The 101,259-nt window shown below is 39.4% G+C and overlaps 2 protein-coding genes across 5 annotated transcripts; one reads left to right on the forward strand and one right to left on the reverse strand.

Moving 5' to 3' along the window:
• Positions 1-22,839: 22,839 nt before the first annotated feature.
• LOC117298008 (ergothioneine biosynthesis protein 1-like) lies at positions 22,840-72,588 on the reverse strand. Of its 3 annotated transcripts, XM_033781223.1 has the most exons (21): positions 72,570-72,588; positions 71,873-71,943; positions 65,912-66,032; positions 55,761-55,825; positions 53,580-53,692; positions 53,039-53,107; positions 52,405-52,545; positions 51,395-51,521; positions 49,800-49,917; positions 47,661-47,824; positions 44,154-44,316; positions 42,379-42,526; positions 41,283-41,375; positions 40,087-40,251; positions 39,487-39,643; positions 38,343-38,596; positions 34,204-34,353; positions 32,433-32,511; positions 26,626-26,731; positions 25,154-25,288; positions 22,840-23,952 (listed from the first exon to the last, which is right to left on the reverse strand). In XM_033781223.1, exons 3-20 carry the CDS (start codon positions 65,989-65,991, stop codon positions 25,198-25,200), a joined length of 2,283 nt encoding a protein of 760 aa, XP_033637114.1. In that variant the 5' UTR covers positions 65,992-66,032; positions 71,873-71,943; positions 72,570-72,588; the 3' UTR covers positions 22,840-23,952; positions 25,154-25,197. The 3 variants fall into 3 exon arrangements, with proteins under 3 accessions (XP_033637114.1, XP_033637117.1, XP_033637116.1); XM_033781226.1 differs by lacking the exons at positions 22,840-23,952; positions 25,154-25,288; positions 72,570-72,588 and having other exon boundaries at positions 26,632-26,732; positions 32,432-32,511; positions 71,873-72,434; XM_033781225.1 differs by lacking the exons at positions 22,840-23,952; positions 25,154-25,288; positions 26,626-26,731; positions 72,570-72,588 and adding an exon at positions 28,948-30,086 and having other exon boundaries at positions 71,873-72,435.
• An 846-nt stretch (positions 72,589-73,434) lies between these two features.
• Positions 73,435-97,876, forward strand: LOC117297555 (general transcription factor 3C polypeptide 3-like). 2 transcript variants are annotated; one of them, XM_033780651.1, is made up of 19 exons: positions 73,435-73,569; positions 79,495-79,774; positions 80,849-80,962; positions 81,524-81,795; positions 82,875-82,989; positions 84,165-84,331; positions 85,160-85,247; positions 85,540-85,696; positions 86,534-86,636; positions 86,956-87,040; positions 87,560-87,621; positions 89,717-89,897; positions 90,298-90,447; positions 91,810-91,985; positions 94,490-94,576; positions 95,266-95,364; positions 95,722-95,925; positions 96,171-96,258; positions 96,929-97,876. In XM_033780651.1, the coding sequence occupies exons 1-19, from the start codon at positions 73,459-73,461 to the stop codon at positions 97,099-97,101; spliced, it is 2,712 nt and encodes a 903-aa protein (XP_033636542.1). In that variant the 5' UTR covers positions 73,435-73,458; the 3' UTR covers positions 97,102-97,876. The 2 variants fall into 2 exon arrangements, with proteins under 2 accessions (XP_033636542.1, XP_033636543.1); XM_033780652.1 differs by having other exon boundaries at positions 81,527-81,795.
• The last annotated feature ends 3,383 nt before the right edge of the window (positions 97,877-101,259 follow it).

The following is a 101,259-nucleotide window of genomic DNA, read 5'->3' on the forward strand; positions in this document are numbered from 1 at the left end:
CAGATCTCAACATTAGGCCGTAGACAGTAAAGGGAAGTATATTACTCTCGTTCGTGTGCAAGTAGATCTTGCTTAAAGGAACTTGACAATATTTGTAATAACTACAAATAATTGTTTGCATACTTTTTTATTTTATCGAAAACGAGCAATGGTTATAACACATTTTGAATAGCGTGGTTTGTGAAAAGGAGGTAATTTTTGACTCAAATAAAATAAGATCTCAGACCTGAAGCCTTTTAGTAGGTATATAAAAACAAACAAATTTTGTGCATTAAGGGTGTTTTTATTGTATTATCCTCGTGCAACTTTGATGACCCATTGAGCCCACATATTCACAGGTTTGTTATGCATATGACGTTGGTACACCAAGTGAGAAGACTGGTCTTTGACAATTACCAATAGTGTCCAGTGCCATGGGACACTTTCGGTACAGAAAACAAAATTAAAATTTCACAGTTTTTCAAATAACTTACAGGCTTCAAAGAAGGTAATGGTGAGAAAACATTAAAACAATATCAATTCTCGATATCGAGAACTACGGATTTATTATGTCATGACACGGCGAAACGTGCGGAAACAAGGGTGGGTTTTCCCGTTATTTTTTTCCCGACTCCGATGACCGATTGAGCCTTAATTTTCACAGGTTTGTTATTTTATTTATAAGTAATGATACACGAAGTGTGGACCTTGGACGATACTGTTTACCGAAAGTGTCCAATGGCTTTTAGAGATCAAATGATTAGAGAATAGACATTGATTTTGAATGTGAATAGTAACTGAAAACAGTTCAACCATGTGGAATGATCGAGTTAGGGGGGGGGTGGGGGCGGGGGCGGAAAACAAAACAAACCAGAGACAACAAATCAAAGCATGTCTCATGTTCTTATTACAGTCTTTATTTGTCCATCAGGAACTATTTTGTTGTTGTTCATGTGGGGGTAAAGAGCTGTTTCCATTTGACTGTTTTCAGATCGTACCTATGAGAGACCCTGAAAGAAACACCTGTGTTACCACACAAACTGTCCGGAACCCATTTTGGTTCAGATTCCGCAACAGTTTAGATGGACAAAGGCTTGAAGGGGTGATTGGTGATTAAGGAGTTACAGATAATTCCGGTAGTCAATTGATAACTAATGTTTCACAAAATGAGATTGCATAACAGTTAGACTTTGTATTAAAGGAATACGGTTTTCACATAAATTAACCACGCAAAGGGAGGGTTACCTTTGGTAAGTACAACAACAAGTAACGATTATAAAAACTTGCTCGGTTAAGAGCACTGATTTTATAAAACATTGTTAGAAACGGCCCCCTTTTATTTTTATTTTTTTATTTTTTTATGCAAGTCGCCTGACACACAAGGCCTGAAGGCCACTTCAAGGTGTGGACTACAATTATATTTTCCAGAGGCCAGTGCCACCTACTCCTAGGGCTGAAACAGGGTTACCCCTTTCACAGTCCATACGAATGTAGGCTTGGGTGTCATCAATTTGAAGCCTGGCCGGTAGAGCAGACAGCACTACCTCCCCAATGTTATGTAGCAAGTGTCACGACCGGGCTCCGAACCCACACCCTGCTGATCAAACAACAGTGCTTGAATCCAGTGCTCTTAACCGCTCGGCCATGACACTGCTCAGAATTGGTTTGAAGAGAAAGAGGTAATTTTAAAACCAAAACTTAGTACTGGGAAAGGCTTCCAGATATCTCCATGCACCAGTTCTATGCAGTAGGGCGGTTTTTCTTTTATTTTCTTGCAATTTCGAAGACCATTGAGTCAAAATTTCCAAAGATGTGTTGTCTGATGCATATGATTGTTGGGATACACCGACGAGGAGAATGGTGTTTGGCAATTAGGAAACCTTCAGGCCATTAAGGAATAACTAAAAAATCTCTAAAATAAACTTGTCAGTACAGACCTTTATCTTTTGTACAATGGCTTTCAAGTATACTGTTCGTTAATTAAAGGGAAGGTACACGTTTGGTACACGTATACACAAGGGTGTTTTTTCGATGACCAATTTAGCTCAAATTTTGACAGGCTTGTTATTTTATGGTTATGTTTAAATACACCAAGTGAGAAGACTGGTCTTTCAATTACCAATAACTTCCCTTTAAAGCCATTATACACTTTCGGTACAGAAAAAAAAAATCACAGATTTACAAGTAATTTACAGGTTTTACAGAAGGTAATGGTGAAAGACTTCTCTTGTTCCATGAAATGCTTTACTTTTTGAGGAAACATTAAAACAACACGAGAATTACGGATTTATTTTAAACACATGTCATGACACGGCGAAACGCGCGGAAACAAGAGTTGGTTTCCCCGTTATTTTCTCCCGACTCCGTCCGATGACCGATTGAACCTAAATTTTCACAGGTTTGTTATTTTATATATAAGTTGTGATACACGAAGTGTGGGACTTGGACAATACTGTTTACCGAAAGTGTATAATGGCTTTAATGATCTATAAAGTGCAACAGGTGCTTTTATTAATCATGTTGCTTTTGTTAGAAGAAGAAAAATCCCAATACGAACACACCGACGCTTTTAATCAACATAAACCAGTTAAGTCAGTCAGTATGACCATATTTCAGATGGATGTGGACACTCCGGACGAAAATCACACCAAAAAAATCATATGCTCTTCACTTGACTTACAAGCAGCGTTGATGGGAACCTGACTTGACCAAGACGAGATTCTGGGTTATGGGAAATTCACGTAAAATGTTTTGTCCGCACATCATTGTCAGTCTTTTTAATCATGTTAGAAGGAACTAGTTTTATAGAACAATATCGTGGCACAAACAACTCACTCACATTACGTTTATCTCACTGTCACATTACGGCAGCAACGTCTGATGCTATTACTACACAACGTTTGATGCACAAAACGGGTGCTCCAGAATATATTTTCACTACATGTATATTCCTTGTCCTCGTTTCTGTTATCCAAGGAGAATAATAATTTGTTAAGCTCAACCTCGATCTTTTCTGTCATATTAACAAGACGTCCCAGGGAGCATGAGATCGAGCGATGCTAGCGAGAATTACGCTATGCATTCACGAGCCCTGGGGACCTTTTGCTGGCACTAATGGGCCTAGCTTCGTAGTTTAGAGCGCGTCACATGATGTGTCTAGTTTTACTAGGCGGCGGCGGCCGTGTGATACTGCATCGTTTGCCGTGTCCGATGCAACCTCGGTCCCAGGGATGATCGATGTCGCCGCGCCATTTTTTCCCAGCATGCCTTGCTCGTTAGAGACGTACGCAGAGCTAGCGGGTGATATGGCGCGCTGCCCATGGTAGCGAGCTAAGTCCGTTGGCTGACTGCTTTAACTCGTGTATACTGACTGCTTTAACTCGTGCTATGGTTAAAACTACGGCTCCCTTGGTGATCCCCGGACCGTTCCATTTTAGAACGCTCCGGGGATCACCTCGGTAGTCATAGTTTTATACCATAGCAATCGAAGCAGTCACTATTTGTATACTATGATAAGTAATGATAACAAAACTAAACATTAATACAAAACAGTTATGTAAAAGCAGTTTGGTTTGCCTCCGAATCTGAAACTGCTCACAGACTGTATATTCCTATAAGGATTATCTTCCTGCGTGGTCCGAAGTTTCGGCGATATCTCAAAAACGCAACCACCTTTTTAAAAGAAATTTTAACTGGTTCATACTTATACTTATACTACAAACATGGATTTAAACAACCGAACGGTTCCCCAAAACCAAAAGTATACTTTGCCTTTAAAGATCTCGTCTTCAAATCGCGGAGGAGAAATATTGGTTTTATTCAACAACGTCCTTAGAGTGACTTGTGAGATGAGTGTAAAGCATACCACCATAGGCTTGGTGTCGCACTTATGAAGTATCATACAGACTCATTGACAAACTGATGCTGCAAGACTTTCTCTCTCTTTCTTAATATTGCCGTAGGCATTGATGGAGCCTCTCTTGGGACATTATATCCTACAACACTGAGTCCAAACATACACGAAGGCCTACACCGCATCATAGTGGAGAATGCTCGTGCAATGCAACTTCACAGACCACCCCCCCCCCCCCCCATATTGACGACTGTTACGTGAGACTTATGAAACAAGGTTGAATTAAGTTGTTGATTCAACCGGGATGCCATGAACAGAGCAGGCACTGCCGAAATAGGAAAACATTGGCGTTTAACCATTTCAACCACGAAGTATATCAGCTATGATGTTATAGACAACACCAGTAAGAGCAGCAGCTACAAGAAACAACAGCAGCAGGAACAAAGCAGCATTTTGCAGCAGCAAGAAGCAGCAACATCACTTGCAAATAGCATAAAAACCAGACCGCTAACGCAGCTGCAGCATCAGCAACAGCAGCAGCAAAATCACCGAAAGCAGCACCAACAATAACATCAGCAACAACAATAGGAGACTTTCAGGACGCTTGGTGGCAGCAGACTTACCAGGTAAAATCCATTGTTCTCGGTAATGTGGGCATTCTCAGAAATAAGTAAACAATGGAAATTTACCTGGTAAGTCTGCTGCCACCTAGCGCCTCAAAGTCTCCCATAACAACTGCCAACATTAAGTTCTATATTTATTGCGCATGTTTTCTAAGCGATTCCGTGTACTTCAAACGAGATATATTTCACTGTATACATCCAACAGCCGTTCAGTTTGTATTTTTGATAAAAAGTGTTTAGTGTCCTACAGTCAGAAACGAAATATTACTGTTTGCAGGAATTTCTAACATCAATATGAGAAGATCACAAAGAGCTTTTTTATTTTACATTGTATGGCCCCCAAGGCCAGGCTGACGTAGCTTCGGTTAAATACTTCCGATCAGAGTGACTCGGGGTCGAAAAACAAAATAAAACATTATTTCGAGAACAGATGTAAAAAAAAAAAAAAAAAAAAAAAAAAAAAATACATATAATAATATAACAAAAACCTGGCAGATATCGTACAAAATGTTGCGAACTAAATTGAATAATGTAAAAAAAAAAATTAACGCGTCCTGCTATTTTATGGAGGGTTTTGCAGAGTGGGTGTGCTTCCTTCACGATCGAAAATAATTATAGGCATTTTCACCCTCATCCACTCTCTGTTTTTTCTCTCTTATTGGTTTTCTTTAAAGGTGTACATGTGAAGTCTTCTTTTTTTCAGAAAGTGTTATATTATTCGCTTAAATTTTGCGTTGTTCGATTGTTTTGATCATTATGTAAATTTAGATGTAAACTACTAACTAACCTCCGGAAGTTGCGATTCAAAAGGTGGTCATAACGGTTTTTAGATATCGCCGAAAATCTTGAGCGAATGTCCAGACTTATACTAACCTGTGACATTTTATCTCTAAGGTTTTAGTCCACGCAGGAGGAATTATACGTAACTGGAATACACATCCTGAGAAACGTTTCTGACAAACGTTTCTCAGATTCAAATTTTGCGGGGGATAAAAACTTATATATTTGCTCCATATCAACATGTTGTACAAGTGAAATGATTCTATGATACTAATCGATAGCAGCTGTACTTTATAAAACCAAGTGAGTTTCCATTGCTTTTAATTTCAAAAGTGATTACCAAACGTCCCCTTAAATGGTGAACAATTATGTACAGGCCTACTAATGTCTTCCCACACACTACTTCCCCTACCCCAGCAATGATATTTCTGTTATAAAAACCTCAGGGCATTCCAATCTTTCCAATCGTGTATCGTTACAAAGTCTCTGTAAGTGTACACGCTTGACACCCCATGCCGCTAAAACATTATGTAGAAACACACAAAAACTGCCTCAATCTCAATTCTGAATATTTTGACCCCGTTTATGGAATCTTGGTTTATTGGTGACTGTGACAAAACTTCCTGAACGCAACTAGCGATCGGGGATGCTCAATACTGCGTGGATATCGCCTTGTACTGCCTTGGGGGGCTCTGGCCTCTACGGATAAGCCATGCTATCTGCCGGAAAACACCGACAGAGCTTCGGTTAGAAACTTGAAGCGAGCCGCGTCGCCCAAAATGTAGCAGTAATGTTATTATTATCATAGGCTTTGTATATAGTATACTATAAGAGGTTTACTATAATATAGTTTACTATAACTACAGAAGCAATGACACTGAGGAGTATTTTGAATGGGTAATTAAAGGGAAGGTATACACTATTGGTAATTACTCAAAGCAAGTATTAACTTAAAAACTGCCTAGGTAGTGAGCATTGGAGAGCTGCTGTTGATAATAATTATACAACATTGTGAGGAACGGCTCCCTCTGAAGTAGCGGACATTTTGAGAAAGAGGTAATTTCTCACTAAAATATTAAAAGAGATCTAGCCAGAAGTCTTTTATTCTTATATGAGGGCACACAAATTCGTCTAACAAGGGTGTTATTTCTTTCATCATTTTCTCGCAACTTCGATGACCGATTGAGCCAAAATTTCACTTAATTGTATGCTTATGTTGGGATACACCAAGTGAGAAGACTGGTCTTTGACAATTACCAAACGTGTTCAGCGTCTTTAAAGGGCGAGTATACCTTTAGTAGTTACTCCACAAATTAATTACTATAAAATGTACTTGGTACCGAGCACTGGAGAGCTGTTGATATTATGCAACAGTTTTAGAAACGACACTCTTTGAAGTAATGTAGTTTTAGTGGTCCCATTTAATATGGATCGGTATATAGTGTCAGAGAGGGACCCAACAATTATCATGGACGAGTAGGGGTTAATATGGCACGACGGAAGATTATCAAACGTCAGGGAATTGGCTTTTGTTTTCCAAAGGAGTGGTACATTTGGAACATCATAGGTTAACCCCAGTATTTCTGGTTCGCGAGCAAGCGCTCTTGTTTACAGGTTTCCACAGACTTGCGAGATACGGTTATTTAAAGGCAGTGGACACTATTGGTGATTACTCAAAATAATTATCATGATAAAACCTCACTTGGTAACGAGTAATGCTGAGAGGTTGATGGTATAATACACTGTGAGAAACAGCTCCCTCTGAATTGACGTAGTTTTCGAGAAAGAAGTAATTTTCCATGAATTTGATTTCGAGACCTCAAGTTTAGAATTTGAGGTCTCGAAATCAAGCATCTGAAAGCACACTACTTCGTGTGACAGGGGTATTTTTATTTCATAGTCATCTCGCAACTCCGAAGACCAATCGAGCTCAAATTTTCACAGGCTTGTTATTTTATGCATATAGATACACCAAGTGAGAAGACTGGTCTTTGACAATTACCAATAGTATCGAGTTTCTTTAAAGTTAATTTCCAGGAATCCTTGATCTCATTACTAGAAATATGTAATAGTTTTCCCAGTAATACACAATTCGAGGTAATCAAATCATGTTTTGATATCTGATATTAATTTGTCAGTATTCTTCTTTAACGCTACACTGGAAGTGTGGACCACACAATGTGGGGACTCGAAACACTATGTGGACTCACATACGTCACCACGTAGTGTTCTTTTAGTGTTCAGGAATAGGGTTTGCATGTGTACAGAACAGATCTCAACAGAGTCAGTGCAACACAGAACTGTCTGTCAACGCGCAAGCAAAAAAATTGTTGCTCTTAAAAATGAACGGGTTGCTTACCACTTGAACAGGTGCGAAAACTTGAACCACTATGTGGACTAACATATATCCACACAGTGTTTTTACAAAATTATTAATATGATTTCAGAACAAAGGAATGTCCACAAGGTGAGTGCAACATTGAGCTGTGTATCCACGCGCAGGCAAAACAAAATAGTTAATCTGCTTAAAAACGAGCATAATGCTATTGACCCATTTCACCTGACGTCATCATCAGAATAATCTTGGATGCGCCATTTTGGTGGTCAATGTCAACGTGTGCTATTCAGTGAAGTGCGCATTTTTAGGTGACGTGGCGTTTACACGTAAGCCTATTGACCACCAACATGGTGAGCGTGGCATCAGTCGCCGCGTGTGACGCGCGTGCAAGGGGTCAATATTATCATCATCATTATCAGTTGTTAGATCTGCGGCTGTGAACTAAAATTGAGGGCAGCTCGGCAACTGTTTTATAATGCGGTTCAATACAAGTTGTCATGATGATATTATTGGTGGCACTCTGACGTCATCACAACCGCACAAGAAATGGCAAGGGGAAAAATCAAACCCGGCATAAGGGGCTTTTTGCATTTGTCCATTTAGACCAGAAAGCAAATACAACTTTATTGACCTACGCAATGTGAGTTTTGAAGTAGGGCTATAATGATAACACTTATGTGTTCTAAGAACTTCCACTTGTATTTTTGGTATGTTGGTATAACATTCGCAGACAGGAGTTATCGTAGTCAAACAGGTCGAGTTGGTGCGTGGGTCGTAATGTTTGTTGAGGTACCGTCACGAAGTCATTTGCCAGAGGGGAGGCCGCGGTGCTTTCAACAGGCCCTGTTCTGGATCTCTCAACGCTGTTATTCGAGGCTAAACGAGAAGTGAAGATGATGAAGGAACTTCGGGGGTGGATTTCATCAAGAGGTGGGACTAGTTTTATCTCGAGTTAGGACGAGCCTAACTTAGGACAAGCCTTGAGTTTTTAATACCTTCTCGAGGGCAGTCCTCTTTGTCGAATCGACCCCTTTTTATAAGGAAAACCCCCAAAGAGCCAGTCCAGGGAATAACCCAGACAGTCAAAGCAGGGACTGAAAATCCAATCCACATAGTACCCCCAGTGGGATTCACACCGGGTCCTAGAGGTGGAAAACGAGGCAAGACACCACTCCAACCTGACCGCCTGACACAAGGACACGAAGTAGCGCACCCACTCAGGATTTGCGCCTTATTGTATGATTCTCTGGGATGGTGTGTAGTGGTATCTTTCATCGCCTTGCACCTCTAGTACCTCGATTCGAATCACACCGGGTCACTTTATGGATGTTTTATTGCAGTGTATTTACCTGCCTGCATGGGTTTTCCTTGGAACAATCTCTACGGTTATTTTCTCACAATATTTAAAGTCCATATAGTGCTTAAAATCCCTAATATGTGGATTTCTTATGCTCGCAGGCCCGCATTCGTATGTGACACTTGAACACTTTACAAACCGCCACTTTAAGAAGAATAATCAGTTTTGAGTTATTTGATTTTCGTGAATAACCAACACTAATGAGTTTAACTCCAACCAGGCTTTTTACATGGCCATGGCCGGGGACAAACTTGCTTCCCCCAATGGTCTAGACTTGGCGTTGTTGTTACATGACAATGGAGAAAGCTTACTGTAAAGGTTAACGTGATACAAGGGTAGTTAATGCCATATGACTGATGAAGCTCTACTGACAAAGATGGCGATGACAATGCACCGTGGAGCGTCTATAAACACCCCATGGACGATGCAGTTTGAAAATCAAGGTTGCGTATTAACACGTAATGATGGTGTTACATGGGCTGGCCGATGACTGAAGACAAATAAAAGATATATGAAGACACTCTTCTTTGGGCTGTAATATTGAGTAAAGTTGATTTGAAGATGTTTATATTACGCTCTACGAAGATATTGACATGTTACACAATTTAAAAAAGCCAAAAACTAAATCTAACTTTTGGATTAAACTAAACGAAAAGAGCAATGCACGTTTAAATCGAAAAACACACTACACCAACTAACACAACCGGCACGCGAAAACAAACATTGTATGGAAAGTCCACATGGTGTTTGAACTACAAATTTTCAGGTCAACACTTTGTAAGCAACGCTAAAAAAATGTCCTATCTCACAAACACACAAGCAAACAAAGTTTGTACTGTTTTAAATGAGAAATTCAGTACAATTTAATGACCGAATATTGAATCTATAAAACAAAATTAAAAAGTTCAGTTACATGTTCCTCTTTTTATCAAAACACACTGCACACTTCGAGAAAATCAAAATATATGCATCTTATTATTCTCCATAGACACACATTACATTTTCAAGAGATTTAATTCCCTGAAGTGGCAGATAATCAGATTAAACCAATCTGGAACAGCAAAGCAGTAGTATACAGTTTCAAGCAAAGGATTACGCAAAAAGGGCAAGGTCGGTTATTCTTTTAATGAAAATTAAAGGGGAATGTCGTCGTGGCTGTAGGATGGCACGACTCTAGCATTCACTGAAAGTGGTCCATTCACAACCTATGACCTCATATCAAGACTACGGTGGCCTCCCTATTAGCCAGTGGTCACATGTTGGTAATTACTCAAAATAATTATTAGCATAAAAACTAACTTGGTCACAAGTAATGAGGAGTTGTTGGTAGTATAAAACATTGTGAGAAACGGCCCCTCTGAAGTAACGTAGTTTTCGAGAAAAAAGTATTTTCCACGGATTTGATATTGAGACCTCAGATTTAGAATGTAGGTCTCGAAATCAAGCATCTGAAAGCACACAACTTCGTGTGACAAGTGTATTTTTCTTTCTTTTATTTAGCAACATCGACGACCGATTGAGCTCAACTTTTCACAGGTTTGTTATTTTATGCACTTGTTGAGACACACCAAGTGAGAAGACTGGTTTTTGACAATTTACCATTAGTGTCCACGCGTCTTTAATGCAACTCCATAATAGTGACCTAAGTAGGCATGTGGCTGTACATGGGATTGCAGCCTCGCTACAATGAGCAGAAATAAAACATGTTGCAGGGAGATCGTATACCACTGGGAAAGAGGTTGATGGAAATATGAGCTGGAATCCATTGGTTGGTTTAACAAAGTTAAGATTGATCTTCACTGTGTATCAATCTTCACTGGTAAGCAAAAAAAGTGATGCATCAATACAACTCACTCAGGGAACATTGACAAGGTAAATTCAAGTGCTTTGATGGACACCTGACGTCACACCTTGAGGTTCGTGAATTACGCCAGAGATCTGCTGTTAGGCCCTGGTCCATTTTTCAAACTTTTGACCAGACGGACCGTTTCACATGGCTTTCATGGTTATGGAGATTCACAGTTAAAAGCGACGTACATATAAAGCCAACCGAAGGACAGGGGGCCAGTCTAAGTTACTGCACGCTCACGTGAGACGTATAACTGTGTTAGAGTTCATAATCTTATATAGTAGCCACATGACCGCTATAAACTGTGCATCAACTGTTTTCATTGTTCCTTTAGAAGCTGTATATAATAGGTCAAAGGTATTCTTTTGTGGAACGAAGCGAGACAGTTCTCTAAAGAGAAAAAAATTACCTGGCAAGTGATACAAACACGGAGTTACCGCAAACTAAACATTGGTATCCATCACCATGCAATGCCTCAAATTCCATATAAGTCAAAGTTTTATCTGGCTATGTTTTATACAGACTGGAGCTTCCACCAAGAAACAGAATTTGAATGATATCCTCTCCCATGCTTATACACATGAAGCATGTACGAGGGACAGACCGTGAAATGGCTGAGTTTCTTAGGGGAGCCGGTTGACGAATCGCCCGTAGCCCCCCGTACGCGTCTCGCTCATCCGACTAGACCGCATCTCATGCGTTAAGTTTCTGTTACGTGGGGAGAAATTTTGCTTTGCTTGGAGGGGCATCAATCACGGTATTGCAGTAAAGGTCGAATAAACTGGAGACTGTTTATTTTTTAATGTACCACTTTTACAAATTCCCCTAGTGTATTTAGTTAATTATCTTTTATCATTATGGTTGTGTTTAAAGACAGTATTGGTAATTATTGCTCAAACCAATCATAAAAACTTACTTGGTAACAAGCAATGGAGAGCTATTGGTAGTGTAAAACATAGTGAGAAACGGCTTTCTCTGAAGTACCGTTGCATATAAGAGAAAGGGGTAATTCTCATAAAAGACTTCAGCTGAAGCTTTTTTTGGAAGCTCACAAATCTGTCAACAAGGGTGGTTTTCTTACATTGTTTTCTTGCAATTTTGATGACCAATTGAGCCCAACTTTTCACGGTTTTGTTATTGTATGCAATATGATTGGATACACCAAGTGAGGATAGTGTTTTTGACAACTACCAATAGTGTCAGGGCCTTTCAAATCGCGAAAGAAAATTCTACAAACCGATAAATAGTCTTGCCCACTGTTGTTGAGTTGAGAGATAGTCCATGCAGTGCATAGGGTGTTTAACGCTTCACTGCTCTACTCGTGTCGCGACATGTCGCCGGGTATCCGACCCCTTGAGGAATGTTTACATGGTACCCTCACGCGATGCGCAACAAGGGAAAAATCGCCCATTAACTACCAAATTGATTGGAATTAATTAATGAGGTAGTATACATTGACGTCCTTCACGCATAAATATTCGGCTGGCGAGCTTTTATTGTGTAGGCCTGTCTTCATTTTCTTTTTATTAGTTTTTGGTTTTAACCCATACACCGATGTGTGTTAGCACTGTACACTCATTTCCCGAGTCCTGTGAAAAAAATATCACAGGCATGTTACTCGGGCGGGATTCGAGCCCACGACCCTTGCAATTCTAGAGCAGTGTCTTGCCAACTAGACTACCGAGGTTGCCCGGTAGCTAGAGGCAGTTCGAATCCTATGTTTTGGCAGCGGGTACCGGAACGATATAATAGATGTTAAATTTGCACCGGGGGTAAATTTAATCACGATAACGCCTAAAATTACGAAGCAGGGACGCCACTTCAAGGAATACACTTCACTTGGGCTGTCGACCCAAATCAATGTTTAATGTTTCCACCTACTCCTGTGGCTGAAACAGGGTTACCCACTTCACCGTCAATAAGGATGAAGGCGTGGGTATCACCATAGGGATTACCCTCAAACTAACCCTGCGCACATAGTCTACCAAGAAACTGCTACGGGCTAGTATGCATTTGTAAACACCACTTGCCAACTTGCCCCGTTGACTTCTAATATAAACTGCTGGTTTAAAATGCTCATATTATTTCGTCTTGTTCAAAATGTGAAGAACCTAAACTTAAAATGTGCTAATTTATGTTATAGTGCATGTGTAAAAGTTAAACTTTAAAGGCAGTGGACACTATTGGTAATTGTCAAAGACTAGCCTTCACAGTTGGTGTATCTCAACATATGCATAAAATAACAAACCTGTGAAAATTTTAACTCAATCGGTCATCAAACTTGCGAGATAACAATGAAAGAAAAATAACCCTTGCAACACGAAGTTTTTGTGCGTTTAGATGGTTGATTTCGAGACCTCAAGTTCTAAATTTGAGGTCTCGAAATCAAATTCATTGAAAATTACTTCTTTCTCGAAAACTATGGCACTTCAGAGGGAGCCGTTTCTCACAATGTTTTATACCATCAACCTCTCCCCATTACTCGTCACCAAGAAAGGTTTTATGCCAATAATTATTTTGAGTAATTACCAATAGTGTCCACTGCCTTTAATGCACAAGTTGCGATCACTACCGTCATTCCTCAGACAAATAATTAATGCCAACAACTTTGCTTAAAATCTGTGTCACAAAAAGGTAAAAGGCATATCATAATTCTGGCACAGTCGGCTACATTACGAAAAGCTGGACACGTTTGGTATTTGTCACAGACCAGTATTCTCACTCGGTGTATCCAAAGATGTATAATATAACAAATCTGTAAAAGTGTTGACTCAATTAGTTTTGCATCTAAGTTGCAAGAAAATAATGACAGAAAAAACACTCTTGTTGTACACATTGTGTGCTTTCCGATCATGTGCCTAATAAACAGCATCAGACCTGAAGTCTTTTAATAATTATTTGAGTGAGAAATAACCTCCTTCTAAAAAAATTGATTATACTTCAGAGGGAGCCGCTTCTCACAGTGTGTTATATTATCAACAGCTCCCCATTGCTCTTACCAAGTCAGCTTGTATGCTGAAAATTATGTTGAGACCGATAGTGTCCAGTGCATATAAATGCCTGCACATGAACCATGCTGTAAATCAGCCGGCCTGGTTCTGATTTCCTCTACTTGAATGAGGCATCGGGGAGTCACGCTTACATGAAGTTAATAAAAATGTTCTACTGCAACTAATTCAACTCTAAACACAAAGCGAAAATGTCGCCAGTTATACTCATGACGATCATTGATACAGAAGTCTGGTTCCGAGGGCGACACCCGTAAATATAGATACAGCCGTTGAAATGTCTCCAACAATCAGCTGTTGTTCTACAATCTAGTTTTTGACATACGGTTAAAGGGACATTTCAAAATGTTTTTTTGCTAACAAAACTGTTGCTGGCAGTTAAGTACTTTATGTAATCCACTATATGCATAAACTGACAAACCTGTGAAAGTTTGAGATCGATATGCCCTCTGGGTCACGTGAAATAGTGAAAAACTGGCTACACATTTTTTGCATGACACCGGTTTAACAACACTAGACACTACTTGTAATGGGAGACTTTCTGGGACGATAGAGGGCAGCAGACTTACCGGGTAAATCCATTATTCTCAGAATTATGCGCATGTTCAGAACTACGTAAACAATGGAAATTTACCCGGTATGTCTGCTGCCACCCAGTGTTGGAAAGTCTCCTATTGTCAAAGAGAGGTCTTCTCACTTGGTGTATCTCGATATGCATAAAACAACAAACCTGTGAAAATTTGAACTCAGTTAGTCGTTAAAGTTGCGAGATTATAATGGAAGAAAAAAAACACCCTTTTCACACGTTTTTCGCATCTTTCAGATCGATGCTTGATTTCGGGACCTCAAAATCGAATTCCGAGGTCTCGAAATAAAATTCAAATATTTTAGTGGAAAATTACTTCTTTTTTGAAAACCACATTACTTCAAGGGAAGCTGTTGTGAACTATCAACAGCTCCCCATACGCCTTTCTTAATAATTATTTATGAGGTACGTCACAATGCTAATTCGAATTTTGGGTAAGAACTAGGACATCATGCATATATTAAGAGAGGCGTATTGCTTATTACCAAGAAAGTTTTATGCCTTTAAAATGTCGCTACCAACAGCAGTTGTTCTACAATGTAGTTTTTGGCAACACTCTTTATATAAAAATCTCTCCTTTTTTTTTGATCATAGAAACGCAACTAATGAATCTGGTCATGAATCTGGTAAAAAAAAAAAATTCTTTTTACTGGGAGTAAGGGGGACCTAGATCGGGAAATGAACGGTCACGCGTCAAGATCGACCAATGACATCCAGAGTTGCACCCGTAAAGTCTATACATCACGGTCGAGAAGTTTGTGTACATGTTGCGCCGTGCTCCAGGTTTTGCCGGACGTGGATTTATCTTTCCTGCCACACGTATAGTATAGTATAGTAGACATATCTTGTGACCGATAATAGAGGCGAACAGGTTGCGCCGCCATTTGTTTTACTTTTTATCTGACTGTTAAATTTTCTTATCGTTTCTGTGGGGTTGGGTGCTTCACCATTTTTGTTCTATTTTATATAATACTTATATTAAACTTTCTTCTCTATTTTTGTGGTGTGTATAATAGCTGAAACTATCTTGTGACCGATTATTGACGCAAACAAGTTATTATACAATTTGTTTAACTTTATCATATGATGCGTTTATTAAACTGTCTTCTTCGGGTTTTTTTGGGATAACTTTCCGTATGGCGCCACCACTTTTTGACTCATTTTTACAAAAAGGGATATATCAATCAGGTAAATTAGATACTATATTATTTTATTTCGAATGAAAAAGTGGTGGCGCCATACGGAAACTTTTCCTTTTTTTGGTGGGTGGGGTGGTAGCTGAAACAAACTTGATTTATTGTTGACATTCTTCGGGTGTTGGTTTTTAAAACATTGCAGTGTTTACGTAATAAGACAGCTGATGATATTACATTATATTTTTTATGTGATTGTTAGGGTATTTCCAAGAGCATTGACATTTTACAACCTTTTTACGCGAGATTGGAGACTTTTAATTTTTCCATTTTCAAGGACGACATCGATCGGAAAATGTGAGTTTTTCAGCAACTCAAATCACGCGAGGAAAAAACCGCGATATAGGCCTATCACTGGCGTGCGAATAGAGGCTATTTAAACATTACAGAAACTATGCAACCAAATTAAACCAGGGGTTTCGTGGGGTTACAATTACGAGTAATGGAAAACAACTTTGAACGTACTTTTGATTACAACGAATATGTCCTACCTTTAAACCACTGCCACAGTGTCGACACTTGAATGTGCTTGAACCATCATGCCATCGTGACCACCTTTATCATCATCAGCAACATTTCATATATGCAGCTGCATCATCGCCATTATTTGATCTACACTTCTGACTTTATCTAGATTTACTTTCCTTTTTTAGACTTCTCTTCTCTTATAACAGGATCGTCGAACCTCGCCATCCATCACTTTCGATTTCCATCAACCGTAGTTATTATGCTTTGTATGTAACTTGTGTTTTGCCATGTTGGAGCGGGATCAATAATGGGGTAGTAGAAACATTTTGCATTAGATTGACTCCTTTCTGTTGTGTATTAAGGGCCTATCGGTTGTTCACCCTATACGGAGGTATTTCAATGGGTATGATTGGTAAACGTTTAACTATATAAGACCCAATGGGGCAGTTCATAAAGGGTTCATAACTCAGAAGGTAGAACAATGATACTGCCATGTTTTGCCATGTGGAGTGGGATCAATGGGGTAGAACAATTTGCATATATTTACTGCTCCTTTCTGTGTACGGTTGTTCACCATACACGAAAGTATTTCAATGGTACAATATTGGTACCGTTTACTCTCTACATAAGTACATATACCCCCCCCCCCCACAAGCTCCTTTATAGCATTCATGAGATTCCTTTAACACAATGACTATACGATAGGTGTGGGATTTATTTTAAAAAAAAAACCGGCTAATTCAATTTCGTTTGTATAGTGAATGTCCGTTGCATCATCAGCATAGTCAGCGAAGGGAGGATTTCCATTTCAATTCACTGCCCAAAGATTATTCCAACTCATTAGGTCGCAAGGATCATTCAAATTCGTAAAACCCAAAGCAGGAGGCGAATCAGCCACTTTATATTATAAACATAAACATAAGGGGAGATGGCCTAAGCTTTCAATCCGAACCGGACCTTCGTCAGAGGCATAAACAAACACAAACAAAAACATGTCCATTCTAATAATACAGCAAAACAGGAGAGCAAAGAATTTTTCTGAGATAATTATGGCGGACACTACAGGAGTACACTGTTTGGTTTGGGTGTATACAGATTTGGTCGCTGGCATAGCATTGTGTCAACATGTCTCAAACACGGGCTTAATGTAAGGCATCGAGAGAAAAAGCGGGGAAATAATAGCTAATCAAAGTTTTACTAAAATTACAATTGGGCTGGTCAAGATCCTATCATAGAAAGTGGGGACAGTGGTCAATGACAGCTTGCTCCCCCACCCCACGACACTGCCGGGTTACGCCCTTCTACAGCATCTCTGACTGTACGTCTCATATCTGAATGACGTCACTAGGAGAGAGAGAGAGAAGGGATGTCTTATTCCTCCTAATCCAGCGATGACATTCTCCCCTAATGAAGAATCCATCATCATTCACTGAGATCATACCAGAACGTATCCGTTAATAGATCAAAGGAGAGCGCTGAAAGAGACGGACCCGGCTTCCTTAGTGACTTCTTTAATCATTCCACGGTATGGCACCCTGTATCCCGTCACCATTACATGAGTAGTAATATTCAAATTGCGATAACGGGCTAGACCAAAACCCAAGTTTTATGACATTTAAGGCACTTGACATCATTGGTAATTGTCAAAGACCAGTATTCTCACTTGGTATATACAAACATATGCATACAATAACAAATCTGTGAACATTCGGCCACAATTTGGTCAAGCTATAGTCTGACGTCCTGTTCTGCCATTCTGTATAAATATGCACTACTAATAATTTTAGTTGTATCCATCACACATGCACCGATATGTGTCAGCACTGTTTACTCATACTATCCTGATCTCTGTGGGAACAAAAAACAAGATCACATGCATATAACTCGGGTGGGATGCGAACCCACGGCTTTTCCAAGTATTGTTTTCATGCACTACTAGTTTATATTGGGTGCGTTCGTTTAGCTTCCCTGGGTCGACCCCAGTGTGTGACGGTTTTTTTTCCATGACGAACGTGTGCAGATAATTACCCACGTTCGTCCTGGAAAAAAAAACCGCCACACACCGGGGTAGACCCAGGGCAGCTAAACGAACGCACCCAGTGCAGAGTGCAGTCACATGTTTCTTCGGTATAGAACGAGTACCCACGCACTGAGGACCCACCTCCTTCTCCGGTCTACGTGCCCCAGCATTACACGACCTCCCCCCCCCCTTCCCACTGACGGAAAAGATTATCAATATTTCGAGCACGGTTTCGATCTGTCACGGGGGGTTGAAGACAAGACGTCTTAATTACCTATAAGATGGCAATTAAGCGTGGTCGAATACCGCACTGGGGGCCAGCGACTCGGCTTACGGACTGCGAGTTGGGGTCGATGCGCACTTGACTCAGACCTCGAGTCCCATCCAGCCCGATTTGGTCCATTTTCAGCGCTGTTTTTCTTAGGGAGCGAGAGCCGAAATCTCTAGCATGCAATGAGCCACGTGTTGACATGTTCCAGAAGGTTTTTTTTCTCATTACATTTAGGGGGATTCTAAGATTTGGAAACCTCTATATCTATTATGAAGTGGCGTAATTGCTTCGTGACATTTACTGTTTGGTTGACAACCCTCCCCCCTCTAAACTCTGCCCGCCCACCACTCTCTACCTCTATTCTTCAAGCATTTTGAAACATTTCCAAACTTTCACTTTAGGCCTATTTCCATTCCATCCGAACGTTTAAAGGCCGTTTGTGGTATTTGTGGTTTTTGAATAAAAAGAAAGTTATGTGTGTAGGAAACATTTCTGTATGAAAAGTTGATGGAATATAAAACAAACGTTTTGAGTTAAACCACAAGGAAATCTGACTGGGTACACTTGTTCAACTACAACAAGATAAAGCCATGTAAAGAAAAGATTAACCCAGTTTGAATGGTATGGGAAACATTTTGTGAACTTAATACAAAACAAAAATCGAACATTTTGCTTTCAAGACTTTATTTTGGCAATAGAGGCGTTTATCAATCGGCGTCATAAATAGATTACACTTTTGTCACAACGGTTTTTACGGAAGAAAATTAACGTAGACAGCGTGTAAAATGTACACAGGCGACTCTCGTTATACCAAAACCATGGAACTGGTCAAACTACATCTTTTTACCAGGTGAGTGTTATAAAAGGACAGCAAGACAACGAAACCAATAATAATACTTCTAGTCCTAAGAATGTATTCTTTAAACAGCTACCTGAGCGGAATGTTTTCAACAGAAATTGTATTTTGACTTGTTTATAATGCACTTGTTCACCATTTTAAATTAATTTTGATATGTGTACACTTCTGAACTTTTCGTAATTATCGAGTAAAAAATCAGGCCCCTACCTAAAGGTTTTTTGAAAAACTAAAAACACTTCTGCCGTTGAGAGCGGGCGTCAAAGGACAATGCCGCTGACGTCATTTGTGGGAGTTTGCTTTGTTATACATCCATGCTGCAACAAAGCGGCTTTATCTACCTATGACGTTTTGAGAGTGATTACGTAATGGGGCTTTTCGCAAATCTCGCAGAAAAGCTCTGGACAAGGGCATACAAAATGTTTTTTTTACACAATTGAAACCTATTTATAATCATATGACTCGATTTCCTTATTCATCGAAAACATTTTAAATGGAATTCAGCAAAGTTCACGACTTGACATTTTCGTTCAAGCAGGTCTTTAAAGCTAGGAATGCAGTGGTAGCACTTCAAGACTATATAATTCCTAATCAAAAACTGCATGAGCTTTCGTAGCAAGTACTACCTCATCAGATGCATCAGACAAGTTTGGTGTCCAAGTATAATTACGCAACACTATCTCCCACTCTGACATCTACTTTCCCCCACCTTTTGATCAAGTAGTGTTATGCTTGCTTGCAGTCTTTTTAAAGTTTTTTTTCATATACTTTTGAAAAGATTTGAGGCATACAAATCTACATGTGTGTGTTATGTGTATGATTTCCTTTTTTGGGGTCTTTTGTACGATTATTTTCCAGTTTGAATTGTTTATATTTTGATGTCTTTATCTTGTAAATTGTAATGCAATACGACCTTTTGGTAACAAGTGATCAAATATCATACAAAAAAAGGTACAACCAGAATAACACGGTTTTTTTTTATTGTCTTTAAAAAGCAGAACCACTTTATAAAATGCTCTTTGAACGAGGTTTGCCCTGACACAAATTCAAAGTAGCGTAAAATAAGAAGGTACAACCCCACGATTGCCGGAAACGGGTCGGGACTGACCATCTTTGCCCCCCCCCCCTCTTTGAGAATCAAACAGTGAACTTGATCCAACCTGACTGCCGCATTATTGGAGAAGACTTTTCACCGGGTGAATATGAAGAAGTCCCATCTGGTGATTGCACGGTCCAATCCGAGTTCAATCAGCGAGCATTGGGGGGTTTACCAGCTAATTTACCCGCCCGTCCTTGATTTGATTTTAGCCCCCGCTCCAGCACGCACAATGTGCAGATATTTTTGATTATCATCGGAACAAAAAATGTTGTTAACGTGGTAAGTTTGCTAGCCGACTATGACAGAAGTGAACATTTCTTTATTCATTGAGTGACCGTTTATTATACAATGGATAGGGTATAACTATACCTGCATACATTCATAGGCCCTTTTCAAAACCACGGCTTCGGCATTGGATTCGGCTCAGGCTATAGATTGGCCCCCGCGGTTGTTTCGAAAATTGCGCGCGCTCAACATTCACGTAGGAGAGACATCATCATAGAATGATAAAAACACAAGTTTACAAAATTATGTCCACACGTTTTGTCATTTAATTGGTCATGATTCCATCGAAATGCAGCTATTGCCTAATTGATTTCAGCTCATTTTAATGTGTCCAACAATTTTTTAAAATCTTAAACATTACCCAATAAGCTACAGACAATAACTCGATTCCTCGTTATATAAAAAATAAATTTAGAAATATCGCAACAAAAAAAGGAAAAACTGTACAAACATTTTGTAACTATTCTCAGGCAACAATTACAAAAAAGGGATTAAGTGGAAACAAAAATTTAGATCTATAATTTGTTTGACAGACATGTCTATCATCTGACTCTACATTTTAACACAACTTCGGAGTACATACGTCATATTTATGCATATAGGCCTAATATTGAAAATAAATAACAAGATTAACCAAAATGTTTGTTTTATGCTTCCATGTGCTTTCGGCTGCTTTCGGTTGTATTGGTGTAAACTATTCTTAACAATTTGTCCCGTTTTCACTTTATTGAAAAAACAACAACGCCTTGTCTGGCAATTTGTTAGATTTCTACATGAGCACTTTTAAGGTTAATCATAATAACGTCATCAAAGCCTACTCTAGTTGATACGACTTTTATCTACAAAATATATTTATTTCTTTGTTCAGCTGTTGTGTTATGCTATATTACTACCTTTTGCACCATAAATTCATCTCATTACTGAAAAACGTTACATCTGTCAACAGGCTGCAGAAACTTCTAACATCTTAAATTGGTTAATTTTAATATTTCATTACACATCATCCAACAGCACAATTAACGCCACCAGTCATTGAATGGGAATCAAGGGGGAAAATATAATTTGAGGAGTTAAGGGGACGAGCTAATGGGTCGGGTTAAGAGTGTTCCGAAGAAGGCAGGATTCCAGTGGTAAAGCATTCAGTGGTTAATTCATAACCCATGACATCATCATACATCAAGGCTACGATGGCCTATAAAAGCCACTCTTTAACACTGAAAAACCTATCAGCATCTAAGGCCCAATTTCATAGAGCTGCTAAGCAAAACAATTTGCTTAGCGTGAAATTGTTTCCTTGATAAAAGCAAGATTACCAAACAAATTTCCATTTGTTGCATATTGCTTGTTGCTGGTATTCAGCTGTTGTTTGCTTATCCTGAAAGTCACGTGGAAATTTGGTTGGGAATCTGTTTTGGTCAAGTTTCATGCTGAGCAATTGTCTGTGCTTATCTCTTTGAAGTTGGCCCCTGGGGTGGGATTCGAACCGGCGTCCACAGAGGTAGACGGCTTGGAAAGAAACTACAGAGTAAACTCTTACATGAACCTCCCACCCGAGAAATATGACTGTGATTTTATTGACAGAGCTCAGGAAAGTATTGAGTAATATTATTATACAGTGCTATTACACATCGATGAAATTAGTCTACCCAAAATTAATAATAAACTCACAGCATGTTTTACTATATGTTTTCCATCACTCTATTCCACGTCAATTGTGTGCTATATAAGTAAATTATATCATAAGCAACTTTTTTGTAAATCATTATTCCTTTTACAATTATCATTTAGATTATCTTCGTTTAGAAAAATACATTTGCCTCTATATCTTTTCAATAGTGTTTTATTTTTAAGCTGCCCTCGGATGATTTACATTCTAGTGCAATAATGCTGTCAACATCAAAGCACAGAAAACAATTATAAGCTGCAGTGGCAACAAACAAACGACGTCAAAAGGGAAAGCATTTCTCTAAAACTGAGTAACCCTCTGTTAAAAAAAAAGAAAAGAAACCAGCAACCTTAGTGTACACATCTTTGATTTACGTCGATACAAAAATACAAACGCCATGTTGGATGTTTTAAAAATTATTGGTCCTTAAATATATATATATATATCGCAAATATATCATTAATTTGCTAAAACAATGCCCCCTCAACAATTCCAATATGGAACTAAAAGAGAACAAATTTACACAAGAATGTGTTTTGCTAACATTTTAAAGGGTTTGGGTATTTTTTTGTAGGACTGTTTTACTCATTTCTCAAAAAACTACAGCTCAGCGAGTAACATTTGAAGGGAAGCTTTCTACCACCATTATCTTCAAACCGACCGTGTAAGTTTAATAATATTTTATCAGTCAGTGGAAGATGTGTTTTGTGCTACAAAATGTACCCAAACCCTCTTAATTCGACCAAACGTCCTGGTCCCGCCTGGTTTGTGTACAATTTGGATAGAAATTTAATCCAAGCTTTTCTAGTTTGACATAAAAAGGTTAGCCTTGGGTGAAAGACTTTCAGAGTGACTCTGCTAGGGTTTTTTGCATAAAAAGGTTACATTTAAGTTTCAACTCCTATTTACTTATTTTTCCTTCTCCTTTTTTTTCCATTACATTTTAAAAATGCTTTTTATTGTATAATTTCTGTCCCTACAAAATACAACTAGAATTTATCGACATACGAAAGAGAAAGTTTTTACTTTCGACGTTATCCTTCGTTTTCTTTTCTGATGGAAGTGCCAATCTACATCTTACAGTATTAAATAAACCTTATCCTGAGACCACACCCCAAAGGAAAGCTATCTGTAAAAAATTCCTTTCAAAAGAACTATTTTCGTGTGTTTCACAATAAGCCGCTATAATTGGTAGTTATTGTCAACGACCAGTATCCACACTTTGTGTGACCCAACATTTACATGAAATAACAAACCTGTGAAAGTTTAAGGTCAATTTGGTGCTAGTTGTGGTCAAAGGAAAACTAATGGGGGAAAACCCTGATCAACATATCTAACGCAAGATTTCAAACTCAAAACTAGTTTCCACCATTTCTCAAAATCTACAGCGACTGAGTCAAGATTACTTCAAATTTGTCCATTGTTTAGACCTGCTTTTGAAACAAACCCCATGTAACTAGCTGAAATAGCAGCGGATAAGTAACAGATTTAATTTGATATATCCCATGTAAAAACTACTGGCATAAATTTAGCATTCTTAACTCCAAATGGTGCAGCAACCTTCACTCATATTTCATAGTTGATTTTTGCAAAACATGCAAACAAAATAGGACCAATCGCTTGCAAAAAGTTAACAGCATTTAATAGAATAAAAGTTTGACCTTGAGGAATGCGAGTACAAAATATGATTCGCCTTGTCCAATCCACTTCCGAAGAGAGATCTGTAAAAGACAGGGGGGATACAAATTTGAGTTTGGTTACATGTTGTCGTCACAATAAATTACTTGAGTTTAATGAAACATTAAAATTAAAGGTAAATGTTCTTAATTTACTCAGTTCTTCTTAAAATTAAAATTAACCCTTAAATCTATTAAAAAAAACAGGCCTTTTGGACTTGAAATCTCAAAATTCATTTTATAAGAGTGTATCCACAGGCAAGCATGGCAAGCAATGTATTTCAGTTTAAGAGACCCATAAATATACATGAGAGGCACCGCTCTACACATGTACCATGCATTTACAAGGTAGGGTGCAGTCTGCTTCCAACAAGCCATTAGGCGAGTTAGATTTGAATAATGTCTGGTACAATGACTTCCTTAGTCATATTGAATGGCTTACACTTTAATTCCTCAGACTATAGGGACAGTTACCATGTCAAATGGCTCGGGGTAAGCTTTTCATAGCAACCTCCAGATGAGCAAACCCTAGTACCATTGTGTAATACACATCCACTCATAATTGTTTGATTGTTCACTGTCTGTAACATATGTAAATTGCTATTACTCTAAAGCTTGCCCTAATTAAGTGACATACATGTAGCAACTATCTTGATAGTCTGAGGAATTCAAATTTAAGCGGTAACTTGTGATCAAGCGCGCCATTTTACCACTTTGACAATATATTAAACTCTATGGGTTCATCAAGCAAGAACAACATGACAAACCACATCTCAGAATGACAAGTTTTGGTTTCTTTTTGCCATTAAACAGCAAAAATGACCCGAGCTTGGGCACGGTGCTCAACACCACTTGACGACAGCACTCTTGATTTACGTTAATCAAATTTAAACAACACACCACAAATTCAAACATTCTTATTATCTGTGGACATTCCTCAAATTTTGTGCACTTAACAAACTTCTCTTTACGCTGTGAAAACCCTGTGAACGTGTTTAAGTTTCATTAATAGTCCCTACATTGTCAGAACTTTCAGGTCCACATTTCGCACATAGCGCTTAAACAGTTTCCATAGAGCTGCGAAAGAATATAGCACAGACAAAACTTGCTGACGAGTACGAAACCTGTTACCGGCCATATTATTAATACCACAATATTCGTCACTGGTTCCTAGAGGGACGGAAATGAGTGCTACACAAGAAGCCACTATTATTATATGTATTTATTTCTTTGTACATTTACTTACTTTATTCTTAATTCAACAGACTCCTCTCTGTTGGTTGAACATCTTTACTTCCTGTGCCAGATGGTTAAGGTTGCCACGTCCATGTTACCTGATGGCCGAGTGTAGGGTATCTCCCTGTCTTCAGTAAGCTCCAAGCTTTCAAAAGAATTATCAAAAAATGTAATGGTATTGAGTATTAAATGAACTTTTCTTACTCTATCAGTAATTACCGCCCACAGTGTTGCGTAGAATTGCAGTATAAGAAGTAAGTCAATAATTTGGTGACAAATAGATGAGCAACTATTGTCAACAGACCTCACATGTGTGTATTGACATCATCCATTCGGCTACCTTAAAGGTAAAACAATGACGAAACAATCAAATTGCACAGATTTGTACGCGCAGCGCACAGGTTTGGCCGATCACCAGCCTTTTTTACCTCTAGGTGAGGGCGCCCTACTGAAATGACATCATGTGCATAAGGTATATACAAGTAAAAACTTCAATCGGGAGAGATTAACTAACTAGTCAGAGATCAGGATCATCAAAACTGCATAGAACCAAACGGTCCCTAGAGGGCCTCATAAGACTTGATCGGTGCCTTTTTGAAACAAGTTGATACACCATTTGAAACCATTCAAGTATATGGTTTTGAATGGTATGATAACTGTGCACACAGGTGGTTCCCCAAATGGTTTTGAATGGTGGTGTAGCTGGTACAGAGTCCTTTAAAGCCATTATACACTTTTGGAACAGAAAAAAAAAAAAAAAAGTTCACAGATATACAAATAACTTACAGGGTTTACAGAAGGTAATGGTAAAAGACTTCTCTTGAAATATTATTCCATGAAATGCTTTACTTTTTGAGAAAACATTAAAACAATTATCAATTCTCGACAATCGAGAATTACGGATTATAGTAAATACATGTCATGACGCGGCGAAACGTGCGGAAACAAGGGTGGGTTCTCCCGTTATTTTCACAGATTTGTTATTTTATATAGAAGTTGTGATAAACAAAGTGTGGGCCTTAGACATAACTGTTTACCGAAAGTGTCCAATGGCTTTAAGGATTGTTTTAAGTGGTGTATCAAGGATCCCACTATGTCATGACTATGAGTGATACCAGGCGGTGTGGGGGTGACCAATCTGTCCCTGGCTATAAGTTACCATACACTATGTCATAGACACTACAGGATTTGTTTAACAGCTTGCTGACCATCTGAAACCATTCGGCTATGGTAATGCACACAGGTACAGTGTATGCACAGCTCAAAACCATCTGAATGGTTTTAAGTGGTAGTACAGCTTATCATCAACCCTGCTCAAATGGTACTGCTATGTGTGTACAAAAACAATGGTTTTGAATGGCGTATCAGTAGGAGGGTTAAGTCCCCTACTCATGGCCCCATTCGGCATGCTAACATTTCAAAATAGTCACAAAAATCTATAGGCCCTCTAGAGGGAAATACCCTGAACATGTCTGAGCTCACCACCTTCCGATGATCGGTTGGAAATCCTTCACTCCATAGCCCTTCTTTGAGAGGATGACGACGACTCCGTTTGGAATAATGACTTCACAAAGTCTCAGCAACCAGGCTAGAGATCAGAAAACACGGCCATACAGCCAGAAAAGTGGTCTTTAGTAATCTGAACAATGACAATACACCCGGCAAACAAGAAACAAGTCAACATGACATTTCACTCTCGCCACATCGTCATTCCGCTGTCCAAATACCCTGTATGTTAAGATATTAATAGAACACCTCTCAAGAACACTGGTGCTGAATATCAGGGACACATACATACAGCCTGGAGGAATGACAAGAAGAAAAAAAATGAATCTACACTTTGGTAATTCCCATAAAACTAGAAAAGTGAGAACGCTGAGCTTAATATTGTAGACTCTATCTCCTGTGCACGCCCTCTTTGTCAGCTGTGGACCAAAACCATGCGACACGTATGTATGGCGTTATAGACCTTTCCATTGCTGATAAACAAACCAAGCTGGTTGGCTTGGATGGCCGAAAGTTTGTAAAACACTCCAATCGAGTAAAAAGATGTTTCAACCAAATTCAATATTTTCTGCAAAACTTTTGATTCAATCAAATACGTCCCACCATTATGGAAAGTAGGACGGACTGAAACAGTGACTTCAGCTCTCTACATGGTAATAAACAACAAAAGAAAAAAATGTTTTAGATGCGAGCACATGCAATGTTTAACCAAAGCATAATCACCCTATCAACATGCTATATCACAAAAAAGTTATTGTCCATTAAAGCAAACACATATGTATCAAGGCCGAACAAAATGGACAAGGGTAACTACTAAAAATGCAGAACAAGAAAATAAAATAAAGTAAAAGGCAATTAAGAAAAGAATTCTTTGTTTAACATATACATGTACGATTAAACCCTCATAATCGTATTATAGAGGGGGAAAACTCAATCAGCGATACAGTTCTTTGATTCGATGTCTGCACTGGTTCTTTTCATTTTTCTTGTTCAGAAAATTCATGCGTCTTTTTGGTGTCTTGTGGAACGGTCCAATGCAATGAATGGTAGTGTTATTTGTAACCATGACAACATACCAAATGTTAATGACTATGGATGAGCATATAAGAGCATTCAATGTGAGAGAGGGGGCGGGGCATGCACATTTTCATTGCAATGGTCAAAGTTGTATACATGTACTGTCAAACGTTTTTTTTTGTTATTACATGCAAGTTGGTGTTCATGGATATTTTTAAGTTAGAACAAATTTTGGTTTCTAGAGTCTCTGCCCCCAATACCCAACTGAATATTCATGAGATGAAAGTGACAAATCTGTCTGTAAGCTTCTGATTGCACAAAGCTTCTACTCATAGGAAAAACCCAAACCCAACCCAAGACAGTTTAAGCAAGTCTACAAGCCACACGCTGCAGCTGAGAGGTCCCATTTCACAAAGGATCGCTAAAGCATAGCCCAACAATTAAGAAGTAATGGCCTCTTTTCAAGATGGCAAAAAATAAATGGTTAAAAACAGACAGAAAGTCAATCATAAGAAATTTTGAATAGGTGGGTTTTAAGCACAGTTTTGAAAATGTCCAGAGACGTTGTAGCTCGAATATGTAAAGGAAGAGAGTTCCAGAGTGTGGGTGCGGATACAGAAAAAGCACGAACGCCGTTGGAAGTGTTTGTTTTAGGGACAGTTAAATAAAGTTGGTTTGTAGAGCGAAGATTGCAAGTAGGTGTATATGGTGAGAGAATTTCTTTGAGATATGGAGGAGCCCTTCCATTCATACCTAGACAGATAGTTAAAGTTTCAAAACCAAACAAGAGATCTGCAATTTGAAAATAAGTAGTTAATACGGGAAAAGGCCGTTTCTTTTGTAAAATTCCTTGAGAATTTTGTGACCCAACGGATGCTAAGCATGCTATTTAAAAACAACCACGATTTAACATGATGTGGACCACATATTATCTGCATAACAAACAAAAGCAAAAACTGTTTTATTTAAAGACAGTGGACACTATTGGTAATTGTCAAAGACCAGTCTTCTCACTTGGTGTATCTCAACATATGCATAAAATAACAAAACCTGTGAAAATTTGAGCCCATTTGGTCGTCGGAGTTGCGAGATAACTATGAACGAACAAAAACAGCCTTGTCACATGAAGTTGTGTGCTTTCAGATGCTTGATTTTCGAGACCTTAAATTCTAAACTTGAGGTCTCGAAATCAAATTCGTGGAAAATTACTTTTCTCAAAAAGTACGTCACTTCAGAGGTAGCCGTTTCTCACAATGTTTTATACTATCAACCTCTCCCCATTACTCGTTACCAAGTAAGGTTTTATGCTAATAATTATTTTGAGTAATTACCAATAGTGTTCACTGCCTTTAAAGGAGGGAGAGAAAGTAACTTACCTTAAATTTGTGAATCTCAATTATATTATTTAGTTCATATTTATACTATCAGGGAATGCCAATGCTAGTTTTTGAAAAAATATATATTCATTTTGGATTTTTAGTTTTGGATTTTTTTATTTTAATTGTTTTTTTTGTGATTTTTAAAGTGCAGCCTAAAGATGGCAAAGCTAAGTAAAGACACATACATGTTTGTGTTTAGCTATTTTCTAGCTACTTTCAAATGCAATGGCATCCACTGATATATTAAAAAAAAAAAAAAACTACCCCAAAACCACAGTGAGCAGCAGTAGTGGATTTTGTTTTAGCCAAGAGACAATCCAAAGACCATAATACTTTCTACTTGGACCTTTAACCCACCCTCCCCCTGTGCCACTGTGGTTGTAACTTTTCAAGATTTCTAGCCACAAGTTAATTTTTAACACTTCAAGTGGACAATTTCACGTTGAAACAACATAGTTTCAAATCATCGAGAGTGGCTAGAAATTTGGAAGAAGTTCAGACAAAAAAATAAGGTTTAGAATAATGTTTAGTTTTTGTTTAGACTTGCAGGGATGTCAGCTGGTCGCACCAATGTATCTCAATACCAGCAAGGGTTTAAACTCTCATCTTTGGGTGCCTGGATGGGTTCTTGGGGTAACACAATTTCGCGCAGAATGGACCATGCCTCTTTTAAAACTTACAGCACACAAGCAAAGCATCTTGGCTTTTAAAACTTGCTGATGGCTATCACAGAGCAAGTTGAGTGGGGAGTAAAGACTTGCAGGTTTTACGTGTGCTACTTTTACCATGTTGAACTTTGGTTTCAACAAATTTAATAATTGCGTTTATGCTCTGTTAGTATGGTTTATAATGGCCACTGCAGTATGCAAAAAGAGGTTAAACAAGTCCAGCGGGATCTGATTGTTTTTCTTCATTTCTCGAACCCCCTCCAGGCAACCAAGTTGGGAGCTGCATCGTTTAGTCCATGTTTAAGAGTCCTATTTATATTTAGAATCTAAGGTTTAGACTTGCAGAGATGAACAAGTGAATAAGGTCTTACCCCTGTGTGACAAGAAGTAGAGGGAAAAACACCACACTGTTAGTAAAAATTAGATGTCAAGTCCACGGTAGGATTTCAGACTGCACACAACTATCATCAAACAATTGATGTGGACAAAACCATAGAGTTATACATAAGTACTAGAGGGCGCACTGGCCTATATACGCACACCGGTAGCGCGCAGGCGGCAATTTTCTATGTTGAACAAACAGGCATTGCTTAGCGTGTGTTTGTGCGGCCATTTTGTAAGTTGACAAAACAGCATCGCGTCAGCGTTCAATAAACACAAACTCCAACGTGTACTTCGTATTCAACGCACGTACATAATGGCGCGCGTGTCTCGTTGCGGTCCCGACGCTTTATGTGCAAGAAGCATCACCAGTGCGCCCTCTAGTTCTTATATATAACTCTATGGGACAAAACCCACATCACCGGGTAAACATTCTGATTGTTGGAAAGTTTGCCTCCCAAAAACGCCTTCATACATGTCATAATTACAGAGCAACTGTTTTTCAAATATTATGAGATTGCCAGCAGAAACAGTCTGGCCTCCTTTCAAACATCAATGAACTGCCATTAATGAATGCAGGGAATCTGACTTGATAGTCGAGTGCATAAATGATAATGATGGTACAGCATTTAACATAAAGCACTGCAACCTATAAACATGAAAAAAGCAACACTTTATTTAACAAAAACATCTTTTTCCTAAAACGACAATTCATTGTTCACTCGTCAACGATGGTATTAAACGTGACTTTCAAAATGCTGTTTGTTTAGAGTTGTGGGGGCAAGCGCTTCGAACAATCAGAATCTAAAAATGAAGTGCTAAGTCATCATGTACAACAGAAGGACTTGATCCCTTGGGAGAAAAAGAAAAACTCAAAAGTGTTAAATGTGTCCTCCTAGTCCTTCAGATGTCGTAATTTCTACTTTTATACGTGTAGATATGTAAAATTGTAATTCTCCACTCAGTGTAAAAACAAATAAAAAACATGCAAAGGTAGAATAACTGAAATATATGTTTTTTTTAATATTCAGGCAGCACCTTCTACCGGACATAATTCTGAAATCTGTAAACATTTGTTTTTCAACTTGTTGACATCATAAAGACAATGATCTTTTATAATATTGGATTACTACTCGAAAAATGGGTAATTTTAGGGCATTTTCATTTCAAACTTTCAAAGGCATACTTTGCATGGATGTGAATATAAAATGCCCTATTGCGACCTATTTTTATCTGTGCATCTCGTTTGTCAAGTTTGTGTGGCTATTTTGCCACGAAAGAGCTGCCCTGATTATTGCCCTGGTGCCCCTTGTTCAAGGAAAAAAAGTGTAAAATTTCCTTGTATAGCGTGCCCTTTTTAAAGAAAACTGCCCTGCCCAGTTTGCCAGTACAAGATTGGCCTAAAAGGGGGATGGTTATGGAATTTCAGAGTAAGCCCCAAGTGTGGATTTCACACAGAGTTAAGACTAATCTCATCTCTAGTTAGGACGAGTTACTCGTCCAAACTTAGGACTAGCTTTAAGTTATTAATATCTCCCAAGACTAGTCACAGGTTAAAACTTACTTAGTCCCAAGTTCTTTGCGACATCTACCACTTAAATTAACAACATGAATGTACACACAATGTTAACACTCACAGAAAGAGAGAGACGACCTGATATGAGTTAGAGATAAACGCATAACCTCTCATGCCGGCTGCCATTTCGGAAATAATTTGCACAAAAAAAAGACCCAGGGAGAAAAAAAACAGAACGCAAAGGCAATAACAATATTCTTGTGCACTTGTGTGAGGAATGCCAAAAGTGCATTTTCTATCAAGTTTTATTACCTATGCTCTCAACCTGCTTTTCTGCATGGGTTTGAGACACTCGGGGGCACCAGACTAAAATATAAATTCTGATATGACGTTATGTCTGATAAGCCATTTGGGACTTAGATTTGAATAATGTCTGGTGCAATAACTTAAGACGATATTCATTACTAGTGAACATGGTGACGGGTATCCTGCTTTCTTTTGCTCAGCAAATGATTTCTTAATCTAGTTAGGCCTAAATTGTGCATTTTTTTGCAATTGTGCATTTTCAAATCTGAGGATTCATCGAAAACAGCAGTCGCCATGAGAGACCCGAGGTGTAAATTAATATAAACCCAGTGACTTGAAAATGATTTTCGGACTTGGAAAATGTGAGACGACAAAACAAATATTAATAATGGATTGATGATCAAAATTTAAGGTTACTATGTGCAGTATTCCTGTGGTTGCCTTAAAAACAATTTTTTTTATCAACCGAACAAATAAAAATTGAAGGCGCTGTTAGACATGTTAGAAGCTACTCACCTTTCATGTTCATGACCCGGTCGATGCCTTGCATCACCACCAGGTCAAAGTCTAGAATTTCATTCGGAACCCAGGTCAGCTGGAAAATGGAAAATGAAATCAACAGGGATTGGGACTCGGGCATGCAACTGTACTTCACCAAAACAGAGGAAACTACTCAATTCCATTTTGTACAGTGTTTTTCAAGTGTGAATGGCACAAATGAGAATATAACAAGAGGAATTCAGCTGATGCGAGGAAAAGTTGCAAGCATGTTGGGTAAACCTTGGCGAATTTGTTTGTCCCATACGTAGGATTTGTGACTTTGCAAGGAGAGTTATAATCTTGTGATTTTTGCATGGACCTTGAAAAAGATCCGTTTTCTCTGGCGCCATAAATGGGAACAGTGCGTACTTATGGTTTGTAGCACCAATTTGGTTTAAAGGCAGTGTACACTATTGGTAATTACTCAAAATAACCATTAGCATAAAACCTTACTTGGTAACCAGTAATGGGGAGAGGTTGATAGTACAAAACATTGTGAGAAACGGCTCCCTCTGAAGTGACGTAGTTTTCCACGAGTTTGATTTCGAGACCCCAGAATTAGATTTTGAGGTCTCGAAATCAAGCATCTGAAAGCACATAACTCCGTGTGACAAGGGTGTGTTTTCTTTCATAGTTACAAATGTATCTCGCAACTTCGACGACCAATTGAGCTCAAATTTTCACAGGTTTGTTTTTGTATGCATATGTTGGGATACACCAAGTGAGAAGCCTGGTCTTTGACAATTACCAATAGTGTCAGTGTCTTTAAAGGGAAGGTATACCTTTAATTTTTTAGAACGGTTTGATTGTTTTAATCCTTTATGAACGAGCATCACTGAGTGAGCGTAACATAAGAAACTACTTTTATTATTTTTGTTATTTAAAACAAATTAATAATAATAATAACAACCGTATTTATAACGGATACAAAGCGCCAGGTATTATTACTGCAAGGAGTGGGGCAAATTTTTTCGGATATAAGACCTCATCCTTAAGCACCATGTGATGGTTTACAAGGTGCTGTGGCGCAATATGCTGCCAATCCAGCCAGGAACACTGGGGTGAACCCCTTCTCTTTTCAATAAGTGCACTGGGTTCTTTTACATGCGTTTACACAACACATGGGACCAACGGCTTTACGTCCCATCCGAAGGACGAAGAAATGGTTATGTGTCTTGCTTAAGGACACAAGTGTCACGGCTGGGGAATCAGAAACACCTAGAGTTTGAATTCGGTGCTCTTAACCGCTCGGCCACGACACTGGTATCAATATTGTTCTTAATTTATCCAATAATATTATAAACCACAAGGGAAACTGACTGGGTAAATTTTACAAGATTTGGGGTCGAACAAAGACAAATTGAATGAGTGGGCATCAAACCAACATGCCGGCACCCTACTGAGCTATCTAGCCTATGTTGGCAGTCTCCCTATTTTGTTAATATTGTTCAGAGTGCCAGTCAAAACCATTCAACTGTTAACTGCCGTGTAGCCAGGGATCACACCCAATTTATGATACAACCTGGGAAACGGCAGCCAGGGGACCACCTAAAGGGCATGCAACTTTTATTTTGGATATCAAACCTCATAAACCACAAGGGAAACAGACTGGGTAACTTTTAAGTTTGTTTTAAATTTGTTAAAACACTGTAATTTAAAGCTCATTGAAACGGTTAGTGTGAAATGCCATAAATAAGAATTTGCTATTAATATTCAATTCAATTTATTACTGTTATTAGAAACTGACCTGCTTAAGCGTTACGCGGGATGGGTTTGTCCCCTCTGGTAATTCAACAGCTATGACCTTGCCATCAGGCAGCATTGTTTTGTAGCTGCCATCCTGTTGGATCTTCTGGGCTGCTTTGACGAAAGACTCGCAGTAATCTATCCCCACAACCTGGTAAGGAAATATTGTAATCAGAAAAATAATAGTAACAATAATAATAACTATATAATCAGTGTTTGTAAAACAAACAATAGGTGTTGGCTTGGCTTCCTCGAGAACAAGCCCGGTGGAAAAAAATTATTGCTGCTTGCTTTTGTTCATAAAAAAAAAAAAAAATTGTAAAAATTGTAAAAAAAAAAAAATCAAAGATGAATCATCATGAGGTTACTACAAAATTTAAGCAGTTAATGTCCTTTACTAACATTACCCCAAGTTTCAACTCAGTCGGTCTTTTGGTTTAGCATACACACAGCTTTAAAGAGTGCACCTTAAAAGCACCACCACGTGACAACTCACCAAGCTAAGACTCCACAGATATGTTGCTACCAGGGAGGACACTATGTATACCAAATTTGAAACAATTATCATAAACTTTGCCAGAGACATCGAGTAAAAGTATATTTAGCTGTTCCGATCCAGTCGGAACAGCTATTGTTTTCGTCGAGATTTTTATTATTTTTATTATTATTATTATTATTATTATTCTTTGTTTCTCCCTAAATCCCATAGTGTTTGTACACGTTTTTGCGGCAGCCTAATCTCCTAAACCATAATACGAAAGAGTGAGTTTATTATACCAAATTGAAGCTTAGAACATAAGCTTAATTCTTATCGTAAAAAATGTAACAAATTTTAATTAATAAGCCTTAATTAAGCTTGTGAATATTTAATTAGCAAACCTAGTTAACACCATATCTCAAAAATTAGACCGCCGATCCTGAAACTTTTTTCAGCTATACACTAGTCAGGTCCTGTTAATGTGATTTCCGACATAAAATTCTGGACGACGTCACCATGACGTCATGTAATGCACGTTTTGTGTCTGTGCACAAACACAATGGCTCTTCAAATCTATACTTTAAACTGGTCAAAAACACAATAACTTCTAAATAATTTATTTGTTAGTTTCCTAAATATCATATTATGTGTAGAAAAATACACTGATTCTAATAAGATTTGTTTCAGTCCATAAAAGCAATAAATGTTCGTCTATTAATTAATTAATCAATTAGAATCTTGGCATCATGGGTACAACGTAGTACTTCATAAATTGGGTGCAGTCACTTTCTATGCAATGTTTAAACATCTCTACGGCTCTTGCAACACACTGCGGATCTGTATGGGTTGAGGACTCTTGGGGAGAGTCTGAGAAGACGATGTCGTGATATTTGCATTTTTAATTTGTTTTTGAAAAATGGCAACTAGTAACTAATTAACCACATGACCCTCATTTGCATATTCAATCAGAAAATCTTTGCAGCACCATATCTCAAGAAGTATACAGCCGATTTTAAGACTGTTTGTTGCTAAAGACTCTTTGGGGATTGGAGATTAATTTTGAAAGATCGTGACCTCAAGTTGACCCCTACTTCCGGGTCGGCCGGAAGTGGGACCATATCTCAAGAACTATACAACAGATTATAAAACTTTTTTCAGTTATAAACTCCTTAGGCATAAAAATATATTTTTGACAAACCGTGACCTCAAGTTGACCTCTACTTCCGGGTCAACCGGAAGTTGGACCATATCTCAAGAAATATACAACCGATTTTCAAACTTTTTTCAGTTATAGACTCCTTGGACATTCAAGATTAGTTTGAAACACATTTGACCCCATGTTGACCTTTACTTCCGGGTCGACCGGAAGTGGGCCCATATCTCAAGAAGTACAAAACCAATGTTGAAACTTCAGTTATAGACTCTAAGGCAATAAATATTAACTTTGGAAAACTGTGACCCTATGTTGACCTCTACTTCTGGGTCAACCGGAAGTGGGACTATATATCAAGATCTTCACAACCGATTGCTTTAACTTTTTCAGTTATAGACTCCATGGCATTGCAGATTAGTCTTTGGTAGCTGTGGGCCCATTTTGACCTTTACTTGCGGGTCAACCGGGAAGTGTGACCTAATACCAAGAGCTACACAACTTTTTTGAAACCCTTTTTTCAGTTATATATTCCTTGGGCAATGAAGCACATAATCCAAGCAAAACAACAAGGAACAGCTTCGTGTTTGTTCACAAACACTTAATGTCTAGTTTGAGATGTTTTTAATATGCTGCTAGAGGGTACTTTTAAATTTGGTTATGTCTTCATTCTTATTTTTTTTTTAGCCAGACCCTTGCCAGACTACAACACTATTGAAAACAACTTAAAGGCAGTGGACACTATTGGTAATTACTCAAAATAATGATTAGCATAAAACCTTTCTTGGTGACGAGTAATAGGGAGAGGTTGATGGTATAAAACATTGTGAGAAACGGCTCCCTCTGAAGTGCCATAGTTTTCGAGAAAGAAGTAATTTTCCACGAATTTGATTTCGAGACCTCAGATTTAGAACTTGAGGTCTCGAAATCAACCATCTAAACGCACACAACTGCGTGTGACAAGGGTGTTTTTTTCTTTCATTATTATCTCGCAAGTTTGATGACCGATTGAGCTCAAATTTTCACAGGTTTGTTATTTTATGCAGATATATGTTGAGATACACCAACCATGGAGGAAGGAAGAGAAGGAGCTCGAACGACCCGCAAAACTGCAGAGTAACAAAAGAATACCCTGACAATGCCCCTGTCTGACCAGTGGAAAAAGATAGGAGACCTCCAGCTGGACGGCCGATTAACGAGCAGGATTAGATCTCTTTGTACAGAACGTGCGGTACCGCCGCTCTGCACCGTTGCCTTCGTGTAAAGTTGAATCATTGGAGACAAGAATTGTGAATATACACGTTTTCATTTACCGTTTGTGGTGTTTCGCTGAAACATCATGGCATATTTTTACTTTTTTTTGTGACTTTCCGGTCAATAGCGGTGGATCAAAATTTGGGTATAGGCACACGAGGGTGGTTGGTATTCAATTGTGTTAATCGTTAAGGTGTACAGTAGCGTCCAAAAATGTTATCGCGTCTCAAAAAAGTAGTTTTTCCTCTGTTATATCCATACGACATACGACGCCATAGTTTGGCGAAGAACCAAGTGCGCACGTGCAAATTCACAAATCCAGGTCGCCCATTGTTTGTGTAAGGTATGTCGGTGATAACGAGGTGTCGTTAAACGATGCGGTACCACAGGTTTGACTTTTGAAGTCCATTCGTTCGAGCTCCTTCTCTTCCTTCCTCCATGCACCAACTGTGAAGGCTAGACTTTGACAATTACCAATAGTGTCCACTGCCTTTAAACAATTAATGTAACCATGGTAAACATTCAAAAGCGACTAGGTCAATCAAAGAATTCTCAGGTGTGTTCATAGTCCAATCTGAAAAGATGTGTTTAAAGAGCCTTTTGGAAAAAACATGAAAAGTCATGTGTGTCTGGCAGAGTTCCACAGCAATGTTAGAAAAGGCCGTACTTTGTATTGAAATGTACTGAACCGATACCTTAACACAAAAGGGGAGGGGTTTCAATGGATCGTAGCCTCTGATATAGTGAACTGGGGCTGAGGTCTCTAAATCAAATTCGTGGAAAATTACTTCTTTCTCGAAAACTACATTTCTTCAGAGGGAGCCATTTCTTACAATGTTTTATACCATCAACAGCTCTCCATTACTCGGTACCAAGTAAGGTTTTATGCTCATTTAGAGTAATTACCAATAGTGTCCAGTGCCTTTAAGTGATTTCTTTAGTGTAACTCTTTGAGGGGAGGAGGTGTTACTGTACAAGAGGAAAAGAGTGCACTAAAGTATGGTCACTCTCTGCCATATATACATAGTTGAGAATGTATGCATATGTAGTATAGACTTGCATGGTATAGACTTGAACCATCGTGATTTCTCAAACACAGTATCAACCTCTACCCTTGCAGGTACTATGACATTGGGCCCTGTTTGAAAATAGCAGGTACTGTAGTAACAGTTTCAGACCAGCAGAAAGACTTGGTAGTTTTACTCTTCTTTACAACCACAAAACCATGAAAATGATGAGAAACAACTCATGGCCTTACCTCTGTCGTGAGTTTGGACAGCTCAAAGGACAACTTGCCACAGCCGCATCCCAAGTCCAGAGCGCGAGAGAGGGCGCCCCCTCTGGCCTGGACGGCCTCTTTGCAGACCTTAGCTACTTCGGTGAGGAGGTTACCGTCAGTGGCTGTGTAGTCATCCTGGAGAAACTCGGTAAGGTACGAGTGGGCCTCGTATTGGAACTGGGTGTTTGTAGTGGGCACCATCTCCACTTTCGTACCCATTGGGAAGCATGTTTCTGCAAATGAAGAAATGTCAGCTCTGCCATTTAATAACAATAACAATAACAATAACAATAACAATAACAATAACAATAACAATAACAATAACAATAAAAATAACAATGGCAATGGCAATGGCAATGGCAAGTGCAATGGCAATGGCAATGGCAATGGCAATGGCAATGGCAATGGCAATGGCAATGGCAATGGCAATGGCAATGGCAATGGCAAGAATAATAAGAATAACAATAATAATAATAATAATAATAATAATAATAATAACCAATAGTAAATAATTCAATCAATGTCATACACATACAAAGTATACATTGGTTTTTCACTATTTTCTTGTGACCCAGTTTGGCGACAGATCTCAAACCTGTACAGGGTTGTCACAGTTTACTTATATAGTGGATCACATTAAAGGCAGTGGGCACTATTGGTAACTACTATAAATAATCATTAGCATAAAACCTTTCTTGGTGACAAGTAATGGGGAGAGGTTGATGGTATAAAACATTGTGCAAAACGGCTCCCTCTGAAGTGCCATAGTTTTTGAGAAAGAAGTAATTTTCCACGAATTTGATTTCGAGACCTCAGATTTAGAACTTGAGGTCTCGAAATTAACCATCTAACCGCACACAACTTCAAGTGACAAGGGTGTTTTTTTCTTTCATTATTATCTCGCAAGTTCGATGACCGATTGAGCTCAAATTTTCACAGGTTTGTTATTTTATGCATATGTTGAGATTCACCAACTGTGAAGACTAGTCTTTGACAATTACCAATAGTGTCCACTGCCTTTAAGTGCTAACACTGTTAGCAACTGTTTTGTTGGCAAAAACCAATTCTGTAGTGTTCCTTTAAGGGGACCCCCCCTCTCCCCCGATAAGTACAACAAACCTACCATTGTCTGTAACAGTAGAAATCAATGTGACAGGAAGCGTGGCATCCAACTCCAGGGATCGCACGACGCGGAACCCCGAATGCTGATAAAAGTGACGACGGAAACTATACCTGCCAAAACAAGACATTTCATCACCAGTAGAAATCCAGCATCCACCCTGAAATGAAAATCAATCCAATGAATTTGCTAAGCAAAGTTATGGAGAGCGCATTGTCCGATTTTATCAACTTTTTGACAAGAAGACAAGGGTCGACTTCACAAAACTCTTCCTAATTAAGGATCGATCCTAAGGATTTAGGACGAATCCTAGCCTTAAGACCGATCTTATGTAAGACTGGTCCTAGGATCGATTTCACAAAGGCTGTGTTAAGCAGGACGAGTCCCAAGTAATATCTACCCGAAAACAAACTCTCTACTTTATGCCTGTACAAACGGTCGTATGATTTGCACATCCGGTGACCGTGTAGAATTTGATCTTTAAAGAAAATTAAACAACTATTACAAAAAAAAAAAAAAAAATTCTTTTGTTTGGGGCAAACAAAAATTAAAAACGAAGAAATCACAACCCGAGTGGGTTTGGTCGCTATTGATTGGGCTTACCAGAATCACATTATGTCTTCCATCATAAGTTGGGGTGCTGAAATCATCATACAAATAGTGAGAGCCACTAGATGGAAGCCCGTTGAAATTATCCTCCATCCATTCCCATAGGTTGCCGAATACGTCGTAGAATCCAGACTTGCTTGGCGGGTACATATTGACTGGCTTTAGGGGAGGGGAAAGGGGGTGCACCAAGAGTTACCACCAAAAAACTAAAATTGAAGACAAGTTTTCAACGGTGCACAACCACAATCTTCTTGTTCACTTTTTGCACCACACCACTGATGCAGCAGTTATCTCATTGTTATTTATATGCCAATTAAAGCCATTATACACTTTCGGTACAGAAAAAAAATAAAAATTCACAAATTTACAAATAACTTACAGGGTTTACAGAAGGTCAAGGTAAAAGACTTATCTGGAAATATTATTCCATGAAATGCTTTACTTTTTGAGAAAACATTGAAACAATTATCAATTCTCGACAACGAAAATTACGGATTTATAGTAAACACTATTATGTCATGACACGGCGAAACATGCGGAAACAAGGGTGGGTTTTCCCGTTATTTTCTCCCAACTCCGATGACCGATTGAGCTTAAATTTTCACAGGTTTGTTATTTTATATATAAGTTGTGATACACGAAGTGTAAGCCTTTGGACAATACTGTTTACCGAAAGTGTCCAATGGCTTTAAAGGTATTTGGTACGTTTTGTAACACAAAACACAATGTCCATACACTTCCATTAAACTTACACGGTTTGAAGATACATGTAGATGAAAGATTCCCTTAAAATATTACTTGCTGACGGCTGAGGCGTTGTAGTTTTGTAACATGAGGAAAGCAATGTCACAAAAATAATTTTCATCTTAGTTTTTAGACGTACATATGTATTTACAAATGTACCAGTTTTGGTATTGAATTACATTTTAAAATAAGTTTGTGTCTCAATGAGACAACAATTATTTTTGTGACCAGGGGTCGATTCACAAAGAGTTAGGACTAGTTGTAGGAGATATAAAAAACGCATGGCTAGTCCTAAGTTAGGACGAGTAACCTTGTCCTAACTCGAGATAAGACTGTCCTAACTCTTTGTGAAATCCACCCCTTGTTCCTTTACCCATAGGCCATGAGTAAAGCAGTTAGTATATACAAGTACACCCGTGAAAGATACAACTGACTTGATAGTTTACCGTGCATGTGGCAAAGGCCAAGTTTCCATTAAACTTCTTCTTCAGATCATTGTGGAAAAGGTGGTCCCTTGACAAATCCAGTCTGTCAGATGCCTGCAGTGAGAAAAAAAGGCGGAAAAAAAGACAGGAAAAAAAAAACCATTTTAAGTTTTTAACCACATTGACCTATGAATAGTGGTCTATTTCGGACCCTGGAGCACAGAAAGTAGCCGAGCACAACCAAGGCTTACCAGGGGTAACCAGCCAAAATACCATGTCACATGTACAAAATGTGACTGGTAACCTGCCAATTTTTGCTTAGCGATAAGTTTTTAGGCACTGTATCTCAACCCATGAATTTGTAGGGCCACAGTGATACTCCGAGAAACGTCTCATGCAGAAATGTTTCTATCGTGTGATTCATGCTACCGGTTGACTTCAAACCGGGGTGCTTGCGTAAAGAGCCTTGGCCAAGGCTATCCCTACCTTCTTACCAATCAATAGCATCCACAGGCATTTAGTACAAAATGGTGTGTGACCAGGATTGTTCAAAACTGTGGGCGATCTGGACCCAAACTTTTTCATGGTTGTAATTATATATATATATATTATGGTTAATTTATTAACTGCACTGGCAGCCAAGCAGGCCGAAAAAGTACATTTACAAGTAAAAATATAAATCTATATATATAAACATGTAATTATTTTAAAATCAATATCCCTACTGTGCAATCTGGAGTATTCTATAGATCTTCCTCATGCTGTCACCATCTTGATCATGTTCCCCTTTTCCAATAACAGTAATGAATGCTAAAATTAATTGCGCATGGCACCAGACTATTATTTCGTCAGCTATACTCAGTTTGGTTACAATGTGTTGGAATGGAGTAAAATCAGGATGACCAGACCGTGAGGTCTTCTCTTGATTATGTTTCTGAAATATAATTTTTATTTTGTGTGCGTATCGATGGAAATTTGCATGAATGCAAATTTCGACCGATAAGTATCGGCACACAATTCCTGCAAATTGCCCGATACTCTAGCTTGTGCATGTATGGGGAGAAACTTGAAAGTTGCCATAGGTAAGAATAGGGTAAATACAAATAGTTTGCTTTACATTTTTGTCTCTGATGGCATGATGCTCAGCTTCAGTCATGATACGATACTGCGGGCCTTTCCATTTAGCATAGGCTTTGGACTCGTGGTAGTTGACTGTCACTGGCCAATCCCATGGCATGGCGATCTCCTCACACATTGTACGCAGTCTGTGCGTGAACAAAGAGAAATTCACCAATAGTTACACATGTACACTAGTCACTTGAAACCCAAGGAGAATAGTAGTAGCTTCGTATACAGCATTTAGGTCCATGGCGCTTTAACATTATTAGCACTGGTCACTGGGCCTTAAACCTAAACCCTCCAGCTCCCGGCGGAGTATACGGCTTGTGCTGCCTAATATGTAGCGCACTAATAAGCTAATCAATCACAAGAACCATCTCTGCGCTCGTACATGTATGTAGGTAGAGAACTATTACATTTGTACATGTATAGTTAAGTGTCTTGCTCAACGACAACAAGTGTCATGAGCAGGATTCAAACCCACACCCTGCTAAACAGAACCAGTTCGGTGCTCTAATCCGCTCGACAAGAACACTCCACATCAAAGCCTCTTACACACTACATGCTGATCCGGAGAATGCTTAGTATTCATAAGAGGGATTAAAGGCAGTGGACACTATTGGTAATTGTCAAAGACTAGCCTTCACAGTTTGTGTATCTCAACATAAGCATAAAATAACAAACCTTTGAAAGTTTGTACTCAATCGGTCATCGAACTTGCGAGATAATAATGAAAGAAAAAACAACCTTGTCACACAAAGTTGTGTGAGTTTAGATGGTTGATTTCGAGACCTCAAGTTCTAAACCTGAGGTCTCGAAATCAATTCGTGGAAAATTACTTCTTTCTCGAAAACTATGGCACTTCAGAGGGAGCAGTTTCTCACAATGTTTCATACCATCAACCTCTCCCCATTACTCGTCACCAAGAAAAGTTTTATGCTAATAATTATTTTAGGAATTACCAATAGTGTCCACTGCCTTTAAGTGGAGTGTGTTTCGTACACTTTTCAGGACCAACTGAGATCTTTTGAAGAAGGACATTGGACTAGAGCCAGCAAAGCTACGGACATTAATAATAATAATTTGGGGGGCTAATCGTGTTTACTCGCAGCTAGAGTTGAATTGCGAAGGACGCGGCTACAACGTGTTCGAGAAGCAGGCATGCAAGGGCGCATTCAGCTGCCACAGCCATATCAACCCATTATGACCATGGAGCACAGCCAAGATCGAAAGTGTTTGATTTTTTCCTGAGGTAGGAAAACCGGATAGTCTAGAAAACCCTCGTGGCACAGCAGAGAACCAACGCACAACTCAACTCACACAGTTCGAGAAAAGGGCGATCAAAGAAAAATAAGCGTAACGCGAGGGCTATCAGGCTCTGACCGTGCAATTTTGATCTGATCGCCCTTGTGGTTTAATGGGCCAAGTGGGAACGCAAAGAGTGATCCGACCCTGCAATTTGAGGGCGACTCCCGGTAATGCCTGCCCACTACACCCTTGAACAACCTTCATTGGTCAACTTTGAATCCACATCCGTTCCCCAAAAGGGGGATCAATGCGTGATCATACTCAAGTGGGAACGCAACCGCAATTTCACGTCTGCAACTAATCCTGTTGTGGGATCCCGATCTCGAAAATGTTGATCCAGTGGGAATGCGCTCAAAATCCCCTTGGGAGTTTGCCGATCGTTCCCTTTGCTGATCGTTCCCGCGATGGGAAGATCACCTAAACAAACAAACAGACAAACAAACAGTGTCACAACCACAGACTCACCTGTACTCCTCGTCGTTTTCGTTGTTGTTTTCTGGTAGGCTGTTGCTGTAGCCATTGGAGGTGCCAGTAGTGTTGCTGCCATGTCGTCCACTGGTCTGGCCATTTCTGCCTCGGTCACAGTGAGTATAACCAGCCAACACGCCACCACAGTTGGACACACAACCTGAAATAACACAAAAATCAACGCCAAAATGTTCACTACTTCAGGAGTAAGTTTAAAGCCGTTGGACACTTTCGGTAAACAGTATTGTCCAAAGGCCCACACTTCGTGTATCACAACTTATATAAAAAATAACAAACCTGTGAAAATTTAGGCTCAATCGGTCATGGGGAGAAAATAATGGGGAAAACCCACCCTTGTTTCCGCACGTTTCGCCGTGTCATGACATGTGTTTTAGAAAAAAATCTGTAATTCTCGACAACGAGAACTGATAATTGTTTTAAAGTTTTCCCGAAAAGTAAAGCATTTCATGGAATAATATTTCAAGAAAAGTCTTTCACCATTACCTACAGTAAACCCTGTAAGTTATTTGTAAATCTGTGAACTTTTATTTTTTTTTTTCGTGCCGAAAGTGTATAATGGCTTTAAGTTTGGGGCATGTTCAAGTCCTCTAAAATAATCATACTCATCAATTTATTGAATGGTGTCACAGCAAAAGAAAAAGTCTCAAACCGTGATCCAGATATTTGGAGGTACATTGAAATAATGGCAATTCCACTTTTCACAAGTTATAGCTTTGTAGAGAAAGTAGGTCAAAGAGTCTATGTAACTTAACCAAATACCTGAGACAAAAAGTAAAATAAATGCAAAAATTATTATTGTTCAATGATTTCTATCAACACAACACCCCTCCAGCTATGAAATGGTAAGGCCCTCTGCTGCCCTCGAAACAACTCCTTATAAGGGAATGCTGTGCGCGTTGCGCGTATCGCGTGATGTGGCACAACTGTCCCGGCCGTGTCTCTCGACTAATAGGAATGAAGAAACTGTCTTATAAGCACAGGTGAAAGCTTGCGTGTCACGCCCATGTTTCAACACTTTTTACTGGTCATAAACAAAGGTTTATACACACGCATGTGACGCGCTCTCCACCAATAGGAATAGCGAAACTGTCCGAGGTATTTATGAATGTGATATCAAGTATCGTAAACCCCAAAAGAACTGGTTAAGCTTGTTGTTTGGACCAATATCAATAGGTTTGTTATTGTACATTAGACATGTACATGTATAGGGATACCAAGTGAGAGGATACTGGTCTTTGACAATTACCAAAAGCATACCCTGCCTTTTTAAAGGCAGTGGACACTATTGGTAATTGTCAAAGACTAGCCTCCACAGTTGGTGTATCTCAACATATGCATAAAATAACTAACCTGTGAAAATTTGAGCTCAATCGGTCATCAACTTTGCGAGATAATAATGAAAGAAAAAACACCCTTGTCACACGAAGTTGTGTGCGTTTAGATGGTTGATTTTGAGACCTCAAGTTCTAAATCTGAGGTCTCGAAATCAAATTCGTGAAAAATTACTTCTTTCTCGAAAACTATGGCACTTCAGAGGGAGAAGTTTCTCACAATGTTTTTTACCAACAACCTCTCCCCATTACTCGGCACCAAGTAAGGTTTTATGCTAATAAATATTTTGAGTAATTACCAATAGTGTCCACTGCCTTTAAAGTTTAACAGCAGAGTTCATTTTCAGTTCAATCAATTACTTCCTTTTTCCTCTTAGTCTTGGCACAAGACTGTGTTTTGATGTGTTTTATACATGATCACTAGCCGTAAGCCACAAGCATGACAAGGTGTAGGTGCGTGTGATAGCAGTTAGTATACTGTAGTGTCTCCGGCATTTTGCAGCGACGGTTCCGTTATCCAAAATATAAATACTACCATCTTGAGCCAAGACTAATTAATGTGCTTTCAGATTCCTGGAAACCATCATGGGAAATTCTAATGGTTTCTTGATCCATAACAAAAGTGAGACTGCAATTCTTACCACTTCCTTTACTAGCTTTTTAAATGCAGCGTTTTATGTGAGAATGGTCACGGCTCAAATTCATAGAGCTGCTAAAGCAGAGAGTCCTTAACGAAAAAATATGTCCTGGCTGACTTTGCAATTTGTCTATTGATAACTTCCGAAAAGACAAACATTTGGGGGGGGGGGGAATCCTCCACACAAACAGGACAGAAATGTAAGTTTCCTGGAAGCCTTTTAAAACACAAGGAAGTTGAAAACATGACAAGTTACATTTTGTGTTTTGAAGGTAGAATCATACTTTGGTCATACATGTACCCTCAAAAAGAAATTGTTAAATTTGTATGTGAAAGTCTACTTTTCATAAGGATGGCAATGATAGTAAGCTTTATTTTCATGTCATAGTAGATTTTGAGATATTGCATGGTGAGGTATCAATGTACATTCAGTTTGTGGTAACACCATCTGTAAAATGTATTTACTTTGCCGAGTAGATTTTGGAGAAGGCAGCTTCCGAAGACAATCAGAGTATACTGATCAAAACCTACTGTCTTTTCAGAACCATCCAGACTCAATTAGAGATTATCATTACATGGTGTTACCGCAAACCTAACTGTTTCGTAATTCCACATGCAAAGTTTCAAATTCTACTTAGATTTTGGTCTTTTGTAACTAGGTCCTGCATAAGGCGCTTTATAAATGTTCGTTTATTATTATTTGTATTCTACTACCGCGGAGTAGATTTTGAAATACAGGAGACTGAAAAGAACTGTCCTGCTTATTTACAACTTCCTCGGTCTTAGCTGGGACTACTACTTTTGCTTAGTGGAACAAGGGGACTTTTCGTTATCCCAATGTTTTAACCAGCTTGCTCTTGTCATAGCCAGGAGTAAGCATCCTGTTAAATTATTTCGTCAAAAGTGCAATTATTGATTACAAATCAAAAACATTATGTCAAGCATCGTCTGCAGGGGAACTGTTAAATTTCTGTGGTACATGTTTGATTGTTATACCTCGGTAACAAACTGTGAAGTTTGATTGGTCGAGAACCAATCATGTGACGCGCATCAAAAACGCATGTAACATGAAAAGTGATGTACACCGGTGTACATCACCTTGATCGTTCCCGGCGTTGGTCGATTTCCAGCGCTGTGTACGAAACACCTGCAGGATCGAGGGAATTGTTTCCCATTCGTCTGCTTATTAAACAATGAATAGTCCGACGTAATAATATTTGAAGATGACAACAGAACTTCGAGAAGAGGAATAACAGTTACATGTATACAAAGATTTTAACGAAACAATTGTTGCATGCTGTGACTTGGGTCCATGGGTTTTGTACACCCTCGAGTGCCATTTCCCCCCTCGGGTGTACAAAACGCCATGGACCCCGTCACAGCGTATAATGCTGCCCTCAATAAGGCCAGACAGGCGGTTGGTAATCGCTGTCCCAACTGCTGTCAACTACACACAGATGTTCGAGACGTTCTTGGTAAAAACTACCTCAACAGTTTTTTTTACTGATTTCCTACCTTTGGTGCAGACCCAGAATATCGGATGATTAACCTTGCGGAAGTTCCTCCACTGCCAGCCTTCCATGGACCAATACTGCTTCTTTCCGTAGCAACCACTCTCGACAAACTCCAGGAATTCCTTGTTCGTGATCATATACTGTGTTGCCTCAAATGCAGGAACCCTAAAACAATGCAATTATTTAGTACATCTCATGTTTTCCTTTCATTTTTTTGCGAACCTGTGCCCGAAGTGACAAAATGTGTTTGTACATACACCACTGCCACACCCCATTTTACTTTCACACCTCCTTGTTTTATCGAGAATGAGAGAGCAAACTTATTCTTAGTAGGTATTTCTGTCTATTTTTAAGGCACCGGACACCTTTAATATTTGTCAAAGACCAGTATTCTCACTTGGTATATCCCAACAAATGTATAAAATAACAAATATGTAAAAATTTGGACTCAATTGGTCATCGAAGTTGCAAGAAAGAAATGAAAGAAATGTGTGTGCTTTCAGATGCCTAATAAAAGGCTACAGGCCTGAAGTCTTTCAATATTTGAGTGAGGGAACAACAACTATGTTACTTCAGATCGAGAGCTGTTTATCACAACTAACAATTATTTTGAGCAACTACCAAAAGTGTCCATCCAGTGCCTATAAACATAAAGAATAATGTAAATCGATTTTACTTTAATATAATATGAAAAAAGATTCCACACCAGTTTTGCTAGATTTTCACTCTTTAAAGCCCAACAGGGTGAACTTGTTGAGATTCCTAGGCATAACCTTCACACACCTGTATGGCCATGTACTTTGTCAAAAATCTTTTGAGGCGTAGTTGAATTGTTGACAGGGACTTCCTGTTCGACTTCAATAGGTTCATTCAGAAGAAAAGAAAAAGGAGTGGGCCTGGAATTTTTTGAAGTGTTTAGAGTTTAAAGGGAAGGTACACGTTTGGTAATTGTCAAAGACCTGTCTGCTCACTTGGTGTATCCCAACATAAGCATAAAATAACATGCCTGTGAAAATTTTGGCTTAATCGGTCATTGAAGTTGTGAGAAAATGATGAGAGAAAAAGCACCCATGTTGGACGAATTGTGTGCTTTCAGATAGGAATAAAAGACTTCTAGCTAGAAGTTTTTTATTATTTTAGTGAGAAATTACCTCTTTCTCAACAACTACATTACTTAAGAGTGAGTCGTTTCCCACAATGTGTTTTACTATCAAGAGCTCTCCAATGCTCGCTACCAAGTCAGTTTTTAAGTGAGTATTTGTTTTGAGTAATTACCAAACCTGTACCTTCCATTTAAATACTCATTGGTAATACAGACATGGAAGGTCATGCATGTCATCTTGAACTCTATTGTATACAAAATGCGGACATGCATTCCATCCAGGGTTGGGTGTGTAGCACTTGTCCTTCTGCAACAAAGCTTTAAACATTTAATTTAACATGTTTAAATGGGACAGTGGACTAGTTGCATTGACGTCATCACGCCACCCTCTTACTACACGTAGAGGTACATGTAAAACGACAATGGAGCTATGAAAATGCACAACTACACATGCAGCATACAGAAAGGCCAATTATGGTTTTAGTGTCACAAGGTCACACCAGGGCTCGAACTTGACACTTGACTGCCAGCCCGTATTCCAGCCCTAGTTTTAGTGTATTCATAGTGTCCTCATGGTGTCCTCAAGGTGTACTCATAGTGTACTCATGGTGTCCTCAAGGTATACTCATAGTGTACTCATGATGTACTCATGATGTACTCATGATGTACTCACGGTGTAATCATATTGTGTACTCATGGTGTACTCATATAGTGTACTCATGGTGTACTCATTGTGTACTCATTGTGTACTCATAGTGTTCTCATGGTGTCCTCAAGGTGTACTCATAGTGTACTCATGGTGTCCTCAAGGTATACTCATAGTGTACTCATGATGTACTCATGATGTACTCACGGTGTAATCATATTGTGTACTCATGGTGTACTCATATAGTGTACTCATGGTGTACTCATTGTGTACTCATTGTGTACTCATAGTGTCCTCATGGTGTCCTGAAGGTGTACTCATAGTGTACTTGGAACAATTACTAAGTAAAATTGTCACAGATGATTATTTAATAAGAATTTAAATTTACTCACTTTCTCACACATTCTGGATACTCATTGTCCCAACCATAGGAGGGGAAGTTGTAGGGTTTTCCGATGGTAACCTCACACTCTGGCACAGTTATCATCTTGTTTTCTCCCATGCCATCACCTTTGTAAAGAAGGGGGGGGGGGGCACAAAGAAATCATTTTCCCCTCAAGGCAACCGGGATGAATGGCTGTAAAATTTCATAAATTGTGCGAAGGTAACAATGGGTAGAATAAGTCATTCCTCGCAAAACTTTGAGCAAAACACCTGCAAAGAATACTCCTTGGGATAAAAGTGGGGTTAATAACATTCCAATGAAAACAAAATCTGTCTGCCCCCGACTACAAAGGCCAACCTTTACTTCCTCTAAAGAAGTTTTGATTAAAAGTGCATTTAAGTTCTTTTAGGCTGGGCATTGACATCAAGTGAATTGAGTGTATACCATTCATACCACATACTGAATTGTCCTAGAAAGACCCGCCAAAATAAAGTTTCTATGCTCATGGTTTAAAAAAAAAACACACTTGGGTTTGTCGGTAAATTAAACAGCAGGAAATAAACCTATGAGATTACAGGCCTGTTCTCCAAACATTTCCATCACCATAGTGCTTCAGGCCTTGAATTTCGATCTTAAAGGGGCACAGCAATTTTCCTCCGGTTAGAGGAAAGTTTAAGTATAAAACTAACTTTGCAAAGGGCACCACAGAAAAAGCACAGGACGCCCAGCAGTTGCTGTGGATGTCAGGGCTTATTTTGAGGCCTAGTGCTTCAAGTCCGACCTAAAGATATTCTAGTTCAACAAATCTTTCTAGTAATCCAGTGAGACGTCTTCCAAGGACTGCACCTACTGATATTCATTCCATTGCTTTTTTGTTTGTTTGCTCTATTGCGCCTGCGGCAAACAATATGCCGCAACACATCTTTGGTATTTAAAATTAGTCACGACTAGTGTCGAAGTCGCCACTGCTAGAGATGTGACTAGTCAAGTAGTAAATTTCAGCAGCCATCCAGCCGTCGACTTCACCACACTCTTCCTAACTTAGGATTAATCTTAGGATTAAGGACAAATTAAGTTCTGTATCTTAGACATTCGAACGCATTGAACCCATACTAAGTCCAGATAGGATTAATCCTAGCGCTTCATGAAATCGTGGTAAGATACATGTAGATAATTTTGTAACTTTACCAACAATTTAAATAAGATTGACCTGCAAATGCATGGGCCTAAAATTATGGGAAAATGCCTGCAACTGCCTAGGCGGGGTAATTACTAGTTAACAATAATTAATATCTACTGCTTACAACTTTAACTAATGCGCAGGTTCTTCCTTGTGAGGGGCAAACACCACCAAGCCAAATCCAAACCGGCTACATTGGTTAAAGAAAATAGTAGCGAAGAAAACTGTCTTAATAATCGAGATCCTTATCTGACCAGAGCGGACGGTGAAGTGGGCGAGCATTTGTTATGCGCCCCTCGTTGTCGTTACACCCCAGCAGTTCTCAAAAGAAGAAGGGAACAAAAGCGCGCGTCTTTTGTGCCAAAAGCTATATTTCTTCTTACAGGAATTCACTACACAAGCTTAGTATTTATCATATTTACCATGTGATGAGGGTCCCACTCGCCAGTCATGAGGAAGACGTAGAAAGTGGATAGGAAGTTGTTGAATCAGGACTGAAGAGGTGTCAATATGGATCCTCTCATGAGCAAAACCCATGAACAACGCCCACTATAGGTAAACAACAACAACAACAACAACAACAACAAATAAACAACCCAATGGAAATGAACTGCAAGACCAAAAATACTACACATACAAAAGTAAGGAAATGCAAGAAAACTAACTGTAAGCAGACAAAAATTTAAAAATAAACAAACCGAAGAAACGACGTAACAACAGCAGCAGGCAACAGTTTTGCCATTGATACAACTGAGAGTTTTAAACTTGTACGAATTTGGCGCCACAAATTAAAAACGATGAATTCGCAACAGGTACCTCTACAATCATTCGCTGCAAAAAAAGAGATGTGATGTAAAAGTTCGAATTCACATTCGGAGTGAGTATCAACCAGGCTTTAGTTGTTAGCATTTTAAAATGTGTATAATGCTTGTCTGAGCTTTCTAGAAATAATTCACAGTTTATTCTCCCTTTTCCCAACATTGGTGTAATGTCTTGGCAGAGCAGTCTAGTTCATCAAAGGACCTAAGGACAAGTGTTGTCAACAGCAGAGTATGGCGGAAACTCTGGTCGTGACAGCCTCCCTATGTTGGCTGTCTCCCTACAAATAAATATTTTTGTTCGGGTGCCAGTCAGAGGCCATACAACGGTTAACTGCCCAGTAGCCAGGGATCACACCCAAGTTTCAGTACAACCTGGGAAGCGGCAGCCAGAGATCACCTTTCGCGATGCAACTTTTCAATCTTAATTATTAAGTAAAAAAACTCAAGGGAAACTAATTGGGTGTGTAATTTGTTGTGGTTATATTTAGGGATAGAAATACATAATAATAACATAATAACTTCATCTTAGCAGAAAAAAAAAAAAAAAAAAAAGCAGAAACTGGAGCTGACAATAATTCTAGACACATTATAACTACTTAAGCATATCTTACCCAGGGGCTGTCCATGTTTATGGGCAGTTGCAGTGGTGTATCGGAGATGACTTTGTGAATGCTGTTTCGCACCTTGCGGCGATATTCCACAACATCTGCAAGAGGTGGCCACTTGAAGCTGCCCCCCATCCGATAGTTCTCCTGCATTTTAAAAGAGGACAAATTTAGTGTTTTATGTTACCCGGAGAATGTCCTGCTTTAAGTTTGAAGAAAAGCTCATTTTCACAAACTGTACACAAATCTTGCATGTACATGTACTTGACATGGTTTCCTGTTACCCGTTTGTCTTATTTGATCGATTGATCAGCGCTTTGATCTGTGCTAAAGGCGCTATATAAATACCTATATTATTATTATTATTACAAGAGCAAAAGGAATAACAATGGAAAACAAATCAAAGGAAAAAATTATTATTAAAAATAAATTAATAAATGAACAATTATTGTCTTGTCTTGTCTCCTTGTTTGTAGTTTGTATAGGCTGTCCTAAGTTAACTATTTTTCCTCCATCCTCTGTGCTTACAATTTTGCTTATCTATGTAATATTTAGGATTGTTATAATGTATACATTGAAACAAAAATGTTAAATTAACTTTGTTTAGTGACTAGCCAGCTGAACCAAATAACCAACTCACCGTATCATCCCATGACTGTTCATCTACTCCAGTCTCAAACATGGTCTCAAAGTATAAATCCAAGCGCCCCTGGAAGTAAAAACAAAAACACATTGTTAATTTCTTCAGAGACGATTCAGAAACGGCCAATATTTCTTTTCTTGATGTGTAATTATGTACTGGTCGTCTACTTTGTAGTACAATGTATGTCTAAGGTTTTTTTGTGTAAGTTTGTTCAATTAAAGGAGTTGTGTCAGTCATAATAATCAAAGAGGCCATAATCATAATGAAAAGGGTGCACACGTGCAGTAACTGGAACCAACATTCAGCTGCTGACAACACCAGAGCTTGGGTCTGGTGAACTGAACGCTCGGCGTAGACACGCCAGTGCTAATTCGGACACGGTTGAGGTCTTAACCACATCTTGTCTCATGCCAGATAGTTCATGCAGGCATTAAAGGCCACTGGCTCCATGCCCCCCTGGTCATTGCCCTGGTGCTCTTGAAATGCTCATGGGTAGGATGCAATTTACCGAGTGGCAATTCAAAGTAACTACACTTACCTCAACAAGACCAGCAAGCATCATCTTATTCCAGTAGACCACGGCGGTGTGAGTGTAGTAGAAGATGAGAGGTAGACGTAGACGATCGGGACACTTGTAGAATGCATCCTCGGCTGCGATAGTTATAAAATTGAATCAAGGTTCATTAGCCAGGATATGGTAAAAGGGTGTCCACATTTTCTGAAAATTTATAAACTGGGTGTCCAAATTGTTCACTTACAATCAAGTAAATAACAGATAAAACAGTGTGTTACAGATAAAACAGTGTGTTCAAATTTAAAACAGGGATTCCAAAAGACACACAGAAAACAGACACCCCTCTGGTTTTGGTTTACACTGCATTGTAAATTGAATGTCTAACACAATCATGACTAGTGAATTTGAATCATAACCCACTTGTTGGGGCATTTTCCATTTAAAAATAAAGCCCTATGTACATTAAAGGCAGTAGACACTATTGGTAATTACTCAAAATAATTATCATCATAAAACCTTTCTTGATTACGAGTAATGGGGAGAGGTTGATGGTATAAAACATTGTGAGAAACGGCTCCCCCTGAAGTGTCGTAGTTTTCGAGAAAGAAGTAATTTTCCATGAATTTGATTTTGAGACCTCAAATTTAGAATTTGAGGTCTTAAAATCAAGCATCAGAAAACACACAACTTTGTGTGACAATGGTGTTTTTTCTTTCATTATTATCTCGCAAATTCGACGACCAATTGAGCTCAAATTTTTCACAGGTTTGTTATTTTATGCATATGTAGAGATACAACAACTGTGAAGACTAGTCTTTTACAATTACCAATAGTGTCCACTGTCTTTAAATGAAGGTTTTCAGAATTGTTTAAATTTAATATCATTGCGATGGTATTTGTGGTGAAGCTACGGACTCACACAGAAAAGGGAACATAATCACTGTAGACGGAAGGAAGTTTCAGTTGTACATTTAAGTGGTGAAAAAACCTAGATTCAATGGGAAATCCATGCAGTCACTGTAGTGCCTCTGGATTGAATCGAACACCCGGGTCCTATATGTGGAAGGTTAAATAAGTCAACCCAAACTTAAAGAGATTCTGCCTGTTGACTAGGAACAATTTGTTTTCTCTCACTTCTAATCATGTAAATTAAAAGGCCAGAATTTATTTAGAATCATGAGCCAAAACGATTGGACTTGTATAATGTAGCCCAGGGATGTGGTGGGATGACGATGATTTTCTAAAAAATCTTAGCGCAAAGCGCAAAAACTTGAATGAAGCTTGAATACTAACGTTTATCTTTGGTTCTACAGGCCCTACTCTGCAATCTGGGGTCTTACCTCAATTTCTTTTAGAATTTGATCTTAAAAAGATAAATTAATATAAACAGACTTTCTTGTTTTTTTAAGGCAAAACACAAACGAATTCCATTCAAAAAACGGAATCACACCCCTCTGTTATAGCCAGATGTAAAATCAGTTTTGAATTAACCAGGGAGGTTAATAAAACAAAAAAAAATAAAAATAAAAAAAAATGCTGTTGATTTGAATGCTATCCCAGTGGATTGTAATAAAGTGAACGATTACCATTTTTAAACAGTGTGACACAAAAGAGCAGCACATACATAATGGACATAATGTACTAACCAACAACTAACCCAAAGAGGGACCCTATTCTTTGCCATCAGAACTTGTGTCCGAATCATTGGACCATTTGGCCCCAACATTAAAAGTACCCTGGACATAGTAATGGATTTTCTTACAGTCATTGAAGAAGAATCACAGCAGAACCAAGGGAGTAAATAAAACCATTTATAAGGATTAGATAAAGAAGAATAGTTTGTGTTGGTTGACCTATGTGGTGAGAATCAGGGGTCAATTTCACAAAGAGTTACATGTTGGTAACTTAAGACTAGTCCTAAGAGATATCAAAAACGTATCGCTAGTCTTAAGTTAGGATAAGTAGCTCGTCCTAACTCGAGATTAGACAAGTCTTAATAACTCTTTGTGAAATCCACCACTTTGTTTTATCCTTACGTCCTGTGATGGGAACTACAACTGGGCAAAGGGACAGGGGTAGCAAGACAGCCTTGATCAAGGCTTTTGTTGAGTGAACAACTAAAAGTGGATCACATCGTGCAGGGTCCAGAAAGTGCATTTTGGAAAGTGGGCCCTGGGGGTAAGGTAGTTAGTAAGGACAACTTACAAGCAAGTGTCGTGAACAGGCTCTCATTGATGCTGAAGGAGTTCTCAAAATACTCCAATATTTGTCTGGAAAAATAAAAAGGGGAAAAAAACAAAATAAGATTATTTCAGGAATATTTTATGTAAACTACATGAAAGTGCTCAAAATAGCAATCTCAATAGAAAAAATATTTCCTATTTCACACTGCTCTATTCCACGGGGCAACCCTGGGGATCAGCCTGTTCACACTTGGATCACTTTTACCCCTGATACACCCCAGCAAATAGGCAATATCCCGGGGAGTAGCAACCCCATGCTCTGGAGTATGGAACACTGTTGAACAGGGAACATGGCGGGGACATGTTTAAAGGGCCCTAGGTGGATTTCACAAAGTTTTAAGACTAGTCTTATCTCGAGTTAGGACGAGTTACTCATCCTAACTTAGGACTAGCCATACGTTTTTAATATCTCCTAGGACCAGGGTTGTAGCTAGACCAATTTTAGTGGTGGACAATAAATCAAATTTGTAAGTCTATCGATGGCAAGGTGATCAGCAAAACTATGTAATGCTACCAAGAGAAAGTTGAATGGCCTTTTTGTGTTCTTTCTCTGTGACATTTGATTTTCCTCATCATTAGCTGTTTCTCAGATCAATGCAAAACGGACAATATTTGAAATCTGTAAATTGTAATTTTATTCTTGTTGTCTAATTTTGCTATGCCTTTCTTGTATGTATTGTATAGTCTCCTTTACACAGGGAAGACAAATTTCATGTTTTTTATCATGACAATAAAATATTTTAATCTTAAATTATTTTAATCTGTTCTGGGCAGCATAATGTATTTTTCTCAGAGTGCTGGGCAAAAATTGAGAGTCCTGGGCAGGCCCGCCCAGGACCGCCCACCGTGGCTACAACACTGTGAAACTCTTTGTGAAATCGACCCCTGGGGTAACCATGGGGCAAAATAACTCCCAGGGCCCCTCTAGGGCTGTATTCCACATCAGGGATAAGAGATACATGTACAGTATTATCCAAGCCCAGGCGACTATAGTGCGACTAGTGTGACTAGTGTCTTAGTCTCTAACTACTGGTTGCTTAGTCGAGCATACCTGCCAACCTTGAGGAATGAAAAAGCGTAATCAAGCAAAATCGAGCAAAATCATGTGATTCTTAGAAAAAGAATGCACACTGAATGTGCACCCTAAAGAAAACTCGGGGAAAAAAAACGGAAAACCGTTGTCCAGATTTTGGGCCAGCACAACGAACGTTAAAAGGCTTTCAAAAATAAACGGCAGCGTAGACAAAACATTCACAGAAACATAGGCCACAATTCTTACATTGTAACAATGTGTTGTGCATCCTCATTTTTAAGATATTTTAAAGATATTTTATAGAGCCTTTCCTTCTAGCGTTATTCCACAAGCGCGATGCGCCCTCGTCGGCCAGACTGCCCGGCATATCATCGCAAAAATACACGTCCACACACACACAACCCATACAACGTACGTCGTGTGGGAAAACCATGTGCGCTAAGTCTTGTCTCAAGGTGTTGGCTTTTTAGTAAAGCGCCCTCTCTTGGTACAATGGAACAATGGCATTGAAGACATGTATATTGGACATCGCGCTAGACGAAAAACTAACAACAACGGCTCCAATGAAAGACCACACAGAGCATTTTACGCTCACATTAACGACAAATATATTTGTCGTTAATGTGAGCGAAAACAAGAAAACAAGACGGATAACAAAACAAGACGGATAAATAATTGATACATCTTACCATTCAAAATATTAATAAATCATTAAATTTAGTTAACAATGTACATGATTCTGAGGAAATGCGTAATAAAGGGTGAGTAATTCGTAATCCGTAACACGGCTCGTATTTCCGTAATGATTATGCCTAAATCGGAATGGTTGGCAGGTATGTATGGTCGAGTCGCGACTACTGTTTTTCAACTACTTGGATTATTGTGCAGCCACGACTACAACAAAAATAGTCGCGAATACCTGCTTAGTGAACCAATTGTGTCGCCCATGACTATTCACGACAATATATTTTACTTACGAACCCCAATCAGACATCATTGTCAAATTCGTCAATCTTTTGCCCAGGCTTAGTAATCTAGTGAGCAGTTTTCTGTTTTTCAGAGGTGATAATGTCTATTGGAGACAAACAGCTCAGCCCTTCTACAGATGGCAAAGAAGCCTAACACAAAAAAACAACTTTCAGAGAGACAAAATGCAGTTTTGATTTGAAGCTTTTTTTTACAAACTGACAAAAGAGTGGGACAAAGGTTTATAAAGAGGCTGAGATACGGTAATACTTCTCAGATTCAAATTTGGGGGCATAAAGTCAAGACTTACATTTTTACATAAAGTATAACCACTTGAAAGATTTCTCAAATTGCTTAACTGAAATCTACTGTAGGCTTCTAACCAATAATTTGTACTGATATTTATTAATATTAAGAGTGATGACCAAACATTGACCTTCCCTTTAAAGGCACTGGACACCTTTGGTAACTTTCAAAGACCAGTATTCGCACTTGGCGTATCCCCCATGCATTAAATAACAAATTTTGACTCAGTTTATATGCAATTTGTCATTGATTTTTAGAGAAAAACAACCTTGTTACCAGGTTTGTGTACTTTCTTCAGACGCCTAAAAAAAAAGGCTTCAGTCTTGTAATACTTGAGTGAGAAATTACCTCTTTCTTAAAACTATTACTTCAGTAGAGGGAGCCTCTTTCTCGCAATGTTTTAGGCTACAGCTCTCCATGGCTTGTTACCATGGAGGTACAAGATGTTAGTTCTTATGCCAATAATTGCTTTGAGTAATTGCCTTTATAAGCACTGTACATTAAGCACCCTGGACAATATTCTGCAAGTCATCACAGTTTAAATCCCCTACCAATAAACACCAACCAGGACATGCAAGAGTTGAATGGCCACTTAGCTTTGTGGGTAACAAAAGGTTCACATGCCCTTTCAGTCTATTGTTGTGCAACCTGGAGTGGATCGAAACATGTACAATTTGCTTTTGGGAGTGTTATGGCGTCGTGACACCCCACTATAACAAATGTTTACAAATATTCAAGTTTTATTTTTGTTTTGTTTTTATTTTTTGATTATAGGCTACAGAAGAACAAAGCAATATCAATGCAGATATTTTAGTATCAGTAGTTACAGGGAACGATTTTGTTCAGCAATTTTGCATCTAGCAAGAAATTTAAGACTGAACATTTTGTACAATCTGAATACCTCAGCTGAGGTCTCACATTTTGTTCAAATATTTTCGTGAGAAATTACTGCTTTCTCAAAAACTACATTACTTATGTACTTCTTCGGAGGGAGTCATTTCTCACAAAGTTTTATAGTATCAACAGCTCTCCAGTTTTGCTTGTTAACAAGTTTTTATGCTGCCCAATTATTTGGAGTACCGGTTATTACTAATACTTGTCCACTGCCTTTTAAATACACGTAACACAAATATCACGGCCGGTGTCGCTGTCTCAGATGTCCGGCGTGCTAAAAGATCCAGGTGACGTCACCGGGACTACTACCTTAGCTTAGGATCGTGATTAACTGTACTACCGAGGAGTCAGTTCTTAAAAAATTGGTCTCAACGTTTTGACTAGCTAGTCATCTTTTGTTATCGTACGAGATGCTTTTTCGACTGGCAACCCAAAACCCTCTATTGGCTTTCAGATGAGTCTTCTTCGTAATTTCCGCTCCTCAAACACTTTATTATGTGATTACTTTTTTTCAGCAATACTGTCGTAGACGCTCCACTCGATCACCACACGATTTACTTGTGGACGCCGCCATGACAGCTACGAGCTCGAGCAAAACAGTCGACTCAGCACGGCATTAAAAGCGCCTACTTTTGCTTGCTGTGCGCAGGTATGGCATGACATAATACACACATGTACTACCGTATTTGGTAATCTGGATCTTTTAGCACGCTGGACATCTGAGACCACCACACCGGGACTCAAACCATCACCTGATGTTTTATACCATTGGCCTTGACGCGCCAGCGGGTACAAATGTAGATGTTTTGTTCACTATATTGGACAGCTCAGACCAGACTGTCAGACTGTACACTGTAAATATGTTTGACAGGGGATCAGACACATCACAATAATCAGAGTCCAGTAGTAACCATTCAGTTGGACTTTGTTAGAGCCAGGGCTCAACATTTACACTGGACCATAGGCCCAAGGGCAGTGATTTTAGCACTGGGGCAAACAAACAAACCAGAACAATGGTCTTGTGTTTTTCTTTTGAATAATATATCAACACTTCACTGTGATAACAAAATGATGTTGTAATGTTGACTTTAATAATGATAATAATAATAATTAGAGATTTATAAAGCGCACATATCTGCCTTAAGTGGCAACCAAGGCGCACAAGAAAATACTAGAAGAATACAGTAATGCAACAAAATAATGAAAAGTATGGAAATGACTTTGAGTCAGACAAGTATTGTGTCGTGTTTTGAACAGGGCTTAAATTTGGGGAGAGAGTCCACAAGACAAAAGGGCCTGTACGAAAAACATTTTTACTGTCCAGACCATAACTTCGACGGCCAATTGAGCCCACATTTTCACAGGTTTGTTATTTTGTGCTTTTAAAACAACAAAATCTCATGCTAAAAGTAGGGCCTATGTTATTTGATGTATGTTGAGATACACAAAGTGAGATAATTTGTCTTTGACAATTACCAAAGGTGTACAGTGTCTTTAAAGGGTCGTTATGAAGCCCTGAAAGCGTTCAGATGTGTTCGCTTTTTCAAAAATAACAGGCGCTTAATACATACTTATAAGATCATCATAACAAAATTAATTTAATTGCCCTTCTGATTAGTTGTGTAAATATTGAATCAATAATACCTTTTAAACCACGTGGCTAATTAAAATTAAAATTCAACAAAATCTTATGTCTCTTGACATTAGCCACAGCACCAACAGCAGTAGCCTTTTGTCAAGGCCCGTCATGGCTTGGACAGCTCTGTAGAGCCACGCGGTCCCCAAAACTACTGGAACAGGAGACCACAAACACGCTAGTGGTGAAGCCACAAAGACATTTTCCAGCTTGTTTGTGGTTTCTTATGTGTTGCTTTAAACCGGGACTTTTGCTACCCAAAAGGGTTACAAAAATCCAAACCAATCAGAAGCGATCGACTCCGATGACCGATTGAGCCTAAATTTTCACAGGTTTGTTATTTTATATATAGAAGTTGTGATACACGAAGTGTGGGCCTTGGACAATACTGTTTACCGAAAGTGTCCAATGGCTTTAATGCACGTTTCATACTCTACAAATATTTCATCAACAAAATCGCAAAACAGTCTGGAAAAGGTCCTCATGGTTTCGCCACTCCCGTGTGTGGTCTTCCTTTGCAGTCTCTTGGGACCGCAGCTCTACGAAGTTGTCCAAGCTACGAAGGCTTTTGTTATATTCACATTTCTTTATATTTGTTGTTTCCGTAATTGATATTTTATTGACAGCTACATGTATTTAACTAAAATGCCCCGCACCCCCAATCATGACACACCCCCAATCATTACACACCCCCATCCACACCCATGGTATTATTATATAACACACACTACAACAAGTGTGTAAACATTTACTTTGTATCAGGGATCTCCTGATGTCAGATAATGTAAAAGGCCCCCCCCCCCAACTTCTCCCATCCCCCAATCATGACACACCCCCATCTACACCCATGGTATTATATAACACACACTTAAAGCCATTGGACCCGTTCGGTACAGACAAAAAAATAAAAGTTCACAGATTTACAAATAACTTACAGGGTTTACATAAGGTAGAGGTGAAAGACTTCTCTTGAAATATTATTCCATGAAATGCTTTACTTTTTGAGAAAACAGTAAGACAATATCAATTCTCGTTAGCGAGAATTACGGATTTATTTTAAACACATCTCATGACGCGGCGAAACGCGCGGGTACAAGGGTGGGTTTTCTCGTTATTTTCTCCCGACTCCGATGACCGATTGAGCCTAAATTTTCACAGGTTTGTTATCTTATATAGAAGTTGTGATACCAGAGTGTGAGCCTTGAACAATACTGTTTACCGAAAGGTTCCAATGGCTTTAAAACACATGTGTAAACATGTACTTTGTATCAGGGATCTCCTGATGTTAGATGTTGTAAAAGGCCCCCCCCCCATCCCCCAATCATGACACACCCCCATACACACCCACAGTGGTACATGTACATGTACTATATAATAACACACACTAAAACAAGTGTGTCAACATTTTGTATCAGGAATCTCCTGATTTCAGTTGATGTAAAAGCCCCCCCCCCCTCCTTACCCCCAATTCATGACACATCCCCATCCACACCCATGGTATACTGTACAAATATTGACTGCTTCGTTTGAATGCTCTGGTTAAAACTATATGTACGACTCCTGAGGTGGATCAGGGGATCACCGAGGGAGCAGTAGTTTTAACCATGGAATATTTCTACCTCCTTGTTTTAACCATCTATAGCACAAGTTAAAGCAGTCAATTCTTGTTTTATAACACCCCAACAGACTATATCATCTTCGTACACGTAACGTTCGTCTGCTCCTTTCAGAAACACAGATGCATTTTAACTGATTGGGTTCGAGGTGGGTAAAAAGACGTCTGGGTACTGCACGCTCTGTGAAACTCTGTGCACTACCACACAGCAAACGATGCACTATAACAAGGCTGCCGTCTAGTAAAACTAAGACATATCATGTGACGCACTCTTAAACCAATGAAAAGGCAAAATATTTGTACAAGGTGTTATAATATTATATAATACACACTTAAACCTTTGTGTATACATGTACAAGTTTATCAGGGATCTCCTAATGACAAATGTTGTCATCAATTTTGGGGACAGCTCCCATTGGTTTTGTACATATCCAGTACTTTCTGCTCAGAGACCTTCAACCCTGTTGTCCATTGGATTTAAATACGCTGTACCTACTGTACCCACACACACACCCCTCTCTTTATCAATAGGCCCAAACCTGTGATACAATGTGTTCACTGAATGATTACATAACATTCAGATAGATTATTGATACCTGATGGTCCTAGCTCTACCAAGTACTGCAATAACTTCCCTTCATGTCAACACACTTGCCAAGCCATTCAGGTTCTTTCTTCCATGGTTACATAATGCCAGACCCCCATCACAGTTACCTCTACAATGTCCGAACTAAGCAACATCCCTCAGTAACCCCCCCCCCCCACAAAATAAACAAAAAAAAACTCAATAATAATAAATGAGTTGTTAAATTTGCACCAGAGATATTCTGGTTTAACCCATTTACATTGATGTGTGTTGTGCACTGAAGACTCAGTACTTTATCAGAGTTCCCTCGTAATGAGTACCTGCCTTGCATCCTTAAAGCCATTGGATACTTTAGGAACAGAACAAAAATTAAAAGTTCACAGATTTACAAATAACTTACAGGGTTTACAGAAGGTAATGGTGAAAGACTTCTCTTAAAATATTATTCCATGAAATGCTTTACTTTTTGAGAAAACATTAAAACAATATCAATTCTCGATATCGAGATTTACGGATTTATTTCAAACACATGTCATGACACGGCGAAACGTGCGGAAACAAGGGTGGGTTTTCCCGTTATTTTCTCCCGACTCCCATGACTAATTGAGCCTAAATTTTCACAGGTTTGTTATTTTGAAGTTGTGACACACGAAGTGTGGGCCTTGGACAATACTGTTTACGATTTTGTACACCCTCGAGGGGAAATGGCACCCTCGGCTTGGCCTCGGGTTCCATTTTCCCCCTCGAGTGTACAAAACGCCATGGACCCCGTCACAGCGTGCAACAACTGTATAATAACCATTCCGTAACCTCAATGTTATAACCATCCATGATATAACAAAGTACAAGTAACAGAGCATATAAAAGGGTTTTGTATAAAAAGGTCTCAATGAAATGGGATTGATCATGCACACACTGTTTTTTGGTGTGACAAAGCACAAAAATATGAATTGACAATTTATGACATTTGCCATGACTGAGCAGCTTTCAAACTTGTTGCAAACCTTTGACCCGCCTTCACTTGTCAGCAGTTTTTACATAATGTATTCTCACAAAAGGTGCGCTCCATTGCCTGGGATTCAATACAGGGTTTGCCCTTAACATTGCAGTACTTGTAGCAAGCACTGAAGCAGGACCTGTTAACCTACATGTTGTAATACGTACATTTCACTAGTCCCCCAGCTTTTCCCACATTTCACATTTTTTTTAAAGACCCTGGACACTATTGGCAATTGTCAAAGACTAGTCTTCACAGTTGGTGTATCTCAACAATATGCATAAAATAACAAACCTGTGAAAATTTGAGCTCAATTGGTTGTCAAAGTTGTGAGATAATAATGAAAGAAAAAAACACCTTTGGCACACGAAGTTGTGTGCTTTCTGATGCTTGATTTCGAGACCTCAAATTCTAAACTTGAAAATTACTTTCTTTCTCAAAAATTACCTCACTTCAGAGGGAGCTGTTTCTCTAAATATTTTATACTATCAACCTCTCCCCATTACTCGTAATCAAGAAAGGTTTTATGATGATAACTATTTTGAGTAATTACCAATAGTGTCCACTGCCTTTAAATGCTGTCCAACATTGAACTAGCCAGCCGGACCACTTGTTTGCTCTCAGAGAGCATTTGGCCAGCAGCCACTGTAAAGGGAAACCACTAGGCCCAGGATGTGGAATTTCCCACAACCCGGACACCGTGCCGCATTCCAGATAAAACTGGTGGCTAATTTTCCCGGCAGGACGGTTAGTTTCCCCATGTCATTACTTGGAATTCCAAGGTAAACATTTTAGCATGTGAACTTTTAGTGCACCCCAGTTAAAATCTAGGGACGAAGGCTTGAATCGTGTGGATTGATTGTTGAGACCCTACATGACTGTTTGGGGTTTCCCTCTATAATGGTTGCCTCCCATATCTAAAACTGTTATTTCTTAACCACTACACGAGTATCTTCAGGTAATGGTTCTTTCGAAAAATATTTATAAAGAAAAACTTAACATGTAGTGTTTTTTTTTTTACAAATACTAATTGTTTGGTGTACACATCTAATTTTTTAAATCAAAACTTAACCCCTTTAATCCGAACCCAATGTGTTTTATAAAATGGGTGGGATTCAAACCTACAAGGTTTGCACTTCTGGAGCAGATCTCTTACCGCTGCTAGAGCAGGGCCCAATTTCATAGAGCTGCTTTGGGGTCGATTTTGTGCTTATTGGGCGCACCTAGCAAATTTTGCATTTCATAGCCTTGCTAAAGACAAGTCAAAAGGTTAAGAGAAGGTCACCAACATATCCATTTTTATGAAGTACGTAAAGCTCTTTCATATGATGTAAAGATTGTCAAAATAGCTTATGTGGTTGAGGAAATATGAACTTATGAAATACTGATGACTGTAGAAGAGACTATCTAATCAAATGGGGAAATGTATTTTGCAAACGCCTTGAACGCAGACTATACAAACAAGCTACACAGTGCACTCAAGAGGTGAGCACTGGAGCGTGACACTACACAAGTGTGTTCTACATGTAAAATCTTTGTGCACGAACAATGGGGGATTAATAATTCTTTAAATTTGATTTGTTTTATTTTCAACTTCTGATTTGAACCGGAAGACAAGGTCAAAGTGGGGTCATTATTGTGAAGCATTTACGCAGTTTTTAAAGACCTTTCTGATGATGTGTTTATTGTAAATCAAAAGTTAAGATTTTTTGAAATAATAAACTTTGAATTGGTGTATCTCGACAACTGATGACGTCATCGTGACGTAACAACTTGTGTATCATCTACTGATCATTGTCTACCTGCATGCGAAGTTTCAACTTATTGCAAGCTTTGCAACTATGTTTTTTCTTGCGGACAAACTTCGGGGAGAAGAATATTAAAGATGAAAAAAAAAAGTTTTTCAGGCTGTTGCCCGTACACCTAAAAAAACGAACAAAAACAAAAGGTGTTCAGTGCTACATGTATGCTCTGCTCCGAACACCTAATTATAAAAAAATAATGGGGAAATGTATCCATAATCAAAGAGATTTTCAACTTTATTCATCAGAATATACAATGCAAAGATTTGTACACTTACTCTTTGGTGCAGCTGTTGAGGTCCAATGGCTTTATGGACCTCAGGGAGTACTTCCCAGTTAAGATGTTCAGCGGGTCCATTCTGACGACTGGTTATATTTAGGTCACTCGCTGGGGGTCTTCTGCAAGAACAATTCAAATGACAAATTTAACATCCTGGAAACGAACAACTATGCCGAGGTTTTTGATCATTGAAGTCACTAAAACTAAAAGAGTCAACACGAAATGTTTGACATGTCTCCGCACACCCTGTCATGTAATTCATGGAGAGAACCCCATACATGTTGTATACGTCATCCTTTATTATGCCAATTAATGTATACTGCACGCTCCAAAATTAAGGTTGGTGTCTGGAGTCATCAGAGTTGTTTAGAAATTTTTAAGGACAATTTGTCGTGTGTATTTTAATTTTATTGCAATCCCATCAACAATTCGGGGGGTTTCAGGTTTTAAAATGAGCATTATAGGCCTAACTGGTTTATTCTAGATGATTTGTGCACATTGACCGAAATGTGCGCAAGTTAAAGTTGGTGTCTGAAATCATCAGAGTTCTTTAGAAGTTTTCAGGGACGATTTTTCCCTGTGTATTTTTTTTTTTTTTTTTTTTTGCAATCCCAACAACATCTTTGGGGTTTCAGTTTTGAAGACTTGTAATATGTGTACTTGTACATAACTGGGTTATTCTTGATGATTTGTGCGCATCAACCAAAATTTGAGCGTAACGGCACACAATCCAGACATATCGGCCCGACTCACTAGCTAGAGCCCTAATGTAGGCCTACCTGTTACAGATTAGGATATGGCCAGCATATTGACAGGCCCTAACCACTGAGCGACATACTTAAAATGGAATGGGTGCCACTTTTCATTCATCAAGGCCAAAAACAGTCATACCAGACTTTGATATTTATATAACAAGTTACACTATTATTCAGCAGTTTTTAGTGACAGGACAAAAAACCTTTGAGGTCAACATCGCAATCCAAACACTGATAATGATCTGCACTGACAGCATGCAAGGTATAATTCAAAAGCTGACTGGGTAGACTATTTAAATGCTCAAGCGACACAATACTGATTGTACACAATACTATTATTCACAACTTGTGACAGACAAAAACATTTTCTATAGACTGATAGAGCTATAGCTCTGTTGCATTGTAAAGAACCAACCATAGAGCTATTATGTAGCTCTATTGCCTCTGTGAAGAACCAACCAGCTATAGCTCTGTTGCTTCTGTGAAGAACCAACCAGCTATAGCTCTGTTGCTTCTGCGAAGAACCATCCAGCTACATGTATAATAGCTCTGTTGCTTCTGTGAAGAACCAACCATAGAGCTACATGTATAGCTCTGTTACTTCTGTGAAGAACCAACCAGCTTTAGCTCCGTTGCTTCTGTGAAGAACCAACCATAGCGCTATAGCTCTGTTGCCTCTGTGAAGAACCAACCATAGAGCTATAGATCTGTTATTCTGTTGCCTCTGTGAAGAGCCAACCATAGAGCTATAGCTCTATTGCCTCTGTGAAGAACCAACCAGCTATAGCTCTGTTGCCTCTGTGAAGAACCAACCATAGAGCTACATAATATAGCTTTATTGCCTCTGTGAAGAACCAACCAGCTATAGCTCTGTTGCTTCTGTGAGGAACCATCCAGCTATAGCTCTGTTGCTTCTGTGAAGAACCAATCATAGAGCTACATGTATAGCTATATTGCCTTTGTGAAGAACCAACCAGAAGAACCAATCATAGAGCTACATGTATAGATATATTGCCATCATTGCCATCATAGAGCTAAAGCTCTTTTGCCTCCGTTAAGAACCAGCCTGTTGCCTAGCCTGTGAAAAAAACTATAGTTATAGCTCCGTTGCGTCTGTGAAGAACCACAGAGCTTTAATATAGCCCTATGAAAGAACTATCTAACAGGCTGCAAGTCTAGTCTTTCCATAAGAATTTTGATTGGGAAAAAAAAACTATCTTTGTTGTAAAGGGTTTTTATTTTAACTAAACTATTATAACAATTAAAGGAACACGTTACCTTGGATCGGTGGAGTTGGTCTTTGAAAAGGGTTTGTAACCGTTTGATATAAAATGCATGGGTAGAAAGATGTTGTAAAAGTAGAATCAATGATCCACACAAACATGCCTCGAAATTGCATGGTTTTCCTTTTACCTCGTCGACTACATTTGTAACACGGTTGGCCATTTATGGGAGTCCATAAAAGGCCGACCGTGTTAGTTCGCACAGTAAAAGGAAAACCACGCAATTTCGAAGCAAATTTGTGTGGATCATTGTATTCTACTTTTAAAACATCTTTCCATACATGCATTTTATAAACAACGGTTAAAAACGCTTTTTATAGACCAACTAGTCCGACCCAAAGCAACGTGTTCCTTTAATCAATCATTTAGAGTTGTGACGAGAGAGCTAGAGGTGTCAATGTTTCTAAGCATCATCATAATCATTTGTCATGTTGGTCACAAATGAAACTGTTGTAAACAAAAAAACAATACTTTATAACTAAAAGCAAAAGTACATCATCATTGTTTGGAAATGAGTTAATAAATCAAAGTTATGTCTGTATTTCAATCAATCTACATACCAGCAAACCAAACCAAACCAATAAAACATTGAATAAATAAACGCCAATTGATACATTTACCAAGAGTTGTGTGCACTAGTCACAAATCGGGCAATTTTATGTGGGGCATAAAAAAGATTATTTTAAAAATAGTAATTATACGCATACACTTAATTGTGTTTATTTTTTAGGCCTACTGCAAACAAAAGCTTCTCGCGTGATCAAATCACAAAAAAATTAAACCTACAGCCAAATTATTCCAAGGTATAGTGTCACAGTAAAAGTGATCATCAAAACTTACTGAACAGTAAATAATGGTTGGGATAATTTTTCACCCACACACATTTGAATAATGAGAAACGATTCATGCACGAATCCTTTCTCAGACTTCTAAGGGCTGGCGTCGGTTTGTGTCGGCTGTGGAAGAGATGCGGTTGGCACCCACTGTCACCCTGCTAAAGGTGGACAGATTCGACGTTCGTTCAAAAACACCCTGCCTTTTTTTGTTGTTTTATTTTATTTTATTCTAAGCAAATAAACACCGTTACTTCCATAGCCTCATTCAAAAATTATTTGCAAACCTGACTGCAAATGTACCATTTTTTTTTTTTTTTAAGTTAATTGCATTATTTGCTACACACATCGATGCAAATTACCACAAAATCACCTCTTCATTCCCCATAGGGATTATCAAAAACCAAAATTTCCTTGATCCTATACGAGAATATATTTTGAATACCACTGTGCCCTTTGCAACCATGCCAAGTTCATCAATGAGAAAATCATGACCCGTATCGGTAATCACCAACTCGACTGCAGAATGGCAGAGTCCCATCAACCGTGAAGGTACATGTAGAAAACTAACAGTATTGCGGGCGAACAAAAACCTTTTACGTACTGTATGTTCTGGAAAGATTCATGATGGAAAACTACTGACGAGTGCAAAGGCCCATCCGTAGTTACCGGGCGATTCTTTGTTAATAATACCACAATATCATTAGGCCTGTGCTCAATAAATAAAAACTTAACCGAGCACTAAATTTCAGGGGAGCCCTTTTTTTTGCATCAAATCCTGTTTTTTTTTTTTTTTTTTTACAATAAGAAAATTAGACACGAGTCATGTTTTTTTGTTTGTATTTTACATGCAATTTTTGACTGTCAGTCATGCAAATAAGAACAGGTAGGTTGCGCAGTTTTTAGTAGCCCTAACAAAGGGAGAGGTGGTGTTTACTAGTCGGTAGCAGTTTGTATTAATCAGACAATATACGCCGAGGGGAGCGAGTGTTTAAAAGGGCAAGCGCTATAACGGTAAAGGGCGAGCGCTATACGGGGAAGGCCTATGTTATACCACGATACAGGGTATAGCATTTATGTGACTTGCAGCACCTTTTCTTATCGAGTCTAAAACCCTTGAATTGACAAAAACGATCTTTGGACAGTATAACACGAAATTTTTGCTGCAGCAAACCGAAACTCAGCCTTGCCCTTTTAAACAGGAAATAAGAGCAGGTTTGCCAATAAACATTTTCTTCCCTTGAAGTAAAACTAACAGGCTGGTTTGAATTGACCTCTAGAGGTTGATCCTTCTCTGTGGTATTACATGATCCCTTAATTCATGCTTCTGGTTTTATTTATTTTTAAGTTGCTCTTTGTTTTATTTTGGTTTTTGAGGGGTTTTAGTCCATTCTATGTTTTTTTTTTTTAAATTGTTGTCCCTTCCTTCTATATTGCTACGGTGTTTTGTTGTGGGTGTAGTATTTTCTAAATATCTCGCAACTTCGATGACCGATTGAGCTGAAATTTTCACAGGTTTGTTATTTTATGCATATGTTGAGATACACCAACTGTGAAGGCTAGTCTTTGACAATTACTAATAGTGTCCACTGCCTTTAATGTTTTCTTGTGTGATTTTTAAATGTTTCAGTGCGATCTCGTTTTTATGTATTTTTCATATTTTTTCTTTGGCAGGGTCTGGTTTTACACATCTTTTGATGACAGTTTTTATACTTTTGTTTTAACCTTTAAGACAGCCCCTGTACAACTTGAAACTAATGTGTAGGTCTCGAGATTTAAAAATAAAATAAAAATTAATAAATAAATAAATGAGCGGGTTTGCTCTCAATGCATTAGACAAAGGTCCTTGCTTTATGCTCAGTCAACACTAATACTCATAGGCCTACTATTAGGCCTTAGTCTATAGATGTTTGTATCATTGCGGCCCACAAGGGGCTATTTAACACAGTAAAAAAAATCTACCTGAACAACTTATAATCGTAACAAGTGTAACAAAATAAATAGAAAGAAGCCAGCAAGTGCAACAATTGATTGTGCAATAATATGCATTGTACAATTATTAAAATAAATTTAAAGTATAATTTGTTTTTAGAGCCAGTGTTGTAGCCATGGTGGGCGGTGCAGGGCGGGCCTGCCAAGAACTAACAAATTTTGCCCAGCAAAATACGCTGCGTGCTGCCCCAGCAAAGATTTCCCCCAGGTTGCACTTGAGCAATGATGGCTCCATAGGGGCCAATCTAAATATAAATAATTTTGTTGAACCTCTCAATCTGTAGACTAAGTTAGATTTAGAGCCCATCACTAAAAGTAGTGTAGCTACAACACTGTTTAGAGCATTCAAAGTAATTTCAATTATCAGAGCTGCTTTATGTTTAAATCAAGACTAACTGTCTCGTTAAAAGACACCATGGTTGAAAAGAGAAGAAAAACACAGAGAAAACCTGAAATGAACTTAAAAGCGAAGAACTATCCCGACAATATTATGTTTTCATTTGAAATGTAATGACTAGTTTAGTTAACATAATTTTACAGAACATACAAAACTAAATGTTTCGAGAGAAAAAATATAAAGCCAACTGCCACCCATATAAAACCAAATAATATAAAGTCTTATATGCATATTATACAGAGCATTCTTGAAGGTGGATACAGATATTTTGTTCCACGACGACGTAGCTTCACCGGTATGCCCGTCCGGACATGCCGGACCATGGCCGGCGGACGGACTCTACCGTGAAACAAGGGTGATTAGACGGCGGCTAGCCCCTCTGGGAACTCGCTGCTGCCTGCGGTGATCGGTGAACGTTGCATGCACTTCGTGCAAAGTTGAAATGTTTCAGGTCTTATATTTACATCCTTCCAGTAAACCAAGGAAGGTTATCACTGATATTTTTTTACATTAGGATATGACCAGTTGATACGCACTGCTTTGTGTAAAAATCGCTAAAAATTCAAAGAAAAACCATGGACCAAAACACTTCGCACTGTCTGCTTTTTTCAATTGGGGCATTCTTTTGCTCTTAATTTGTATTATTATTTTCATTAGGATATTAGAATATAGCAACGATTCCTCTGTAATAATACTTACAACTCAGAGACAGCCGTGTGCTTCCGTCCACTTATCGACGATTCTGACTGATGACCTGTAGCTAGCTAGCTCTGGAAGCAGAATACAAAAACAAAATTTGTATATCATCGAAGATGGGCCTACTAACAAAATTGGGGATAGGTACGTGAGTAAAGTGTGTACAAGGTGCACGCACTGCCGGGTGCAGGTCCTTGCTGAGTCATGTGTGTGCGCGGTGCTGGTAGCGATGCGGCGCGGTGACCGGTGCTAAAAATGATCGGTGTTATGAAACGTCAAAATATGGAACGCCAAAACTTCATAATAATATTATGCAGTGTAAGTCATCGATCGGTCTTTGGCATCCAACATGATCGCGCCCATCTACCCTCTAGACAGGGGGCCACTGTATTTTCCCCCCGCAAGAATAAAGATGCATTTTTCCCCCTGCTCAACTTTTCCTACTTTTGTTTGCTATGTGGAGGATTTAAAGAGAATGTTGCAAAAAAAGAAAAAATCATTTCTGTTGAAATTTTGCTTATGTTATAGGTCAAGCAAATTTTTGGCTGTGACTAGACTTAAGCAAGCTCTTTTCTCCGCACAGATTGTTTGCAATTATGAAAAATACTAGCAGAATTCAGAGCAGAAGCTCAACTCGTAAAAGCATAGAGCAAGCTCTATGGTCAGAGCATACTGATCGAAGCGTTAAGTTGTCACCCACCGGTTCTTTTCAGCTTTTCAGAGCAAACCTCAGAGCAGAGCTGAGGTGCCTTTTATATGTTTTTATATAATGGGGCAAAGGCGTGATGGAATTTCAGGACACCCTCTTATAACAGCGTTCAGGTTGAAGTTCTTGTTTCCACACTGGACAAATTTTTTGCAGGTCGGTCACACATGACGAAATTTCGGGTTATGCAAATCTGTATAAAAAGGTTTCATGACCTCGGATTTTGGATCAGTTCAAGGACTTATCTGGGGAGAAAAAAGGGTGCGCGACCAGCAAGTTCTTGTTTCCACACTGGACAAATTTTTTGCAGGTCGGTCACACATGACGAAATTTCAGGTTATGCAAATCTGTATAAAAAGGTTTCATGACCTCGGATTTTGGATCAGTTCAAGGACTTATCTGGGGAGAAAAAAGGGTGCGCGACCTATTGATGTGTGACCAATTGGGCCGTTGCAAAAATAAAGTATGACACAAAAAAAGCGTTTTCTTGTTATTAGAAATTTGTATTATTATAATACAAAAAAAACCTCTTATTTTGAACCTAATTATTTTTAGAATGAAAAGGAAAAACAATAGCAACAACTTATCCGGAGAACAACAACCGAACACAGTGGGTGCGTTCGTTTAGCTTCCATGTGTCTACCCCACGGTGCTCACTCTGGTCAGCCCCTGACAAGAGCTAAACGAACGACCACTCACCGCTCTCGTAGTGACGTCATGCACCTGGAGCCAGCCCCAAGGGACCCACTCCACAAGCTATTCGAACGCACCGGGGGCAGACCGGGGATGACCTTAACTGGCGCGCCATGACCTGTACAGTAATAACTATAGAGGGCGCACGTTCATTCGACGCCGCACGTGAAGTTTTTTCAACAACAACAACATGGAAGAAGGAACAGATGATCAAAAAATGTCAGTTGATCGAGAAGAATTAATCAGATACTTGAATGGTGAAATATCCTTCACTGAATGGCAACAACTTCAAGGACAAGATGTATGTTATTTTTTATTTATAAAATGTATGCATTGGTGATAGGCTTGCCAAGGCCAGCAGCCAGTCGCCTTCAATCGCAAACGAGAAGAGAAAGGGGTTAAGAAATTAATTGCATCTATTTCGTGAGAAATTCCCTATCTACTAAGTACTACTACTACACTAGCCTACTTGTTTTACACTAGGCATAGTAGGTTTTTTTTTAAACACTTTTTGTAATGGATGTCCGTTCTTCATTTTTCTTTTGAGATCCTCTTGATGAATTCATGATAGAATTTCTACCTAGGGAGGATTCTAATACTAAATACTAATACTAGGACTAGGTAACGAAGCAAATGCTCAAAGTTATTAATTATTGTCTACTCTATTTAATTTAATGATTTTTTTAAGACGTAAGTCTAATTCTAAATTAAAGTAGGCAAACACCACATCCACTCACAGCACACCACTGTCGACACAAATATTGCAATTTTTTTTCCTGATTGCGAAATGTGCACTATTTAATTTTGGCATTGAAACATTAAAAAATATAGCAGAGAAAAACATTGAAAACACTGCAAAGAGCAATTAAAATACAGTAAAAAAAAACCAGCCTGAGCCAGAAGGATTGGCTAAAAGAAACAGTTCCTGTCGAGAGGCTCTCCTCTCCAGCTGATCCTAAAAAGAACAACAATAAAGTAGAATTATAAAAATGTACAAATTAAGTATTCTATTTAGCAGCAAAAAAAGGAGCAAAGACACATAAAAATAGACATACAAGGGCACACAAGTAAGGTAGATAAAAATTGCCTCACAAAATAGAATGAAAGCAAAACAATATTTAGTTAATTTATATTAGTTAATACCTGTTTTGATTTGAGATTACACGGATGGCAAGGATTATTCTTTGATTATATTTATTCATGAACCGCTACATGTCTGTAACTAGGTAGCCATGTTTTAACTCTCTAAAGTCTGCCAAGAGAGGGCGCTATTACAATAACATGTAAAATCACCACATCTTCCTTTCTTTAAATAAAGAAGTTCATAATATGAAGTTATTGTCCTGACAGTGTACATGTATATAGTTCAAAGTTCACATTCCAGTTGATACGCGTATCGCGATGCGGTAGTGTTATGAAGACGATGCGGAAAAGTTCAGTGTTCATTCTCGAAGACTGGTGTTTATAAAAACAACTAAATTTCCTCAAGAAAACTTTAAATTTAAGAACTTGAAGATAATGCTGTAAACTCATTAACGCTGTAAACTCATGAACGCTGTAAACTAATAAACGCTAAGTTTAACTTGACTGTAAGTAAGGTTTGGCAAGTCTCGCGATTTATAGATCAAGTCTTATCGGTGGCTTAACAACTCGTCCGCTCCTGGTCATAGTAGCTGTTGGTTGAGTGATGTCGTTGTTGTTCGGCTCAACTGCTGTTGCGGTCGTGGTTGTTTCGAAATCCTGTTCTTTGGATGATGGCTCGATGAAGTCACACTGCTGTGGCGGTTGTGAAGCAACTCTCAAGTGCCGCCTATTACGACGTCTCGTGCCATTGCCTGTATCTACTTGATATGAACGGTTTGGCAATGCGGCTGTAACTACTCCGCCCTGAGACCACATATTCTTAGTCGTATCCAGCAGCCTCACGGTATCTCCTACTTGAAGTAGAGGAAGGTCACGGGATCCACCCTTTTGTTTTTCCTTTCGTGCGTCCTTTCTTTGCTTGAATGCTTTACTGTCCAGATGTTTAAAACCAAGCAAGCTGTCCACCATGGGAAGATTGGAACGAATTCTTCTGTTGTACAGCAGCTCTGCTGGGGATTTCCCGCACTCAAGTGGTGTACTGCGATAAATCTGCAAAGCTCTATAGATGTCTTGGCCACTGTTAACTGTTTTGCGGATCATGTTCTTGACAATTTTCACAGCATTTTCCACCAATCCATTTGACTGAGGATAGTGGGGACTCGATGTGGTGTGTGTGAAGTCCCAATCTGCTGAAAAGCGTTTGAATTCAGCACTGGAAAACTGGGGTCCATTGTCGGTGAACATTTCATGTGGAGTTCCCTGTCGCGAAAACACAGACTTCAAGTTGTTAATCACTGTGCCGCTGGTTGTGCTTGTCAATGTGCAAATTTCTACAAATTGTGAGAAGTAGTCTACAATGACTATATAGTTCTTACTGTTGAGTGTGAACAAATCTGCTCCTACCTTTTGCCATGGGCGGTCGGGAGTAGGGTGCGGCTGGAGTGTTTCTGCCGTCTGCTTTGGCTGGTATGTTTGACATGAGTTGCAATTTTTTACCATGTCAGCTACATCTTGGTTGATGCGAGGCCAATACATCACTTCTCTGGCTCTACGTTTACATTTCTCAATGCCGAGGTGACCTTCATGGATTTTCTCAAGCATGTTTCGGCGCATTGATGTTGGGATGATTATTTTAGTTCCCTTGAACAACATGTCGTCTGCTTGTGAAAGTTCATCACGTGCGTTCCAGTAATCGCTGATTGCAACTGGACATTTGCTCTTCACGTCGGGCCAACCTTCATTGATGATTGTGCTCAGTGTCTTGAGGGTTTCATCGCGTTTTGTCTCCAGGGCGATTTCTTTCTTCCTGTTAGAGGACACTGGCATGTTGGTCAATATTGTATTGACATAGGCTTGAATGTCATCCTCTTTGGAGCTGTCTTTATCTGCATGAGGATCGACTGCCCTTGAAAGTGTGTCAGCGGTATACATGAATTTACCCGGTGTGTAAGACACTTTCAAGTCGTAGCGTTGTACTCTGATGAGCATGCGTTGTACTCTTAATGGACAATCACACAGTGGTTTAGTGAACAACGGAATGAGTGGTTTATGGTCAGTTTCCACTTCTATTTGTTGTCCGTAGATGTACTGGTGAAAGCGTTCACATGCATAGGTTATGGCCAACAGTTCCTTTTCAATTTGGGCGTATCTTGTCTCGGCCGCTGTCATGGCTCTGGATGCATACGCCACTGGTGCCCATTCATTATCATACTGTTGTAGTAGAACTGCACCGAGCCCATTCTTTGATGCATCAGCTGATAGCTTGATGGGCTTTTTGGGGTTATAGAACCTGAGCACTGGCGCTGTTGTCAGTATAACTTTCAGTTCTTGCCACGCCTTTTCCTGTGCTTCAAGCCACATCCATTGATTCTTCTGGTCAAGCAAGCTGCGTAGTGGTGCTGACTTGGTAGATAGATCTGGAATGAATTTGCCCATGTAGTTGATCATCCCCATGAATCTTTGTACATCATTCTTATTTTGGGGTTTCTGCATGTTGAGGATAGCAGAGACCTTTTTGGGATCAGGCAAGACTCCTTGGTCGCTGATGACATCTCCAATGAAGGTCAATTTTCTCACCCCAAACTCGCACTTTTCTCGGTTCAGTTTGAGATTATTACGCTCTGCTATCTCTAGTACTGTCGGAGATTCTGGTCATGCTCTTCGCGAGTTGAACCCCAAACGATGATATCATCCATCATTGTGTTGACCCCTGGCACTTCAGAAAAGAGATCATGGATGATTTTGTGGTATACCTCTGGTGCACTGCTGATGCCAAAGGGAAGACGAAGGAAACGATACCTTCCAAACGGTGTGATGAACGTGCAAAGTTCTGAGCTGGCATCATCTAATTTGATTTGCCAAAATCCGCTTGAGGCATCAAGTTTACTGAAGAATTTTGCTCCTGCAAAGTGTGCTGTAATTTCAGCACGAGATGGCAATTTGTAGTGCTGTCTCTTGATTGCCCGGTTTAGATCTCGTGGGTCCAGACACACTCGGAGCTTGCCGTTTTTCTTGTCAACGACGCAGAGTGACGACACCCAATCTGTTGGTTGGTCTATCTTTGTGATCACCTGCATTTGCTCCATTTTGTCCAGCTCTTCTTTGAGCTTTCCCTGTAGAGGAAAAGGCACTTTCCTACATGCATGCTGGACAGGTATGGCATCTTCACTTGTTGTGATGTGGTGTGTTCCAGGTAGGCATCCTAACCCGGTGAACACATCTGCAAAATCTTCTACTTCGAGGGGTGTTTTAGTGATGTTTAGTACTCTTTTTATGAGGTTCATCTTCTCACAAGCTTGCAACCCTAACAATGGCTGATGATTACCTGGTGTGACTAGAAATGCAATGAAGTAGTTCTTACTTTTGTGTTGCACTTTCACCATACATTTGCCGGTGATGGGTATGTCTACTCCCGAATATCCTGTAGCCTTTACTTTTGCTGAGTGAAGCTTTGGCTGTGGTTTCATTTGTTGAAACAGCTTTTCAGGAAGGAGATTTGCTTGAGCCCCTGTATCTAACTTGTAGTTTACTTTTATACCATGTGTATGGAGTTGAAGTTTCCATTCATCGTTGCCTGAATCACCGTCTATCACATCCACAAAGAATTCTTCCATATCTTCTGGAGTTTCAGTGACGTTGTGTACATTTTTCTGTCTGTACGGAGAGCTTTGTGCACCCTTGCAGGCTTTTGCAAAGTGATTTATTTTTCCACATTTTGTGCACGTTTTTCCATGAGCAGGGCATGCACCATACTCGTGTGTTTGGGCACATCGATAACATGTCTTGTTACCCTTATTCGAAGCATGTGGAGACTTTTTGGAGAAATTTCCTTTGCCATTCGATCTTCGATCTTTTGCTCGTACTGCATCTACTACTGGCTTGCCGGATGGAGCTAGCTCTTTTGCTTGTAGCTTTGTGGTTTCTGCTGCTCTGCATAGCTGCATGACTTTTTCCAGAGTGAGGTTATCTCCCCTTAAGAGTCTCTCTCTTAAGCTATCCTCTGGAATTCCACAAATGATGCGATCTCTGATTAGCGAATCTTTAAGCTCGCCGAATTCACAAGATTTACTGCGGGTACGGAGTTCCGTAGCATACTGATCAATGGTTTCTCCTGGTTGCTGATCTCTGGTAAAGAATCTGTGGCGTTCAAATGTGATATTGCGCTTCGGCATGCAGTATTCCTCAAACTTCTTTAGCACAACATCTTGTTTCATACTATCATCTTCCGATTCAAAAATAAATGTGTTGTAGATGTCGAGGGCTGCCTCCCCTATGATATGAAGGAGAGTTGATGTCTGAGTCTTATCATCTTTCTCAGTTAATTCTGAAGCTATATTATACAATGTATATCGCTGCTTGAACCGTTTCCAATTCTCGGCAAGGTTGCCAGTCAGATCCAATGCCGGAGGTTGTGATAGATGGGGTAGATGTGCCATTTTAGTGTTCAAGATTGTCCTTTTATTGATGAGTATTATAGATCTCTGTCAGGTACATACCCCTATTATAAAGCCTGTAATAGCTAGACAACAGGAGGAGCAAAGCCCGTCCCCCAACGTATGAGATCAGTTCGACAATAAACGTTACAACGTTTTTTTTCTATGTCTTTTTATATCGGCAATTCTTGAGTTTTATGGCTGATTTATGGCTCACCTTCTATCAATCTTCAGCTATACTGTCTTGACAGGAGAAATCTTCACTTCTGACACCATGTTTTGATTTGAGATTACACGGATGGCAAGGATTATTCTTTGATTATATTTATTCATGAACCGCTACATGTCTGTAACTAGGTAGCCATGTTTTAACTCTCTAAAGTCTGCCAAGAGAGGGCGCTATTACAATAACATGTAAAATCACCACAATACCTTTGGTTAAATAGGGTAAATTGATAACCACTGGAGGAAGAATAATAATGCTACATGTAGCCGTGTCTGAAGGCCATATACACGTATAGCCCTACAACTAAAATGTCCTCGTAATGTATCAAAGTAAATCAAACTGATGAAGAACACAGTATGATCAAACGGGAAGTCAAGTACAGTGGCCATTCCAATGAGTTTAAACTTTTAACCTCCCAGCGGCCCAAAATAACCCTTGTGTACAGTGTATGTTCATCTCGTTCTTTTTTGCACTTGTCCTGTAGGTGATGCAGCTCCTCAGTTCAGAGGAGCACTTGGGCGCCGAAGACGCACCCGTAGAAGGAGCCGATATGGATGAGGATGCAAGTGATGAGAGCGATGAAGAAGAAGAGGAACATAAGGATGCAGAGGAGGGAAGGGAGAATCCAGAAGAAGAAAGAGGGGAAGATGATGATGCAGATAGCGACAGCGGAGATGGGGAGGAAGAGGGGGAGGGGGATCTTCGTGGTGACGACGATGAATATGTGCCTCCGAGAAGACGACAGTCTGCTTATAAGCCTACAGGTGAGCCTCCAAGCTTAACCCTCCTGGACCCGATTTCATGAAGCTGTTTTAAAAGCATAATATTCTGCTTAGAAAATTTCTTTGTGGTGACTACGATGAATAATGTGCCTCCTTGATGAAGACAGTATGCTTATAAGCCTATGCTCATCAAGCTTAACCCTCCTTCACTACTGCCTGAGCAATTTCATAAAGCTGCTAAGCAGATGTATTCTGCTTGGCAAATTTTTCTGTGGTGACTATGACCAATATGCTTTTTATAGGTGTTTAGGTAAACCTCATCTTGAGCTTTACATTCCTACTGTCTGGGCCCAAATTCTTTTAGGTGACGTTGACCTATATTTGCCTCCGGGAAGACATTATGCCTAGAGGTGAACCTCATCAAGCTAAACTCTCTTACTGCCAAGGCCCAATTTCACAAAGCTGTTAAGCAGAATGTTCTGCGCTTAGCAGATTTCTTTGTGGTGATGATGATGATTGCGTGCCTCAGGGCCGCCAGTCTGCTTAATATTATAAGCCTTGAGGTGAGCCTCATCAAGTAATCCTCCTTTACTACTGCCTGGGCCCAATTTCTTATGTTTCAAGAAGAATGTTCTGCTTAGCAAATTTCTTTGAACTTCATCAAGCTTATTGAACCCTCCTACTGCCTGGGCCTAATTCATATTTCTGCTTAGCAAATATCGACTAAGCAAGCTATGACGGGGGTTACAGTTGCAGAAATGGTTAACTGCATCAAGGAGTTCTGGCTAGTATACCTATTTTTGCTATGCAAAATTGTTTGTGTTTTAAGCAAGTTTTTATGCTTCATCCACTAAGGTTTGGAATGAAAGTTCGCACTATGTCAGATTGCTTATGATATTATGAGGTGCCTGCATCCACAACACACAGTCAACCCTCCTACTGTCTGACCATTAAATTATCATCCACTGCAGTTTTTTATAATTTCAATGATATAAGCTGTGCCAGCCTGCACACATGATGCACCCAGTGGATAATAGTGAATGGTAAAGTTGAAGTTTTCATGATTGAAATTGGTAAATGACAGTTTTATGCTTTGTATTTTCTCTTATTTTACAGGGAAAATTGGTCGGCCGAGAAAAACGCCGCCGGAACTGCTTACTCCAAAGAGAGGTAGAGGGCGCCCTCGCAAGGATAGAAGTGACATTTCCGGCCTCTCGTCAACATCACAAGGTAAACAAATGTGTCGTGGTTGAGCGGTCTGCACTGATTTTCATCTGTGGTGGCTGAGTTATCACAATGTCATTGGTGGTTGAACCTACACTGTGCTGCTGACAACACCAAAGCTTTGGTCCGGTGAACTAGACTGCTCGGCCACAACACGCCATTAATGTATGGTTACAATAATGCTCCTTGTTCCCGGTCTGGTTTAGCCTGCTACGGGGGACAGGGGTTTTTACAGCATAGCACCAAGACTCTGGAATTCACTTCCTGAAAACCTCGGGGAAAATACAAAACATCTCCCTTTTTCAGCAGCAACTGAAGACACACCTGTTCACACTTGCTTTCCCTACCATATGAGAATCCCCTCTTGTTCCATCTTGACCGGTGCATTGGAATAGTTTTCTATCAGATTTTAGTGAACCTTTACAATTGCTAGATCATTACTATTAATATGTATGTTAAGGAGGCTTCTGAGCTAGACAAGTATGGTTACCCAAAGGCCTTCGCCTCTTACGTTTACTGGTAACAATTTGGGTGTGATTTAACTCTTAGATTTATCAACTTTTGCAGCAGACAACTCGCCCCTTTCTCACGAAATGCGTCTCGGAAGGGCTGAAAAACGACAGTTGGCCAAGCGGGGCCGTAAGAAAGGTAACAGTCGAGTACCCAAGGGTCTGCAAGGGCTGATGGGAGAAGCCCACTTGTGCTTCGCCCGTGGTGGGCACCAGGAGGCCATCAAGATGTGCCTAGAGATCATCAGACAGGTTCCCCGGTGCCCAGACCCTTACCAGCTTCTGAGTATGATTTACGAGGATAAGCAAGACATGGAGAAATCACTTCAGGTGAGAAATGTAAAGATCAGAATGAAGTTCCCCAGAGTTGAGTTTCCTGATACAAGTTTCAATCAGAGTTGAGGTCCCAGTGTAGAAATCCTAGAGTTGAGTTTCTGGAAGTGAGCTCCCATAGTTGGTTGTCAGAGGTGAGTTTCTTGCAGAGTTCAGTTCCCAAAGTGGAAATCTCAAGTTGAGGTCCCAGAGCTGAGATTTGAGAGTTGACTTCCAATAAGTGATTACCCAGAGCTGAGTTTTGAGAGTTGAGGTCCAATAGGTGATTACCCAGAGCTGAGTTTTGAGAGGTGAGGTCCAATAGGTGATTACCCAGAGCTGAGTTTCGAGAGGTATAGGTCCAATAGGTGATTACCCAGAGCTGAGTTTCTAGAGGTGGGGTCCAATAGGTGATTACCCAGTGCTGAATTTCGAGAGTTGAGGTCCAATAGGTGATTACCCAGAGCTGAGTTTCGAGACGTGAGGTCCAATAGGTGATTACCCAGAGCTGAGTGTCGAGAGTTGAGTTCCAATAGGTGATTACCCAGAGCTGAGTTTCTAGAGGTGAGGTCCAATAGGTGATAACCCAGAGCTGAGTTTCGAGAGTTGAGGTCAAATAGGTGATTACCCAGAGCTGAGTTTGAGAGTTGAGGTCCAATAGGTGATTACCCAGAGCTGAGTTTCGAGAGTTGAGGTCCAATAGGTGATTACCAAGAGCTGAGTTTCTAGAGGTGAGGTTCAATAGGTGATTACCCAGAGCTGAGTTTCTACAGGTGAGGTCCAATAGGTGATTACCCAGAGCTGAGTTTCTAGAGGTGAGGTCCAGTAGGTGATTACCCAGAGCTGAGTTTCTAGAGGTGAGGTCCCAGAGTTGAAGTTCCAGAATTGGTTCTAAGTGTTCAGTTTCCAAAGTGGAAATCTCAGAGTTGAGTTCCCAGAGTTAAGGTTCCAGAGGCCAGGTCCCAGAGGCCAGGTCCTAGAGTTGGTTCTCGGAGATGAGTTTCAATCAAAGTTAAATTTTAATCAGAGTTCAATTTCAGAAGAGTTTTTAACTTTGCTGTTTTTTTTTTTTTTATATTCTTTGTTTGATTTCCTAGTTTTCTCTGATAGCATGCCATCTCAATCCAAGTGACTCTGAAGAATGGACTCGTTGTGCTGAGACGTGCCTAGAGCAGGATGATATTGACAAAGCTCTCCATTGTTATTCCAAAGGTATGCTTTGAAGTCTGACATTGTCACAAACGATGCTCACTTCTTAGATGAAGCTCTCTGCACCCATAGCCATTGCCGTGATACCCTGTACTCTTGCTGTGGTGTCCCTTGACAGAATTCACTCCGCAGTTAATAACGAGAAGTCTCCTCGATTTCACTACCCTCCGTCCGGGTAGTAGTTATGAAGCAGCACAATTCTTTTCAGAAACGTCTTAAAAATTCTGAAGAATTTACTCCAAGGTACAAGAACAATATCTCCCCAGCAAGTATATTTATAAGCATGGTGTTACTGCAGACTAAGTAAACATGGATACCTCACCATATTTTGGTTTTGAATGTACAACGTTGTTTGTTATTAGGACTGTATACCTAGTTCTGTGAACAAAAATATTACTCAGGTGGATTCGAATCCACGACCCTTGCAATTCTAGAGCAGTGTCTTTCCAACTCGACCACCAAGTTGCCCATTAGCTAGAGGCAGTTAGAAAACCTATATTTAGCTCACACCCTATATTTAGCTCACATCTTTTATTTAGATACATCGCCATGCAATGCTTTAAATCCCATAGACCCCAGTTTCACCATTAACTGGATTCGAACCCACGACCCTTGCAACTCTAGAGCAGTGTCTTTCCAACTCGACCATCGAGATTTCCCAGTAGCTAGAGGCAGTTAGAATCCTATATTTAGCTAAAACACCTTTTATTTATGTAGATACATCGCCATGCAATGCCTTAAATCCCATAGACCCCAGTTTCACCATTAACTGGATTCGAATCCACGACCCTTGCAATTCTAGAGCAGTGTCTTTCCAACTCGACCATCGAGATTTCCCAGTAGCTAGAGGCAGTTAGAATCCTATATTTAGCTCGTCTCCTATATTTAGCTCACATCTTTTATTTAGATACATCGCCATGCAATGCTTTAAATCCCATAGACCCCAGTTTCACCATTAACTGGATTCGAACCCACGACCCTTGCAACTCTAGAGCAGTGTCTTTCCAACTCGACCATCGAGATTTCCCAGTAGCTAGAGGCAGTTAGAATCCTATATTTAGCTAAAACACCTTTTATTTATGTAGATACATCGCCATGCAATGCCTTAAATCCCATAGACCCCAGTTTCACCATTAACTGGCCAAAAATGTCTTTTCCCTCTTGAATCAATCGGACAGCGATCCGGTACAATCCTTGCGATCTGAGTAACCATATGGAGAGAATCCACCTGTATGAGCAGCTACAGGACAAGAAGAAAGTGTTGGATTGTTACCAGGTCTTACTGAAAGCTTTACCTGAAGACCAAGGGGAACAGTATATGCAGCTGGCCAAGGATATTGTCAAGGTATTTTAAAGGCAGTGGACACTGTTGGTAATTTCTCAAAATAATTCTGAGCATAAAACCTTACTTTGTAACGAGTAACGGGGAGAGGTTGATAGTATAAAAATATTGAGTGGCTCAGAGTGGAATGGGAGGAACATTATCGCCTCATGAAATGGAACATCGAAATCAAGCATCAGAAAGCACACAACTTCGTGTGACAAGGGTGTTTTTTCTTTCATTATTTTCTTGCAACTTGACCAATTGAGCTCAAATTTTCACAGGTCTGTTATTTTATGCATGTTGAGATACACCATGTTAGAAGACTGGTCTTTGACAATTTAACCAATGGTGTCAAGTGTCTTTAAAGACTATAGACACAGTAAGGAATTGTCAAATTTGTGTGCTTCCAGGTGCATAATAAAAGGCTTCAGGCCTGAAATCTTGGAGTGAGAAATTTCCTCTTTCTCAAAAACTATGTTATTTCAGAGGGAGCCTTTTTGAATCGCAGAAAAACACAGTTCAAGATTATTAAAATCCCCAAAACACCCTAAAAAAGGGAGGATATTTAAAAAATACATAACCGGTACACTATACGATCGACAAAGTATTTTTCTGGCACGAAAATAAAACTTGGATGGGTAAAATAGACAATTATAAAACAGGATTTAAAGCTGTGATCCAGCACAGACTTTAAAGATGTGGCAACTACAAGCAGCACCATCTATCATTGCAGGCTGGTCAAGTTTGTATACCTTTCAAAAGTGGATGATGTAGAATAGTTTTAAAAACAGGTAACAGGGTTAAATTTGAAGCACCAAGATTAAGAGTTGTTTTTGATTCCTCTTCCAGGCTCATCACCAAGATGGAGATATAAAGCCGGCACTAGACATCATCGAGACGGCATTCTCTAAATACCCACATCTCATCAGGTCCGAAGGTAATAATAATAATATTAGCTATTTTTTGTTCACACCCGAAGGGCGTCTCCAAGTGCTTCCAACATTATTACCCCCGGTCACTGGGCCGTTAATTCATTCCTTAAACCGTCTCAGCCCCCCTTCCATCTCATCTAAAGACTGTGCAACAAATATGCGCTACTGAAGTAAATCAATCACAAGAACCATTTCTGCCCTCACACGGATAAAACAAATAAAACTGCTGTCATATGTTTACAGTCACTTGTTAACTTAAAAATAATTTGTAACTTGATACTGGTATCTTTTGGGCAGATGTGAACATTTTAGCCGAGCTCCACATAGTCAATCGCAAGTATCAGCAAGCTCTACAAGTCATGTCAGACCACTGTGGGGTCATGATCAAGTCCAAAGATGATAACAGTGCTGTCCTCGAAATGGAACAACTCTCATTGTCCGAAAGAGATAACGGGTGAATATTTTAGATGATTTTTTTTTTTACGGATCTACAGTGGAAGACAAGGGCCCAGTTTCATATTGCTCGATAAGGCTAAGCAAACAAAATAAAGCTTACCAGATTAATGCTACTACCAAAAATAACATGTCCCATGCTCCATTTCTCACTGGTATCCTGCTTATTTTACAAAATTTGTAGGCAAAGTTGTCTGCTTAAACAGCTCAAACAATTATTTTGTCTGAAATGCCCGGTTGATATCTATACTGCCACCTCGCTAAAAGGAGGTTTGATTGACAGTGCCATGTAAACATGGTAAATACCATGACAGACATCTATTCAGCTGAAACTTTCATAGGTGACGCTTGTTGAATCTTTCTGTATAACGTTCCCTATAAATCAGCATGACCTTGACAAATGATAACCTTTCCTTAAAGCCATTGGACACTTTCGGAAACAGTATTGTCCAAAGGCCCACACTTCGTGTATCACAACTTATATATAAAATAACAAACCTGTGAAAATTTAGGCTCATCAGGTCATCGGAGTCGGGAGAAAATAACAGGTAAACCCACCCTTGTTTCCCCACGTTTCGCCATGTCATGACATGTGTTTAAAATAAATCTGTAATTCTCGCTATCGAGAATTGATATTGTTTTAATGTTTTCTCAAAAAGTAAAGCATTTCATGGAATAATATTTTAAGATAATTATTTGTAAATCTGTGAACTTTTAATTTTTTTTTCTGTACTGAAAGTGTATAATGGCTTTAAACACGTTTACAACATCTCTGTAAAGTTTGTCACAACGCACACAAAATTATTACAGAAACTCCAATCATTCATTTCACACACAGACAGGACATCATGGATGTAACGGTACCAGAGGGGTTGCCAATAGACCTGATAGCCAAGCTAGGAGTGTGCCTCATTCACTGCAAACAGTTCCAAACTGTCAAGGTAATTATAACAAACAACAACAATCTTAGTACGATAACTTTTTAGTTCCAAGATTGTTCCTCAATGCATAGTAGAATGTTGCACTCTACTTATGCATGCGTAACTATTCTGTGCTAACTTCTTGTGCTAGTTGAAATCCTGAAAAATGTAGCGCATCTGCATCCCATATCCTAGTACTGCACTGGCGCTTGTGTGATAACATATAATATTAAACAGATACACTGCTAATACCAGTGGGCTATTGTTCAACCTTTTGATTGAGTAGCAGAGAAGACCATTTTCTTACCATCGGTCTAAAAAATATATTTTTTGTTTACAGGGAGTGGTCGAGATGTTGTCTGCTAAGAGTCCAAACGAGATGGGAGATTTGTATCTGGATGTTGCAGAGGCGTACATAGATCTGGGTAGGTTTTTATGAAATGATATAATAAATAAATCATAATAGTAATAATAAACTACAGCATTTATAAGGCGCACTTTACTGAAAAAGAGGAACATTCAAAGGCAGCAGTCAAGTTTTGTCAAGATGTTGGAAAGCAAGCAAGAACAAGTGTGTGTTGAGTTTCTGCTGGAAGAGAGTGATGTTGTGTATTTGTCTGAGGTATTTCGGAAGTGAGTTCCAGTGTCTTGGTGCTATGTTGGAGTATGTCCTGTCCCCGTAACTGGCCAGCAAGTTCGAGGAACATGGAGCGTATTGCTGATAGATCTTAGACCTGGTCTAGTTGTACGAGGTGTCAAGAGATCGTGATAATAAAGATATTAATAGTAACTTCTTATATAGCGCTCAAACTGATTACTCAGTGATGCTCATGGCAATACAACACTCAATTTACCTGCAACGTATTGTGGAGCTACGTTTTTGAAGTATGAGACCTATTCCTTAACATAGCACCATGTAATGATTTTGTTCTGTTTAACTTCAGGTCATTTTGTAGACGCACTGTCGTTACTGGAAGTTCTAGTCGACACAGAGAACTACAACTTGGTACGTTTCTTTTAGACCTAAATCAGATTTTAATTTTGCTGGTGATGAAGAACCAACCATAAGCAGTGTACTTCACATGGCAGTTGGGCTGGTAACCTGTATTGAACCTTTTCTTGCTTAAATACAAGACTCCCTTGTACTCCGGGCTAGCTCGGTGGTCTAGTGGTAAGACATCTGCTCTAGCAGGGCAAAGGACGTTGGTTTGAATCCCCTAGCCACTGGACTAGCTCGGTGGTCTATTGGTAAGACATCTGCTCTAGCAGGGCAAAGGACCTTGGTTTGAATCCCATAGCCACTGGACTAGCTCGGTGGTCTAGTGGTAAGACATCTGCTCTAGCAGGGCAAAGGACCTTGGTTTGAATCCCATAGCCACTGGGCTAGCTCGGTGGTCTAGTGGTAAGACATCTGCTCTAGCAGGGCAAAGGACCTTGGTTTGAATCCCATAGCCACTGGGCTAGCTCGGTGGTCTAGTGGTTAGACATCTGCTCTAGCAGGACAAAGGACAGTGGTTTGAATCCCATAGCCACTGGGCTAGCTCTGTGGTCTATTGGTAAGACATCTGCTCTAGCAGGGCAAAGGACGTTGGATTGAATCCCATAGCCACTGGGCTAGCTCAGTGGTCTATTGGTAAGACATCTGCTCTAGCAGGGCAAAGGACGGTGGTTTGAATCCCATAGCCACTGGGCTAGCTCAGTGGTCTATTGGTAAGACATCTGCTCTAGCAGGGCAAAGGACGGTGGTTTGAATCCCATAGCCACTGGGCTAGCTCGGTGGTCTATTGGTAAGACATCTGCTCTAGCAGGGCATAGGACAGTGGTTTGAATCCCATATCCACTGGGCTAGCTCGGTGGTCTAGTGGTTAGACATCTGCTCTAGCAGGTCAAAGGACGTTGGATTGAATCCCATAGCCACTGGGCTAGCTCAGTGGTCTATTGGTAAGACATCTGCTCTAGCAGGGCAAAGGACGGTGGTTTGAATCCCATAGCCACTGGGCTAGCTCGGTGGTCTATTGGTAAGACATCTGCTCTAGCAGGGCATAGGACGTTGGATTGAATCCCATAGCCACTGGACTAGCTCGGTGGTCTAGTGGTAAGACATCTGCTCTAGCAGGGCAAAGGACGGTGGTTTGAATCCCATAGCCACTGGGCTAGCTCGGTGGTCTATTGGTAAGACATCTGCTCTAGCAGGGCATAGGACGTTGGATTGAATCCCATAGCCACTGGGCTAGCTCAGTGGTCTATTGGTAAGACATCTGCTCTAGCAGGGCAAAGGACGGTGGTTTGAATCCCATAGCCACTGGGCTAGCTCGGTGGTCTATTGGTAAGACATCTGCTCTAGCAGGGCATAGGACGTTGGATTGAATCCCATAGCCACTGGACTAGCTCGGTGGTCTAGTGGTAAGACATCTGCTCTAGCAGGGCAAAGGACAGTGGTTTGAATCCCACAGCCACTGATGAGCTAGCTCGGTTGTGTAGTGGTAAGACATCTGCTCTAGCAGGGCAAAGGACGTTGGTTTGAATCCCATAGCCACTGGGCTAGCTCGGTGGTCTATTGGTAAGACATCTACTGTAGCAGGGCATAGGACGTTGGTTTGAATCCCATAGCCACTGGGCTAGCTCGGTGGTCTAGTGGTTAGACATCTGCTCTAGCAGGACAAAGGACAGTGGTTTGAATCCCATAGCCACTGGGCTAGCTCTGTGGTCTACTGGTAAGCCTCTGCTCTAGCAATGCAAAGGTTGTGGGTTCGAATCCCACCTGAATGAAAACATGTGGTTTATTTCACATCAATCAGGAAAGTACTAAGTATAGAGTGCTTGAAACAAATCAGTGTAAGGGTAAAGGCTGAGTCACACTGCAGCGAATTGACAACGATAACGATCACGACGCAAAGAGAACGCATTGAATTGGTTGAATTGCTCCACGCAGAATACGCACACGCTCATTCAACCAATTGAATGCGTTCTCTTTGCGTCGCTATCGTTATCGTTCTAGTTATCGCTGCAGTGGGACCGGGCCTTAACACTAATTATATTTTTTATTCCCAATGCAACAACACTTTTTCAAGTTTTATAATATTCTTGATACTTTGCTTCAGGCCGCTGTATGGCTTCGCTACGCTGAGTGCCTCACCTCCCTTGGGGAGTTGGGATCAGCAGCCAACGCCTACCGCCAGGTCCTACTGAAGGTACCCAACCATCTCGATGCTAGAATTGCTCTCGCAATGGTGGAACGTAAACGAGGAAATGAAGATGTAGCGCTAGAGATCCTATCAGTAGGTGAGTGCTCAAATAGGTGACCATTTTTAAGCGCCTGCGAATGGGTTTATGAGATTGCATACCTGCTATCCCCTTTTTTCCTGTTTTTTTTTTAAATCTTATTTGATTTTTTTTTATTTTAGATGCCAAAAAATGTGGACATCTTGGTTTAAAGGGGAGGAATACATGTATATACAAATAATATATTCAACACACATGCATGTTTGTGAATCGAGAAGTTCTGTTTGTTCTCCCATTGGGGTTTCTACACGAAAGAGAAGCGAGGATGTCCTCGCTCTGTGAAACACCCAGATCCCTTTTTGTTAGAGTCCTCGAATTCAACGGGGCCCAATTTCAAGGCTCTGCTTACCGCCGAATTCTGCTCTTACGATCACGAACCTTTTAATATTATCATCATCAGTATCAGAAGATCACACTAGTGATGTTCAAGTAGTGAGGCAGAGGTCGTTACTGTTGTACTCTAAGGGATTTCTTAAAGAGTTCATCCAAGATGGTCTCCTCTTGCTGAGAGCTTACGTCAAAGACGCCTACCAGCATCATGGAGGAAGTGGTAAGCACAAATACCTATATGTATGGAAGTGGTAAGCACAAATACCTATATGTATTGAAGTGGTAAGCACAAATACCTATATGTATTGAAGTGGTAAGCACAAATACCTATATGTATTGAAGTGGTAAGCACAAATACCTATATGTATGGAAGTGGTAAGCACAAATACCTATATGTATTGAAGTGGTAAGCACAAATACCTATATGTATGGAAGTGGTAAGCACAAATACCTATATGTATGGAAGTGGTAAGCACAAATACCTATATGTATGGAAGTGGTAAGCACAAATACCTATATGTATGGAAGTGGTAAGCACAAATACCTATATGTATGGAAGTGGTAAGCACAAATACCTATATGTATGGAAGTGGTAAGCACAAATCTAGTTCCAGGATTGCTTCTTAAAGGGTTTCGATAGCTTTTGTAGTTCACTATTTTGGCCTTTGCCAAGTTACACAATGTAGTAGTTTAAGTATAAACATTTATGTATGTTTTGTTCTTATTCTTGGAGCTTATTATCAATGTTTTGACATGTAAATTTTCCCATTTTATCTTTTTAATGATTGACAAATAAATTATTGAATTGAATAAACCGGACTGTTCTTTTCAGAACTATGTAGTCTCCTGAACTCTGTAATCTACTTTGCAGAATAAGATATGTACACAAACCCCCAAAAACAAGTTATAAAAAACAATAATTGGCTCTTCAAACTGAACTATCTATCCCTATTGATGTCAGTCTCCCAAATGTGTCAATAACTTTCTTCGGGTGTGCTAGTCAGTCGTTCACCCAATTACTGCTGTTTAGCCAGGGATTACACCTACATGGAACAAGAACAGATGGATCACTTTAAAGACATTGGACACTATTGGTAATTGTCAAAGACTAGTCTTCTCACTTGGTGTATCTCAACATATGCATAAAATAACAAACTTAGGAAAATTTGAGCTCAATCGGTCGTCGAAGTTGCGTGATAATAATGAAAGAAAAAACCACCCTTGTCACACATAGTTGTGTGCTTTCTGATGCTTGATTTCGAGACCTCAATTTTAGAATTTGAGGTCTCGAAATCAAATTCGTGAAAATTTACTTCTTTCTTGAAAACTACGTCACTTCAGAGAGAGCTGTTTCTCACAATGTTTTATACTATCAACCTCTCCCCATTACTCGTATCAAGAAAGGTTTTATGATGATAATTATTTTGAGTAATTACCAATTGTGTCCACTGCCTTTAAGAGGATGCAACTTTTAATTTCAAGTTTTACATGTATAAGGGAGAACTGATTCTCTTTTGGTTCTTTACTTGATAAAATAATGATTTGTGATAATACATTTCCTGGATGGATTATTTGGTATCAGTCTCTGACAATCAGCTGTGCGGTAACCTGAGTCATTTAGACCACGACGAGTGGTATACTCTCTACTGTAAGACACTCCGAGCTCTCCTTCAGACCGGTCAGCTTGCCGAGGCCCAGACTCTCTCCAATTCCGCCATTGTCTCCAAGAGGTTCTGCATTACGCTCAAGAGAAAATTGGTACGCTCGTTTTATTTGATTTATTATGGTTTTGAAGCCAAGGCCTCTATGAAAAGCGAACTTTATCACTGATGATGACTAGAGCAAGCTAGTGCCGTTAATTTTGATCCTAAAAGCTAAAGTAGTAGTCCCAGCCAATTGTCTATACCTTCCGCCGGGTAGTAGTTAAAAAGCAGGACAGTTCTTTTCAGAACTTAGAAGTCTCCCGAACATCCGATAAATCTACTCCATGGTAGTAGAATAAAGCAAGACAGTTCCCTAAGAACAAACTCTACCTGGCAAGTAGATACACACATGGTGTTACCACAAACCAAATATAAAGCAAGACAGTTCCCTAAGAACAAACTCTACCTGGCAAGTAGATACACACATGGTGTTACTGCAAACCAAATATAAAGCAAGACAGTTCCCTAAGAACAAACTCTACCTGGCAAGTAGATACACACATGGTGTTACCACAAACCAAATATAAAGCAAGACAGTTCCCTAAGAACAAACTCTACCTGGCAAGTAGAAACACACATGGTGTTACCGCAAACCAAATATAAAGCAAGACAGTTCCCTTAGAACAAACTCTACCTGGCAAGTAGAAACACACATGGTGTTACCGCAAACCAAATATAAAGCAAGACAGTTCCCTTAGAACAAACTCTACCTGGCAAGTAAATACACACATGGTGTTACCGCAAACCAAATATAAAGCAAGACAGTTCCCTAAGAACAAACTCTACCTGGCAAGTAGATACACACATGGTGTTACTGCAAACCAAATATAAAGCAAGACAGTTCCCTAAGAACAAACTCTACCTGGCAAGTAGATACACACATGGTGTTACTGCAAACCAAATATAAAGCAAGACAGTTCCCTAAGAACAAACTCTACCTGGCAAGTAGATACACACATGGTGTTACCGCAAACCAAATATAAAGCAAGACAGTTCCCTAAGAACAAACTCTACCTGGCAAGTAGATACACACATGGTGTTACCGCAAACCAAATATAAAGCAAGACAGTTCCCTAAGAACAAACTCTACCTGGCAAGTAGAAACACACATGGTGTTACCGCAAACCAAATATAAAGCAAGACAGTTCCCTAAGAACAAACTCTACCTGGCAAGTAGATACACACATGGTGTTACTGCAAACCAAATATAAAGCAAGACAGTTCCCTAAGAACAAACTCTACCTGGCAAGTAGATACACACATGGTGTTACTGCAAACCAAATATAAAGCAAGACAGTTCCCAAAGAACAAACTCTACCTGGCAAGTAGATACACACATGGTGTTACTGCAAACCAAATATAAAGCAAGACAGTTCCCTAAGAACAAACTCTACCTGGCAAGTAGATACACACATGGTGTTCCTGCAAACCAAATATAAAGCAAGACAGTTCCCTAAGAACAAACTCTACCTGGCAAGTAGAAACACACATGGTGTTACCGCAAACCAAATATAAAGCAAGACAGTTCTCTAAGAACAAACTCTACCTGGCAAGTAGATACACACATGGTGTTACTGCAAACCAAATATAAAGCAAGACAGTTCCCAAAGAACAAACTCTACCTGGCAAGTAGATACACACATGGTGTTACTGCAAACCAAATATAAAGCAAGACAGTTCCCTAAGAACAAACTCTACCTGGCAAGTAGATACACACATGGTGTTACCGCAAACCAAATATAAAGCAAGACAGTTCCCTAAGAACAAACTCTACCTGGCAAGTAGATACACACATGGTGTTACTGCAAACCAAATATAAAGCAAGACAGTTCCCTAAGAACAAACTCTACCTGGCAAGTAGATACACACATGGTGTTACCGCAAACCAAATATAAAGCAAGACAGTTCTCTAAGAACAAACTCTACCTGGCAAGTAGATACACACATGGTGTTACTGCAAACCAAATATAAAGCAAGACAGTTCCCTTAGAACAAACTCTACCTGGCAAGTAAATACACACATGGTGTTACCGCAAACCAAATATACATGCATATAGAGCAAGCTAGTGGAAATGTTGAGACCAATTAAGAACTCACTCTGAGCTAGTGAAGTAGTAGTCCCGGCAGATTTTCTACCTTTCGCCGAGGTAGTATATTAAAAAGCAGGACAGTTCTTTTCACGACTGAGAAGTCTCCCCAATTCCAAAAAATCTACTCCGCGATAGTAAAATATAAAGCAAGACAAGTTCTCAAAAGAACATACATGTAATCTAGAAGATACAAGTAGATAAACACATGGTGTTACAGCGAACCAAATATACATTGATACCTCACCATGCAATGCCTCAAATCCCACATTAATCACTGTATTGCCAAGAACCAATTGTCCATATTGGGCTCCAATATTCAATTTTGGAGTGTCACTGTAACACTGGACAGTGCATAATAAAGGACAACACATGAAGCGTTCTCCACCAATCAAAATGATCTCATGGTGTAAAGGAATTTTTAGTGCTTGTAATTATAAATTATTAAAAAATATTCTGTCCTGATTCGTAGGATGTAGAGTTTATGGGAGTCTGCGTTTGTTTCCTGAACAAAAATTACAAAGTGGCTTACGATGAGATTCGACACTTCTTATACAAAGTAAGTCACTGTTGCAATCAATTGTGATATATACATTACATGTGTTGAAGATAAACGAATGCCTTCTCATAGTGACCAAACATTTTCTCCTTTGTAGGGAATTTGCAAATTGCAAGGGTTAACAAGGCAATGATTAGGGGTAAGGGAGGCAGTTAAGGGCACCAAGGCGAACAACCAGGGGCAATAATAATAATAATAACCGTATTTATAACGCGCCTTTTGCCAAAGGATACAAAGCGCCAGGTATTATTACTGCAAGGAGTGGGACGAAGTTTGAGATATAAGACCTAATCCTTACAGCACCATGTAATGGTTTACAAGGTGCTGTGGCGCAATATGCTGCCAGTCCGGCCAGGAACACCGGGGCGAGCCCCTTCTCTTTACGATAAAGTGCACTGGGTTCTTTTATATGTGTTTATACAACACATGGGACCAACGGCTTTTGTCTATCCGAAGGACGAAGCAATGGTTAAGTGTCTTGCTTAAGGACACAGTGTCATGGCTGGGGATTCGAACCCACACTCTGCTGATCAGAAACACCAGAGTTTGAGTTCGGTGCTCTTAACTGCTCGGCCACGACACTTCCACATTGGCAATTGCCTCCGTGAAGCATTAGGCCTGAATGAGGGACCAGGTTAACTTCTCTTGCTCACGTGAGTTTCTTTTTGTCTCACGTTTTGTGCGCTCAGTATCCGAACTGTGCAGCTGCCTGGAATTTCTTCTCATACATCACCAACCTCAGCAATGATACCCGCCATCACCGATTCTGCCTTCGCTTGACAATCAATGTAAGTCATCATGAATTTCGGGTCACCTCCGGTCCCCTCCCCCTAAACCCAAAACTCCAAAACCCCCCCTCCCAAACCCGAATCCGTCCGGCCACGACACATGGCAACAATATTTTCAAAAGGAAAATGATTACTCCATAAATAATTGTTGTGGGCACCGAATATGTTTCTGTATACCAACTCTAAGTGGTTAATGTCAGGATTTCACTAAATAAAGTGGCTGATTTGGACCTGTACCTATAGGGTGACACATCATTGTAAGTGTAAATCCTGTGTTTAACGGTCGTTTTGATTTCCCATATGTACAAACTTGACTACCGCTGTTGCAAGATCTTTTTAAACTTCTCACTCCCACAGAAATTACAAAACAACTTTGCCCTGTGTATACTGAACGGCCACAACGCCATGGTCAGTGGTAGTTTCAAGAATGCTGTTGGGGAGTACGTGCGAGGGTTTCGGCAAAGAGTAGACGACCCGTTTGTGAATATGATGATCGGCGTTTCCATTGCACACATGGCATGCCAGCGATACACCATCAAGAGGAACTCTCTCTTTGTTCAGGTTGGTACACACCTCTTGTTATGTGTTATATGTACATTCATAATAAGGCATACAAAAATTGGATTGTTTTGATTTCCCTTTTCCCGACCAACCATAAGGATAGCAAAATCTTGGTCGCCTTTTAATTTTTGTCCCTTTTTTAATTGGTGTCAATAACTTTGTATTTATTTAACGTGTCAACCTTAAATGGTGCTACATAAATTTATTGGCTCATGCATTTAATCTTGCTGTTTCTTATTTGTCAGGCGTTTGCATTTCTCAAGAGATACGAGGAATACAGAGGGGTCTGTCAAGAAACATGCTACAACATCGGCCGGGCCCTCCATCAAATAGGTATGAAACTTATGTTTTGTGTATTTTATACCGACCCTCCCGACACCCGGCATGCCCCATGGTCCCATGGAGCCAATTACAATGGTAGCCAATTGTGGTAACCTGTCAATTTTTGTGGTCAGTCGCATGTCAATAGCACAAGGACAAAAGCTCTTGAATCAAAGGGATATTTCAGCATGAATTCCAGTACCCTTTGTCCCCCTTTTTTACAGGGGAAATGAAGAGGTACATTAAGGTGCATGCCTGTGAATGCAACACAAAATGATGTCTGTCTGTCTGTGGCAGGTATACATTTAAGCCGGTCAACTGACTGCAATAAGTGGACGCTCCAAACTAAAGTTTTCATGGACATCCACCGCAAGCCAGTTTGAAAAAGTTAGGCTGAAAAAGACGTCATCTGACATAAAGTTGTCAAAATGATTTCTATGGACATGCTGGTATGAAGGACTAGAACCTTTCCTTGAAAATAAACTTGAAGCAAAAAGAATGGACAATAAAGTTGGTTGAATTACGTTGGTCATTAACCATGAGCAGTTAATATTTTGCCGGGGCAGTCTACAATTACATGGATATAACAGGTGTTAGTTGTCATATGAAAAGGATGTGTTATTCTAGCCTCTTTTTCTAATGGATTTTTCCCATAATGGAATATATTCTTTGTCACCCATAGGTTTGCTTCACATGGCCACTCGTTACTACCACAAGGGGCTTGAGCTACCGCCCTCTACTGACGACCCAAGGTTTGACCTTCGAGCCGAGCTTGCTTTTAATCTCTCTCTAATCTATCGACACAGCGGCAATGAGGAAATGGCCATTGAACTATTGAGCAATACGGTTATATGAAAGACTACCCTCTATTGGGGACTCGGGTTACCTTTAACCGAGTGTATTAAGGGGTGTCGGTGATATGAAGAAATGGGTATGGTGTCATTTTAAAGCGAGATGACTGCTGCCCTCTGGTGTTGAAGCATCAACGAAGGCCTGTTGCCCATCACGGTTTTCACTGAACAATAGAGGTGTGACAGTGATAAAGGGTATTGTTCTCAAATTATCTCCTGGTTTGTGCCACACAAGAACCAAGTTATATTGCTTTCCCATGGTTACTACCACCAGGCCTGGAAATAACCCACAGCAATTGCTGTGATGCCCTGTGCTTTTGCTGTTTTGCCATTTGCAATGTTACTATACAGGTAAAAAAATAATTCTTAGAGGTGACCCTCACCAGAGGGAAATTGCTGTGTACAACTGAGTGACAAGTGAGTCAGCCTTGCTACCATGGGCAGCGCGCAGTAGCGTCGAATCAACGACAATTGACTCGCCAATAGGTACTGCCTTGCACACTTGTTAAAAAGATATCACAACATTTCAAAAACTAATGTGAGGGAGCCAGTTTTTCTGTGACTTGATGCCTCTTTTGATTGATTATCGTGGACAAGAATTCAAAAACCCACATTTTTGTAATGGGACAGAATTGGACAGTTTTGGAAGTTGACAGGGTATATGAGTTGGAAGGGTATATAAGTTGGAAGGGTATATAAAGGACATTGCCATTTTACACCATTTAAAGACACTGGACACTATTGGTAATCGTCAAAGACCAGTCTTTTCACTTGGTGTATCTCAACACATGCATAAAATAACAAACCTGTGAAAATTTGATCTTGATTGGTTGTCGGAGTTGCGAGATAACTATGAAAGAAAAAAACACCCTTGTTGTCACCAAAGTTGTGTATTTTCAGATGCTTGATTTCGAGACCTCAAATTCTAAATCTCACAATGTTTTATACTACCCCCCCCCCCCATTACTCGTCACCAAGTTAGGTTTTATGCTAAAAATTATTTTTATTAATTACCAATAGTGTCCACTGCCTTTAGCATGATGTTGGAGACCTATAACATTTTCTTCCACTTTCATAAGTGCTCTATCTATTGGGAAATGAATAGAGCATGTATCTGAGAGTCTTGGAAGGGTAGCAATCTTCATAACAATTAACCAAATAAATAAATACAAATCACAAAACAGGAATACTATAGTAAGCTACATGTACACACAACAGAAAAAAACAAGGTCTCTTGTTACTGCCACATACGAGCACGAGTTTATTTTAACAGATTTATAAAACGGAAAATATACAGAACTTTCATATTTGTAGATATGAATGATCTGTGTACTCGACCAAAGTTTGTATATTGCGACACACTGTGCACTTTATAACTACAAAACCATCAGAATCTCGGCAAATTCTTAAGATCAACCCATTTAAAGGCACTGGACACTATTGGTAATGAGCAATGAAGAGCTGTTAATAGAATACAAATTTTGAGAAACGGCTCCCTCTGAAGTAACATATTTTTTGAGAAAGGTAGTTTCTCACTCAAGTAAAAAAATACTTCAGGCCAGAAGCCTTTTATTAGGCATCTGAAAGCACACAAATTTGTGCAGTAAGCATGGTAAGTGTGTTTTTTCTTTTGTTATTCTCTTGCAACTTCTATGATCAATTGAGCCCAAATTTTCACAGGCTTTTTAACTTTATGAATATATGTTGGGATACACTAAGTGACAATACTGGTCTATGACAATGACCAACAATGTCCAGTGCCTTTCAAATGTCCTAAAGGTTTGAGTCTGCAGTTTGATGGCAGATCACAACAAGTTAGTTTTGGCTTAGGATCGACCAGTCATACGAATCTTATCAGAGTCTATATAACTGTTTAAGCCATGGATGACAATGCTGTATACGTGTAAGTATCTAATAATGACTGTTCATTCTTGTTCTAATACATACCACTATACAATTGTTGCACGCTGTGACAGGGTCCATGGCGTTTTGTACACCCGAGGGGGAAAATGGCACCCAAGGCGAAACCGAGGGTGCCATTAACCCTGGTTCTCGACCAATCAAACTTCACAGTTAGTTACCGAGGTACATGTATAACAATCTATGGTGTGTCCACCAGTACTGGTGTCTACAAATCATGTGTTATGTTTGTTCGGAGTAAATTGGAATGCATGCTGCATGTTTTTGTTTATTTCATATTTGCGTATAACATAATTGGGTTACCAAAACACAATGCATATTTTGTTATCTGTGACTGCTCCATTTTCTTAGACTCCTATGCTCCGACAATCCTATGCATGTTCCAACAACCCTATGCATGTTCCCAAAAATCTCACGATGAACATGTAAGGGTATTGGAAGATAGGAATGCCTATGCATGTTCCAACAACCCTATGCATGTTCCCAAAAAATTCACGATGAACATGTTAGGGTATTGGAAGATAGGAATGCCTTATGTTCTAACGCCGCTACATTCCGATACATGTACCTCCTTTTAGGGGTGTAACACAACTCTTCTTTACCTTTTTTCCCTCAATAATAAGGGCCAAGAAATAAAATGTTTATAAAGTCAAGTATTCTTTGGTTTTCTTTGTCCAACTTCTTCCTCAAAAATTGACAAACAAGTTTTCTTTTGCACAGGTTTATTTTATACAATAAACAATTTAAAAATAAAATGTTAAATATTTTGTGACTGCGTCTTTTTGTTCTGAATGTGTCAATCCATAAACCAAACATTTCACGCCAAAACTCAAAACTGGATGAATTTGTTCCTCAAATAAATGAGAACAAGAGCTTGCAAATTGGACCTACATGTACACATGTACTTGGGTGTCTATTGACACATTACACCATGTACACCCGATGTCATCATTTTAGTAATATCATGGTTGTGCCATTTCAGGATTTAATACCTCTGTGATTTCATGTTCACTACCTAATATGAAGATCAAGAACATACATGTTACAGATGAGGGAAGACAAAAGGTCTCCTGATAGGAATTCTTAAGACTGTGGTGCTCCACAAGAAATTTTGTGAATAAAGTCTCTGAGATGTTCATATGTAACTTAAGGGACAAAGGAAGGAACAAAATAAAGTCTCCAAAGGGATGCAAAGACCAGAACTATGGTTCTAAAGTAAAGTGTGAATTTTAGGCAGGGAGGAATTTACATGTCATTGGGTGGATTTCACAAAGAGTTAAGACTAGTCTTATTTCGAGTTGGGACGAGTTGCTCGTCCTAACTTGGGACTAGCCTTGGAGGCAGAGGTATTGGTAAAATACTCAAAATAATTATCATCATAAAACCTTTCTTGATAACAAGTAATGGGGAGCTGTCGATAGTATAAAATATTGTGAGAAACAGCTCCCTCTGAAGTAACGTAAAGTAATTTTCCACGAATTTGATTTCGAAACCTCAGATTTAGTATTTGAGGTCTCGAAATCAAGCATCTGAAAGCACACAACTTCGTGCGACAAGTTGTTTTCGTTTTTTTCTTTCGTTATTATCTCGCAACTTTGACGACCGATTAAGCTCAAATTTTCACAGGTTTGTTATTGTTTGCATATGTTGAGATACACAAAGTGTGAAGACTAGTCTTTGACAATTACCAATAGTGTCCAGTGTCGATTTTAAGTTTTGAATATATCTCCTAGGACATAGTCCTAAGTTAAGAGTAGTCCTAACTATGTAAAATCCACCCCAGGGTCCAAGCCCAGATCCAGCACCATGTTTAGGCCCAATGCCTAGGATAGTCCAGTCCTGGGTTTAAATCCAGGTCCAGAGGTTTAACTTTCACTGGTCATTATTTATCGGACACAAAATTCATATTTCAAGATTTGATACATGATTGGCAATGAAAAAATGAAAGAACGATTTGAAACCCAGAGCATACTTTTTAAAAACTCATCACTACAGTAGTACTAACAGTAACAAAGGCCTTGCCTAATATTGTAATAAAATGTGGTTTTCTTTTATCTCTCTTGTGCTTGCCGAGAAGTTGTCTGGTCATTTTAAAAATGAACCTCCCCAAAAAACACTTCCGAGTCGCTTTTACTGCTATTCTTAAAGGGAAGGTTCACGTTTGGTAATTGTCAAAGACCAGTCTTCTCACTTGGTGTATCCCATCATAACCATAAAATAACAAGCCTGTGAAAATTTTGGC

This window comes from Asterias rubens, chromosome 12 (assembly GCF_902459465.1).
Source record: "Asterias rubens chromosome 12, eAstRub1.3, whole genome shotgun sequence".
Lineage (NCBI taxonomy): Eukaryota > Metazoa > Echinodermata > Asteroidea > Forcipulatida > Asteriidae > Asterias > Asterias rubens.

Excerpts from the sequence above, each read along its gene's own strand:
- LOC117298008 (XM_033781223.1), bottom strand. The coding sequence starts at position 65,991 with ATGGACCCGCTGAACATCTTAACTGGGAAGTACTCCCTGAGGTCCATA. Across the intron at positions 51,522-52,404 it reads TAAACATGGACAGCCCCTGG|TGGGCGTTGTTCATGGGTTT; the intron begins GTAAGATATGCT and ends GTTTACCTATAG. Across the intron at positions 40,252-41,282 it reads TGGCCTTTGCCACATGCACG|CCAGTCAATATGTACCCGCC; the intron begins GTAAACTATCAA and ends CCTCCCCTAAAG.
- LOC117297555 (XM_033780651.1), top strand. The coding sequence starts at position 73,459 with ATGGAAGAAGGAACAGATGATCAAAAAATGTCAGTTGATCGAGAAGAA. Across the intron at positions 80,963-81,523 it reads CCTCTCGTCAACATCACAAG|CAGACAACTCGCCCCTTTCT; the intron begins GTAAACAAATGT and ends CAACTTTTGCAG. Across the intron at positions 84,332-85,159 it reads TGGCCAAGGATATTGTCAAG|GCTCATCACCAAGATGGAGA; the intron begins GTATTTTAAAGG and ends TTCCTCTTCCAG.